General features: G+C 38.2%; 1 protein-coding gene across 1 annotated transcript; it reads left to right on the top strand.

The window, feature by feature from the left end:
• The first annotated feature begins 54508 nt into the window (after positions 1–54508).
• Positions 54509–141087, top strand: LOC108885082 (cadherin-12). The gene is made up of 12 exons (XM_018679265.2): positions 54509–55032; positions 85057–85468; positions 101446–101740; positions 104796–104915; positions 106622–106789; positions 110077–110264; positions 122426–122679; positions 127589–127725; positions 131202–131323; positions 135222–135342; positions 136996–137247; positions 139709–141087. The coding sequence occupies exons 2-12, from the start codon at positions 85223–85225 to the stop codon at positions 140218–140220; spliced, it is 2415 nt and encodes an 804-aa protein (XP_018534781.1). The 5' UTR covers positions 54509–55032; positions 85057–85222; the 3' UTR covers positions 140221–141087.
• Positions 141088–142019: the final 932 nt, after the last annotated feature.

Genomic DNA, 142019 nt, shown 5'->3' with positions numbered 1-142019 from the left:
TGTATTTCTTGACTTTAACAAGTGACTTAACATCATCATCAAAAGTAGTTTCACAGCCCAATCTGGCTGAAAGTTTGAAGTCTGTTTTACCTCCAGGTGGGTGTGGTCAGCCATGTGTTTTCTCACACCTGTGCCAAATCAAACAGTAATGTCACAGTGTACTGATCTACACTGGTACATCACTGCAGCAAGGTGAGGACATAAACCACTGGAGGGAAGCAGTCACAAGACTTTCAGAGGTTGTTCTTAACAGATTCACGTACAACATTTTGGTGAAAAAACAAACCTAAACTGTGTGAAATATAAACAGTTAGTAAGGTAGGCTGTGATGACAAAATGTAAACACACAGCGTGGAGTGTTTCTGCAGGACCTAATCATAATTACATAAAAACAAGAACCAAAAAATGAAAAAATAACATCCAAGTTTGGAATCACAAAATTCCTTATCACAAATAATCCTTATCATAAACAACCACAATCACAATTCAATAACAACTGGAATTGATTAGTGGAACTGTAACCAGAATCAGCAAAATCCAAACCCAACCCCACTGTTACCAGGTGTAGGGTGCCGCATCATTTACATAAATATTGTTGATTTAGAAAATGATTACCTATGATAAAATGGTAATGAGTGCATTGAACCATTAAATGTATTGTCATATGGCTTTCCATTCCCAAGATGCTGAAATAAAGTCTTGCATCAGCATTATAAATAAATTACACTTCTTATGAACTTACAGCTTGATCCATAGTGTTGGTTTGCCGCAGTTGGATAACTGTTTTGGATTTTCCCATTACCCTATGCAAAATTTAGCCATTAGTGCTAACCACAATTCATTCTGCGGAACATATGACAGGGTCTGTTGCAATTCATTAGCATAATATGGACACTCATCATGCATCAATCTGCACCCATTAACACCAAACCCACCCTCCTTTCCCTAACCCAAACCACTTACCCCTCCCACCTCACAACAGTAAAGTGACCAATTGTAAGGACAAATATGATGGCTGTGCTCATCCAGTCTGAAACCAGGATGTTATGGCAGATGGTAGAGAGGGGGAGAGGTGCATGACCCAGCATACTGATGAAACTAAACAGGATGTAAGTACGTGAGAGATATTGGCAGAGAGACAGCAGAGTTAAAGGTGAGAACAACACTGAAAACGGGAGCTCTGTCCAGCAACAATTTACATCAAGTCATACAGCCTAACAGCACTGGCTTTATTTTACATTATTCGATTATCTAGATTAAATTTGTTAATCTCTGTCTGCAGTCTCATACCGTATCAGTTACATCCCTATCACATCTGGCCCAACACTGGCATCAGGGCCTTGTGAGAGACACCATTGCACAGATGAAATTCAATAATGCAGTTTTAGGGCTTGAGTAGGATCTAATTTCATGCTAGGCCACTCATAAAATTGTTGTATAAGCTATTGCAATTTCAAAAGTACCATTATCCTTTTTTACATAGCTTGCAGAAACACGCTCTGTGAACACCCTGTGAGATTCGCAAACTGATTATATCCAATTTCCATGCAGTCTGTACTGTTTTTAAAACAAATTCCAATGCACAAGTTTCTCTTTTTTTGATATTTACAGCAACAGTCTTAGTCTAAAAAATCCACTTCAGAAAAAAATATTAATTTCCAGTTATTAGAGGCCTAATTCTATGAGCAGAGGTGGAGCTCTCTAACAAGATACTAAGGTTCTTTGATATAGTTGTCCTGACACATTGTTGCTACTGTGCTCCAGACGTGAAAGCAGCAGTCCTCTGTCAGTGTCTAAACTGAGTCAGCCCTCTCTGGATCAGTTCAGCCACAATACTGATGTGCACTCTGAAGCATTTTGTCACAGCTCAAAGCCCACTACACAATAATGTAATGAATTTCAGTCTCACTATTTCTATTTAAAAAACCTGGTCCTCATCCTAAATCAAAAGAGAGCTTACCATCCTTAGGTCCCATTGTTACTGAGGCAGAAATTCTGAGCCATATCATTATTTTTACTATGTCTGGGTCTTGTCTAGCAACATTTCACAGTTTCACCTTAAGTGAGAAAAAGAGATCCCAGGAAGGCTGTAACACTTTCCTAATTTAACAGTCACACCAGACCACAATCCTTTTTTTGTATTAAATATTCTCCAAAGATGAAAATAATCCATTCCCTACATATAGGCCAGTGAACTCTTTGGATTTCTACTACCTTAATATGGTGTCAAGTACAGAGAATGAAAACTTTTGTAGTGAACAAAAACATGACCTATGACAATGACCCACTCTTTTTCAACATAAAAAGAAAATCTAAAGCACCTTTTCACCAAAACATGTCATGAATAAACCTGACAGAAAGCACTTCAACTATGCGACTTGCTCTGCCTTCACATGACTTAAGTAAAGAAATACATACATTTTTAAGAAAAGGTACTGCGACATATAGAAATTAAAATTTACTTAATTGGAAATCCATGCTTTCATCAGCAAGATAAGCAGCTTCAGTGGCTAAATAAAGGCTGGATTTGACTCATTCAAACTATGAAGCCAAACTTAAAACAGCCAAGCCCAGACACAACCAGCTGCCAGTGTCTATTAAATCCAAAATACCACATCCAGACACCTCTGTGACATACTGGAATACTTTGTCTACACTGGCCACAAAAACACATCAGTAGCATCAGCCCTGCTGAAGCAACTTGACCTGATTAAAACTGAAACACATCTGTTCAGCACATTCACGTAGACACTCTGACCGATTCCCCATGTCACTCTTAATATTAAATACAGGCTTCTTATAATGCTCTCTTTGTGTACAGTTCCAACTTCTACATGGTCACAGAACTTGGAAATATTAATATAACTGTATAAAGAAGCATGCTAACACCACTTGCCTTGTCCTTACATACTTTTATTAACTGAATGCAAAGGTTGCATTGCTGCTTTTGTATCACACTCCTTAAAATTTCCTTGTCAATACAATACATTTACACCAATAATTCTAGTACACAGTGTGCAAACAGTTCTTACATCAGATTAAAATGACCTTGTCTGTGCTTAGACTGGAAGCTGACCTCAGAACAGCAAGTGGCACATATTACTGTGCCCTCTGGTCTTTGAACTGTGAGCAGTGTGACAACTTAGCCATGTGACAACATGCCCTGCTGTCCCTGCTGCCACTTCCACTCTTTGAACAATGGGATCCCTAATAGCTCTAAATATGTGAGAGCGATTATTTAGTCAGTCAGAAAATAAAGAAAGTTGAATTTTTTGTTTGTTTGTTTGTGTTCCCATAAGAAATACATTTAAGGAAAACGGTCAAGTGTTTAAAAAGTTAACATCTGTTTTGGAGAGCACACTCTGGTCAGGACTGTTCAGAAAATATTTCTAGACAGCACTTTGCCATGAATCATATTTACCACAACAAGCAGTGTCCATCTACATCAGTGAGTCATGATGAAGTACCCTTAAGCAAGAAACTAAGCTGTTTTTTGATCAGTCATGTTAGACACTCTGGACAAGGACATCAGCTTAATGCTGGAAATGCAAATGTGTTTGATCCAGAAATACACAAACAGAAAAACACTCATTAGCCAAGCAAGGAAAGTTTATTTATAAAGCATAGTTTAAACACAAAGGAAACTCAAAGAGCCTAAATTGCATATATTGCAAAAAAGTTGCAAAAGACACTAATTCAAGGAGCTGCCTCTTACACCAATGAGGAAACAGTATTTTTTGAATATGCCTATGCACTTGATACTTGTTTTTGTTCTAAGTCCTGTGAAATGCAGGTGAGCTTGAAACTGAGGTTTTAATTATGAAAGTGCTGCCAGTCTGTACACTGAGGTACTCAACGAGATCAAAGTGAATTCAAGACCCACCTACGCTCTCATTTCAGAGGAGTTATTGAGTAAAATCGCTGGAGTAAGCAGTTCTTCTGTTCCAAATCAGAATGTGTTTAAGCAAATGTTTCAGCACTCTCTAAACTTTGGCAACTTCAGAAAGTGTAATACAACAAAATATTTTCATTTAACATGTTTCCCAAAGCATTACTGTGCTGTAATCAAAGATTTTCTTGCCGTATTTGAACAGAAGTAACTATGTCACACTATGAACATCACTAGAGGCCAGAGGAAGCTGCATAGTCAATAGTTAGAATAAAACATTGCCCCCAAGATTAAGGGTTGGTTGTGGAATACTAATGGTAACCATAATTAGGAAATTGAAGCTCATGATAAGTTGACTGTTAAGTGGAGGGACTGGCTAACGGTGAGTCACTTAGTGGTTTGTTAGTGTGACCTTGGGTTGGCAAAATAATGAGGAACCTAAAAATAACTGGCAAGAAAATTCCTAGAAGATTAATTATCAAAAAAAAAAAAAAAAAACCCTAGTGTTTTATACACATTGGACACATCTCCTCTCCATGGTCCATCCATCCAATTAATTTACTGTAAGCTGCTGTATCATCTCTGAGGACAGCAATCTGCGCACAATAATGCAATAACAGTGTTTTGTTTGGAAACATAATTGCTCTATAGATAGCCCAGAACAGAGCAGAATGTAATTACACCCTAAAGAGCTATGTTCACTTGCTACCACTGTTATGCTCTATCCTTTGAATAAGGAGATCTAGCACATCTGACCATATTTTCAGCATAGAGATTACTCCACCCATGATGCCTCTGCAAGGCCAGCATTTATGAGGTGGCAGGGGTGAGCCCTTTTCTATCTGCTGTGTGGACCAGTCCTGTGAGGCGTGCAGCTGGGGGATATCTATCTCAGATCTGTCCTATCAGCACATTGCAAAAAGACAGCAACACCAGTGTGTGACAATCACAGCTGGAAAATGAAAAGCGCTGTGAGGCAAACAAACTCCATTAATACATATAGCGGCACGGAGCACTCGATGGACACAGATGTCAGACAACATTGATTCAGATGGACGTTCTATTTTTTAAAATCCCCCCTCCCTCCCCCCTCTTAATGCTGTGGCTAGATTGCCTTCTTTAGAAAAAAAAAAAGATCCTCGGGCTAATTCGCTGTGAAAGATAATAGCTTTACTGAATTGAATAATTTCGTTGATTATTGACTACTAGCCACAGTGATGCCAATGGAAACTTTTTCAAATGGCTGCTATGATCTCTCAATAGCCTGGAAACCAAGCCAATCAGTGAGCTCATGTTTATTCGTTCTCGCAGATCAGTCTGGCCCCTATCCCATTCAGACAGCTTCCCATCCATCCAGAGACAGGTCAGACCAACTGCAACCACTTATCTAAAATGGGGGCATTTGATACAGTAACTGACAGAGTTAAGCATTTTCGTTAACAACCAAGATGGCCGCCAGTGATGTGGAGAGGGCTTTTGTATTGAATTAATTGGACAGTATATTTTCTCTAAAAGAAGAACGCAGAACTGTACGTAACAGCATTTTTCTGTCACTCAGAGCTACATTGCACATCCATGGCTCTGACTGGTTGTAGATCCAGAGGTATTCTGGTCTGCAACTGTTGATAATGCCTCATGCAAATTGAAAATGAACTGAGAGGCTCCAGACCTATTCAGAAGTGCAAAGTTGAAAATTCAAGGAAAAGATCAATTACAATTTAGTCTTTAATTAAATTTGTGTATGTCATGATCAACAGGAGATATGAAAATAAACATAAAATAGAGATTTTATGCATTAAAATGCAGGGAAGATATCACAATACGATGCAATACAATCCAAAAGTCCTCTGAAGTGTTCAGTATGATGTTCAGGCTTTTTATAAAGCATGTGTCGGAGGTGTCACCTCAAGTCTATGGCAGTTTCTCATATTTTATTCACACGCATCCATCAAACATCAAATTAAATACTGTGCCATGTCTTCCAAATCAGTATATCAACAAAACATCTCTGACACAATCTAATTAATTTCCAACCTACTCATTTACTAATTTATTTACTCATTGTCTTACTTTTAGGTTCTCTATGACAAATGAGGACACAGATTTCTTATCTTAAATAGGTCTAAAATTTTATCCCCTAAATAACATTGTCTTGTTCCTTCCGACTTTGCAAATGTGTACCAAAGGACACATCTGAAAATCAAATCACAATAAATTCCAGAGATAAAATTAACACAACTCATTTGGGAGGGGCAGTATTCTCCGCTATTGCCGTGGTTTTTGTTGCCAGGGAATAAATTTGACACACAGCGTCCTTCTGCTCCAGCTGGCTGGCTGCCCAGAGGACCACCATGTCTTCTATGATTAGTCAAAAGTGAGAAATGCAATTAAAATGGCAGGTAGCTGCTTCTTCTTGTTACGACAACTGAAAAGAGATGTGTGGTGTCATAAGCTCTGGCACATTCACCGCTGCAGAGTTTCTGTCTCCTGAGAGGATGAGCAGTACTTCTGGAGGACTACCCTGTGTTTATCCCCAAATGGGGTCGTAATTTCCTTGTTATTTAATCTGCAAGTCAACTGAAAAGTTTAAACTCTTAGCTTAGCTTAGCTTAAATTAGGTTTTCAAGAGTTCATAGGAGTATAAATTATAATAGCAAAGTTAAAGCCTGATAAGTTGATATCCGTGCTCAGCCCAGTGTTCATACAGTACAGGTAATGTCCCCACTATAAATTCAGACCTATTTTAGCTCAGCATAAAGACAGGAAACAAGAGGAAACAACCTCACTTCATCTAAAGGTAACAAAATCCAACCTCCAAAGTCCACTACCACTCATTACAGCTTGTTTGTTTAATCCATACAAGAACCAGAGTTTAAAAGCATCAATTTGTGTCAACCATTTCCTGGGCTGAAGGGATGATTTCTAGTCTTTATGCAAAGATTAGCTAACTGGCTGCAGGCTGTTGTTTCATACTTAACAGATATAAGAGAAGGATTGATCTCCAAACAAGAGCATTCATACGAATATTGTCAAGAAATACATATAAACAGTTCCATATTTCTGAAATCATTACAACCTATTAAAATTTGACCTGTGTCCCTAGAACAACTTCTAACATAAATTCATCAACATCAGCTGCCTAGATTGCATGTGGTAGATGAACTCCACATCATGTTAATTTGACAAGACGGCAGCATCAGTCATCATAACCTCCCATCAAATTCCCATTGACAAGGTGGGAAGCTGTACCATGTTGTTTGAATGCATTGTCTATGGCGAGTTGAATCAATGCAGACAGTCTTCAGGCTGGGTAAATGATGTTCTGGTTGACAGAGCTGCACTTGGGGGTCTAATATTTATAGGCAGGCAAGGCTGTCATTTCTTATTGCAATGCTATTGTCATCTATTAAGTCTCTTAACCTTTCCCCTAATGTAGGCTTTAAGAGAGTGTGTGCATTAGTGAGAAAACATTGCTGTAGTTTTCTCTCTGCTTTAATCATTGTTGCATGCTCTCTGTCATGTGAATACTTCTTACTGAGAAAGCAGTAAGACAGTGCAAAGATGGCTTGACCTCCTGTAAGCCCCACTGAATGTACTGTGCACTGTGTTTTCAAGGCTTGTTGGCAAACAATGACACACTTCACAGTGTCCATGATATTTTAGCTGCCCTGTAAACAGAACTGGTGTTGTGAAATGAGAAGTAGTATATGTCCACTCCATAAGGCAGCAGTACACTCTAGTGACAAATGAACAAAATAGAGTTCAATTGTGTGATTTCTTTGTCAACATCACAGACATATTTTCTTAGAGCCATTAAATGTTCAATATTTTAATTAATTTAACCTTCATTACTTTTGCATTCCTATTCATTTTAACCTTTTTAGATGTTCTCAAATCTAACCTGCTATAATTTGCTTCAGCAATGACACAATGTTTCCACAAGGATCAACAGTTCATCTTATCCTCCCATGACTAAAGTAGCATTTTAAACCATGGCAAAAAAAAACTGGTGGACCATGTCCTTCTTTTAACCACAATATATTTCCAAGATGTTTTTTTGTTTTTTGTTTTTTGTTTTTTCAGAGCAAATGCCAAACACAAAAAGCACACAAATTGCTATGGAGTTGACTGCACTTTGTAACCTTTCAAAAAGCAGTTTCAAACTGTGATTTGAAATGCTTTCCACCAGTAATTATAAATTAAAACAATCATGGTAGATTTTCCCATTTTTTTCCCCTCGTCTGTTGATGAAACTAGGAAGACAAATGATATGTAAACATGTAAGTAATGATTTCATTTATTCCAATAAAAAGGTAGATGTTTATGTTCTTCAGCTAATGAACATGGACACTGACACTGAACACAATAGACTGTAGATTCAGTCGGTACAAATCTCCCTCTCCCTCTAATGTGCAATAATGCACTTTCTAAACAAAACTGTAAACTACTTCTAAATGTATCATTAATCAGCTTGCAGTATCCTGTTAAAACTACTTTGTAGACTGGTCACATTTCCACATTTTAATATGTTTTGACACAAACAGTTTACAGCTTCTGCCATATGGTAATAGTAAACTCACACACATCATTGTGTCATTGACAAACTGTCACTTAAATTAACTGTCTATAGAGGCAACATATGCCCACATCAGCTAAAGCAGCTAAACACAAATGGACACATGCCAGTGGAGTAGGCTGCTGTGATCTCTTTGGTGGGTCACTTAAAAATGATTCATAGCCATATTGCAATGAGATAAACACCAACCACCCGATATAAACTTAAGATCTGGTCTTTCAAAAGGAGCTTAACTGCCACTGATCTGAACTTTGTCCTTGCCTTTTGAATCATTCACCAATCCCCTATCCATGGTAGAAAAAATATGGTGTTCATTTTGACTACCTCTTGTGACTCCATGTATATTAGTGGAGTCTTCACTATACTATCTTGGTATTGCCATGTGACCAAACTGTAATTTCACTTCTAAATTTAATTAGCATTTCAAACGCACAACAATCCCCTCTGCCAATCCACGTCTCATTAGTGGTCTCTATTGAAAAAACTCTGAAGTTGCTTCATTAACATAGGTACATTCCTCCGAGTTCCCTTGGTTCTTGTTGATGCCGTTTCTTTTCTGGTGTTAAACAGAATTAGAATACCATTAGTTGCTGGATAAGGTTGAAAGATGAAATGCTGTGTTTTTGCACAGTGTTTCCCCTGGGGGACACTATGTCAGTGAGAGCAATAGTTGCCTGTGACTGCTTAAATACTCTGCTGCTGCCTTACATATCTACCAAACCTTTTGTCTGTTGATGTTTCAATGAGGTCTTATTATCATATTCAAGAAATAATGTGATTTTTGGAAGAACAGTCATTTCTTTCTTGTCTCTATCAGTGTTTGATTGGCAAACAAAAAAAGAAAATGAGGAGGGAAAAAACAATTCAACCTGAAATCTGTTCACATAAAGTTCTGAGGCTCTTCTGGTATACAAAAAGAGTGGTGCTTCCAACATCAGAAGCATTAATGTTTATATAGAATAGGACAAAAAATACCAAGTGGCACTAGCTAATGTGGGAGAAATGCCAATTACAAAAAACAATTACAAATCACCAACTTAGGAGGCATCGTGAAATCATCCTTCAGTCTAGCTACCTAAAGATAATAATATAAGTATCTTAACACTTTAAGCAGCTGCAGTGTTATTGAGTATTGCTGGCTGTAACTATGCTATACAAAGTGAACTACTGAAGATGTGGCAGTACATCTGGAGCAGTAAAACATTGGATTAGCAAGGACTCAAGAGTAGGAGGATGGGAAAGAATTTTGAAAAAAGAGAGGGATTAGAGGAAACATCTGTTTATAGAAAGAGACAGATGCCCTCAAAAAGTTTAATACTCATAATAGTATCGCCCCATCATCTGCTGATTTAGTAACAGATTATATTGTCAGTGTGAGGAGTCCAGGGCAGAGGGAGAAGGAATCTATTTTCTGCAATAAATAGTGTGCAAAAAACTTTCAGTGCAGCATTTCACCAGAGCAATGATGCTAGCTGTTATACACTGATGCATTTTTAAGTGATGGCGCTGGCTGATGGAGTTGATAGAGGGATGAGTGACCATATGTGCATTACTTTTTTCTTATGATTAAAATCATAATCATATCGAAATCAAAACAGAAAATAAACAGTGATTGTGTGAGGTACAGTTGTTATGTGACTAGAAAAATCTGTGACACAAAAACAAATTCCCTAAAATAAGATTATATTTTTTTTGCAAATTTCTCCAAGGGTACTGATCTGCAGTACCCTTGGAGAAATGCAATGCTCTCTGGTTTTTGGCTGTAGGCAAGAATGGTTCTTTTTCCTTGATACTGACTGACATAAGTTGCGTGCAAATACTAAAAATGCCGCTGCAATAAACAGTATAAATTCATTTTGTTTAGTCCACTCATCCACTAAAAGTTTGGCTAGACATTAAACACAATATGTTTAAGTTGAATCCGAAAGTAAGTATTTAAATGGTGTACCTTGGAGACACACTGCACTGTGCAGCTATCATTTCTTGTTTAAAACGTCAGCTAGTTTAACTGAAGAGAAGTGTGATAAATTGCTAATGTTCCATTTAAATGTCTTTCTGCTTCCATGCTTGTATCTACTTCCAAGAGCGAGTAAAGTTCTGACATAAAAGAGATGAGGATTTAAGAAGTTGTATCCCAGGAGTTCCTCGGCTTCTTGCAGCACTGTCACTCCAGCACTGTCTGGCTCGTTGCTCTTAAACCTAAGCTCATTATCCCAAAGACTTTAAACTGAAATGTAATATTACCACTGGACCTCTTCGTCTACAGGCAGATTTATAATTCACTCATCGCATTTCCTCCAGGGACACCAGTGCCCATACAGGACTTGTAGTAGAAGGTAATTCAATTAAAACCAGTTCGGTTAATGGTATGAATAAAGGGTGCCCTTGATGAAAGTTGTCCTGCTAACAACATGAAAGTCAGCATACAGCCAATCAACTGGTAGACAAAAATGGTCAGCTACGTGGATGTTGTGTTATCAGTTACCATTACTGCATATCTTATTAGCTTTTACAAATTAAGGTAAATGTCACAAATCTATTGACATGGTCAAAGTTGGATTATCCAGGGCTTTAAAAACTATAATACTGACAACTCAAGTCAAGTCGATTTTATTTATATAGCACCAATTCACAACAGAAGTTATCTCGAGGCATTCAAGGTAACACAGGCATGTAAAACATGCATACTCTGACATTAGTAAATCTAAAATCATCTTGTAGGTAAAAGCAGTCAAACTGATGAGTCTACAGTTTGAGAAAATGCTTACAGATCTCAATAAAAGGCATGGCATGTAAGATATTTCTAAAACATACACACACAGACATGTTTTTTTCTTTATGTATACTCCTCAACTCTCCTCCTCTGCTAAAAATGCTGGCATTGCATTGAGTTTCAGCGATGCTGTATAATTAGAAACAATTAATTCCTGTCATTGAGGAAGAGTACGGGAAAATCACTCAAGATTATGTGAGGAAAATTTTTTGACTCAGTTTGACATTTATTAAATAAAGGACGAATCGAGGCAAATGGAAGCCTCACTTACTGCAATCAGTAGTTATGTATCGACTTTTTTTATCCCTGTTGAATTAGAGACAAAGAAAATAAATAATGCATTATTGATTTTGCCTGCACTGTGCTGTGCAGCTGTACAGTGGAAAATCATAGGCACTTTGGTGAAGCATCTCACCAATGTGAAGTAGCACAGACAAGCCCCTCCATTTAACCATCACTGCTAACCCCAGCTAAGGTTGAAGCTTTGAACTAGAGTTTGGTTTGACATTTGCCTTTGTCCTACTGTGATTACACAGACTGACAACTATGGTGACTGATTATCAAAATAGCTCAGAGGTGATGGCCCCTTTTAAAATGTCAAGAGCATATAACAACACTTGATGGCAGTAAACAGTTATCATAGCAGTTCACTTCTAATTTTGCCTGGAAACCACATTATGTGCATGTTGTTGCCAAACTGTATGCTGCCCCTGTACACTTAAACAATTATTTACCACATGTGAATCTCAAGCTGAGCTCTTTCTTTTCTTTTTCTTTTTTTTTTTAATATTCTTAGTCATAGTTTCAGCTTGAGTAAGGACACTCTGATTTGGGTGGGGAAAGACTCATATCTTCATGTTTAACTTGAATAATTCTGCCTCCCAGGCAGAATAGTGTGCCAGGCCTGTTAGCATTTTGACAGTTTTGTGTATTAGACCACATGCTCTTGACAACACTTCTCAGTGGTCTCTGACAGCAGGGCTGCCTTAGATTGAGTGTGAGTCACAAGCCATAACTAACACTCCCATGTTCCCTGCTGGCTACTAATATATTTTAGTGCAAGTAGCTTTGGACACTGGCATCTTGTCACTGGCAGTTGCAAATGACTTATCATGCAGCGTGTGGTAGCTGTTATCATTTTGGGTCAGCGTTTGTACTTTCCTGCAGACATAAAACTGGTAGGGTGTAAAAAAAAAAAAAAAACGAAAAAAAAAACATGTAAAAATATTATAAAAAGACAATTAAAGCCACAAGTCACCAGGTCAACACACAGAGATCAGTTGAAAATAAACACAATGAGATCTGTATCTGTTTCTGCATGTACTTAAGAATGAATATTAATAGCAACATCAATTAAGTTATTCTGCCACAGTGATTGATGATAAAATTATAATGGGGAGACAAGATGTTGAAATTATAATATTTACTTGACCAACGACTGAATCAGCTTAAACACTTAATTGGAGCAAGCTTATAATAATTGCTTCTTTTTTTTCAAATAAGGAAATGCTTAGATTAAATCCTTTAATGCTATTCTAGGCCTCTGTGTAATAACAATGTATTTGCTCATTTCTGAACATTTTATCCCTGTATGTTTGCGTTTTCTCCAGTGTATGAGTCAAACACATTACTGTTTTTACTACAAACCCCTTCTGCTTCAATTATCAAATTATAGTGGTCTTTACATAAAATGTATAGTATTAAATTTCTAAACTAATCTCTAAGGTTATCTACTTATTCAGTGTTTTTAAGCATATAGCCTGAAATCGTACATTATGCACTAGTGAGTGAATTTACAAGGTTTCCATATGGCAGCCTCAGGTGCTGTTATTTTCCACCTTTGGCATGTGATTACTTTTCTCTCGCATACATTGTTTTTTTCTTAATTCAGCACTCCCAACACAGGAGGGGGTAGTCTAATTGGATACAGAAAAATAATGCAGGCCTATGAAGATGCAATAGCTTTTGGGGGTATCGGTACTTTTAGCATTTACTCATTAATAGACTGCTGTGAAATTATCTGTAATTACCCATTCTAATGCCATGATGACTATGACTTGCTGTGATCAGCTTTTCTGCTTTTATTTGACTCAGGTTTGGTTCTGGTTTATTTACTTGATTTTCAGACTTAAGCATGACGCATAAATGATATAGTTATTTAATGTGTCTAGCTCAAGCTCAAGTTGAATTGAGGTGAATTGAATTGAAGCATTGAGCCTATTTGAGATTACACATACAGTAGCTGTTGTTCATTTGAATATTGATTTTAGGTCAATATAACTCTGTTTGCTCTGGTCAGAGCTCAAGTTCTCTTTATTTGAGTCATGTTCAAAGACGAGGACAATCTGCCATTTCACACACCTGGCTAAGCACATTCCTAGCATTCGGCGTGGAAGAGGAAGCACTGGGACTGGTATTTCTGCTATCCCATGCGAGATATTTTTTATCCTGATCCAAACCCCTGAAAAATTTATTGGAGTGGAGAAGAGAAAGGGAGTAGTAGGAGATATTAATAACACAGTCATCTCCGTCATTAAATCAGATTGAATTTGCCACACAGGGAACAGACAGAGCACGTGAATCATGATGCTACAGTATGTCCCCAATAAAGTTATCAAAGCAGTCATATTCTAAAAAGAAAAAAAATATCTCTGTGTATTTGCCAATCTTTCCTGAACTAAGATAATCCGGAGCCAGCTCACAATGTGGTGTAAACTAAAAGGAATATCTTTTCTTTCATAATTTTCTTTTCAAAATCTCAGATATATATCCATCCAACCTCTATTATCTAATCCAGTTGGGTGATTGGTGGTTTTCTATGACTGAAAACTGAAGATAAAATACATGAGGACATAATAAGAATTTTAGGAGTTTGTTGGACAAAAAAGCACAATCTCAAGACATCAACTTGGACTTGTTGACTACTGTATGACATTTTATTGACCAAACAATTAATGAATTAATTAACAAAATAACAGTTATTTTCAGTCCTGATGACATTAACAATTACTTTCCTCAGTAGCTGGGGGGAAGGAAGCCACAACTAATACAACTGGAAGTGGCCAAAGGGCATAAATAGGTGAACATGTTCTTGTCACTACACTCCTACTGGTTAGATCAATGGAGAAAGCACTAACCCTTGCATGTGTGATGCCCTCCCTGTGAGGCTCCTCACTGGCAGGTGAGAACAAGTGGCTGATGAATCAGTATGTATTCGAAACATATGGCAGTTTGTTCACACCTGAGGTGAACAGAGGGTGTCAGTCATGACAAGGACTGTAGCACATGGGAGGCTGGCCATGAATTCAGTCAAGGTAAATGCCAAAAAAGGACACAAGCATCCTTATTTGACCACTGACTTATCTGACCACTCACTTGAACAGTTTACGTTCCCAATGGCTCTAGCAAAAGGAGAGAAATAATAGAGGAGCCTGCTGACAAATGTCAAGTCTGGCAACCCTCCACTTGGGCGATATGCCATTGAATGATGTGTTCCACTCCCCTTAAATATTGCTGGGCACTTCATATTTAAAAGGCCTCTCTCAACAAATCATTTTTGTGACAGGTTTAGTGTGTATGCCCTGGGAGAAACATCTGAAAACCATGACATGTCTATGGCAAGGCAAAGACTTGAGTGACAGAGTAATTCTCCATTAAAAGAGTGGGTCACTCAAAGATCCTCTATTCCTCAAGGCTTCAAATGACAATCAATGTAGACTTTAGATACAAAACACCAGCAAAATAAATGTGGAACAGGAGGATCCTGGGGTGTAGGAAATAGGGCTAATCTAGCTGGTTACCTATTGGAGGGTAAATTCACTACCTCAAGGGCAGACAAAGGTGGTAATTCATCTTACCCAATGTTTCTAAAACAATGCATCTGCCTTTTCCTTTCTTTTCTTTTATTCCCATTACTGATGAGGCCTTAGAAAAGTGATTCAAGTTACTCCACTAAAACTGTTGCAAAGTGTACAAAGACTCCTGGATTACTGAAATTCAGTTGAAAATGCTGTACATTCAAATTTAAACTGTGAGGCATCAAGAGCTGAGCGCTAAGGTCCACACCACAGATCACAACACACTCATCAAGTTCACCAAATTGACTGCATTGGGCTTAAAAGTCAGGTTTTATTATGCACACTATATCAGATATTTTGATTCCTTAGCTTGAAATAGGTTACATTTGAAAACAACCATGTTAACCAAAACATTGTGAGGGATGTGATTAGATCTTTGACGTCAAATCAAGGATCACTTTTCTTTGCTACATTACTGACAAAGTTAAAATATCAGGCTAGTTCCATACACGCCTATTAACCCTCCCGTTGCCCTTCATGTTGTCCTTCGTATTCTGTATACTTTTTTCTTCTTACTATTATTCAAAAACAAAAGATAACCACTTCAGAATCACAAATGTCATGCACAACAACAATTCCTACTACACACACACACACACACACACACACACACACACACACACAAAGGCACATTGTCAGCCACCGGGTCACTGTGAAAATGGCCTAAATCATCACACTTATACTATAATTGTTGTACACCTGGCATTTTTCTGTTTGTCTAGCACTTTGATCCAGACCAAAATAGTTTAGAAAGATGACTTCCATTGATTTTAGTGAACCCTGGGCCTAATATTTTGAGAACAAAATGGCTGAAAAGCCCTCTACTGAAAAATCTTAATTTGCAAGATTTGCAAGGTTGCAAGGTTTTGACATTGTTGTCTTGTTTTACACCCACTTTTTACACTGTGAGGTCTGCTGGTGAATTTTGAGTCTTGCCAAAGTGTGTCATGGCTTTACAAAAAAGGAAGAGAACCACTAGTTAGGGGGTGGGAAAATATGGAAATCTTACGGATGCTAGCTGTCAACCACTATATAGTATGGAGACTGTTACTCAAAAAAAAGTAAACAAAGGGAAAATTACATGGGACTCTGAATTCTAATTGAGAAAGATTCTCTTTTGATGTAACTTGGGAGATCTGAGAAGTGCTTCTTTGAGCTAATTACAGAGTCATGGCAGAAATCTAATTAGAGTGATGCTAATGAGCCTTGTTTATCCTTATCTGATGTCAAAATGAAACTGGTTGAAATCCAAATAAAGGTGCTGGCATTAGCATCTTACCGAGGGGGATAAGAAATGTCAGCAATTTTATTGTTTTCAAGTGATAGAATTGTGTAGCTATTGTGTTTATGTTTATAAAATCTGAATGGAGAGATTTCACATGGGGCAACTCTCAGACATTTATGTCCCTTGATCATGTTGCTACCTTTAAGATGCTACTTTTCCCACCTAAACTGCCACCTCATTTATTTTATAGCCCTTGCCTTATTTAAATTTTAATATCATACTGAATACTTACAACACAATGAGTGCATTTACATGAATTTGCTTGCATCACACATTGATCTATTAAAAAGAATAAAGAAGCAAGACACTTTGGCAATCTTCTTGTACTGTTTCTCTTTGCCTCTCTATTTCTCTGTGTGTGTCTATGCATGTATTTGATTGTGGCGTAGTTTTGGAGGGTTTGATTAAAATGCCCTCAGCAATCTGGAAGATGACTGCTGAGGGTTCTCAAGGGGCCCACAGATCAGGCAGCACACCAACTCCCTGCTCCAGCCCAAGTCAATTTGAACATGACTTCAAAAAGAAAGTTTATATTCTCAATGACCTTGAGCAAACACATGCAGACGTCCTGTATAATGAAGGCCCAGCTTTTCATTAAGAAAAAAAATATTGGAGATTGAGCATGTTCAACTGAGGCTTCAGAGCTAAAGGTATTGCATCATTTAACATTTGATTCAGAGTGTTTCTAGCTAAAAGGGAAGTAAAGCAAATATATCCATGAACATATCCATGGAAGTGTGTGTCAGCCCTTTTGAGAAGTACTGTAGTTGCACAAAAATACTAATGAAAATCTTACCACTATCTGAGTTTTTCAAGGATGTAACAACCAATTTGTAAGTACAAGCATCTACAGCATCTTTGTAGTTAGACTGTGTTGGTAATCCTTTATAATGACAATAAATATTAAGAAAAGTGCAGTATAGTCACCACAAACTTTAAACAAAGTTCATATAAGTATAATTCATGCCTTAATACTTAAAAGTGACCAATAATCAGTTTTGTAAAACAAATTTTCACATGAAATATGGGCATCAAACAAAAATGTCTTCAATTCAAAATCCATCACCACACGCTTAAATGTATCTTCAAAGTGACACAGAGATCAAATTAAGCCCAAACAGCCAGAGATTTAATCTCAGGAGCATCAGGGGACCAGCCTTGAAAATAGTCACAACATACTACAAACCCTGGCAAAGAGCAATTGAACATGGCTATTGCTGAACACACAGCTACAATATTTAACACCTGTTTCACAGCCTCGATAAAAAGTGTATCTTGTTATGTTCCAAAGCTGCTGGGTAATGGCAGAACTGACATTCAGAAACAGCTTGTATCTTAAGTGTTACACACAAAAGCAAAGCAACAAAACCTCTGAGATATGGCAGGATGAACTCAAGCTGCAGTCACAACATGTACCATCAACATCATAACAATATGTCACATATATATCTATCAATATATCAAGGTTATTATTTGTTTCATAGCCAGGGCTCCCTTGAAAACATGAATATATCAATGAATTCATCTGGTTAGTTGGAGGATGAAGAAAATAACATTCTGTGATTAAAAGTAACACATTGTCCATCATCCCAAACAAATACAGATGCACTGCAAATGAGTCATGCTTTAAAAGAGCGTTAAATAGATTAGATCATTGACTGGTCCTTATTGACTTGCTTAGCAGAGGATGTTATTCTTGAAGAAGTTCAATGTGTTGCAACCATTAAGGGTGTGACAGTGAGTCCATCGTGTACTCATCCAGAGAGAAAGAGATTTCGGGCAGCTTCTGCTCAAGACAAAGGAAACTGTATTATGAAGAAAGCTCTTTCACCACCTAAATGTGAAAGAAAAAACACTGAGGTATTTAGTTGCCCTTCTCTTTTCACACAGCATATTACTAAACTTAATTTAAATGCTTCTTGTTTAAAGACTTCTTTAGAGTTAATATTTTACATAGTTGTCTTACTGTTGGGGTTCCTCTGTGAGGATAACCTTCCAACCCTGGCTGGTATAAGGAAACAGAATGATTTATGGTTTACACAGAGCTGAGGAGTTGAAAATTTTTGCTAGCTGTACGTCGGAGTAAGATGTGAACTGCTGTGATTTATACAACAGTTCCTCATAGGCTTCAATAAATCAGGCCATCTAATTTGTACAGGAGTGAAATACGTACAGTATACTCAGCCATTTTCTGTAACAGAGCCATGTGACTACTATGGCTATAAAGAGATTACAATGACATCCTTTACACTTTGGTGACAGCTAACCCGGACACAGCCTTGATGCTCCTCTAAGAAGGTGTCAATGTCGACATGTGAAATATTTTATGAAGGTGAAAACATTATTTGACACCTAGTGAAAAAAAAAAAAAATCATATCAAGAGGACAATGTGATCTCACCAGCATGCTGAATGGTGGTTTGCATACAAGGTTCTGGGAAACCGAGGAAACAGCAGCACTCATATATCACAGTCAGGGATTACTGGCAATAAACATTCATCTTCTTACCCTCTTAAAGCGATATTTTAAAGTCAATGGATTAGGGCAGAGCATGCTTGTAATCACTAGTAGGAGATAAAAAGAGTCACATCTTCAAATGCTTCCAATTAGAGGAGATATACTACCTGTCAGGCATTTAGTCGCTCTTATCATATCATTTATATTCAAGTTAAGAAATCCAAATAGTGGGGTCATTTTATGAAAGTATAGGGTGCAACCTTAATAAAAGCTGTCCTCATCCGTGGCCAGTTTTTAGCTGAGCAGAATTTTGAACAGGTTTGTATGTAATGTAGGATAAAAAAAAAAAAATCAATCAGTCTCTGGAAAACATAGTTGGTGCTATATAGCTTGACAAAGAGAAACAAGAGCCAATGCTTCATAATAAATACATGTGGTTTATCATGTCTATGCAGTTGATGAATATCATGCCATGAGATAAAAACCCATTGTTATCAAGAAACACCCCCGTGGTGCAGTGCTCACTCAAGGGACAGCATTTCTTTTTATTACTCACAGCATTGATTCAAAGACCTTAAAGATAACCAGCAAGGTCTAAAGCACACATTCTCATTTTCCTCTGATGTGATTTATAAGTACACAGTCTGACATATCAATGCAGACTAAGATTCTTGAATATGATAAATCATGAGACTATGGATTATTATTCAATAGTGATACATGTTTTGTTGTTCTACCTCTAACAATTCTAATTTGTGTCACAAACAAGCATACTGGGACATGCTGAGTAAAAGCATACCAGTGGTAGACTCATACATTTGTGCCACTTTTCTGTCACTTTCTGCAATCTGTGCTGCACATACAAAACTTGCATTTCTGAAAGTGCATAGATATCTGATGGGAGAAAATTTCCCAAACAAATTCTTCGAACAGGTGGAGTAGCAGTCCAGCAATAATGCCTGCATCTGGCACCTGTATGTTAAGCAAACTGCCAGAGTTTTGGTACAGATGGAAGCAATGAGGTGTAAGAAGTATTTCTGCTGACAGCACAATTGTTTCTTGGCATGAGGGCAGTAGTGGTGTGATGCTGCACGCAATACATCAAATAAACACGAAGACTTCTACTATGCTATGTGTTTGAAAAAAGGCTGATTGATTATAGGTTTCTATGTTTGTGTTTAAATTTATATATTCTTTTTTTTTATTTTAGATCTTATTATGTTAAGAATATAATACATAATACATTCTTCCATGTGGTTCTCTATGGATCACGAAACAGGAACTGAAGTCAAAGTGTTTAAAGATTTATATAGACTTTTTCTGACATCCTGATCTGAAACACCTCTCTATACCACAGCATTTTATTTTTTCATTATGTTGCGTTATTGGCTGAGCCCTAGAGCAGCAAGTTTTAGGTTCTTTTTTGTTGTTGTTCTTGTTTGTTTTTTTATGTAGCATCTTCCTTTATTTTGTTGTGATATGCAATATCACTAATATGCAGTGCACCTTTTAAGAATGGAAAACTACAAATTTAAGTAATTTTACAAAATTCATAGACAACATATAGTCTTGTATTATGACATCAAAACTTCCCATAACAAAAGCTGACCTCTTTAAATTATCATAAGTCCAAAACCTAAAGAAAAACTGTAAATCCACACATCTGGAACCAGAAATGGTTTGACCTTTTTCTTTAAAAAGTGCAACTATTGAAATATTTGAATAATTTTGTGTCAATTGACTAATGCTTTGGTATGATAATCATAATAAATAAAATGTTGCAGTTATTTATTTTTTATTATTATTATTAACACCATGCCATACTTTTACATTGATGAATAGCACCCACTGGTTACATTATCCTTCTGTAGTAATGCAGTTGAAGTATCGATTGTTTTGACTAGCATTTAGTGTGGTGCATTCAAGTGCTGGCAGGAAGGTCTTAAATCAGTCGTGATGTAGGAGTCAGCCCATTCCACATCCTGGATGAAAGAGATCCCCACCAGCACTTCACTGCACTGACACAGACAAGTCTAGAACTACAGTAAATGCTTTTGGCTGAATAGCCAAGTAACAATAATGTATCTGTGACCAAAAAAAAAGGGGGCTAAATGTTCATTGTGATAGTAAGTCATGCCAGTTAGCACCACCCACCCCCATACAGCTGATAACTGTAAAAGGACAAAAAAAGGCTTAAAAAACATTTATTTTAAACTGTAGTGTTTTTAAATATGAATTGAGATTGATTAAGAGCATAAATGCAACACAGCATCATAATCTATTCTTCTGTCTTCATTACTCACTCTGAGAAAACACAAATCCTCAGGCAGTTCACAGCATCCTTGCATACCCCATCCCAGTCTTAATGTGCGCACTTATGAACAAATACATTAGTGGACCTACAGACAGGCCATTCATATTTGATGTGCTGTCACTGGCTCTCTCCTTTTGTTGAATATCTACACACATTTTTGTCATATTACTGTGGCCACCTCTCCCCCGAGAGATTGTTTTACGGGGCTGTGATGGCAAGGCGGCCGACAAGGCCATTAGAGGAACAGCGAGGGGTCTGGAGGTTGGCCACCAGCTGCCTTGGCCACACTCTCAGCTGTTCCTGCAGGCCCTTCCACAGCAGGGGCTCTCAAGTGTTCCTAACATAATTGAAGCAACCCTCTAAGGCTAATGGGCTTGAGATATCATTGCAATTGCTAGACAAACTCTGTAAAGGTAAACACTTCAGAGGTTTCAGAGTTGTATGAGAAATATCCTGGCAACCAGCTACTACTGCCAGGGAAGTCTATTTGATTATTAACTCTGCACAATACTGCTTAAAGAGAAGAACAAGGACACACACACACACACGCAAAAAATATAGGCCAAAGAAAAAGAGACCGCTGAAGAAGGTCATTACATGGGTGTATGTAGTGTTGTTCTGAAAACATTTTCCAGTAGCAATATATGCTAAAAGGAGTTTTAGTAATGACGTATGATAATTTGCATTAAATATATTTCTAAATAAGGATAATACACAGCCAAACTTACTGCAATTCATGTATTATTGCTGTTTGCTAACTCAATCTGACTCCATCTATCAAAGGGCAGGTTTTAGACAGTTGGGATGCTTCAAATCCAATATAACAGATAAGCTATAACAATCTAACCTAAAAATCTAAAAAGTATCTCCTGACAGGATATTACATTTTGCATTGCACAAGTTTTTCATTCCAGACATGAGGTTTTTGGACTTTTGAAGCCCAGGGGGAGGGTTTATTTAGATCCAGGTTATAGTTGAGTTTGACAAGGCAATACACAAGGAGGCACTCATTCATCACTGAAATGCCCTTCGGCACGTTCCTATTAGAACCTGTCAGGTGGGCTGGATTCATTATTACATCATCATAATGGTGTCATCCTTGAACTTCATCAGAGTAATTGCCGCAATTTGTCACATTGAGAGAGATGCGCCTGTGGACAAATATCTCTTTATGCATAAAAGCCTCAAAAAAGAAAACAATGCATTCTCAAAATAAATAAGTACAAAAGTATCTATGAATGAAGATATTTTTGTATTTTGCAAAGTAATGCGACCCCTTCATTATTACTATCTGTTTGATCTTATCTTGAAAAAGAAAAAAAAAGCTGCAGCAAAGCAACTTTGTTATCCATTTGGAGTTGTGTTTCTGACCACCTGATGAATTAAAGTCCAATATTTAAGTTCTGTTTTTGTTCCAGTTTCCTAAGGGAGATATCAGGGTCAAAGCGCCATCATGTTCACCATCTAAGCTGCTAACTTTGGCTGTCTGCTGTCTGATTCTGGGCAGGTGGCATACAGCAGATTTACAGAGCCTTTTTGCTACAGCTAGAGTTGCTGGAAATACTGTTGATTAGAACTAAACAGTAAAGTTGCTGTTGCTTTTTAATTATATTACAAATTGCAAACAATTTGTAAATGTTAATTGATGGATTTCTTGCGCCAAATTACATGGTGTCCCACAAGGATCCATTCTCGGACCCATTTAGTCCGTAATATACATTAAAATGACTTGGTCACTCCATCTTACCATAACACTCCAAATACCATAATATTGCAACACAATCCTTCTCTCTCACAAACTTGAAATTCAGGCTTAGAGCTTATTTTGGTGTGCCTGCCAGACTACTTGGATTAAATATTTTGTGGACTTATTTATCCTGGTATCTTCTAAAGGAATTACAGAGTATGCTTGTTATCATTTGATGCATTTAATATACGATATACATTTAATAATTGAGTTTTTCCCCAATTTCTCTATGTATGTTGTGCTGATGTATTTTGTTTTATTTACCTAATATTTGGAGATTTTGGATAGGACTGTTTTTACTTTCCTTTCCCATTTTTGTTTAGAGTCCCTTATAAGCCATTTGGGGTTTTTTTTTAATCTTACCAGCATAATCTTTTCCATTCCTTTTTTTTTAGTATTATGTATTATTAAGTTTTATGTCTTTTTTATTACTAGTGCAAATAAGTAAACAATCTATAACACACCACTGACTTGAGCGGAAGTTGGGTTAATATTCTCTGTAGCATGTGCAACACCTTTCACAATACACACAGGCATTTGATCTATTAACATAAAAGTAAAGCTTTAAAGTTTTTTTTGAGGAGCATCAGAAAACCTGGAGACAAATCTACTCCTGCTTTAAGAAGTTAAAAATACATTCCTAAACTTTTGTGTTTGTTTGGTTATATTTTGTATTTGGTGTGTGGACTATGATGTCATTATAAGTGACATATACATATGTAGTAAAAAAATTATGTACTGAATGTCCACTTTGTTAAGTAATGCTACTTCATCATATTTAAACTGTTCATATGTTATTTAGGTTTTAAAGGAATATGAGGGAACTCCAGTTATAGTCAGTTTCTAAGGTTGGAATAACACAGTGGTCAGTGATCCTAATAGACTAACAAAGAGTAAATAGGGGAAGCAATAACTGTCACAAAGGGACCAATGTGGCTCTTTAAACAAATCTACAGTGACAGGATGCCCTCAAGTGTGTAAAGGAAAAACGGGGGTTAGATGCACTCAAAGAACCCATTTAGATATTGCCCCTGTCACCAAAAACACTTTTGTGCTCTCAAAGAAGAATAAATAATAAATGTTGTTGGACATAGACAGATGGTAAGTCTCCCCCCTTAAAAGGCTGCACAGAATTAAATGCGCACACCTAATACAGTTAATGCATTTCAGCCTTCTCACTCAAAAACCGTGCTATTGCCACATTTTTCAAAAAGGATAGTGTAAAGCTAATGCATTAAGCTGATCACATGGGCGACTGTGGATTGTATCAACCTCTATGAAAATACAAAAGACCAATTGCTGTTGCTTTTTCATTTAACCTGAGGGCTCTGAATTGGTTTTGTTTATCAGTGAATATTTTCCTAAATATTAGCAAAGTAAAGTCTTGAATGACTTATTAATGCATACTTGAAAAGGATATGATGATTATAGATTTTTTTTTTTTTTTTAACTTTACATTTATTCATTTATCTGTCCCTGAAAAAGAAGATCCAGTCTGCAGGACAGTGGCACAATCATTTTCCAGATGGGAAACTTTCACCATGCTTGAACACGTTGATGTAAGTTTATCTGACAGCAGGGACAAGCCAAACTGGAGGCGTGTGTTTAAACTTGCCATTACGCCACTGAGAGGATCATCTGAAGGGTGTTAGGTTGTCCATTGTGTATTGCCCATGCCCAAAGCTGTAACCACAGGTCTCATTTGGAGCAGAGAAGACAGAAATGTCTACAAGTGATATCTTTTGAATTAATTGTGCAGTAAATACTACAGTCAATACTAAATAGTTTTTTTGTGAAAAAAAAAAATCTCAAATGTATATTATGCATTTGCCTTTGTCACTCTTAATATCTCCAGAGCAAATGTTTTTTTTTATCATAGCATCATACTAGTTCTATCACATCTAAGTATAAATGAAAAACCAAGTGAGACAAAAGTTTAAATTGCTTCTCTCGATGAATTTTGAGATGTGTAGGTGAGGAGACAGGCAGCAAAGCACCGACTGGCTTGGCTCGCTCAAGCAGCTCATATTGTAAGCACGCCAGCACATTTACAGCATTAGTCACATCACTGCTCTTGTGTCTGCCTGACGGGAGAACCTGCAGAGAAGAATGCAGCCGACCCATTTCTTTTCTCTACTCCCTCCATCTTTCTCACTCGCTATGACTCTCACCCTTTATAATAAGGTCAGTAGGGATGCAATCATGCCAAGATCCATTCAGAACAAAAAAGTAAGTACATGTTTGAGTCTCAGGTAAATGAAAATTCCCCCAGATCCCTCAAGTCACATGTATTGCAGAGTTGAAAAGGGAGAGGAGAGGTCGATAATGAAGAGGATCCAGGGAGTCTGTGGGTGGGTAGTAGGGGTAGGGTTGAAAGGTGGGAGGATTTTGATGACTGTATGTTTTCAGTGCAGCTATAAAATCTGTTGTTTACCTAGGTAAGTATGTGAGTCACTATCCTCTATCAAAGGTTTCAATAAAATCTCAATTTCCATCAAAAAGCAATTTATAAGAATTATTTTCTATTCTTGTCTCAGCATGCAGCCATTTCATGGCAGACTGCAATGCTCTCTGTGGTGTATCACATTGCCTTTATCTATCCTACTGACAAACCAATCACTATTTGGCTGTCAGTCATACAATTTCATCCCTTGTTTGTTTAAAAACAAAAATGTTATTCTTAATATTTAATGCCATTTGGATCATGTTTGTTTGGTGGAAGATGTAGGAAGTAGTGCTTGTATATAAGGTGCTGTACAAAAGTTGTGTATACATTCAAGGTGTTTGGAGGTGAATATCCATAATACCATAGTGAGTGCTACAAATGACAGTGGTGAAGAACTGCAAACACAGTATAAAATGGTGGAATACACAATGAAGAGCTTCCTAAAAGAAAGGGTCACTTTCATAAAGTCTACCTTCGTTTTTGCCCTTATTCTCTGTTTCTAGTAAAGCAGCAATACAAGCTCCACACTCAACAAGTTTAATTATGTCATATGTAAAGTCAATGCATGCAATTCTCACGGATAAAACTCTCATTAAACACTTGTGACATCCAGAGCCACAAGAGCAACAAACAATAGAGACCATGCCTGTTTAAGCTGATTGGAATGAATGGCTCAAACACAGCGGTTCAGTTCTCCGATTGTACTACGCTGATGAACACAAGATCCAGAAAATAAACCGAGCACACTTAATTAAATCTTTGCTCTCTGGGAATTATCTCATGAAAACATTTGCGTTGAAGCGTTTACACTTTCAACATTCAAGAAATTGGCAGAAGGAAAGCTGCTTGTTCAGCAAGTGCCTCCAGCAAAAGAACAGAACGTGGCAAACAATAGAGGAGGAAGAGGACCAAATGGCAAAGTGGGTATATGATTAACAGCTTGTCATGGGCTACATTCACACTGCAGCTCAAAGAAAAGAGAAGCTGGACACAGCTTAAAAATGACTAAAGTGATCATTCATTTATAACAATAGTTGCTGATAAACCATCTAATGATTGACTTATCGCATGACTAATCATTGCAGCTCTACCACCAGCTACCAAGACCAAGACAATTTTATAGCATGGAAAAAGAACATGAACAAATGAATACATTTGTAAACCTGATAGGTGGTGACAATAAAGGGGTCTCTAGCTCATCTGACAGGAGTGTGGGGGTACCTAAAGAATTTTTTATAGCATAAACCTAAGGAACCTATTATATTTGGTTGAATATTTGCATGAGAGACAATGAGATACTGCAAAGGTAATAAAGTGAAACAGCTGGAAAGATGTCTCAATTTTATTAAAACCTGTGGGAATATGCTGTACCTCTTTCAAGGTATAAAAAAACAAACCAAAAAATGTAATAAACATAAAAAACCTAAAATCTGATATTAGCAAAACATGAAGGCCTGCTGCACAAAAAAAAACATTAAGGGATGAATAGAGAAACACCATCTTTGCCTGTCTGTCTTTAGTCCCCATGGTGATGTGCAAGAGCACTTAACCTGCCAGCAGGGTGCTCGGCAGGGTTTCCACCTGAACACAGGGCCTGTCACGAGAGGGAGGTCCACAGGGACTCAAAACAAAAGGCCATGGGCACGCAAGGCCGGGCACAATCTGTCCACCTCTGCACTTACACAAGTAGACAACAGTGACAGGCAAAGAGGGGTTTGTGTTCTTAAAGAGTGCTGAGCTACACAAGAGATATGCCAGTGGCACAATATAAACATCTGACCACAGCACTGGCTGGTCTACACTTTTGAATATCTCACTGCACATATACACACACCAAACACACACACACACACAATATTGCGCGGGCAATGAGTGATGAAAAAAGGTTAAAAGCCAAAGAGTGTTGACAGTAGATATAAGAATTCTTACTGAGCCCCTTGTCTGTATGCTAGAGGATTATTAGGTGAGGAAATCTGAGCCAAAGACAAAATGAAGAATGTCTCTTTTCATGATAAAAACACAAAGGCAAAGCATGCATGCCTGAGGTGATGATACTAACTAGTGAGCCCATCCTAGAAAGATTTTAATCTCAATATGAATGACTAATTTAATGGAAAGCAGATAATTGTCTTCTTTATATTTCAGCTTTAATACAGATTTTACATATTGGACAAACCCCAAGACTTATTTCAAGTGTACTAAAAGCAGTCCTACAGGTCCTACAGTACCAATCAACAAAGCAGTGGACATAGAGATATAGCTCAATACTGTACATCAAACTTTCAAAAAAGGGGGTTATAGAGATGACAGTGTTATAACAATAACTTAACCATCTTGGCCTGAGTAAGTGCTCCAACAAATCAAACCATCTACTAGGAAATCAGTTAACATAATACCAAAAGGCTCAAGTGTCAGTATTTCTGAGAGAAAGGCAGAGATAGGCAACATCAACTGTCCCCCTCCCTGCCAAGGCTGCAGTAGAGAAGGGGACTCTGGGGAGGCTTGACGAGGCTATTCAATCGCTGAGGCCGACAACTGACAATGAGGATCATGTCCAGAGGATAGAAATAGAAATTAGAACAAAGGGAATGAAGGCAGAGGACAGCAGGCTGTCTGTGGTTCCCCATAAGCCAGGACTGTTAAGATGGCATACTGCCTCAGGAATTATAGCAATTGTACAGTGAAGGTTACTGATACAGTTCTCCTGTTACAGAAAACTGTGACAATATTAAGTGGACCACCACCATTTCTCACTCACTCTCTGTAGTGCAGCTGCCATTCTTGTGCAAAATATGCTATTTAATATATACTTTAGGTTTGAAACATTGCCAGCTCCAACTGTCTCAATACTCATGAAAAGCACTCCGGTGGCACCATAAGCATCAATAATGTTACGTCTATCAAGTTTTGCAATATATCCTTTCTGTGGATTTAAAGTTTGAAGTGAACTCTGGGGGCTTGAAATCAGCACTGGCACCATTCATTTTTGCTCAGGCTTTTCCAGTAGTGTAAAGCAGTGTAAAGAAACCAAGTCACGTGATGCCCGGACCTCCATTAACACGCAAAAAGCTTAAAATGGAAGGACATGACATGCTAAATACTCTGAAAGTGGTGTGCTATTTTAACACAATCCCATTAAATCATGTCACAAATGGAGATCAGTGTTTTTACCGATACCAAATATGCTACATAAAATTACAGGGGGATGTGTATAAAATGACATCTAAAGCTTTTTCCTCATAGATAATGAATAGGTAGCATGATATTCTAATCAAGTGACCTACAATATCTGTTGACCTAGTAATAGCAGTAATTGCAACAGCATCAGCAAAACATCTCATCCAACACATCTCTGTTACAGCCCCCTCAAATTCTGTCCCCTTGTGGTATGGCAGCCTGTAATTGACACAAAAACACTTTTTTTTCCATGAAAGGGATGAGTGAGATAGCTAATTAGACAAGAGATCCAACAGAAATATGGAATGACGAAGTATCATATGATGCAAAGTACTGTAATATTACTTCTGCTTTGTGAAGTAGCTTTCTTGGCTTGAAAACATTGCTATATAAGCCTTTTGTGACACTAGTTGCTTGCTCATTGTCCTATTCTCTTTCACAAATGGCAGGCCAGTACAATCAAAGGAAGACAGTGCAGTATGGTGCAGCTGGCAAATAATATATTTAGTGGCATATATTTACTAGCCTGCTGAACTGCTAAACTGGAGTTTACAATATGGTTTCAATGAAGTAAAGTGCAAAGTGTTTCTTCTGCTTTACAGTTATTAAACTAAATAGGCATATCCTATGTTAAAGCCAATTGGAACAATTCTAAAAATGTTTGTGAGCTGATTTTAATGTTAAGAATGTTCAAAATTCATGAAAATATCTGTGCAAATACAATAGCATTTATTAAAGGCTGGTAGGCAGAATGTGCATTATTATCATTTGAGCTAGAAAATCCTTTTGTGAAGCCTTATCTTTACAACCCTACTTTTAATTTGTCACAAAACTAGTCCAAGAGACATGTTAGTGAAATGAAACAAAGCATAAGCACATCTTTGAATGTATTTACATTTGCTTGGACATGCACATTTTAGCCAATAGGTACAAATATTGGTTAAATTAAGGCACATTAACAGCACTATGGAAACACAATGCAATTCCTATTCCATGTGATCAAAATGGTTAGAATTGATCCCTCTGTGTGGATTTAGAAGGGTAGCATATTGGAGGGCACTGTGCCCTAATAGGATGGATGAGGCACACAAATCTTGGCCGAGCAACAGACAAAGGGGAGAAGGCCAGAGGGGTTGTAATTGTGCAGCCAAGTCTGATTCATCAACTTTTACACTTCAAATAAAAGTGAGTGCAGCTTGCCAGCTTGATTATCAGATGGCTCCTGCTGCATTAGAGAAGATGACATGCTACATTTTCTCTGATGTCTCTGCACTGCCTGGGAACCGCTGGTCTTTTGAAGATGGGCTACCAGGATTATAGTGCACTCTGTGTCACGGCTTGCAAATATATGTTTACTATTAACCTGAGAGTGAAGCACAATTTTCCATAGGTTCTTGGTTCGTGCTTTTGGTCTTTTATGTGCTTCTAGTGTTCGAGAGAGAAACATGAATCTTTCTTTAAGATTGGCTGTGGACATGTGTAAATAGCAGTAATATACAAATAGCTATCAATCACATTATTATAGAGTTAAACCCCAGACAAAGCTAATGATGAGTTATTCTAGTATCTGTTGATTATTTGCTCTTTTATTTTATTATATTGTGTGCTCTGTAAAATGTCATAGCTTCCCAGAGATAATGTTTTCAAATGGGTTGTATTGTTTTCTTTCAACAGTCCACTAGCCCCAAAATGTTCAGTTTAGTATTACAGGAGGCTAGGAAAACCAACAAATATTCACAATAGAGAGGCTGGACAATCATCAAAATACTTGCTGAGTAGTTTTCTGTCATTTGACAAATTAATTTAGGTCTACTGAAATTGTTCTGTGCTGAGGAAAATGTACTTTCACGCAAAAAAAAGACGATCACTAATGTTTGTTTTTGTTTGTTTTGTTTTGTTTGACTTACTACGCACTGATGTAAACCACAAGAGTCAGATGAATGTGGTTTAAGGGACATGAGGTAAACATGAGCCTTTTTTAAATATCACATCTTGTGACAACTTTGCTGCAGCAGCGCAGCCTGCTTGTTGCAGCGGCAGTACTTAGTGAGACATAAAAACATTAATTTGACATGAGACCATTACAAGATTCTTAGGTACATCACTTGGTATGGATCACTGCCACATATTTGCTAATGTGACTCAACATTAACTGGGCACACTGACTTGGTAAACACCTGTTTATAAGTGAGTGAAAAGGCCCAGGAGGCATTTAGGGCAATAAACTAGACTAAAGGTATGAAGACAAACAATGCACTCACTCATTCACACACTGATGGGAGTCTTTTCTTTTTGATAAGTGGTCTCAATGTTTGTGCCTCTAGTTTTGCAACAGATACTGCTGCTTCATAAAAACAGCAACTTGAAGATTGTTCAAGCATCGTCTAGACAACTAAAGGTTGAATAGAAGAGGATTCTTAGCGCTTGCTCAGGGTACCATATTAAAGCTCTGCACTATGGGTTGTATTAGTGTCTCCTGCAGGCAGCCACACCAAACACAGTGGGGACCTGAAAATCACAGGCCTGAAACCAATGCTTGTCCAGTGAAGGTCATGGAGCGGAGAGTATATCTGCTCCAAAGGCAGGCTTACTTGAATAGATGAATCACAAGTGGTCAGTACAAACTTGTGTTTTATCTTCTGCCAAGGTGAAACTTTTGTCATATAACATACAGCCACAGATCAAGTTAGGGATGAGATATTTACAAGAAAAACAAGGATAGAAAAGTTCAAAAAGATGTTTCAGATACTTGTACTACCATAAATAGTATGAGTTCTATATAAAATGAGCATGTGGTATGAAGTAACTACAGAAAAAAAGTATTTTATGCATATGAGAGTAAGTATACCTTTTCTATAGGCAAAATTACACCTTTGTCACATCACCAGTATTTTAGAGAAATTCTTGGTAATCTATGAACTACTCAAAATATTTATTTCATTCATTTTGTCTACTAGAGTGCATGCTACATGACAAAGTCCTTTTTTTAAAATTATGTTCTGTATTGGGGTGAACAGAGGAAAAACTGCTGGAGCTAAAGTTTTAACACTGGCCCAAATATAAATGGTTTTCCTGAAAATTACACTTGAAAAAGTTGGGAGTCACAGCATATTCCAGTACTACATATTTACAAGTTTACATATTTTCTTTGAAAGTAGCCAAGATGGCTCGTCTGTTACAGAGTGAAGCCTGTTACTTTGCGTCCACCTACAGTCTGTCTGAGTTAGTAAGCCCCACAGGTATACATTAGTTTTCTGCTAGCTTATGCAACATGTTGCATATTGAGACAACATGTTAAGACATCCCTAATTTGTGGGAACAAGAAGAAACTATCCCCCACCATTCTAGAATGGTGGGGGATAGATAGAAGAAGGAACTAAAATCCCTAACATTATCATTAACTGCACTAACTGCACTCAAAAACATCCTTAGGTAAGCTACAAAGGTGTGATTTATGCTTTAGTCAAAGTGGTGGCTGATTCCTCTGGTTAATGCTCATTCTCTTTCAAACAGTAAACTGGAATTACACTAATGCAATAACACTAATGCGACATAGTTTGTGATTTTTGTTACTTATTTGGTGTTTATTGTTGATATTGATTTATAATGTATGATGTATTAAATGTAAAAACACAACTATTCAGTGGTAAATGTGGTAAATCAGGTTACATATATTTTTTTCCATTTCAAGAGAGGTGTATTCAAAATGGCTGCTCAAATGGTAATTAAAAGCTCAATTAGTGATAATCTGTGGACAGTTAAAGAGGAAGATGAATAAGGCATTGCACCTAGCAGTTTCCTCTTGCTTACTCAAGCTTGTAATCATCGTATAAAAAGCTCCAATTACGTTTTATTTGTGTAGTGCAGATAATCCCATTATATCAGTATTAATGTACTCCCTGTGAACCTAAATCATTTGACAATTGAGCAAATAAATATTGCACTATGGTGCACTAATTGAAGTCCAAGCAACTGCACATGAGGCATACCAATCATAAAAAAAAACAACATGAACAACACCATGGGCATTCCTGCTCAGGCAGCGCAAGAGTGCAAGAGCCACTATCTTGTCACCTTAATAACTGCAGGACAAGCACAACTGGAACCAACACACCAATGGTCCCCAATCTCAGCAGCTCATTAGAAAGAAGCCCAGTGGAGCTCGTTAGAGGATGAGGGGAGACGCAGTAAATAAGGTTAATTGGCCGATCTGTCAGACCCAGGAAGATGCTCCCGCTGACACGAAACAACCGGAACATGATTTCACCCTTTGTGCCCACACCCACGCCATTGTTTGCGTTCATTATCATTGTGAAGGGGTGTGTCACAGTGGCTGTAGTGGTGGAGACTGTACCCAAGGTGTGTTGTGTTAACACCACAGGTGATGGGGGATCAACCTGAGAGTTTAAACATTTTGCGTTGTGGAAAATAGCAGTGTTTCACATCCACTTAAGTAATGGTTTGTTTGGAATAAACCGAAGATATTTTTGTTCTTTTAAACTGGTTAGCATTAACTGTACCAACTACGTGACCAATATTAGCCAGTATATCATGTACCACTAAAAGACTGTGATGTCATGAAATGAAAATTAAAATAATATAAAAGCTCTCTTACCTGCTTCAGAGCAGTGGTAGAACTCAAAAACAGATCAGAGGGCAAACGCACTTGAAAGAAATAGCCCCCGTGTTAATGAGACTGATATGACAATTACTTCCAAGGGTAACTCATTAGTTCTGAGTGAAACGAGAGGACAGGATAGAGCTGGGCCGGTTGGTTTAATATGCATGACATCAGCATGCTCTGCTTTCTTTCTTTTGCTGTCATTTGTTTTTACATTCACTATTGTACAAGTAAGGTATTGTAACAGCTAATGGAAGCTATAGTTTTGGGTGTCCTCATAAGCTATCAAGATTTCTGGCTGCTCCTCTTAATGACAAAAGACAGTTAATTAAAGGTCTTGTCTTGTGGGAAATGTATCCGTCATCAGGTTTACTGAACCAATCACAGCTCTGCAAGGGAAGAAGGAATTCTAAAAGGATTCTGGGGCTCATATGTCTTGATTAGCTTAGTATTGTTGCACTAAGATGGTGACTGCACAGGAAAACTGTGAGAAAACTGTCCGTTATGGATTGCTATTTAAAGTAAAGAGGGAAAAATAAATCACTTGAAATGATCAACTCCGAATGTCAACATAAAAGACTCCAATAAAAGAATCCTGTGTGCACCATAAAATGAGCTATGTTAATGGTTTTATCATATTTATATTTCCCTGAAAGCTAATCAAATATATGCTGAAAAGTCATATACACAGGAACTTAAAAGACAAGGCAAAAATCCTGATTTTCAAATCCTTGTTGATATAGGGATACATACTGTATCAGCACCAAGTGTACTTTTAAATGCCTAGAAACTATTCATAATACATATTATTCACACAGAAAGCCAAAGTATGTGCTCTGTTTCCTATAAAGATGATTAAAAATCATGAATAATCAAGAATAGAAACATTACATTTTCTGAATTTTAACATCCGCTTCAAGCCATGCTCTTGATTCTTGTAGAATAATTAAAACAGGTAGATATTGGTACAGTAATTTTACTTTCTATGAGTATGGACCTGGTAGACCTTTCCCCATTAGCTGATCTGCCTTTGATGTTAATTTATACTGCTGGATCTCCTTGTCTCCTCTGAGCCAAAGTAATGGATTTTGAACTAACGATCAAAGCACCCTCAAGAGTTCTTTCTCTCGCCTTCTAGCGTGTAATCCTTCTGCATTTAAGCAGCCCATGTTGAACAAACCACTTGGTCGAATTATAAACTCTGCACTTTAGTTTTGACCTCCAGAAACTTTAAACTTGGGACAAATACCAATTATTAGATCAAGTGTCAGACTGCTGACAGAATTGGCTTCTGTTGATTTAATGGCAAAAAAGATACTGTGTGACTTGAGGGATGAATATTGCAGAAAATATAAGATGACATGACCATATTGAATAAAAACACTCTTTCCACTCCAGTAGCGACCTTCATCAGATGTCTTATTGTGTTCTGAAATATGCACAGGCAGATAAGTATACAGTACTGTGACCTCATGTCCTCAAGACACTGACCCCTGAAAATTCATAAATCTCACTGATGAAAACCAATTAAAATGAGTGTGATTCAGAAGTAAAAAAAAACAAAAAAAAACAAAACAGTTTAAGCTACAGAGTTAATTTATGTCACCACAACATGTGCAGCAGTTCATAACAAATGCATTCACCTTCTATAGGATCTTAATGCTTTAATATCTCCCATTATGTTGTAGAGAAATAATGAACCAAGCTAAATGTCTGTCGTCCCAGATCCCGATCTAAATCATTTTTTAATCAAGTGAGTGCCCTCTCTAATAAACACTTGTGCTGAGAGGTGGTAGACTGTGTATGACCCTTGGGTGGTGATGTATCCGTCAATGCTTTTATTTATGCCGCCATCTTATGATGACGTACCAATAAATCCTAGGTTAAACTTTAGAGGCACTCATGTTCCAAAGACTAAACTGTCACCTGACAGGGGATAGGAACATTTTATGAGCGTAAGGAACAAAACCATATAAAATAGCCCCTCATTTAATCGCTAGTGGATCAAGAGGGATGCATCAGTAGAGCTATTAAGGCTCCCCAAAGGCAGGAACTGAGAGACTGATAATAAATCAATAGTTTGCCATAACTTGGCTATACTAAATACTTGGGTGTCAGAACTGTGCACATAACACTTTGAATACTTGGCCTTAAGCACTTAAAAAGCAAAAACAAGATATGCTGGTATTACTTGAGCAAATGTCACAAGTGTCGACAACTTGCAGCTAATGTCAGCACAGGTTTCTTGGGAGCACAGACTTTAGTATTTTCATGTTGTTTGTCCTAAGGCACCTAATACTCAAAGCTCAAAATTTATGGGAAGAAACACTTCGATATTAGATCTTGCTGTTGGAGTGTGTCAAAAGTGCCTCCCTTAAAACTTGGGGATGGGGAGGTTATGATCCAAAATACAAGGCATGAATTATAAGTATTTGCTAAAATCCACAACTCACTACTAAAACATTACTGATATAGTAGTTTTTATAATGCCAAAAAGAAACATATACTCCCTGCCTTCTCAAGTTTGGAGATGAAGAAAGCGGTGAATCACAAAAGTAACACTTAAGTGATAATCCATTCTCATGCTGCACTGTTTGGCATTTTTTCCTCTTTAAAACATCAAAGTCAAAAGGTGTAAAATGTCCTGGTTCAGCTAAATGACTGGAAGACATAAGACTTTGGCACAAGAGTAGGTGGATTTCACTATTTCCTCTTTGATGCTAATGTCATTTTTACACACATTAAATATGATCAGCATTCTTGAATGGAGTGCCTTACCACCCACCCAGCTGATTACACAATACTGAATCAAGTATTAGGTTCTATTTAGGAGAAAAGTGTTGAAGAGCAGACATAAAGTGTCGAGTGGCAGGCAACAGAAAGAGAGAGGAGATAAAAGCTATAAAATGTGCAGATAGAGACTCTCACACAAACTTCTGACAAAATATTATCCAATGAAGCAACCAATGTCTGGTTTCCAACAGAGCAGGGTGTTATGATAATAATGTTGGTTGGACAGGAGACATGAGACAGTATTTATGTGACACTAAAGTGCAAGTAAAAGTGTCGTGTTCCTATCATTTTGTATTCTGTCTGATGCACCCACTGTTGCAAATTGTCTTCTGTATTGAGATACATGGAGCTTGATTGGAGGAAGAAAGCATGGGCTCATTGCAGATCCTGCCACTGTTTTCCAGTCAGCCTAAAATGGAACACCCTTGTGCTATTCATCATATGCTACTCAATTATGAATGTCTGAAAACTTGAACGTGCTGCAGTAATATATTTGCAGGGGATAAGAGGAGGAAGAGCTGTGCTCAGAAAGCAAGAGCAAGTCATGCCACTATTAGAATGCAGCATGGATTCTTTGGGAACTAGACTTTAAAATAAAAAAAATCATCTCTAAAATATGGTCGCATTCACAATAAACACAAATCACACACATCCATAGTATCTTATGTTATTGATTGAACAGTCTAAAAAAATGTATGCAAGCATACAATGAAATACTATACATGCTTAAAATGATGCTTAGCCAGTGGGCGTGACTAATAATGCATTTAAAAAGCTGATGCATTATGCTACGTGAAGCCCTCTGGTTAATTTCCTTTTGATGCTTTAACATATGGCAAAATAATCTGGGCAGACTTATCATTCTAGTCATTGTCCTAACTAATAATAGTGAATCAGCCAAAGCCATTGGGGTTCCCAGACTTAATTACCCAAGCTCTCTTTGTCTAAAGAAGCTCAATAGAAGATCTAAAGCAGCCTTAGATGTGTCTGATCTGATCTTCTAGCTGTGATGAGATTTCACTTCCTTTATGGCTCTAATTACTTAAATTAGATCTCCAACTGAGAAGTCTACTGCATGGAACTGCAATAGGCAGGCTCTTTATCTCTGTAGCTATAGCCAAGTCTCTCTGTTCTGGGTTACATGGCTTCATTTCTTTGGAACACGCCCATTTTCTCAGACGTAAGAGAGGCTGGTCCTCAGTTTTAACAATGTGTCAAAAAATGAACCACAATAGAGAAACTGTTTTTTTATTATTATTATTTTATTCTATTGATATTTTTCTAGAGCATCCTTCTTGCTCATTGCTGGCTCCAATTTGCCCTACTTTCCAATATGAATAATAAGGGGAAAGACTGGTACTTGGATGTGAATGGTTGTAGTAGTCCTTGACCTGAGGTGGCAAAACCTTGCCATAAGCTCAATCACAGGGTCTCGTTATCTAGTACATACATAATTAAAACCCGAAAACTCAGTGCTTCAGAATACATTTGTCCTTGGAGGTTTAATATTTTAATAAGACACTCGGAGGGCCAATCAGGGGCTTGCTCCCTGCTGACTTAGTTTCAAAAGTGACTGAATTTTTTGAGCCAACATGTCATTTAGGAGGAATTTAACTTAACATTTCAGCTGTTTAACAGTCACTAATTTGAATTTTGATAGCACTCTGAGGTTCACCTATTCAACAATCGCATAATTTGGTAAAGTGACTGACTTTGTATAAGGATGCACGTAAAATGTATGTCTATAGTTTCACTTCTGACTGTGGTAAGATATACATTTAAGTGTTGAAGGAAGTCTGGAATTAATCAGTCTGAAAAAGTTCTTTATCCATCTCATTTTGCTCAAGCTGAACCAAGAGTTATATTTCATTTATTAGAATTTCAAATGAAATTTACCACAGGCATTTGAGAAAACAGCTACCAGCTTTGCCAACAGCCAACACTATAATTTGTCAAACACATTTGACAGAGCCAGCGGAGAGATTTTTATTTTCTTTGAGGACAGCCCCTAATTACAATGACTCCTGTACTGCAAAATGACACATGGATAGCAAAGCAGCACACCAAGAACAGTAAATAGTAGCCTGCCAGCAAAATACATCTAGTTAAATTCTGGAGGTCTTATTCTTAGATGCATATGGATCCTGAGCATTTAGAGCTCATTTTAACTGGTGATCCATCTTTTAAAAGATTTATCTTTTTCCCAAAATCAGGCTGAAAAACAATTTCATTATTTGATAATTGATTAAATGCTGCTTTCAACAGTCCACAGATTTTTCCAAGCAGCTATACAGAGTCATTATTCACAGACACACTTGATTCAGCTATAGTGATGCTTGGATGGGCGTCAGTAAAATACACTCAACAAAGAATGAATTCTATAATCTAAAGCCGTGTTTGGAGCAAGCATGTTCTGAGAAGTTTACTCTAACTCTAGATGGTTTACTTCTTTGGTTTGGTTACTTTTAGCAGGTAAACAATAGAAGTTAACAGGTGGCAGCATGTACAGTAAGCCCACTGAGACACCTAAAAATGTGAATCTTGGTCCTCATCCAAGAGAACTGGATTATGCAGCTTATGAAAACAGGTGGTGTAAATGACCCCAAGATGTAATGATGGGTAAAAACATTTAAGTTTTGCTTTGGGTTATATACATACTGAAATTAAAATATTATCACAGAATGTGGTGTTAGGAGCCTGGTAAGGACTGGGCAAATATACATATGTACCATGAGATTATTTAAATCCATCATGTGGCTTTTCAACAGCAGCCTTCTGGAGACAATTTATCGTTTGCTTTGTTAAGAGAGAAAATAACCAAATACAAGATTTATTTATTTACATATGTATGTATGTATCTATCTGTCTATCTATCTATCTATTGCTATGCTATAGCATATTTACAATAACAATGTGTCATGAATGTATGTTTACCACAGCTGACTTACTATCCTGGAAATCAATAATGTCTTCCACAGAGGAACACTTCTGAAAATTGATGATATCAATATTAGACCATCTTTTTTTTTCTTTCCTCTGGGACTCAGTCAATACTATAAACACTGTAGGTATGAAAGGAAAGTGCCCTGCTGAAGAGGTTTCAGAGAGAATAACATGTTTCTAGCTCCAAATGGAGTGAAGTTATGCTTCAGTGCTGTGTCTCCCTTCAGCTCTGTTCGCCAGCATGACCAAACACCTGTGACCTCCATGACACCACTGTGTCCTAGATCTTTTGGTGAGAGCTGTTGGTTGACTTTGGGCAGAGATTATATTGTTTAGTTTTTGCTGTCAACACGTTTAAATGCCTAATAATGCTAATGGTAAACAGGCTCTAAAACAAAGACCACCAAATACCCCATTGTGGTTCTGTACCTGTAGTGGATTACAATCACCACATTCATGAGTTAAAATGTACTCTCACTGTAATTATCAGAATCCTTCTGTGTCAATACTTATTACTAGTAATATATGTGTAATATAGCAAGTCTATTTGGTAACTAAGGAACAACATATTTTGATTTCTCATCAGAACTGCCCATTTTGCTAGAATGAAAAGATTAGGTTCCAAAAGTCCAGGCAGCTTTTTATGGGCAGAGGAAGCGAATTCAAAGTCTTCTGATCATATGCTCACACCAACAGCAAGAGACAAAGTGACTGATTGCAATTTGGTTGAAATGAGAGCTGAGAGACAAGAAGCAGAGTTCAGGGGTCAAGACACACAGAGACTGGATGCAGTAATAAGACAACAAGAAGTAAAGCTTTCAAAAGAATTATAAAACAAGAACAGAAAGTCAGAAATGGAAAGTTGAAGCAGTTACTACTTATACTGCCGAGGAAATGGTGTTGCTTCTTACTGCTAGAAAGTAATTTCTCAAAGATTTATTTTACTGACTGTCACAAACTCTACACCCAACACCTACAGTTGCGTCCAAAAATATTTCCAGCTTTTGGTCATCTAAATGTAGTACTTTCCCAGACAGACTTTACACTTTATCTTTTTTCCTACAATGTTAGATGTACCTCAAATATAGCAATCAATATGCATTTGTCATTATGGTATATTGTAAAAGTGTGGGTTTTAACCATTTTGCCTTGTCTTTGCCATACTCCCTCTCAGTGCCACATTCATACAAATAGAGCCCTGGATGTAAAATTGCAAACTGCTAAATGAAATGGCTGTATGTATTCCAGTATTTCTTTTAATATGATATTGTCACATACTTAAATAATAACAACAATAAAACAACAACAACAACAATAATAATAATACTTATAATAATAATATGAATAAAGAAACCACATCTGGCAAAGGTTGCTGTTCGAGCTTCTATCCAGCAATTGTATGTTTTATGCTCTAAGAATTAATCAAAAGGAGAAAATCCACTGTGTTGCCCTTCTGGTTAGTCAGGTGTTTTGTCTGCAACTTCCAAAGGCATCTGGCACAAGTTCCTATTTCAGTTTTATTCGAAAGCAACAAACCAATTAAGAATGTTTGATTTCATAACAATCTGTCATTAAGAACTAACAGAGCTAAAAATGCATTGGAGAGCTCTTGAAAGGCATGCAGTAATAAGCAATAAAGAGTAAAGCAACGAATCACCATATTTTCATTCGTGCTTGGCCAAGAAAGAAGCAATCATAAACACCAGCCAGCACCCTCTGAAACTGCACCAGCACGCAGTATGGTATGTAACAAGCAAGACTGTCTCATACCCCGACTGCAAATATGTGAGCCATAAAAGAAAAACAGCAGGAAAAGTGACAGTTTGAGGAAAAACCAGGCTTAAACCAAAAAAATAGTGTTGCTATTTATGTCCTCCCCTGCATGTACACATACTGACATCTTTATCCAGCAATAACTCTATGACTAAAACAATGTGTGAGCTGTATGGACTCATTTGACTTTTTTGTCCTAGGCAAACAAACAAACAACATTTTAAAACAGGGTAAACATAAACAGGGTGTCAAGCAAGCTGCATGAGGTAAAATCCAGTAAAAGACAACCTCTACTTTTTTTTTAAATTCAATCTGTTGTTCTGCAGCAAGCTGGAATAAAAAAGACTGTGTCCACCACCACACAACTGTACTGTTTGTCAGTCAATGTGTGACATGTTTGTACTTACTTGTCATTTTCATTCAATGCAGCTGCTTACTTTTCATTCTAACTACACCAATCTTTACAACTGGATTTTTTTCAAATGTAGTTCAAAGCAACTCTGACTTTTTACAACAGCAAATATACAACTGCTACATATTGGGAATGTATTACACTCACAGTAGACAGATTTTTACCCAAGTCTTACAGCTAACCACCAACTTCTCTCCCCAGTCATGTGTCCATGGTGATCACAGTGTGCTTTCCATGCAGTTCAAACTTCCTTGGAAGCACTCTGTGACTTCTGAGTGTCAGTAACACGACAGGGCCACAGATAATGCCCTGTCTTCTCAAACACTCCCCTTCCAATATAACTTCACTTTGAAGTCCAGTCAAGGGATCAAGCAGAACATTTTAAGCAGTTAATCCCTCATTTTTAGCCAAATGCACAGTATCCACTTAATATTTACCGCTGAGAGGTTTCTAATTGTTCTGCTGACTAGTTCAAACTTAAAGGACCATACTGATTTTTCATGTGACCACTAGAGAGATATAGGCTGTATGTGGCAAAATATTAAGGAGGAGGTGGAAAATGCTTTAAAATGATATAATTAGCATAACTCAGAGAGGAAAAAATAGTATCCTGCTTTTTAGTTACCACAAGGTCATGGTGTGTAAGTATGGTAGTTTAATTAAATTTGCTGTCCATAAAGTTCTGGAGGAGCATTATGCAAATAAGATTTTAATTATTGCCCATTCTAAGTGTCATCAAAGTCTAAAAGAGAACAGAATGCCTTCACCGATCCACTGTGATTTTCCCTAGCCGCATTTCCTCCCATAAAATAGGAGAACTTTAAAAAATAATAATGAATTGAATTAGTTCCAGTTCATCACTACAGCATAAACTTCCCCCATATATTACCATCTTGCCTACTGAAAATAACTCTAAATCACTTTAACACCTACTGGCTCACTAAACTGTAAAGACAACCATCAATTTCACTTTGTTCATTAGCACTTTGGCAATGCTTGATTACACAAAAAACTTCACAAAACACAGTAAATTTAAAAGCTCACCTTTTTCAATATACTTGTATAAAATGTAATAAAATCTTAATCAACAAGTATGTGTTTGGTTTGATGTTGGCCAGTTTACATGGAAATTGTGCATCTTGTTGCAATTTTGAATTGATTTGACATGTTCTGACAGAACCACTATGTGATTTCAGGCAATACCTGTGCTCACCTTTTTTTTTCCTCTTTCTTTTTCATATTGCAGTTGTGTGGGCAGATGCCTTGAATGCATTTATAGACCACAATCTCTGGTCAATTCAAGGTACATGGAAGCTACTCATGCCTGAAATTATACAGTTCAAGGGGCACTGATTGTGGTTGCACACTTAGAAAGTCAAATATTGGCAAAAGCTGCCATCCCAGTTTAAGGGAATTACACATCTTGGGGAGGGAATTAAAAGTTAAAACAGGGGGGATGCATAGGCTCTGATGACTGGGACCTTGATCAAATATTGATTGTGTGGCACAGTAGGGAAGGTGAAACTGCTGAGAAATCCTAAATCCATACAGTGGAATTTGCGAGACGTGGGCCTCCATTATTTAATTATCATTTCCTTGAGTGAAATCAGCTCTCCAGTCAAGCCCTGACAGCTCCTCTTGAAAAGAACCTGCCAGAGGAAGCAAGGACTTTAATTTGCAACTTTTCGCTTTTCTTTCATTTCCGCATTACTGGTTCACCCTGAAAGCAGAGTCGATTCAATCTCTCTACAGTGAAGAACACAGACCTATTCCAGCATGAGTAATAGGCATTGGTATTGGGATTTATCACCACAGACATGAGTGTAAAGTGTAAGAAAATGCCTACTTCTAAAACACTAAGGCAACCATTTACGGGAATTTGGAATTCAAATCAGAGCACTTTATTGTTAGTGAAGGTCGATAAACCTCATTATATTAGTGCCATCCCATGTAGTGTGAGTAAATGTTCCTAACTTTGACAATCCTTGAATCTGTTTTCTTTTATGTGGCAACTCTTTTGATATGTCACTGAACAATCAACACTGTTTTTAGGAGTCTCATTTTTTTGGTTTTATGCTCATAGTTTGTTTGTACATGCATGGAGCTTAATAATGGGCAACCTGCTGACTCACAGCTGGGTCTCACATACAATTTTAAAATCTGTGGTTTTGGGAGGGAGCCTCAAACTTAAGATGGACAAAATTGTCATATCCAAGTAGGAGTATTATGAAACATTAGTGTCATGCTTTTTCAGGCCACGCCTACAAACTCAGACTTATTTAGGGTAAACCAGCGATTACACTGCCTGCATGTTTTTAACTCTACAACAGATGGACAGCAAATGGATCTGTTTTCCCTTTGATGACACTCAAGCAAAACAGGATTTATGTCTCTGCTCATCAGATGAGGAAAATATGTGGAAAGGAAAACCAATTCAGCTACAGCTAACAAGGCTTAAGTGAGGCAGAAGCAGAAGCTTTCTTCAACAACAAGGTTGCAACACGAGTGTACTGCAAACAAACTGTCTGACTTAAATTCAACAAATTTATCTATTGCCTTTTTTCTCATGTTTGCTTCTTTTTAATGGTTGGCCTGAATGAGGAAGAGCCCCCCACAGTTAACATGATTTATATTCTCATTGTGTGTATGTATCTATGTATACATGAATATTAAGTATGCTAGAGAAGTATATCAACACAAGTAAGCCTTAAGCCCTGCTCTCACGAGACCTTCATTATGTGGGGACCTCAGGTAATTAATGAACTATCAACAACCTCTGTGGTTTATGAATTATATTGTGACATCATAAAAATTCACAAAAACCACAAGTGCCCTGGAAACAATTTTAAGCTTTTACAAGACAAAATGTTGTTGCAATGTCCTGCAAATATATTTAAAACCTTCTCTTCTTTCACTACAGCCACAGTTTTGTTTTTCATGCCAGGAGAAACACAGAATCAAGACATCTTCACACTGTCCAATGAAAATAACATTTTACATCATAATAACTCAGTTAGCCTCATTTTATCATTATCCATAGAAATAATTACTGCATGCTGAAACTACATCAAAGACATGACAGATTCAAACTGAGTAAGTGGAATCTCCATAATTATAATAATGTAATTGTCAAGCACCTGGGTTGGCAGTATAAAAATATACTGTCATAAATGTTGCAGAATGCAAACAATATGAAAAACATATGGTATCTGAATAACACAAAACATGTTACTATCACATAAAACACTCTACACATAAAGGGTTTAATATTGATTCTGTGGGAATAGAGCTTAGTAACCAATACCATGCAGGAAAAAGTCAGCCAATACTTTTTTTCCTTCTTTGTGGTGGATATAAGGGGTCAACTTACCAATCAAAACAAAGGTCAGGAGAAAACCAATAAAACAATAAGGATGTCTCAAAGCCTTTGGATGTTTGGAACTGAAGAACAACTTTGAAGGAACTTTTAGTGTGTAAACACACACACACTAGAAGATGCAATACTTAACTGTCATCAATTACCAACTTTCCTTTTGCAGCCTTGCATTGTGGGAGAGGTTTCAGTGTTTGATTATTTCTCTAATAATACAAACTTGAAACCAGCTGCCAATCCAATTTCGATAGGATGGAAAAAGTCATACGCAACTCCCAAAGGAGTTCTGAAAAGAGAAAGAAGTTACCGCTGGCACACAACACTTATTGCAGTTTATGAAATATCCCTACCCAAAAGGCTTAGATGTCCATTCTGGACTTCCTGTGAACTGAGCCCTAAAACAGTAAATGCATGAAACAGATAAATAAGTAAACACACACTCAGCTTTATATTCTCTGTCTGTATACACCCACCTCCTTTTATATTGTTGGGACTAGCTTCAAACAAGGTGAAAAGATATACCCTTCCAGACTTCAAAAGTGCATTTGATATCCCAAGCTGGACATTTGGCGCATAAATAATAGATTGTGTGATTTTATTATTTAAAAATTAATGGATGTCTTTTTTTTTTTAAGGACTGCTTCCTTTTCATCATCTTTATGTGCAAGCAGTGCGAACACCAAGAAGGCAACATGAGGTGTAATAAAGAAGAAACTGTCAAAATGGCACAAACCTCCTTTCTTTATTTTTTTCTAAAGCTCTCCTATGCAATATGCTTTGAGAGACATAATGCATTTGTTCCACGCCACTATGGAAGGGGGAACGTGATCAAAAGGCAGTAATGGTGAATGACTCGCCAAGCATTATCTATCGTATTTTGGTTCTATTTACATTACAGACTCTGCCTAAACATGCCTTTTTTTAGACTGTGTTGTTCTGTTTTGCCTACAGTCATTTTGACACTAACACAAAGAAATTGTTATTATTATTCCATAGGACTTTTGCATTCTAGTGCCTTAATGATCACAAATTTCTTGGCTCTTATCCCCTGGACCTTTGTAGTATTGATTTATGTTTATCTGATTATATGCTCCCTTTTTTGCCTGAGGAAAGTGTAGATTGCCCATTTTGCAGCTTCCACTCAGAAGCACCACAGAAATTAGCCAGGTGTATTTTTTTCCCTCTTTGATCTGGACAGCACAATCAGCCAAGAAAAATAGCTACACAATACTCACCAGAAGTCACCACATAACCTAATTCTGAACTACAGTTTCCACTGTTAGTTAGGTGAAGCTAGTTACAAAAGAAGATAATCATATAGAGCAAATGATTATTTAATTAACCAGGGAAATAATCCACCAGTGACTGGATAATTAAATCATGGATCATTATTCAGGTCAATATATCAATATTTGATATCAAAAAACAAAAATGTTTTCTTGTTGCAGAATACAAACGTCATCAATACTCCCTATTGCATGTTTCACTCATGACACCACATCTTTCCTCTTCTGCTCATGCAATCCACTTTTTAATTTTTTTTTTTTTTTTTTCATTACCAAGGTTCCTCCCTGAGCCTTGAACACTGTTGAACTGACACATTCTGGCCTTCCTGACAGAGAGCAATTAGTGAGCGTAAGGTTGAACAGCTTGAGGCCTACGGCTGCCAACACTACTTTTTAGTGCCTGTTGGAGGAAACCATTTGATAATGATCCCTACACACTCAACATCACAATAAACTAAGTCCAATAATGACTGGACCCCTTGCCAAGCAGGCCAGACCTTTTCATGATAGAAAGTATTGAAATTCTGCAAAAACGACAACCATTCTTAAAATCCACTCTGAGGTGATGTGCAGTGTGCCACATAATAAGCCCCCAGCAGAGGCTGGAAGGATTCACAGCAGAATCAATTTGTTTGGTTGTTTGGACTACTTCAGATGTAGTATGCACATATGTTTTAGGATGTGTCTAAACAAAAAAACAAGCACAGTTTAAAATCTTTAAGTCACTAAGAGCGTTCAAGCAGCAACAGCATTATTTGTCATATACAAGCCTGTTGATGTTAGTGAAGAATGCCTGTGATTTTCACATAAAATGCAGAACATCTAAAAACTAAAATTTCCTTTGGTAAAAAGAGAAAATTGAAAATGCCCTCACATGTAAGAAGATCACACACTGTGCTGCCTCGAAGAGCCTGATTCAACTCAATATCCAAAGCTCGTTTTCTTCTTACTATGATGCACAAACATGCATCAGGGAAAAAAGTACTATGAATTATGTCCACAGCCAAGGACCATATCGAATAATATTCCACTATTAGCTTACACATTAAGAGGCAACAGAAAGTCCCACTAGCCCCTGGTGGAGATTACAGAAAAAAAATGGAGTGGCATTTTTAGCAAGCACCCACCCCACTTGTAGCATTTTTTTCCCACAGATTTCCCTGCAGAAATTATATGCAAGAGGACTATCCCTTTATTTAATTTACCACACATGTTGACCACTGATAAACCATGTATGCCTAATGGATTGGACAACTCATTTAGCAAATCTGCTAAATGACACACAGTAACAAGAGCAGCACGTGATACCATGCTTTTTGATGAATTTGTGGGGAAAATGTGTTTTGGGATGTAAAAATCACAAGGTTTTATGGTCACAAGATGTCGCTCAGTATAAAACACAAAAACAGCTGGCAGATTCAGCCGCTGGAAGAACTAGCTGCACTCACCTTGATGTGAGTTCTACTAATGATGTACAGCAGGTGATACAAGTTTATGAAGCTCAGTACGTATTCCCAAAACTTTAGGCTTCCTTATTATTCATGGTGAAAACAGTTCTTGAAGGAAAAGGTGAAGGCAGTCATTTGCTTGTATTGGTACCATAATTTCTAAATAATCTGTGTCTCCCATTCCCTTTATCTGTCTCTCCCTGTGTGTGCTTGTGTGTGTGTGCCTGTGTGTCCACATGTGTGTGTGCATGCAAACCAATCCAGCTGAATATTAATTTAAGCTCTGCTTGCCAAGGATGGCGGATGCAGCAGTGCTACAACAGCATCATTCTGGCTTTAATGACACAGTGCCAAATGAATTAGACTGACAGCAATTTATTGACCCAATTTTGAAACAGAATTGCTGGAATCATCTTCTTCAGTAACAAATTAGGCTCTGGATGGTAACTGCTGCAGTGCTACCTTGTAGGTTTGTATCAGCCAAGCTACTCATGACACATATACAGGCCTCATTATTTTCTGTTTTTTATTTATTCATTTACTTAAAAATTAATAAATAAAGGGCCTGCTGGTGGCCTGGTACTCTAAGAGGCGTACAGCGATCTTCCTATCTCTCTCCCCATGTTTCCTGCTTTCTATGTGTGATCAAATGAAGTAAAAAAAAAAAAAATTAAAAAAAATTCTCTGGCACACAATGCACAGCTCATTTTGTGTTTTATGTCTGTTGTGATCTTCAAAGTCCTCTTGTGTTTTCCACCAGAAAATTCTACTAACTTTTAATAGTACAGAATAGTGTTGTGTTGATCCATGAAAATATACAAACGTTTGGGACATAAAACCCAGGTGAAACTATCTTCTAAGTATTGTTTCCAATGTACTATATAGAGGGTTGCCTCACTAAGATCCCTGATATACTGTCATTATGTCATAGAAGCCAGATGTCCCTTAATTTTGTTTCCTACAACCATGTTCTGTGTTTGCACAGAACATGGTTGACAGTAACATTTACAATAAGAACTGTACTCTTATTATATTTACACTTTTTGCACTTTATCCCTTACAACACAAACTTTAACTAACACATAGCTAAATGCTGATATTTGATATTGATATTTTTACTGAACCACTTGCTCAGTGTCAGTCATATGCAAACCCCATCTATAAACAATACCTTGGCAATCACACCAAATTTGCCATGTTCCATTACATGATAGAATATCATTGGTTGATGGGAAGGCGTGTTGGGAGGGGAGATAAATTCTGTTTAAACACATCTGTTGATTGGCCACACCATGGGAATTCAGAGAATAATAACCCTGTGAAGGCAGTGGGAGAGAGCTGGGATGAAGGGATCTAAATCCGTGCTGTGGACAAACAGGAAAGCCGTTTCCCTGGCATCATTCTTCCTTCAGAGATTACATGTCTCTCGTTTTCATCCTAACATCCAAGTTGGCTTGCTACCATTAACAGGACAGACCTCAGTACTTATCCCATCACATCGCAGTGGCCAGAAAAACAGACCATAGCAGGGCAACTGTGTCATTTACACACTACCAGGTCTTTACAAATGCACAACACATCACATCACAGTACAAGTATACTATGACATATTTAAGAATACTGCTTCTTTTCAAATGCAGAAACAACACAAAATCCTTAAGTACAATAGAAGGCAGGCCTGAGTGAATTACTATAATACTCTCAAAAGACTTAAGTGTAAGGCTGTGGGCTGCATTCAGGTAGACAGCATGAAAAGGTAATATCCTGTAGCTGCAGAGCACAATTCAGAGCCTGCAGTAAGTTGAGGCAGTTTCTGCACCGCAGCCCTCCTGGCTGTTGAGCCCATCCTCGTTCACTCGTTCAATATACCTTCACCTCTGCAGGCTGGAGCCCATATACTGGGTGCTTCATCTCTCCACAGTATTTAATGTGTTTCTTCCTTCCCACTCCTACTCCAAACCTTTGCCAAATGCTTGCCTGACAACACATCCCTCAGCTTTTGCAGCAGACAAGTAATATGGGCTCATTTTGCAGCAGCCCATGGCACTGACAGGAGTGGGCTTGTGTCTGCCAGAACTGATTACTTGCAAAGATTGCTGATCAAATTGTCAAATCATCCAAACTTTGAGACAGTTTTCATTCCTACCTAGAAAAAATGTGACCCCATTTTAGTTGTGGGGCAATTTCTCTGACATCCCCATTTTTTCAGACAGAACCTGACGTGACTCTGAATCAAACTGCATGAGAATTTTTCCTCCCATATGCCTGTAATATTTTTCATCCATGAAAATGAATTCCATGTTCAATATCTTAAATCCTGGTCTAGAATAATTCTTTTGGCATTATTACAGTGCCTTTATCTTCAGCTGGAGGAAGAAAAACATCATCAGGGAAGCGTGCACCGGCCTCTCTCAAATAAGCGTTTTTAATCTCTTTCATTAGGCTGGCATTACAGCTTTGAGAAACTGATTAGATGTCTCATTCCTAGTGCTTGCACTGATTGTTGTTAATGGCAACCTGTATTGCAGGGGCATTGTCAGACTGAGTGCTTGACTCACTCCATTCAAGCAACTCTCTGAAACACATGGCTGTTTTAATTACTGCTCCATTTAGATCAATGCGGCATTGGTAGTGTGATCAGTATTCAGTATTTGAGTTTTCCTTAAAAACTCTCTTCTCGTTGTGCCTCAGGTCTTGATTGTGAAGAGCTTGTTTATGTGAGCATACTTAATCAAAGTTTCTTCTGCTCTGATTTAACATTGCAGATGTGGATGAGTTCTCACAACCAAATACAACTACATCCACAAGGAGAAGCACTGCTCTAATAGAGCTGTAAAAATCTAAATGTTAGTACTAGTTTCCAGCTGTTTCCCTGAAATAAAGACTGTTTTGTCTACCCACAAGTTTTGTATGCACCAACAGTGACTGATGTAAACATTATGTGTAAAATGTTCCTCCTGAAAATAGCATGAATAGCTTTATGCTACAGTAACAATACATTATAAATCAACTTGTCATTATTTCTTCACAAGAGAGAGAACAATATGTGAAGATGTACTGGTTATACCAACAATGACAGAATAGAGGAAAAGTGAAGAATATACTGGATAAAGCACATCACAATTTAATTTGGTCACAAAATATGGTCATTTGATACTGGTCTAGGTGTACTGACTACATGCAAGACTGAATTAACAATATCAAAATAAAAATCCTGTTTAGGTTAATTCTTGGGACGGTACTGCAAGGATATATATCTCTGAAGCGTGTCAAAAACAAGGTACGCTTGACCTAAATGGATCCACAACCAGAAACCATGAGCCACAGATTTGGTGTATTTGTTACAGGATAATGCCTGTCTCTCTCCCACTGGTAATTGGAGTGAGTCAGAGAAGAGGAGGCAGACTGGAGCTCCAGATGCCCTCTTCTGGGCCAGACCTCCCTCAGGACAGGCTGGTCTTGTCTTGAGCTGTGTGATCCAGAGACAGGCAGACTAGTGATTCCATTAGCTTAGCCACTAATAAGAACTACACCTGGGTCCTTGTTGTCCTGCAACACATCCCCATCCATCCATCCCCCTTCACCCCAGTCCCTGGAAAATAATGAGTAGGAAAAAAGATAAATAAATAATTGGAGTAATATTTTTTTTTTCATCTATATAAAGTTCTCTTTTCTACAAGCCTCAAAAAGTCACCCTCCAAATTAGGTTCACTCTGTGTATTATGACCTACGTTGCTATACTACACTGCTGATCCACACACCTTTCTTCCCTTTTATACTCTTATTTGATGTACCTTAGAAAGCATGTTTGTGTTCCAATATCACCCAGTCACCCAGTGAAATTTTAAAGAAAATAAAATTGAGCCATTGCACTCCTCTGGTGGCCAATTAAAGTTAACAGACAAACCAGATGCAATTAATTTGGAATTATTACTGTGCATTAGTTTTATGGTGAAAATACTCCCTTAGCTTATTAACAATTCACAGACATTATAATTCACCACACACTGTCCTTTGATATGTTATTCGTAAGCAATATTGTAATATTTTAATCAAATAAGTGAGTATGGCTGCTCTGTCCGATGGAACCATTGAGGGTATCAAGCCAGTCTAATGCCGTTAAATCACCACCACATTACAGTTCTTGATCTTATCTTCATCAATATTATTTATCTTTAAACATCTTAAAACACCTACCTCGTTTTTGGCTTATTCTGGGAGCTAGATATTTTCTACTTAAAAAAAAAAAAAAAAAAAAAAAAAAAAAAAAACTTTATTGAATCACACATATTTCTCTGATTTCATGCCCCAAAGGACTCAAATCCCCTAATTTTCTCCCAAATCTCTGGTGGTTTTGATCAGTTTCAAACTCAAATGTGGCTATGATGAGTTAATTTGGGGACACTTTTCTGTGCTTATTAACCTTTCTTCTACTTCTTTGTTTAAATGTTCAATTGTCGTGTTTAGTGTTTCAAACTGCATTTGTATGAAATGCTATTATTTAAATAAGACTGAAGTATGACAACATAACTTGTGTAGGGTGTGTGCATGTGTCCTACAATGCATTTTATTATTTATTTGAACAACTGAGTTAGTGAGGACTGATGTTGATATTTTCTGTATTGGGAACCTCTGCCAACATGAATGGCCAGTAACAATGTATCATGACCTTCAATTAAATGTCAGCCAGTCCTGCATATGGACTGATGCCAATGCATCTCTCTATCTCTCTCTCCCTCTTTCTCTCTCCTATGCATACTTGTGTGGAACACTTTTGTGCCCCACGCAGCAGTGTGCCAGTCTGAAATGCCCTGATTGACGCCTGACTACGAGCATCCGTTCCACCTCTTGCTTAGCAGAGCTTGTGCCAAGAGGATTAAAAATGGAGCCCTCTAGAGCCACGCCATGCCATCTGGACAGGGTTGATCTGGGAGCAGGGTTGTCAGCCAGGACTGCTGAGTGTATAAAATGCTGCATAACTACATTCAACTACAGCATTCAGCTTTTGAGAATCATATTTTTAAAAAAGCATAATTTTCACGTGATTCGGTATTTCTTTTTTTAACACACTGCTTTCTCTGTTGCTTCCTCTGAAGAGTGGAAGCTGCTTATTTGTATTCGTTTGATTTTTTTCAATTTCTGTTGACTAATTGATTTTCACAGTCTGTTGTCATATTAGAAGAGAAATGGGAAATGGAATGTAAATGGGGTAGTCTTCAGTGAAAATTCTACTATGATTTCAAATTTGCTGCTTCCGTTCTTTAAATTAAGTGGCTCTCACTGTCAAACACTCTATTATTATGCCGCATTTTGATAGCAATTGGTATCTGTGCTGAAAGTGAAACAAAACAAAAGACAGAGAAAATTTTATTTTTACAAGCAATTCTAGAAAACATGAATCATCCAACAATTTGGCTCTACTGAAATTAAAGTAGAAGTTTTCACTTTAACAAAGTGTCATCTTAAAAAAAGAAAAAAGGAAAAGAAAGGGAAATTTGTTTCTCTGTGAGCCTTGTCCATCTTCAAGACAGTCAAAATGAAATATAGAGAGGCCTAAATGCTAATGCCGCAATAACCTTTTCCATAGAGTGATGTGTGCCACCTTTGATTCCCCCACCATATCAAGGTCTAATTTTAAAGGTTAAAGCTGGTGGTTGTTCCTCAATATGCCAGGGAGAGACAAGATGACATCTGTGTTCTGCATGACCAAGTGAGGCAAATAGCAGTGCATTAAATCATGCTAGACATGAAAATAAGAGAATTTAGGTCACTGTCAGCAACAACTGCCAGACTTCAGAGAAACCCGTAAAGTTTTGATGTTTAGATGATGTAATTTTTTCTCTGTGGTGATATCTGTTGGGAATAGAGGGGGAGGTGATGGGCTTTTTTATTAGCTCTTTCTCTCGGAGAGGTTATGGTATTAGCAGGAACCAGCTGATGCTTCATCCTCCAACTGGATTCCCCCCTACAGCCTATCCCCCTTACCCATGTGCTTTATCACCACTTTTGCAGCCAGCACACACCAATACCAACCTTGCCTAACCCTAACCATCAGCTAACCTTGGCCATGTTCCCAGTCTTATGTATAAAATTTAATTCACCCTTACTAAACCTAAAAATTACACTTGACCTCTGGGCTTTATACACCTTTTCCTTCTTTTTTTTTTTTTTTTCTTTTTGACTACAAAGTTGTGAAAGAATTAATACAATTTAAATTGAAATGTATTTAAAATGCTGCTTCAATATATATGCTGTTTAAATGACATGGCCTTGTGGCCTTGCTTTAAAGACAAAAAATAAAATAAAACTGGTAGTCAAAAGCAATTTTTTTTTTTTCTAAGGATGGCAGTCAGTTTATGCATCTGCCAGTAAGGTTGCCACTGGTTAGCTACCTACTTAGATGGAGAACCAATTTGCATAATTAGCTAATCTAAACCTTTTATTTTAAACTGTATTAGCATAAAGCAGTAATTGTCAGTTGTCTACTGCAGTGTGATGGTAACACTAACACCATTCAGTCATTCAGCAGCCTAGGAAACAAAAGATGAGTAAAAACATTGGCTTTTGTAGTGCAATGTGACTATGTCTTTGTCTACTAGCATAAAATCATAAATTATCTCACAATTTGGCTAGCAGAACCTGATAGGAAAACAATGCCACCTCCCACCCCCCAAGCTACAAAGTCAGTGGGGAAGTCAGGTGTAGCAGCTTACACAGCTATAAAACTCTGTGGTAAATTTCCAGATTCAAATCACTTTCAGTGACGAGAAGGTAATAACATTACATCATATAGCGCAATTTCTTTGTTACCAAAGTTCTGTCTACTATCTGGCTTGCAAGTCACGGTTTAAGTTTGTTGACATTGCATCCCTTTTCCCTTGGTTGCTAAGCTGTCAGTCAAACAAGATTAATGGACCCCAACACCACCACACCCTGCACTCCAACGCCCTAATCTTCCACAGAACACTATTGAATATAGCCAAAAAAAATAAAATAAAATAAATGTTTTTGCATCCTTTCCACAAAGATGAACTAACTCATTTCTGGCTGCAAAGAGGGAGAAGGTGTCTAAACAGTTGGACATGAAAGGATCCACAAGCATATGAGGTCTGGACAAAAGAAACCTCTCCAAGTATCTGTCCGATTAAAATATCCCCAGTGACCACGGCACACACCACTGGCTCTGTGTGTGTGTGTGTGTGTGTGTGTGTGTGTGTCACCGGTTGTTGGGGGTGGGGTGATTGCTAGTTGGCTGTAATCTGCTTGATGAAGATCCCCCAGTGCTCAGGAGACCTGACGAGCGGGGGGGTGCGCTGCTGCCTTACGCCAATGCAATCACGACTGTCGCCCGCCACTGAGCCTGCAGCGCTCACTAACCCTCTCACATTCTCTCTTCCTCACTCCCCCTCTTTCTCTCTCTCTCTCGCTCTCCTTCACACACACTTCCTCTCTCACTCACTCTCTGATGCATGCACACATACAAGATTCTCTTCTCTCACTTCACCGCTCACTCACTCGCTCGCTCAGTCTCCCTCAGTCGTCATTCTGTTGCCATACGGACACACTCTACTTTGGTGTGTTTTCTCCAGCTATTCTGAAGCTGTTGTCTCTGTACCTCGTGCAGCGCTCGCTCGCAAAGCATCTGTTCTGTTTCAGCGTGGGCTCACAACTGTACACACAGAGAGCGGGATAATGAAAGAAAGGCACCAAAGAGGAAAGCAGGGTGAGAGAGGGAATTAAAAGAGGAGTAAAAACAGCAAAGGAAGAGAGCCTCCTCTTGCGTAAAGGTGGGAGGACAGTTTGATTCAGTGAATATTTGGATTAAACTGGCTGCATCTCTGCTCCAAAGTGTCCCACTAAAGGTACGTGTATCTTTCTTTAAGCTATTCTTCCTCTGCCTGTAGGTATTTCACATGTACCCTAGTTTTCACCTTCACAGAAATTGAAGTGATTCCCAGCAGCTGAAGAATCAGTTGGTTTGTGCTGTTGATATACATTTTATAGCTTGCTGACAGAGCTTCAAAGAACAGAAGGTGCTTTATTTGATTGTTAGTGCTATCATTCCCTCTGCAAACACAGTTGAGACACTTCTTTCTAACAGCTGGTTAAGTGTGATCTAACGTGGCTCAGCTGTGTCCTTGACAATGTTTCAACCATAGGAGTTGTAAGAAACAAGACTGATGTGTAAGTAAGAGGACCGCAGACACTTGTGTGCAGTTGTGTGTTTCTTGTGCTTACTGTCGTGGCTTGTAGAATGACATAAGAATTCAGTTAAGTGTCAATTAAAGCAGGTTGGATCACATGTCAAGCAACACTTCACTCTGTGCATGTGCTGACCCCATTTGTAGATCTGAGTTATTTTAGTTCATCTGCATATGAAAGGATATGTAGCTTTTCAACTGTGTTGAAGAGTTTAAAACAATGATCATCACACCATTGCATTTCAAGTGGTTTTGACAAGTTGATGAGAGCTGTGTGTAAATATTTTTAACCATATTTAATTTTCTTCTTAAATAATTATAATGAACATGGGAATAATATTAATTCATAGTCTACTCCTCATGGAAATGACAGCTTCAAGGACAAGAGAATGTGTTCACTTTAAATGTAACAGATAGTGTGGTATGTGTTTACACAGTGCAATGCAAAAATGTTTTCAGTTGAGACTTAGAGCGCACAGGGTCTGATGGCTCAATCACAGGCGTGGGATTATTCCTTTTGTTTGCACACAGTGTATATCAGCAATATTATTAGTGGGTAAGGCCATTCTTGTGTGGAAAGGGATTAGAGAGAACAATCTGAAAGGATATCAAAGAGGCTTGACAGAATCTGATTTGCTGAGAAACATGGGATCACAGATGCAACCTTGCCCCCATTCCGCAGTAGCAGATGCTTATTCGCATGAGCCAGAAAGGAAATATAAGGACACAAAATATAGAATTGCACCCTCAAGCAATGCTGAGCGACAGCTGCTATGAACTTACACATTTGATTGTTACATCAGCAGCCCCACTGCAAGTTGTTATAACATCAAATTTGCATCTCTTGATGATCCAAGGCACAGTTATCTCAAGTAGTCTGTTGCACCGAATGCATCTAGTGTTTCAGCAACTGGCAATCACATAGACAGACATAATGCAATGACTGTAGCTACTTTATGGACTTTTGAACCAATGTGCATTACTATCATTACACCAAGAATACTTCAAATTACTCACTTGTCATTCTTAGTATGTGTGTAACGTTATTTCAGTCTGACTGAAGAGATGCCTTCTGAATTCTAGCACCACTTTTCAAAGTCAATCCCATCTTCGCTTACAGATTAGATAAAAAAATAAGCTCTTGCCTTTCACTTCTTTAAGCACATCTAATGTAACTCACTTTAGTGTCAGAGGCACTGAGTCTTCTTATCAGCATTCAGCTGAAAACACCTGCTTTGGAATAATCAAATTACGCTCCAAGGAGTCCACTTCCAGAGGAAAAGGGGAGCTGGACGCTTTGAGCACACAGAGGCTACTGTGCAGAAAATGAGCATTCAGGGATAGCGGCCACCAACCACTCAGGTATTATAACTGCATTAAAGGGGATAAATGAAGAGACATGCAATATACTTGTGGTATATGACATGATGACAGTTATACTACCTTGTTTAGGTGCATATTGTCACAAAAATGTCAGCCATCTAAAGACAGAGTGAAGAAAACAATTTTCATAGTTAAGCTTGTTGACTAACTTTTTATAATAGCTATAATGTCAGGTTTCTGTAATTTGTCTCCTGATACAAATGCTGCACAGTGTCAGTGCTGCCCTTGACAGGTGAACCTTCTCTGCAAGGACAGGGATATTATATTATCATATTGTGTTATACTCAACAGTGTCAAACCAGATCGCCTTGTTTCACACTGTACCACACACATTTAATTATACAACTCTGCAAAGAAGTTTGATTAGTTTTGAGGATTTATGATTTATGTAAGTCTAATTGTGCTTAAAAAAAAAAAAAAAAAAGCTAGATTTTTGGTACAAGCTCATAAATTGCTTTGTATGCTTTGTATTAAGTGATCCTGCATTATTCACTCTATGACAAATTTGAATCAATTCATATTGGTTTATTTTTGAGTCATTAAAAATATCTATCTTAAGTGTTTCAGTGCCTGAAATGATGATGATACTGACTACTTTCAAAGCAGCTGACAGATACATCTACCAGCAGGGTGAATGTGAAGTCAACCCACTCCTTATGCCTTTTGCTAGTCTCACTGTGTCAATGTAAATTTAATGGCAAGACTGAGTGCTTTGCGGGTAAATTAAAGCACATGTCCACTTGGCTGTCATCATATCATCACATTCGCTGCAGTGTTTGATTAGGGTAAGCTGTTATTTATGGATGGTTCGTAACCTTTACCGTAAGCAGAACTACAGTGATCAGTCATCTGGATATGCCACCTATCACTGCATTTAGAAGTAAGTGTCCATCAAGAGCCCTGGGCTTAAACAGAATCAATACTTGAGATTATTTGGAGTCTCCAGACTCCCTTTACCTTGGGCTCTTCAATCTCCGCCCCCAGTCAATGGACTCATTTTGACATCATTCCGCTCTAAATGAGGTGTGTCCAAGTGTGCATACACGAGTCTATGCCGGTGTCTCTGCGTGAAAAGTGTGTCTGTCTGTATGCATTTCTATAGCACCACAAGATGTAATAAACTAACTGAAATAAACTTGCTTGCACAGTTTAAAGCATCAAAATGATAATCAGACAGTGAATTTGGCTGTTCTATCTGCAGTTTCAAGGCCAATCTCAGCTGAAACTATTGTACTTGAACATGCTTTGTGTCAGGCAGCAATTTCTCCCACAGAGAGCTACACTCAGCCAAGACCCCTGCAGACCTCTAAGACAAGGCTCTCCCCAGCTCTCAGACAATCATCAGCAAGAGTCCTAAACATCTCAAATTAAAGTCTTGCAGTGATGGATGACTCTCAATCTCCAGGAGATATTGCGCACGCTTCTGCTCTGAATGATGGGCAACTCCTCCTCACTCCACTTAGCAATTATTTATATAGATTTGTCTCTGTTCGTTTGTCAGTTTTTTGGACATGGTGTTTCTTCCTCTCAGTGGTAGAAATACCCCACAGAGATTAAACCTCACAGTTTCTGCAGCCTACTGGTGCCGAAGCTTTTCTGGAAAGCAAACGAATATAGCCCTCCCTGTGGTATATGTGTGTTGTTTGAAGTAGCAGTGCAAACAGAAGTAGGAAGCACGTAGTTACCTGAAGATACTATTTTATATTGAGGACAACTGCTTTGCCTATGAACATATGAAACAGTGAGGTATGCCATCTAACATGAAAGGTGAACCAGGCCCTCTGACACTCATTTAATAGATAATAGACAATTCTGATACTTCATTGAGACTGGCTTAGCTTTTTTACAAATCCACTTATATACATTTTGATTCACAACCACTTCTGTTTGAGATTTTTCCAGGAACTGAAAAGTGAGGTCTGTTCATTGTTTCTCCTTTTGTTAGGGGACTTTATTTATGAACTGTCTTTCATACAAATTTTGAATACTGCAGAGCAAAAGTCTTAAAATAGCCCAAAGAGACCTTGGGGCCTTTGTGCCTTTGAATACATTAGTGCCATCCCTTTGAGAAATCCACTACAGATTCTCAGCCAACAGTGGGCAAGAACGGTTGTGGTCATAAAAATCACTTGAGGCCATGCACAGGCACAAGCACAAGAGGATGATAGGGGGTGTTTCTTTGCCAATCTGTTTACTATTTCCAAAGTTGCTCTTTGTTGTGTCTCTATGTTTGGCTAGCGATGAATAACAGTTTTTTATTGCTTGCCAGTTTCAGGAAGACAGGCAATTAGCAGGTTATATATGTAACCTCCATCCTTTGCATCTGTGATCAAATGCTTTCAATGTGACAAATATTTAATCATCAGGATGCATCCAAACAATAAACAGTCATCTCTGGCTGGACTTGACTCTATAACCTTAAACACAACCCCACCAGCCCCCAATGGCAACTTGGGAAAGATTTCCTGTCACACAGGTGAATGACTATTAGTTTACTGACCCTAGAGGTAGAGGGAGATTGTAATGATTTCTAGAGAGGGTGCTAGGGGGCCTTTCATTACAGGGGCTGAGCAGCAACACTCCTGCAGGAAAGTGTGAGGGAGAAATGGATATGGAATACTCCATTTTGGTGAATTGATTAAATCTCAAAGAGGACTTTGGGACCATTAGCATGACTTTTTTTTTTTTTTTTTAAGTCAATTGCTTGGGGAGAGCAATAAAATTCATATATTATCTTCACTTGAGTCAGGGTTAATATAGTCACATCATAGTCAGGATGCAGTACTATTTATGAAGGCTGGTTGATGGTTGATTTTGATCAATAGTTTTTTTAAATAAATTATTAATCATTTAGACTCTAAGAAGTCTAAATATTGTTAAAGATGACATAAGTTTGGCGACCAACAGTCCAAAATCCAAAGTTTACTCAGTTAACATTTTAGTGAGAATCAACAATTTTTTTTCATGTGAGAGTATGGAACTTGTTAATAATTCATTTTCTGTCCATCGGCAATCAAACGAATCACGTGTGAAATGTGTTAAATGTCTTTAATACGGTCTTTCTAATTATTTTTCAAGATATCTAAAAAAAAATCTATCCATTCAAAATGTGTTTGTTTGAAAGGGGAATTTGTAATCATGAACTTTAAACAATACACTTAGGTGATTTAGTAAAATACTGATGCCAGATGTGGTTTTTTGTAAGGTAAGGTTTGACAGAACACCACAGTGTACAATCATATTACTGCTAAAAATATACTTTCCCAGAGTCTGTGATCTAAAACATCCTATGTAAAAAGCAAAGACTGTGTTGCTCACCTGTCTATAGTAGCAGCGGAGTTTCCCTTTTTCTCTTTTCAAGAAGCCATCTGCAATTAATTCTCTCCTCTACTGTATGCCACATAAAATTTTCCCATTTATTCATCCACGTCAAAACTCATCTTCATTTCATTAAAAGAAAATGTGCTCCTTAAATCACATCATTTCCCAGTGCAGCAGACACCACGCTCCTGTGAAGTACCTCTCACAAAGTATAACATTTCACATTTTGCTTAACACACTTGAGCAAGTTACCCTCCCTAGCATATAGACTAGTTTAAATGCAACCAGTGCAGCATGAATGTTCTTAGTCAATATTCCATCTGTTCAGCAATGCTATCACAATGTCTTAAGCCAAATTCATGTATCATTTTAGTCCTGGATACCATAGAAAGTAACTTATTACTATAAAGACATTTTAAGAAGAGGGAAAACTCCATAAAAACTACAATTGTTAGAACAAACTGACAAAAACAAGGATATACGCATTAGGAAACAGCTCCATATGATTTACAATATCTGAGGTGTAATTCCAAGTCTGTGTGCATAGAACGGCTTGTGTAGGGGCGGAAGTTTAATTTGAAATATTTACCCATGGAAGTCGCTCCTTCTGGTATCTCCTCCTCTTATCGTTATCATGGCAGAGAGGAAAATTACATCATAACTTACTGGAGTAGAACAGAGGCTGAGCTAGCACAGCAGCAGGCAGCCATTTGATATGGGAGGATGGGAGCTAACCACAAAACTCAGCTGCATTTACCCATGAAATATCAGTCTCATTTATATTATCATGCGCTGACTCTATACCAGGGTTAGACTGTCAGTCATGTCACCCACTGCTGATATGATGAAGGTTGCACACGCAAAATCTATTAAACATGCCATGGAACTTTATTGACTTTGCTCTTTTTTACTGATTCATTTAATAAAACTGGATTATGGTTTTGCAATATACTTTATTTTACTCTTAGGTAGCACAAACCTTCTTGAGATATGGGCAGAGAGAGTTACTGAAGATGCTAGTGATAAGCTAGACCAATATGTTCTATATATGATATGAAGACTGATCTGCAGTTAAATAGCAACAAACCCTGCATGGTTAATATATCAATCAATCAATCAATCAATCTAGTCAAAAACTTTTGAGCCAAAGAATCAAACTCCGAACTGTGATGTTATATGAGAGCATAAGGACAAAGAAACACTTCCCTCTGTATTCAGTCATGCTTATCTTCCAACAAATGCCTCAGTGAAAAAAGTCATTGCGGAGATAGGAGGACATTGTCATCTGTTTCTTAGTTTGCTATTCAGAAGAGTGCCGATTTAACATAAAATTACCCATTCACCCCCCCTCACACCTAAATCACTGTGACTCTTAAGGACATCGTTTTTGTGTACAGGGTTTTTGACTTAACAGCTTACCATTACAAACAGGGCTGGCCCTTATGCCTTATATAAACCATGAACCTAGGGAGTGATAAAGCATTGCACTTCTTCCATTAAATAGAATAAGAAATCATCTTGACAGACCCTAGATCTTGGCCTGGGTGAGTCTTCTTATGAGCGAGACTTCCTCAAGGTCAGCATGATGGTACTTTTCTCAGTGTGTGCAGTGCCTGTGATGAATAGGATGAGGTGTAAGGGGGGAGGAAGTGAGGGCCAGAGGAGGGAGGGCTGAAGATTCAGTGGGGGTTAATATATTATGTTTACCTGTGAACAGAGGCTGCAGAGGATTGAGTGTTTCTCAGTTGTGACTAAGATTAAAAGGGACAAAGACTGCCTATTTAATTGCTCATGTCGCAATTTTCAGAGGTAGACCTAAAACAAAAAATAAAAACTTTCAAAATGAAAGTTATGAAAACAATAAAGTTTTAAGATATGTGTTACTGTGTGAGCCTTCTTCATAAGTGCAGCTTACAGTATTTAATCTAACAATTCTCAATTAGTTCAATTCTAAGAATCAACATATTGTGCCATCAGAAAGTCTACTGAGTTTGATATGACATTGTGAAAAGCAATCTACAGATTATTCAGTACAGTGAAATGGGCAGAGCAGTGTCATTGGTAGTTTGTGTCTACATGGTGTGCATCTTGGATTCAAGAGGACACCCTAGGTCTGGCTATTTTTCAGTTCAGTTTTTCAGGTTACCATGAGACTATTTTTCTCATACAGGAGTGAGTTGAATACCAACACCAGACAATTCACACAAAGTATTGCCAAAATATTACACATTACAAGAAGCCAGCCTCACTGTGAAGAGATAGAAATATGTTTCTTGTGTGCTTCAAAGAAAATAAAAAACTGGAACAGACAGAGTCTAGACTTTGAGAATCAAATGCTTTGGTCAGTGCAACAGACCAAATGTGGCAACAGCACCAAACGGTCCCTCTAGCCCTGAGAAAACTAAACTGGTTGGCTAGTTTTCCATATGACAAATGGCTGCTGATACATTTAAACTTCATTCGTAGTGTTCCATTTCATATGGCACAAAGTACATGATGTTGAACAGTCATTCATGCACTGACCCAAGCAAACATCTGCATCTTTCAGGCTGGATGTTGTAGTCACCCTAAAGAATATTTGTTTCAGGATTAAATACTATGAAATGGCTGCACAATCACAGGAGTGCCCATTATTCTTACAAAACCTCCACAGGCTCTGTTTTACTTTTCTTCATCAGAGCAGAACAATGAGTCAGAGGAGGCAAAATTCAAGACAAAAGCCCAAGGCTTGCGGTTCTGTATTTGACAGCTGTGACCTAGCCTGCTGAGTTTTGCTGATGAGCAAGGGTCCTTTGACTTCATGGTGTAGAGCATAAACAACAATGTGCCCAGTCACCCTTGTGTAAGCAAGGCCTCTGCCAGCTCCGTCTCCAATTGTCTACATAATCCACTGGACTGACAGTTCTATCATCTTTCTAATATGGAGCCATAAATCACTGGTGTTATGTTTTGGGCAACATCTTAACTTTAGAGTAAAGTTTTAAATTCAGTTTAATTTAAGGAGTTAAGAGGCAATCTGTTGCAGCAGCAGTTTTGGATGTATCATTGAATTTGACTGATTCCAAAGAACACTGATAGCTGAAAAAATGCATGTTTGTATGTGCATGTTTTACACTGGTCCAAAACTGTCAACATTTTTGAGAAGTTATTTTTACTTCTCTCTAAACCAAAATGTTGGACAAAATTCCTAGATTACTTTTGTGAAGAAAATAGCTTTGCCTCTAACCAAAACTGTCTCTGAATAAAGCAATGCTTCCTGTTTTATTATGCAGAACACTGCTAATGCTAATGCATTCTGCCATGTAGCACATTTACTCTTGATCCATAATGCATTCACTGTACATACATAGAAAACTGTGGTAAGATGGCGCTAATGAGTCAAGGTTAGTGATCAAGGTTTAAATGGGATAGATAAATGTAATATGTACATAAACGTAATAAAACGTATGTTGTTAACTCATAGAGACTAAAAAAATAATAAAGAAATAAAAATTTAAAGAAAGTAGCACAATTGCCAACAAGTCATTGTATATAACTGTTCCAACAGGTATTTTGATATATACTTCACTTCTGCAGAAAGGCATTTACCTTTCACCTCAAAGAAATATAATTAAAACACACTGCAGATGTTTTTGGGTGAGTGATGATTAGGCCTACACACTGCAATGCATGTGACATGCAGATGTACAAATCATGCATGAAAACTGTGTGAAAGACAAATAAAAAAGACAAATAACTGAGTCACGTGACTCATTCAACAAACACATGGATGATCTGTTATCTTATCATATGAGCATGAATTACATAATTACCAGTTGCTCAGGGGAAATCAGGATTTGAGGCTTGAGGCTGATGGAAAAAAAAGAAGCAGAATAGTGTCGTCACATTAGACAGATGATGTCTCACAGTAGCTGCTCATCAACCCTTAATCAATTTTTCCCCTCACTTTAAAAATCCGCAGAGATTCATTTTTTTCACTTATGCAGCAGACTCTGCTACTGAGACAAGCCTGTTATACTTGATTTATTTTTCAGTATTACATGGATGGAATTTCTAGTAACTTATAATGTACCTGTACATGTTGGCAAATTTTATTTATGCTCTAGTCAATGGGAATCCATATGAATGTGATTAAAATCCGAGAAAATGTGAACATTTAAGATTATTTATCTATAATTCAATATTACATATGTGGAGACAGGGGTAGAAGCGATAATAATGTAAACAATGTTATAGATACAAAGGTGAAAAGGATCTTCCCCAATTGCAGATTACCTGCATATATTTTACAGCCTACAAAAAGAACAGCTTTGGGGAAAAGCACCTCATACAATAGTTTTTTATATTTACTTCTGCTCACAGAATTATGGATAAACAACTTCGATTTTCTGGGGAAGATTTTCTTCTCTTTAAGGAATACACATTAACCTGCTCCAGTTTAAATACATAGCAATAGCTTTTCAAAGTTTACTTGCTAACTGGAACTGAATAATGTAGAGGAGAAGAATGCAGTATGTGAAGTTATTCATAAGCCTTTTATAGCTATTGTCAGCATTAGACTCCATCTATTCAATATTTCAATACAGCTTGCAAAGAATAAAGTACAAATGGAAAGAGAGCGAGTGAGAAAGTTCCTCCCTATGGGACTTTTAGGGCCAGCACACAGACCAAAGATATTGCACACTATCTAAAATACAGAATAATCCTTTCTAAAACTCAACTAGGACCGTATGAGAGAGGTGCTTCCATTTCTGAAATGCAATAAAAGCATTTTTACAAATATTTTGCTATCTCAAATTCAGTAGTCAATATTTTGACTGTTAAATAGAAAATAGTAGTAGAGTTTCTATTGTTAGATATGTCAGCTATAGTGTTTTTAACGAGTGGCTGTCACTTCTTGGGAGAAAACGAGAGAGAGAGAGAGAGAGAAGCAATAGCAAATAAAGCTTTTAACACTGAGGAAACAAAGTGGTACAGACAGACCATCAGCCAAAGGGAAGCAGTTGCCTTTATGAGAAGGCAAAACATTAACTTCTGTACTCTTTACTTTTCCACTTGGTGCATGGGACAAATAGATTCCATTTTGTTCCCATCAGTGTGAGTCATGAAACCCCAGTGCACCATCCTCAAATCTTTACCCCAATTTTGTATGCTATACCATTATGCACCATTGACCCAGTGAGAGAGAGCCATTACAGAAAAGACTAATTCTTAATCTAGGATATTGCTTTCTCATTATTCTCTCTCCCTCTGGCCTCTTGCGTGATAACTGTTTGATTAAGGCAGTTATGTCACTTGAGAGCCTGAAAGAGCCCACCTTTTAATATTACCTGGCTGACTGATTATACCAGCACTGCTTGAGGCTAATAATGCTGAACTGTGATGCTTGATTACGAATGCTGATGGGCCCTCTGTGACAAAGTAGCCCTCAGAATTCTAAAATATTAAATCAATAAACAATGCAAATTAATTTTTCCCAAACACCATGAACTGGATCTCATAGTCAGTTCAATCTCAATGGTAAGCACTCAGACAGACTCTGCCCATTTACCTTATTCGCTCAATTCTAGTGTAGGTTATGCAGGTAGCACTGTATGCGGGAGACATTATTGCAGCTGTGTGTTGAACCTGCAAGTTACATTTTGCACCATTTGTCAGTACTGAAAACTAGAATGAGGAGTACAGGAAAAGCAGCAGTCCACTTCAGTGAGATGAAGAGACTGTCATACCTTTAAGAATACTTTGATTAAACGCACAGGGAATACTGCCTGTGTCACATTAATTAAGTGCTGAAAAACACTAGTGCTTAAGTAGCTTTCTGAATGCCTTTGAGGTCAGACTACTCCATTTTAATACTAAGGCTCAGTTGAGGGTCCATTAGATTATCTGATCTGAGATGGAGGCTTGACAGCCCAAAAAAGGAATCTCAGGAGGGAGGAGAGCCGTGGCAGTCAAACCGTTCAGAGACGGAAAACTCTCAAAGGGGCAGGCATCAGGCAAAAAATAGAGACTGTTGAAGCTTCTTATTTACCTATAAAATCTGTTTTCAATTTCAAACAAGCCTCAGACTTACGAGCCATGCAGTTACAATGAGCGAGAAGACTCCAGTGTGCTAGATGTATTTAAAAAAAAAACACACTTCTTTTCTAATTGAAAGTGCATCACCCTTGCCATTCCTAATGCTCTCTGTCAGCTTTGTGCCTCATATTGTTTTCAGTAATCAGAGCCAGATGACAGCAGGCAGTGGAAGTGGCAAATAAACGAGATCACAGCCATTTCAAAACGATAATCCCATAGAACATCCACCACAAAGTCACTGACTCTCAAAGTGACTTTTCTCCTATTTGCACAAAAGGTATCACAGGTTAAAGTGAACCTTGTTTTGCCGGCACTGAGAGTAATATTGCCCAGCAGCACAGAGTGCATAGCTGCAAACATCAATAGCTTGCAGAGCCGACTGCTAAAGGGGAGGAAGACTCCATGAGGCGTATCGTTTATATCACATACTGTGGTCACTAAGGGCTGCCTAAGGCAAAATCCTAAACACAATTCTCTTCTGCTTACACCCTTTTGATCTGCATTAATTAATTAATTAGATCATTATTACACTGAATTTCCAGTGTGTGCAATGTGCATAATGGCTCATTAGTTTGAGGTGATGAGATTGGACCACTGAGTTTCTAACATTCGCTAAGTCTATGAAAAGCTTTGAGGAAACATTTACTGTTTTGTTTGTCAGTCCTCTTAGACCCAGGACACTGTGATGCTCCAGATTCACACCACAATTCTAAGAGACATAGACATGCACACATAGATACACATAAGTACACAGATACATGTTGATGAACATGGCCATTAGGGTAGCACATTCACTCACGGAAAACACAGACAGCCATTAGCATAACCAATGTGATGATCATAGCTATACATCAGTGAGTTCTAACCCTAATGCTTTTTGAGTTTATCTTTGCAGTGATAATGAGGCTCAGCTTAATGTGACTGTGTGGCTAATAACCCATAACACCGTGAAAAAATATTTGTTTTTGTCTCTCTCTTTCTAGTTTTATTTTTGCAGCACTGCTGAGCAGAAAATGGACAATATGTAGGAGAAAATGAAGGACCCGTTTAAAGCAAGGTTAAAACAGAGCACGTTGAGGAGGAGTTGAGGTTGACTGGAGGCTATGGCATGGTAACCTGTCTAAGGTTGATTCACTCCCACCCCCTTCTCCCCTTGACAGAGACTGGAGACCAGGGAGTTCAACTGCATCATTTTAGGTTCACTGACTTGGCAAAATCTACCATTTAATGAAATTAGGTCCAGAGTGCTTCGTCGGGAGGTTTCATTTCAAGGACATCACTCTAATAAAGGGGAAAACAGCCCAGTTATATTACTGATATGATATACTTGTTCATGCTTCCACTTCAAATCTTTGCATTTATTTTTCTATTAAAAAAATATAAATATATTCTATCCATTGAAGGGCTCTCTGCATCCAGATGAGACATAACACACAACAGTAAACAGGATGGTAAGCTGCTAGACGAATCCATGTAAATCAACTATGTGTTCTACTTGTTAAAGTATCATGGTCTAAAAAAGAAGATTTTAAAAAGCATCTTGTTACCACATACGTTTTAGCTGTGCTTTTTATCTGTTCGTGTCTCCAAAAAAGATGAGGCCATTCTAAATCAATTTTGCTGTGTACAATGATTCCACAAAAGCAGGTTACTCAGCTCTGTCTTGAAACTGTAGTCTGTTTTTCTACCATAAGTACTAAACATGAAACAGTTACTCAACAGTAACACCAGAAAACCACAGTAACAGTTGCCCTGACCCAAGCAAACCGATCGAAATCTGTGTTAACAATTATGTGAGGTATGGGTGATTGTGCTAGCAGCCAGTTTTCCTGTTTTTGAAAGAAATTATGCACTAGCCTTAGTAGAATCTTCCAGCTAGAAAAATAAGTAGACAGCCTTTCTGAAAATGTGACAGCAAAATAAAACAACAAAAGAAGTAAAGAGTTCATCAAAACTTGGGAGGCAAAGTAGGGCTGATAAACAGGAGCAGACAGTTAAAAACAATATGGTAAAGTAAAAGAGCATTACAGAAAATGCACAATGGACAATCTGAACATGCATGCATGAGGAACTTTCTCCTCTGGTAAACTGCCCTTTAAATAGGTAGCTACCTTGCAGATATGCAGTCTTAATTTTGTAAACTAACATATATGTATCTGTGTATTTTCTGTAACATATGAACCTATGAAAATTTTTCAATTAATTTAAGTCAATTAGTCTTGACATCATCGTTAACACGTGCCCTCTACCAAAACCAAACTAATAATATGTTGTCATGTGTTATATTTTTGCACTGTAGTGTACAGATGCACTAACTTTACCTCCCAAGTCCCACTCATCAGCAACTGAGCTCAGACTGGTTCTTAGCAGTGTGGTTCATCTGTGCTGTGAGTCTAAAACACACAACCTGAAATCTTCCAGTCACCGTCAATGTAACAGCAGGTGACAGTGACAGTGAAAAATCTGATATGAGAGCCATCCATGCATCAGTTGTTCTTATTTTCTTGGCTTCCAAAAGATTCTTTTTCAGAGCTGTAATTGCATATCATCTAAAATAATTTATGTCACAAGCTCTATGTTATTTGTTCCTGTCGTTTGCTGTCACATGAGTGTTAAGGTACAATAAACCAGTAAGCACCGGCTGTCGGCTGGATAGCCAGACATTAAAACATTTTCACCCGACTACTTTCTGAATGTTTCCAGTCACGCCACTGTCACTTTATATAATGTTATAACTCTAATCTTAAACCAGACGAGGATTATTTACATCAGACATGTGCATGTTCAGTTATCAGAGAAACAACCTGAGCCAACAGCCGCTCTCAACATCCCATATCCACGTCGCGAAAAACAGATTTTTAAAATATGAAACTGCTTTATTCAATGAGGCCTCTGTGGATAATTCAGTTCCCAGTAAAAACCTCATGAACAATGAGCACTGAAGGAATCCTGACCTAAAAACAACTTCATTTTATTGCCAATGTTTGTTCCAGTGTTTTGCTTGCACCATACAGAGCGAGCAGAGATGCAGTGCTTGACAGAAACCGAGCCATAAACATTAGTTCTGCGTCTTTCCTCCCATCTTCCACCTGATTAAAAATAAGTCAAATAAATATTTGTCAATTCTTGAAAATAGATGTTGACTATGTTAACCGTGTCAATTAATCAACTTATCAATTATTTGTGCACATCATAAATCAGGGTTTAATAGTCCAAAGGCTGTCCATTTCCTATATCACAGGCTAGAGGTTAAAACTACTTGTCTGTGTTATTACAGTGTGCATTAAGTACTGAATAGTTCACAAATCTTAAATAGGCCTTGCTTTCAAAATCTATTTATCTATTTCAATATCTATTTATCCATTGAGGCCCTGTTGCTCATGGACTTAAAATATAAAATAATATAAAAACTGGAATGGTTCAGTTCAGTATTGCACTCCACAATTGAATACTGACACAAAAACACTAGCAGGACTGGAGCAGTTAATTGGTGCTCCTGATATCAGGAGAAGTATGCAGTGCATCTCACAAAGATCTATATAATAGAATAAAAACAAGCAAACTGCATTTTGAATCCTGAGCTCAGCGATATGGTAAATGGCATATGATGGTAATATTTAACTAATATTTAAATGACCTCAATCCAATCCATTAGTTTGTTAAATAAGTTCACAATAACACTCACTCTTTCCTTTTTTGCCTATGACAGCCTGTATAGAGTATGGAGTACGTACTTTTGCTATTGTGATCACTCTGTTCCCTGCATATTTCTTCCTTTGACTCCTTGACCTTTGCCTGTGAATTTTAGAGGGATAAATAGGGTAAAAGAATACATGAAAACTGGTACAAAGGACTCGTCAAATAACAAAATTGCCATGACGCACAGGTCTTTATTTAATTCCTCTAAGACACAAATTTGTTGTGTCGACATTCTGACACTTTAAGCTGAGAGGTGTATCGATTTGCCGACTCAAGGGGCATTTGTTTAACTATCCACAGTGCAACTTCCACACATAATCTAAAATCTATTAAAATTTAGAGAGCAGAAAATGTATCTAATTCTCAATCACATAATTAGAGCAAGACCACCAACGCTGCATATTTCTTGGTTATACTGGCCTTTTATCACTTATCAGCATGACATGTCATCCACCACAGATTCAGTGGAAATTTCACCCTTGCAGCAGCTATATAAAACTGCCTGCTAAACCTGCACACTATATATCTAATTAAATTGGCCGGTGATGTATATTTTTAACTATTTATTAATGCCTGTAATGCATCCCAGAGCTCTACCTGCCATGGAAGAAGTGTTATGTGTCCCCACTGCTTTGAAGGATTTTATTTATTTATTTATTTTATTTTATTTATCTATTCTTTTTTTGGTCATGTATCTAAAAACCATTATTTGGAAGAGTGAATATGTCAGTTACAACTGCTCATTGTCTTGTTTGGTAGATAGTTGCATGAATGCACAGGTACTCTGAGTAAAGTGCTCAAGTGTAGTAAGGAAACAAGATCTATTGGTCATTTACAGCAGTTTTGGCAATAATTTTAATGTTTACCTTAACTAAGCAGTTTAGATAATGAAAACAACTTCTACCTGTCCTATAAATTTTTCAGATGGAAGTCTGGAAAGCTATCTGGTATCTACGCAAACACTGGATTATTGGCAGGCTTAGTCCAAAACATAACACATGAAGAACCCTCAGGGTTAAACAATACATGCAATGCACTCCACCACTGGATCATCCTGAGTGATATTTTTCATGGGGTTATAGGTCAGAGTCATGCCTCTTTTAAATATGCTGCTGGTGGCAGGTTGTCTGAGTTGTCCTGAAATAAAACGTCAAACATTTGATCCATGCGACATTCAGTACTTTAGCCTTCGCCCAAGTTGTAAATACTGAGTAAATACACACTGAATAACGGTTCTGTATAATGACTTTACATGTTAATGCGCTGCTCCCTGTGCCAGGATTATAGTGGACTCCCGACAGTTACTCTGCATCTTTGTCATTATTTGCTGCAACAGATGTAGTCCAACAATAGCAATACCTGTGGAGCTGGCTTGTCTTGTCTCTGTTAAAATATGGACAGACTCAAACATAATCACAGCTCATCAATATTGATTTCCCATGTGTACTTTTGTGTTCTTTTGGTTGGCATATGATTTCCATTACAGTTGCAATTGCAACAGTCATTATAATGTATAAATATTGGAAAACATTGCATTAAGTCCTGTATCTCATTGTTTGACAAGAAAGTATTTTCAAACTATTGAACTGTTTGTTTGTGGAACGTGCTGTTGTACACAAATGGATATGCAAAGAAAACATATACTTGATAACAGATGACAGAATGAGGGAAAATGTCTTACTTTTTCTGTCAGATGAAATATAAGCGAGTCAGCAAAAGGCTTTTCTACCTAAAAACTTCAGCAGATTCAGCCGTTTCATTTGGAGTGGATGTGAAGTTCTGTAGCGGAATAATTGTCATCTCCTTTGCCTCTGTTTGATGTTCATCCATTTGATGTAGACTACTGAATCCATTTGAGGCATTAAATAATTAAGCAGACCTTTCGGAGTTAAAAAATTCTCATTATTTATTCTAAATGCTTATTGGACTACAGCAGATGCACTCTCAAACATAATTATCATCAAGAATTATTAAAATGTTTGTATGAACCCATTTCTCTTTCTAAAGGAAAGCTCAAAATGGATAACTGGAATATTGTTAAATTGTTAAAACTCATTTAATACATTTAGTGTAAGAAAAGTTGACTAAGTACTTATTACTTATGTTTTAAGAGTAATTCTTTAACTTCAGTGTTTCTACATGTTGCTTTGAAACTTAGCATGTGTGATAATGTTCATACTGCACAAAATTATTTGCCCTGATACTTGACTACCAAGACATAAGCTAATATGGACATTTAATGGTGGTTACAGGCAGTTCAAATCATTAACCTTATGTGCTGTATTAAACAATCATGCTTGAGCATTTTTTACATATATGTGGATATTTGAAAATGGTGAAAACAAAAAAGATGTGTGGATACTATCCATGGTGCTAATTCTCCTAGAAAGACTTCTCAGCACCATAGACAGTGACAGAGAAGGAAAAAGGTTGGACCTGATGTTTTCAGTAATTGATCTTATTTACAAAAAATAATGGAAATAAAAGATGTTACATCAGGACTCTGCCAGACAAGTAGAATTTCTGCTATCATATTTACGTGCACATTTAAGTACACAGTAACAGCTACAACAAGACTCCATCCAGCCTGATCCTTTTCTGCCTCTGAATAATCTAGAGTTCATTAGGCTTTGGCTACATGTAATTGCCAATTTAAGTAATTGTGTTTTCAAGGGAATTAAATTTACACACTGGCTTCCATGCTGCTACATAACCTATATATCTTTGAGTCACTGTTGTTCCTTCCTATATCCTTGTAGTCTCATAACTCTTTTTCCTCACTTTCTCTACTCTTCATTTGCACTTTTAATAAGGAGCAGTAGTCTTGCATGTATTATCTAGTAATACATGTAATGTACAGTAATACAATACAAGCTATTGTTATTGTACATCTCTCTAAACAGTGTTCCCTCTACTTGAGCTCTTATTCTTAATTTGTTCGGAGTTGCAACTAAATGTCAAAATGTTACATGAAACATTAAATCCACCTTTACATTCCAGCAACACACACAGACAGCACAGTTTGTCAGCAGGGACTGTAAAATGTATAATTAGCTTCAGTTGAGAGAGCCTTCTTGCACTCATCAGTCTCTTATCAGGTATCTCTAGCAGCACCAATAGCACCAATAACGTTGACATTACTGAGATCTTTGACTCTCTCCTTTATTTTGAAAGAAAATGTCAAGACATTTTGAAGACTGTCCTATTCAAACACCTTTGAGGAGATTAAATAGATTCTGATTTTAACAAAATAACCAAAAGTGCTGCAAGACTTGTATCTCCCACAAAAGATTTTTTCTGCCACATACTGTGTCACTTGTAGTGTTATTCTGTCACAGGACAGTTTAAATTCCTGGCAGCTACAGAAAAAAAACTACTCAGAAACAGTCATCCCTTTGTAGGGAAGTAAACAACTGAGCACTTAATGTTGAGCAAAATAGGCTCCTACAGGCTCATTTGAAAAATCCTCTCTGAATGCCCCCTTGTTAACAAGAAATATTGTAAATAAGGTACAAGTTGCTGTCTCATCTAAACATCCTAACCCTTAAAGCTGAAATGTTTTAAGTTTAAGTTTCCACAAAGTGTAAACTTTGTATTTATCAGATCATTACTTTGTTTCAGGTTCAACCTTCAAAGAAAAGTCCAGCTTTGTTCTGTCTGGCTCAGGCAAAGATTTGGCAATTGTTCTGAGCTCTGAATACACTGCAACACTTCATGTACATCAAGGTACAGCTCTTGACATCTTAAATTTGTCTGTATAAACAGTGAAAGCTAAGATGTAACATAATAGTTTCATGAGAGACAGATGTGTTACATTTTGGATAAATGTTGCTTTAAAAGACAGAGAAGAAATGAACAGTGTGGATACAGATACAGCCTTCACTCCTCTAATGAATAGGAGATGATAAAAAAAGTTACAGCAAGCGTCCCTGACCACAATGACAGAGTACAATTGAGTGGCAATGCCAAAGTAGCAACGTGCGGAGGAAGATTATTGGTATCAGACCACCAACACGTGGGTTTAAAGTTACATGAGGACAGGCACGTTCAGCTCCTGCACTATGGATGTATTTACAGTCCTGAGGAAGAGCAGAGATAGGAGAAAGCAACTCACTAGGTGTCACTCAGGACTATATCCATGCAGGGAAAATTGATGGCAGGGGCAAGAGGGAAGGCAGGAATGATGAAGCCTTTCACTGCCACCAATCCATATCAGTACATCCAGGAAAGCTCTGGCATCACACTGTGTGTAGACAGTGTGTATGGTGTGTATTTCCCCTCTACCTGAGCAATGAAAGTACCTAGGGGTGACACATACAGTGACAAAACACTGCAAAGATTTCATTTAAGTCCAGATGGTAAATGTAGCATACCCCCTAGGGATTACTTTTAAGGAAACTGCAATTTGATTAAATTCAAAATTAAGATCTGGATCTTCTTAAGAATACTATCAAGAATTCATAACTCAACATACTGATTCCACCATGTAATACAGTGATTTATTTTTGTATAATATTCATCTATCATTCCAACTTTATACAGGAACACTGTCTAGTTCTGAAGATGCAAACAAACAGTGTCAGAATTTAACTGCAAGGCTTTCGTTCTGCTCAATTAGTGACAACTTTTCTTTTACAATATGTCAACATGATAAGCAGTCTTCATTCGAGATTAAATTTCCATGTAACAGAGGTAGAATAGGAGGGGAAAAACACATCTCAATTCTAGTGCACATGCTGTGCCAGAAGCATCATCCTGGTGGAAAACGGGACAGTTAAAATTTGCATTTAGATTACTGTGGTAATAGAAAAACCATGGTGATGAATCTTGTTCTGAAAAAGAGACTAATGTGGTTGTATTTTGAATAAAATGGTAAAGTTAAATGCTCAGGGTGAATCTCTATGAAAAGATGTGTAATGGAATAGTTATAATAAATCCATCATCATTAGAAAATAACAGCTAAGCCAGTTATTAAATGTGGAAAACATTATGCAAAAGGAAACAAATGTTACAATAATGAATTTAACTGTCTACACTGTACATACTGTACAGTTACTGTTAGAGGGAATATTATGTCTTCAGTCAAACAGCTTGCCACTACCACCACAGTGTATGAATTGTGCTCTAGTTTGCACCAGTTTAAGCTTGATTCTTCAAACCGTGAATAACAATGCCAGGTTGTGATTTCTGGAAATATTAATCTTTATTTTTGCTACCTTCACTCTCCATGTAACTTAGAAACATAGGAGATGGTATTGCATTTCAGTCATGAGAGGCATTTGCCACACACCACGTTGAGTGTTGATTTTCATATTCATGAGCAACACATTGTTGTCAATAGTGCACACTGAAAGGGCTTAATTTGTTTTCAGTTCTCCCCCGTCCTCAAATCGCAAAAGTGATGGCTCCACAGCATCAGAGCCACTTAATTAAGCATCACCAAGCCTCTACACATACACACTTTTTAGAGCTGTCTCAAATAATCAAATAAGGTGTTCATCGAGTGAGAATTCCCCCATCGACTGTAGTCATTATTGTGGAAGGGAAAATGTAAACAAAAGGAAAGAAAGACAATTGAACACAAGTTGGAGAAAAATATACTCAGCATCAACTTATTCAGCACTTACTTCTCAAGCTGCGAGAGAACTTTATATTGCAGCACGGCAGGACAACAAGCTCACTGTTACTCCAAACCGCTTGCATTATCTTCTGGTGGTGACACAAATAGAAGTTTCAGTTTTTAATTTCTGTACAAAGTGACAAAGATAAACGTGTTGCACCACAGAAGTCTCATGAATGCCAAACACTGAACTGTCAGATGCTATTAGAATGCAGAAGGCTGCAGAGGTGAAAATATTAGCCCCATTTAAGCTTCAGTGAATAACAATCTTGAGGAGCTTACTATTCAAATATTTGTGAAAAATCAACAGTGGAGCAATTCTACTCAATACATGCTTGCAAGATTTTTTCTTCACTAACCTCAGAGGAGAGTTTTATCTGTCCACTGCATCAACATGATAAGTGCCACAAAGGCTGTGGTTGATGTGAAGACTGTTACTTGGTGAAAACCGTTGAATGAGATATACAATATTTAAAAACAAAAGAGCAATTGCTTTCCAGTATATAACTGGAGAACTGGAAAACAAAATAAAATTAAATAAATTCCCCTCAGATGCAAAGAGGGGGAAGTGCTTAATATACCAGCTCCACACTTGTTGATTAGAACAGGGACTGGCATCTTCAAAATGCCACAGTAGTGAACATGGCAGGTTCTTTTTTCTACCATTAAAGAGGAATTCAGGAATTGTTTAGACAACTGCCCATTTTCTCTCTCTCCCTGTCTCCCTCTCTCTCTCTCTCTCTTTCACTCTCTCATATCTAATTTATTGCCATCTGCTCAGCCTGGATGTAAATCTGAACGCCGACTGACTTGCTCGCCCAAGCTTTATCTGTTAACATTTAGCAATGTCTAATTAAGCAAAAATGGGAAGCGCATTGACTGAAAAATGCTGCGGCCGGATAATGACAGTCATAATAGTTTGGGATATATGTCTGTCACAGCAAGCAAATGCACTTATTAGATCAGGGTAATTAGAAGAAGACAACAGCTGTAATAGGCAAAAGCTGTTCATCCGTGATTAAAGAGGCCAACTAGCAGCACATCAATTGTTTTCTCATCAAGTTTCCGCTGTGCAAATAACTGAAGGTCACAGAGGCAAAATACAGCTGTGGAACCTAAAAATTATCCATTCACTATACCTAATAAAGGCTTGATAAAAACCTAGAAATACTGAAAATGCTCTTTTGGATAATCTTTGGATAAAAATTACACTAATTAACTGTGCTGGATCAACTCAACAATAATGAATTGCCACCAAGTTGGGTCAATACAGGCTTCAAGGTAACTTTTCATCCACCAGGAGCCAGAACCAAGCAACAGCGGCTGAGCAGTTGCTTTGCTATATGACTTGTCATCACAATAGAAATTAAGACAAGTTAAATTTCTGTGCTGTTTATTATATCCTTGCTGACTGAATAATCTGCCTCTGACACATGTTTTAAAGTTTGTGTTGCAAATAAAACCAGCAAAATGCTGCCAGGGATCATTATGGTGGTTTTGTATGTTTAAATCCATTTCACTAAGTTGTGTAAACACTACATCACCACTGATTTCCACCACTGATTTCCGGCCATCATTTTAGTATGAAACTAATGTTGAGCAGACATGAAACCATCTTGAAATGCTTAATCTACAATCCATGAGCAAGTGAAACCAACAATTTTTGCAGGTGATTAGATGTTTAAATATTGTTAAATCAGTCACCTACACTAAATTTATGCAATGATTCAGGTGAAATGCTTATGATGGTGTAGGTAATTCAAGGAAACTAATGACCAAATGATACTTAACAGACCCAAGGTAAACCTTAAATGATGCTTTTGCACCTCAATTTATCCCTTCATTAAGGGGTTTAACCCATGGCTGAATTTAATGTACTATATTTAAGGGACCTCTATTGTACCTTACAAAGTATGGGGATAACTGATGCTTTAAATTCAGTAAATTAAGGGACTCTCAATTTATACTGTATTAGGGATTATGAAGACCCCAAAAACAGGATTCAAAATTCAGGCTTAGAGTTTTTTTGTTCAGTTGTTCAGTTCAAACTGAAGCAGCAGGAGCTGAAGCACTGTCTGAATTTGCACTGCACACTCTGTAGTAGAAGGTAAAGCAAGATTCCCCCCACTGTCAATTTGGCTTGTGGGTTCATAGTCAAGCTGTGTGCTGACGGATCTCCACATTCACACCTTTTATTTTAATGTATATTCATTCAGCTCAGATCAGAGAACAGCGGCAGCTGTGACTCAAACAACAGGAACCAGGCATCAGTTTTGAGCAGTTCGACCTTGAGAGATACATTTTATGTGTGCATATGTGTGCAATATGTCACAGATTATCCAAAGCATCTAAGAGCTAGGAAGAAAAATCCATAATTCAGATCCTGGGAACCTATCTGAAGTTTTATGTATATTTTGTTTTTAATCATAACCTTTCAATGGAGCCATATCTGTTGCATCATAGACTTTGTTGGCATGGGATCCAGACGTGTTCACACTGGGGAGCGCTGAGTCAGTGTAGTGCTTCTTTATTGCCTCAGGCCAGTTTTGTCTCTACTGCTAAGCCTTCCATATCTTCAGGGGGAAAAGTTCATTTTCTAAAAGAGAGGCAACCTTCGTTCAGTAGGACACAGAGCTAATTTATTTTTCATCATCACTGAATTATACTCAAGGTGATATATGATCTCAGGCAGTGTATGTGCTCATTGATATGAGAGGTTCCTAACTGGACAAAATTGAACTGATGAAGTCAGATCTTATCAGTATATAATCTAGTCTGTTTTTCTGAATGCCAGTACAATGGAAAATAATGGGTGAAAAGGTAATCTATGGGCACAACATCTCAGAAAAGATCTTACTTATTTCAGACACATTTTTCAGTCACCAATCACACAACAGTCTATACTGGTCGTATAAAATGTTGTGCTTCACTAGCCTTTAACATGCATAGCTGTTACCTGACTTAAACAAATAACTTCAATAATTATGTAGTGAGCTATAAGCATTGCCAGAACACACAACCAAACAGCAATACTATGACTGAACGCATCCAATGTAGACAAAGAAGACTGAGACTGATGAAGGTCTGCTTTTGATAAGCAGCACCTGTTTTAAACTAGGTGTAGGAGACCGTGAATATCTATTACTCAGTAAAGACTGTCTTTGATATGAGTTATATAAAACAAAAGCTACCAAATGTCAGTGTTCCTAATCGAGAGCAGTGTTCCTAATTGAGAGAAGAGCCACCATAAAACTGCTTAAGCAGGTCACAGAGTCCAAAACTTGTTGTAATCCTACCTGCTGGAGAACTGCCTGCCTGGATGCCAACAGTTGCCTGTGGACCAATGGTGCTCCATAGCTGCCTTGGGGCAATAGTGCTGCTTCACTTTATCTTTTATCTCAGTAGCTGCCTGTCTTTCAGTGCTCCAGAATAAGATCAGGCATGTCTCCTGACTCTGAATATTTGTATCTGTCAAAACCTCAGATGTCATGATAAGATATGATGAGACAAGACAAAAGATAGCTGAGCACTGGATTATCACTAGGTAGGAGACTAAAGGGAAAAACGATTTGTTGTTTTGATTCTTTAGCATTTATGGTTGTACAGGAAATATTACTGTTGCTCTGGTATGACTGTAAACTAGTAGTTAGATATATTTTTTGAATAGAATTTTCTATGTTGCCTATCCCATTAAGTCAGAATTTTATTATCTTAATATGAAAGTAAAGTTAACATTCGTCACTGCCTCCCTGTTTTCTGTTGATTCATAATAAGCATTGAACCGTCTTGGGTTCAGGCTCAAAGCACTGTCTCTGGAAGGTGTCAAAGTGAAAAGGTAGGAGTGATGGAGTGACAGCCATTTCATATATAAAGGGGGAAAAAAGTTGACATCTGTTGTATTTCTTGCTGTGACAAACCTAACCTTGTCTCGTTTGCTTTTATTGCCAGACTGTGTTTTCTGGCAGTCACTTGTCAAGGTCTTTCCAATATATACACTGTGTACATTGCTGAAATTAAGGATGTCCTGATCATTTTTTTTTTTCACTTCTAACATTGGGTATTTGCTGATTCCAAGTGTGAGCCAATATTTATATTTACTCTTGTTTAAATATGTCAGACACACTGAAGCAACAAATGTAGACTACTAAATTTGCTACTTGATCTCCATACTGTATGTCATGGTTCAAAACTATTAAGCTGACTAGTCTCAATTATTGATCTGATATAAATTAAAGTTTGAGTGGGAGAATGCAACTGCTGAAACCAATGTGAAATGTTGAGCTAGAGAGAAGACACATCACTCTTGGAGTCACTGAACCTACAAAAAGACTTGTGGTTGTACAAAGTGGAGCTTCTTCACTCTCATAAGATCTCTGGTGAATCACATATTCCAGCTTGTAAAGCACATACTAACTGGTCAACAAACAGGTTTAATGAATTTCTATTTACTGACAGAATTAACATTTATCACAAATTGCTGATATGATGGCAGCATTTGTCATTTTCACTGGGTGAGAGTGAAGGTCAGTGCTGGGCAGCTGAATGTTTCATACACAGCTCTCTGCTAATAAGCAAGAGAGCATTAGAGTTGGAGCTTCGTGAATCTGTGTGACATAATCTTGCCAATTCAGGTGTCAAAACAGAGTCACTTTCACTGGTGCATACAAATACATGGTCATTCACATGCTCTTTCATTGGCATGCAAGCAAAATGCTAACATTTCTATAATCCGACATTTTATTTTTTTAAATAACTGGCAACCTGTAAAAACTATACTTCCAATACAGCTTTCCCAACACAACCAAAACCCTCTGCAAAGTCTCTTTCCACTGATGACTTCTTGGTTCTGCCGACATTGCACTTTAGTAAAGTAAGCATCAAAGCACATTTATCACAGAAATAGCCTTGGCAACAAGAGAAGTTGCCATTTGTCTCTATTAAAAGAATGTGTTTTGGCTTACTGTCTTAGTGTTCTAATGAACCCAATGAAAGATAGAGGTGTTCTTCAGGACAAATCTATGGTTCAAAAAAACTCAATAGTGGTATTATCTCTTTGAAATCACCAAGGTTATTTATGGCTGAATCAAATTTTCAGCAAAGATAGCTAATCTAAAGTGCTGTGCTGGTGGTCAGAACCCCTGTAATGCATAAACTAAGATGCACACAGAGGAGGTGGACAAATACATATCAATATTAACTGATCAATATATAATAAAAACAAATCCACTGTAGTCTACCTACAGTGCTGAGCTGTTGGTAGAAAACGTATCATTAATGCAGTCTGACTTTCCTCAAATATTTACAAAACTGCTGTTTTCAAGGTCTACAATTGTTGGCAACACAATTAATATATTGTAGCTGGAACAGCATCAGTGACACACTGAGGTGTGACTTTGGCTGGCTAAAAACTCATCAAATGGTATTGTGGAGTGCCCACAGCATTTCATATCCACCTCCAAGTTTAACAACTGCCCAGACATAATGTGAGTTGAAGGCATCCTTTGGCTTTCCCCAAACATAATGTGCGTGGGATGGAAGAAAAAGTGGGGAAGACGACTCATCACATCATATTAATGTTTCCATTGTTCAGGGAACCACATTTTGTGCACAGGGCTTGCATGGAAGCAGCCATTCAATGATTATCATAAAGAAAATAGAACAACAAAAAGACATGTTTTAAGTGCATTATCTTTCTTTTCCCAACACAGCAGCACTTCCACTGTGATGCTTTGCATCTAACATTAAGTGTCCTTGTTTCACACCTAGACATGGATAAAGTACCCTGCTTTTATGCCAAGCAAACACAATGGCTGAAGCCAAACTGCATCATAAATGAGTAAATGTAACTGAGTAACTAACAGAGCCATTTTATTCACTATTCATTACTTTGGTAGTGCTATAACCTACGCATGAGGTGTTCTTTGATAATTTAGCTTGACTGGCCAGCTGTGTTGTTGCTCCCATTTTCATTACATTGCTTCCACCTACAGTTCTCTCCTCCCACTCTCCCCCTGAAGGGTTTCAGTGATATTACAGTCTTCTTTGGCCTCAGCTGTACAAAAACAATGTCTTCACAGTGATTTCACTGACTGACTAGCACTCCTTTCCTTCATCTCCTCAGCCTAAGTGCACATATTTTCTCATCAGGCTGCAGTTCAGTTGAGGTCACTGTTTTGATCATTGAGGTGACAGTGCTGAACATCAACACATCTGTGATGAGAAGAGCCAACCAATGCTATTACCATCAGATGCAGAAAATAATATGATCTGTACTAGTATAATACTGGTTTTGCATCTGCAGTATGTGTAAAGACACATAAATAGAGTACAGGTCTTTTGCTTTTGGTCTGTTGGTTTTTCTTTCCTTTAACTGCAGATAATTGTTGATTGTAAGCCTAGAACATCTAATGTTTATGCATTCATCAATATTGATTCAACACTTATGTTAGCTTAATTAGATGCTGATGTAATACTTGAAGATACTAATCACCTTTCTATTTGCAAATCATTGCCCCACAGGTTACTATTCCCAGTTTGTGTTACCTTTAGTGTTACTCCTATTAAACTGCAGCGTAGAACTAAGAGATTACCACTTTTGTAGCAACAAAATAAGTATATAATAAACTAAGTACAAGCTATAGCTGGGTTTGAGTAAAAAGATATTCTTGAATACATGGGAGATTATTGTCATAAAATTCAGTCTGTAAAGTACTAATCCCACTACTGCAGATAAGGTCCTGGGTCACTTCTTTAGAAGCAGCTCCTGACCAGTAACATGCACATCCCATCCTCTAATCAGTGTCCATACAAGACACCTCAACACACCCCATCTTCATGTCCATCATCTCAAAACAATACACTTAACTTCACCTTCTCCAAGTGATATGTTAAATGTTTAAGCCAATTTCCACAAAATTATCCAATAAGATACTTAATTGTCTATATTTTTTGGCACTATAGCTCTCCACTGGTTACACTATTGCTGCCTCATTAGACATTATTTGTATCTTTGTATAGCATGAAAAACAGTCCTATAAACTGACACATGGGAGTGATGACTCAATACATTTAGATCATCTTTCAAATTTAAACCTTAAGCTATTTAATCAAAATTACACCTAATTTTTAACATTTCAAAAACTTCCTTGAAAACTCCTTGATGATTAATAAATTCCTGTTAGAGTCATGAGTAAGCAGGTCCATAACCTTATTAAAACAACTATGACTTCATTATTTCTCTGAATGGCGTGTCAGTCCACACTGAAAAACACTGCAATTGTTAAAGAAGAGGAAAAAAGAAAACATCTCTGCCCACATATCTATCAGGAAATGAAAGTGTATGCAAAACAAGAACTTGATCCAGATGACTCATTGCTCCCCTCCATTCTGGAAGTCAATGCCTACTTATTTGTTTGTCATGTTTATGGCAGCCTTGTCGACTAATAACTTTCTGTGGGAGTCTCTTGTGGGTGGTAATCTGCACCAGCAGATCGGCGAGCCATATGTTCTTTGATTTTTGAAGGTGGTGTGTGAGAACGCTGTCAGCCCACTGTGTCGTGTTATCTGAAGTAGACACACGGGTCAGGGCTCACAACCGAAGCCCGACACATGCTAATGAACTTATCTCATAAAATATGCATCAGGCCCTCCCAGAGCTGTACAGTGGCAGAGGCGTGATTTTGCAGGAATTATGGGAACAGTCATTTTCTATTATGTCAGTGCTAAATGAGGAGTGACCTGCAGGAGAAGCATGTCTGACCCGTGTCCAGATAGTTCCTGCCAATTTTGCACAGAGAACTTTGCAGATCAGTTTTGACTTTTAAGATACTGTGGTGACAGAAAGAATAAATGGATCTGGGTGCATGGCATAACCTTGTTGAAGTAGTCTCCCTCTGAAGCCAATGTTCCAAGTCTGTATAATTAATCAAAGACAATGATGTCAATGAGGGCTCCAGTTATGAAATTAGAGGCACGCTGTCTTCCATTACTGTACAGCTTATAAGTGCATTAGGAGGGAGAGAGGAACAATAAAACAGGTGTGGAAACCATTAGCTCCATTCTTCATTCCAACCATTTGTGGTTCCCCTTTCTTGTTTTCAGTGCAATTAAGTGTCTCGTAACAAGGCCAGAGCTGAATTGCTTGAGTGTTGATATGGTAGCCAGGATTGCAAACAAGGTGTGAACAGCAACAGTACAATAGCTGCTTGCTCAATAATGAATGAAGCTAATAAAGTAGGTTGGTTCCGTAATATTTCCTTTTTCTTTCATCAATCACCTGCATAGTGAACACTAAATGCCAAAATCACATTTTAGCCCTCCTAATGAAAAAAAAAGTGCTAAAATCCTGTTCCTCATAATCTCTAGGTTTTTTTAAATAGTTTTTATGAATGCTCTCACACAAATAATTGATATGACAGATTGTTCAGTACCTGCACGTCCTTTGGTTGGTTCTGATATCACAAATAGTCTGCTTTAAAACAGAGATATCAAATCTACTTGTGTTGTCAGAAGTATGTATTGATAAATATCCATTCAGATTTTTTTCTCATATATAAGGCAATGCTGTGACATGCTGCATCCTCCCCATTCTTACAACTCATTGGTATTTCCACTGAACTATGTGAAGACATAAATAAAACATATTGGAAAAAAGAACAAATTAAATATTCAATTGCATGTCTGTGAGCTGGATTACATATTGGTAATCTTCTGTATGAGTTCCCTCTTTCAAAGAAAGCAGTCTGTCAAATGACATGCTGCAGCAAGCGGAACAATCTCCTGTGGCCGTGGTTGTCAGAACTGTTGTGCTCCTCACTGGAGTGATGTCTGAGAAAAAGCAAAGTATCTTAAAGAAATCATTGTGAGCATGGTGCTTTGCACTGACATTTCATACAGCACGTGTCATTTTGATATATGGACTGTCAATGCATCATGCTATGTCTTCAGATGGTGGACTACAACTGATGTAACAAAAGCAATTTTTTTAAGGGTCTATCTCTGTTTTTAGAAGCTTTCTGAGAGGTTTAACTAAAATACTAAGGCAAGGTTTGTAAAGCTAAACATAAAGGCTCATAAACACCCCCCCATTAAACGGTCATTAAATAACACATGACCTTCACCCATTACAGGAAATCAAGGAACTGTGTCACAGTGAGCAGCCTGAAACTGACAGCAAAAATAAAGTCAGACTTTTCACTAAAGAGATAAGTAATCTAGCCAATTGGACACAGCATCCAAGACAACTGTCTGGTGCAGAGGTTTACCTATCACAAAGCAAATGATTATAACATTGATTTATTATTATTTTTATGTACTAACAATCATCACTGAGCAGTTACTAAGCAGGTGGGAGGTAGGGACAAAGTATATGGGCAAGAAACAGCCACAAAATCATTGGCATTTATGAACAGCAAACTATCAACACCCAATACCCGATGAGCACACACGCTGTGAGACAGTCCTTGACTACCTCTGAGCAGAATAATATAACACTATAGGTAATCAAGCTTATGCAGAATTAGGTAATGCAGGATTCCAAAAAAAGCAAACCTTTTAAACTATGTATTTGTTTTTTTTTCCTTAAGGTGATGAGCTCCATAAATCTCTGAGTGGGATCCTGACAGACCCAGGAGAACTGCTACAGTCCTCCTTGGCACCCATTCCCCATTACAACCTTCACAAGTTGTTTCAGTGTGGCTCAGCTCTCATCACTGGACTTTAACTTGGGGACCTAAACCTAACAGATCGCCAATGCTAACAAGGAACTGCCTGCTGCTGTTCCTGTGGATTCTAGTCGACGCAGGCTCAGTTTCTTCTTTACGTCCACCTTTACCGCCACTGGGACGGAGCAGGACGGGGAGGGAGCACGTCAGGAGCTTGGTGGGCTCGATGAGGAATGGGGCAGCTGGATTTCAGCGTGTCAAAAGGGGCTGGGTGTGGAACCAGTTCTTTGTACTGGAGGAGTACATGGGGTCAGACCCGCAGTACGTGGGCAAGGTAAAAAGCCTTATTTTTCCAGTTATTTATGGTGTGCACAAAGTCATAAATCATATAGTAAGGAGCTTGGGAGAAATTGAATCGGTGGTAAATGAAGGGAGCAAAAGAACGTGAGGGAGACAAAACCGGGGAAAAAGAACTGAAAAGAACACTAATGTAGAGTAAGTTTAAAACTACTGTTGTTTCAGCTGGGTAATATCAACAAAAGAAAATATCACAATATATTTATCATTGATACATGTACATGAATATGTAAATACTGGGACAGTCTTTTGGTTAAGGAAAAATAAGGAAACATACAAAACACATTTAGCAACTCTGATAGCAACTGCCGCAAGCTACCCATTTTCATTGTGCTCCTGGAACTGAGCCTCACCATCTTTATCTAATAATGCTCTTGTTGTAAAACTGTCCCAGTTTGTCAGTGTTTTAAGATACAAATGGCTTCTGGCATGGGAAAAAAATCTATACATGCTAATGGAGTTGTGCCCACAGTTCTATGTTAGACTGTCAGACACATATGACAGTAAAGTGACGAGAGAATCAGTGGTGTGGTAGAAATAAATTTAAAGTACAGTCCTTGTAAAACTGTCAGAGCATCATAGTTATGAGCCAGGGAAGATGCTGACAGCAATAAAAAGACAGCAGAGAGATCCAATAGCCTGAAGTGAATCCAGACTGAGATATATACACACATCCCACCAGACACACTCCTTTTTGTCCCAACCTCAAACCTTGGCCATCTCTGTTTTTAGTATAGGATTTTTTTATTCTCTGCTGTGGCTTAAGACATTCGTAAGTAAACTCTGTGGGGTTTAAGGCTGAAGTTGTAATTTGGCACTCCTAGCTTACATAGGATAATAGTAAGACTGACTTATCTGCCCCAGTGCTGCTGCAATCAGCCCTGACAAGCCATGCTGTTTGTGGAAGTCTCTGAGGCTAAAGGCAGGGGGAGGGAGGCTGCTGTCTGCTCCACTCCTAAGTCACTTAATCCTGGGCTGCGGCACTGCTTCAAAATAATTGACTGATTCTACGCCATATGAAAAGCATTTGGGAGATGAGATCCTCAGACCTTTGTCGGGACAATCGTAAAGGAAAGGCTTCTGTGTTAAAATGATTGTAGCTGTAACAGGATGTAAGCTAAACAAATAATGCCTAGAGACTAGAGGGTAGAATGTCAGTGACATGTCTTTAAATTATTTATCAAGTACTATTAGAGAGGCCTAAGAAAAAGGTAACAGTTTTGTTTTCAAGGCACATAAAGGAATCCTGATGGACCATCAGTCTCAGTGCAATGAATGCTTGTCCTATAATACATCAGTGCCTAATTGTAGTGATCTATTCACCCTTGAGTGATTTCCACTCAGTGATCTGAAGAGTACTGGGGCTATAGTGGCTCATCAAAATTATTACTATTATTATTCCTTAGGTTTCTCTCAGTGACAGTTAAGAGGGAACATTGCCATTTTTTTTACCTCCATACCTTTTCGTAATTGAATATAATGTAAGTTCTTCATCATCATTACAAAAATGTCCTCAGTAGTTATGGTTGGTTTGTATGTTAAAAACAATGCTGAAAAAAGTAGTTATATACAAGGTTATAAAGAGAGGCAACAGAGGCAAAAAGAGAAAGATGAGGGAGGCAGTGATACAATCTTTTTTTAAATTATATTATTGACAGTCATTTATCCAAACACACTTGTACGCCAAAAAATGTATGCATATGTGAGTACATGTTACATCATACATTTTTGGTGAAGCAGTAAGCCACTTCACCTTAAAATGTCTGTGTACAATGCTGTTACTGTTCAATATTCTTTTTTTGACTGACATTTGTTTTGTCCCCTACTTTTCTTGCATAAATGAATTGAGAACATACCACTTACCTTTTACTTTTGGAAAAAATGTCCGCTCATACTGAAGGCATTGTTTCTTTTTTTAAGGTCACACATAATATTCCTGACAGACTGGAATGGTTGCAGTATGGCTACTTGATGGAAAAATTTAACCTCTTGATAGCTTAACATATGAACAAATCTGGTATCAAGAGCACCTGAGATCTGTAAAGTTATGTATTAATTCAAACTGAATATTTTATTTGATTTATTTCTATCAACATATAATTTATACATGCTTACAGCCGTCCCCTAAATACTGTTGATTCAAATTATCAGTCGATTAATGAGATTAGTGAGAGTCGATGAGTCTGTCCTTATTTGTTTGTGGCTTTAAAGCCCTCTTAGCTGCTATTTAACTTTGAGGTCTCTGGATCAATAGAAAATGTTTCATCAAGTCTGTATTTTAGCAAAAGGAGACAACATTGTTCAGAAATGTGCAATTCTTCTAACACTGAAGTCTTGCTGAAATTGTGTGCCAGTTTTACCAACTTGACCGTGTCAGCAATAATAAAATCTATTTCAAGAGCACTAAATTAAATGCATCACTGCCAGCTGTAATTGCAACAGTCAAATCACCAGTAATTAGCACAGGCCATTAAAAACATAATTCACTTTACTAACAAGATGCATTCATTTTGTCAGTTCTGACCACATACAAAATGCATGACAACCACTGGAGGAGGAAGGAAGGAGGGGGTACAACCACTGATGATGGAATAGAGAATACCAGTGTTATGGATCAACTAGTGTGTCAATTAATTAGTGACTTACGCCTGAATGTGCCGGTGGTTGCTAGTAGTGACAGCAGATGTTTGGGAACATGATGATAACATTTTGCTGTCCTTGTGAATATCTTACTGTTGTCTGTTTCTTTAAAATTTCAAAACATACTCATCTGAGTCAATGAACCTATGTCAACTACAAGAACGTTCTGGCACATTTATCACCATACCACATTGTTAGTTGTCTAATTCTACATTATACTAATCCATTTCAACACTGCACAAGGAGCAATCCGGTATAAACAATACAGCCTTATAATAACACAAAACAAATCTGTGCTCACAACAAATTATTTACAGTGTCTCAGCACTAGCCCATACCCAATAATGTAGTATACATATCCATGCTGGACAAAATTAAAAATAGATATTTCCAAATATAAACACTATATATTCAAAAATGTCCGTAATCTCTGTCACAGCCACAACAAAAAAATGAATATGATAGCCTTAATATAGGTAATATTTAACATGACTTTACTGAAGGTCTGTTTTTGTGGTTTCCATTAGATTGCATCTGAAAATTAAAAGAAATAAAGCTTTCAATAACATTTGTGTGACGCATTAGACAGTCTGAACAAATGTATTAACGACTTTTAAAACTTAATTTACAAACCAAATTTCTGTCATCAGATTAACCAAAACTAACATAAAGCTTCCTGTGTAGGGTGAGGCAGGTGGGGCTTTCTACTACAGACCCAGTGTATGTCTGACACAAGTATTTAATATTAAGTTATTACATGAATATATTGAAACATACATCTTAAAGTACTAACAGTTTCTTTTCCCATGTGCACAGCATTTCATCTCATGTTGCAATCAAATGAAAGATAGGTAAATATTAGTCTTATGCATATAATTCTATAGAGAGGGAAATGCTATAAAACATTATCCATCTTTACACACTGTCTGGTCTATTTCTTTTCCTCTGCGACACTCATAGAAAATATGCTTAGTCCGCATTTCCACTTGTTTTGGTGCAGTATGGTATGACTACAAAATAAAGAAAATGAATTTAGACTCAGGCTTTTATACCACTTAATGCATGCGACCTAATTTGAGAACAGAAACTAAAACTATGGAAAACAAGTCTGGTAATATATTCATATTGATTTCACACACACAATACTAATATTTATGCCAGAATTGTTGTATTCTTTTCATAACAGCTTCTTGGTCAAGTAAGTTAAGGTGGCAGACACTAAACATGAGGGGAAGGTTAGGAGATCCACAGTTACAACTGGAAGCTGCTACTTATACTACTTACCTAATTATCCTCTTTGCTCCCTGAGGTGCAAATAAGGCAATGATTCAACATGGTCTTTAGCACTACTACTGGTCCCTACTGCTGGCATTAATGTAGGAGCAACTGCTCCGGGGCTTTGCTCAAGGGCAACTGAACTGCAATTGTTATGAAAAGTGGTTATTTCATTATTCACATAGAGTCACAATGTCTCAAGAGTCTCTGGAAAACTAAGATTCCTCTGTGAAAAATGAAACCGATACTTGGAGTGAAACAAATTTACTTTTGAAATATTGCAGTGGTGGCATTAAAAACACACTGGAGCTGTGCTGTAAATAAAGACAAAGTCATTTAAAATATAATTAAAAAAAAAAAAAGGTTTTACACCACTCATAACCAGTTCAAGTTTATTATGAGGTGGTTCTTCTGAGTAAAAAGTACTGCTGCGTAACTAACAAGATTTAATGCAATTAACAACAAACAGAGACAAACACCATCATCATTACTTTTATGACCCTTTTCCTCTGCAGTTTAAGAGGAACTTAAAAAAAGTCACAAATCATCATTCTCTCACTTGAGACACAAAAGGAACCATGAGAGCATCTCGATTATAGCCAACATTTCACATTTAATACAAGCCGTCATGTAGAGAAACTTCTGCCTATCTCCTGTTGACAACAGCCACATTATTGCAGATTAGCAATTAAAGCCCAGAGGGCTCAAAGGGGTTAATGTAACAACCCTGTGCACTCACAATTAGATAATGCTGAGGCCTTTCCTTTGCTGAGCAGTGATTATCTGCAAGAAAAATCTGCCATTAGTGGTGTGGCTGTATATCAAGCCAAGCTGCTTCCTCTCACTCTCTATTAAACTCTCCACTGAGTTCAGCAGCTATTCTCCAGCATTTCTGTCTAGCATCATGGCTCTCTCTATTTGAACATAATGGTCATGAATTGCCATTTGACATATTTTCCCCACAATTACAGTAATGTGACAATTCAGAATCCACTTAAAGGAACTGTGCTTGTCATTTCAATGCATGATAAATATTATAATGACCATTTACAAACCGAGGAGGTGTAATCAAAGGCAACACATCTTTCAGGCTTACGGTCACTAACAGTGCTTGGACTTTCTGACTAGATGCTACAAAACACAGCATACAGTATGTCACTGTGATGTAAGTGGATGAAATTGGAGCATTGTATTTTCCATTTGAGTTGTCTAATAATTTATACTGACTTTGTCCTGTGATAGCGCAATGCATTTGAGGGCTTCAATTTATGAGTAAAAGAAGAGAGACTGGATGAAAAGCGAGGGGATTAAGAGAGACTTTACAGAGCATTTCTCCTATCCTTTGCAATCTCCTTAATGAGGGACTGGACCCACGTAACGGTAACATAGTCTATAAATTCTAAGTGTATTTAAAAGACATCTTGGCACATCAGAGTAACTCCATTGTGTTACCTCCCACAGAAAGCATAACCAGACACAACCATGTTTTCGTTTTATACAAATCTTGGGAAGAAGGAAATGTGTTAGACTCTCTCAAAGGGAACTAAACAAATTATATACTTGGCAAGAAATGCAGTAAGGGAATCGGTTCTATGAAAGAAAAAAAAAAAAAACACACTCACCCACACTCCAGCCATTAACTTCAGAAAGCAAACATCTTACCTATAACAGCACATGCAGTGAAGGTTAAAGAGAAATCCAATCAATTTAGATAGTCACACTTAAGACCTGTAAAAGGGTACAGAGAAAAAGTTTCTCTGTACCCTTTATTGCAACACAGAGCATGTGATGGCATGCACCGGCATGCTCCAATGCCTCCTTTTTTACACTTGCTGACAAAAGGTCGCTCATTTAAATAAAAGTCAATAAACCACTTTTGCTAGAAAGGGCAGCCCTGTTTCTCCCACAACTTGTTTATTCCCTTGCTTCCTGCCTGACAAGGAATGACCATCCTTCTTTTTATTGATGGCTCTTCCTCCCAGTCCCACCCCACACCTGGCTGAGATTTATTACTGATGTGGAGCCTGCAATTTAATCTTTCAATGAGGACCCATAAGAAGGACATAAAAACCTTTTCAACAAGACATATACACCAGGCCCAACAAAGAGAGATTCCATCATCTGACCATATGAAATTTACCAGCCTTACTGGTGATGGCGTGTTCCACATTGTTAAATATGGTTCGGTTTAAATGCACTGAAATTTAGCTGTAAAATGCCCATATAAAAGCAGCAAACCCATTTACACACCATGATGATATTTACAGTTGTAAAATATTTCAGTGGGACTAAGTGCAAGCCAGCGGCTAATTAACATCGACTCCAAAATCACAGGCTTCATAACTTGATTGCTTTGCACTGTATGCAGAGGTCTGTTCAGTGACCTATAGCTAAGCAAGGTTACTACATGCAGAGCCTGAGCAAAGTGCCAAACAATAATCTTGTTGATCCATCCATGACCCTCATAAAGAAAGACCAATGCAGTTACTGATTGTCTGACACAACAATACTGCAATCACTGAGGCATGGAACATATTACACCTGTGCATATATTAGCAACCAGATGACCTTACACCTTAGTGTTAATAGTCACTTAATAAAAGATATTATACTGTATAATATGAATATATAGGATAAATACAATAAATGTGTAGATTATGTAAAATACAGGACCTTATCCCTACATTCATCTAGAAATTTGTTGCATAAGTAATTTACTGTCAAATGCAAAGTAATTTTAAAGGATTGCTCTTCTGAAGATTATGCATGAGGTGTGCCAGTGATTCAGCTGCTCATTAGAACATATTAAGGGGTTGAGGGCATTTACAATTGTAATGTATGTTGATGATGAATGTTGCGAGAAATTCTGAAAAGAACAGCTGAAATAAAAGCTAATGATGCCATTCATCTGTCCTGCCAAAGTAATATATTTCATATATTTTGTCCTCATGGGTAATGGACTTTTCTCCTGAATTGCCTGGATCATATTTCCAAATGGTGTGCTAATGTCCCAATCAGTTTCACTTACCACCATGGTCAACATTTTCCATTTGAATCTTGACATTGATGGGCAATATTGTTGTGATTCTGGGTAGAAAATTGCATTCTGTATGTTGTATCAATATCACTGTATTGTTTAATCAAGTGTGATATGAGAAAAGGGATTCAAGCCTTAACCCCGGACTCTAAGATCAATACCAATCATGTACATTAATGTGATATGTCAAAAATCATTCTTGCACTATGTTATTTGTCATGCAAAGGATAATCTCACATGAAAACACAGTTTAGGTCATTTTCATTAATGTATGATGACACTGCTACATACAGCATTTTAGTAGTTCATAAGATAGTTGACCTAAGTAACAGTTCTATGAACAACCACAGTTACAAATTCTTCCATCAACAGAGGATGTAGTTGTTTGGATTTTCATGAATGCCTTTTTACAACTGCCAGTGATGTACAGAGCACTGAACTGCACTAATACAGCTTCAGAGGTGAATATAACTCAATTGGCTTCTATTTGTTGTCACACACATCTATTCCATTTTGTCCTTTCTCTGTTCCTGTCTCTTTCACGTGTGCACACACACACACACACATCCCTACATGTTTTCTGTGGTTGTATATCTACCAGTGTGGTCTCCTGTGTGTATGTGCATATTTTTTTACCTCCATCCCTATTACCTGACTGAGGCATGACACAACCCAGGTAGCAAGCTCCGAGCTGTCAGCAGAAAAGAAATGGCTTGCAAGCCAATATCGATCATCTATAATAAGCTTGCAGCATTTGACAGTGTTTTCTTTCCATCAGCTCACCAGTATACTGACTACCTGTGAAAATGTACCACACAACCAGCAGTCATGATGTGGTATGACATGGCTCTAGCCTTGACAATACACGAACCTGGAGCCACCTACAACATACCAACATGCCAGCATACTGCCACTCTGTCAGCACAGTACTGGGTTGGTAGGACAGTAGCTGAATGTTGTTGGATTGAAGGGTAGTTTCAGACCTAACAATGAATGGCAGCATAAAAATAAATTCAAGACAGCAGTAGGCTACGGATGCATACAAAGCACAGATGGATTCTGAATGATTTACACTAATTAACAGCACACAGTATGAATTCTGACAGGAGACATACATATAGAATATGCCCTTGTCGTGCTTAAAGCAAAATCCTCTGTTACATTTGGATCAGAATCAACTTATTCACAAAGAAAAAAGTATACAGCAACAATAAATTGCTTTGTGATAAAAGTCACGGGGCATGTTAATATTGTTTACAGGTAAATATCAATACCAAACACTTTAAATTACTCTAACCCTTTTCAGAAAGCTTACTGATTTGTGAATTTACCTGCTAGTGCAGGGTTGCTGGGCCATTTAAGGAACAACGTTGGCTCACTATCAGCAAGGAGTTGTGGCTTCCATATGCATTCCTGAGAGAAGCTGCACATAATCCTGGTTGCAGAAATCCAATTACAGCATTTTCTACAGAGGTTGGTTACATTCTCCTCTGAAATCACTCAAATTAATCAATATGCGAGTTGACTGCATTGCCAATAAGGGACCATGTGTACCAAATCATGAAAGTAAAAGGGACAACCGCCCTCTCTCAGAGTTGAGAATTCCCTGTACAGCACAGTTACTATCTTAAATATGTGTCAATTCCACAGCCAATAAGATGAGCGACGATTTTCCCCATTTACACCAACAGTTGAGCATTTGAGTTAATAGAAGTACTGATAATTATTAGGAGATGAATAATGGGCTTGCAGATATTTGTTTTGACTACATTGCTGATGCACTCCATCATGACATCACTGATCCACTGGCTAGCCATCTACATTGCCTCAACTGTTCCTGACAAGGAAAGATGACCTAATGGTTAGATAAAACATAGCAGAAATTATAGGTCATAAACACTTGTCTATAAAATGCCATGCATCCTATCAAAATACAGTTAATCAAGACACTGACTACTTCATGATCACGGAAACATCCATTTGAGAGGATTAATTAACTGTCTAAAATGTTTGACAGTCCTTAATGGCATCCTGAAAAACTGTGAACACTGAGCAATCATTTGAGAGAAAAAAATGAATGCAAACAATTACTCAAACAGATGGCATGAGTTTGGATGGTAACAGGAACCTTATTTCAGTTCCTCACACTACCTGTTTCTTCTCATTCAGTCTCATTCAGTCATTCTGCACATACTTTATGCTAACCAGATGTATGTTTGCTTTTTTGAATTTACATAAGATTCTACATGCATAAACTCCATTTTGTTGATTCACTTGTGATAAATTGGAAACAATTGTTACAAGACAGAAATGGATGTTTTCCTCTCCTTAGTAAAACCACTTATTTTCTTCTGACACTGTTAAGAAGGCTGTGGCTGTGCCTCTTGTCTACTGAGTCCAATGGGAGTTTTGTAGTTTAAAAGAAGCCCTTGTCTGCCTCCCTATTAACGAACCCTTTTATATAATTGATTACCATTGTTAGAGTAATGGAATTTTTAATTAATATCAGTCAACTTCCACTTATAATTAAATGATGCAATGTGCTTCTCTTTTTACATTTGCATTTGCATTTCTTTTTCATCTTTAATTGTGCAGTTGTGAATCGATTTGCAGGTGCCTCTCCTGGGTACTTGTATTGAATAGATTGCAACGGTGAAAAATATACAAGATTTTTTATTTGTTTTGTTTTTTTCTTATTCTTGTCCATCAAAGGACAACCAAATTAAAACTCCCCATAAATCATGAATACAAAGTGATAATTTATTCAGTATACAAAATAGGATATAGTATATACAGTATATACAGTATATAGATACCAATACCCAATCCAGCTTCAGCAAAGAAAAGTATTCTGTGTTTCTTGAACAGCTTGTTAAAAGGAACAGCCTGTTGCATTATCAATGTAGTACTTATTATCTATATGATAATAATAAGATGTGCCTTTGTGCAGTGTGGTATGATATAAACTATCACACCTAAACAATCTTATGCAATCCAAAAGAATTGGCCTGCAATGCATTCTGCTATCAAGCTTAACAATGCCAAACTTTTGAGAGAGTGTCAGAAAGATACTGACTCAGCACTACAAGGTATAGACCTCACTGTAAAGTGCTTGTCATTTTGTCCATTGGGAGAGTGACAAATTAAGATGAACATCTTGTTATAGAATTCAATTACAGTCCTAAACTGTACGTCATCAAAAATTCTCAAACAAAAATGGAGCACTGTATTTTCACAACAGTTGGTTGCCAGCAATTTGTATTGGATTGCATAAGACTGCACACAGGTCTTCATGTTGTTGTGTGCACCCACTGTTGTGTTTTCTGTCAGCAATGTGTTTTTGTAGGCTTGGTCTAACTAGTAAAAGTGTGTGGACCCTATTATGACTACATTGTTGCAACAGTCCATCTGCCACTCTGATCTCTCTAGTGCACCACAAGCAAAAGGAATAAAAACGTTCACTATGCCTGGGAATGAAATTGTTGTTCGCTGGTATCGTCATTTCATCTGTCTAATAGAACAAAACTGTTTGAACAAGTCAGCAATGCTAAAATCTGGAGATAATCTAGGATAAATGAGGTCGTAGATAATGTGAATGGATTGTAAAAGATTACAGGATTACAAAACAATAGGAAACGAGATGAGCAACAGTTGCACAAAACAGCTACTCGTGCAGGATTCCCTGTTAGTGACTACAACATATTGTACTGGAACACAGTGTTTTATTAAAGACTGCCAAACCTAGAAGCACAAGTTTCTAGGGAGTACCTGAGGGCAACAAGACTCTTAAACCATACTCCTGACAGCAAGAAGGCCCACAAGAAATAGCTCCCTTTCATTTGCCTCTACTGAAAATGTAATTGTTGGATGACTGCGTTTTGTTATGTTAAAACAATTATGAAGACGCATACCACTCTGGCTCACTTTTGTTTTTAAGAGTTTGAACTTATACGCCTGGATTACTAGTGGTTTTGTGTTTGCAATTATTGTACTGCAGCCTCAGCACAGACATGCCAGTGAAATTTCATTTCACAGTCACACAATGATATACAACTATGATCGTTACTGCTCAAGTAAGTGCTTCCCAATTTTTCTGTTGGGGGCACTTTAATTAGAGAGGGGGCTTTCTGCCCAGTTCATTTTACAGGAAACTGTGTAACCAGCTTGCGACACAACCAGATACAAAACCACAAACTGTAAGCTACTAGTGCCATCAACACTGCCACAGGTCAACAAAAGCATGACATACATACACACAGGCAAGTATAGTGATCAAGATACTGGCGCACTAGCATAAAACCCAAGCAGTGTGAAAAGAACAGAATAGAATAGAAAACAATAGAATTGTATCTGTATGTACACAAGAGATATGTTACAAGCATTTCATATATCTTTGTTGCCAATAAATCCGGCCCTCAAGAAAACCGCCACAGTATCAGTTTCCAACTTCCACATCAACATCAAAATCCCTGCACTACAGTAACTACAGTTAGCACATCAACAATTGCAATCCAAACAAAATCACTAAATCACTTTGAGAGACATGCAATGCCTCACAATGATAAATTACTCCAACCATCACAGCTCAGAGAATTCCCCTAGTTTGTCTGACAAAACAGCATAAATATCCATAGCTAAAATCCATTTAAAAAAATCAACCATTACCAACACCCACACAGCCGGTGGAACAAAACTGTGACACACAGGCTCACAGGCAACTGAGCAGTACGGCAACCAACACTAGTGTATCGGCCCAGCGGCCAAGCAGTACAGAACAGAATCAAATAGAATAAAGTAATGTCTTACCTTTTGTAGTCAGAAAATGCCTCTACAATATATCAGATCTGGTCCATTCCTCCAGCTGTGTACAAAGCCATCAAAACATCCTTCTTGCATTTACCTTATCATGCTTAATAGGTGTTGTTAGTTAAACATGAGTACTAAGATTCATAGCATGTTATGAAATGTGTTTTGATTTGAGAACAGAAAACATAATTCAGGTGCAAACTTTTTCACTTCAAAACAAATATTTCTGCACACAAACAACAGCAAATTGAGCATAGCAGCTCATCAAAGCATAACGGCATGGCTGCCTTCAACCAAACAGCAAAGAATAGAAAGAACAGAATAGAACAGAAGAGGGTCACTTCAATACCAAATACATGCCTGTGCATATGCATACATCTACAGCACATTAGGGTGGGCAATATCTTTTTAATTAATATCGTATATTTTGTTAAGATAATTTCGTAAACTAATTTCTTGATTAGGACTATAATCTGGATATACAATTCCACTGAAAGGCAATAAATTGTAATGAGTAATCGCCCAGTCCTAATGTACTCACACACGTACAATGCACTCAACAGGACAGGATAATAAATGCTTTCGAGAGCGAGACAGAATAAACAGAAATCGGCGTGGCGGCCTGCGAACATCACACAACAGAGGAATGTAAAATGATGTCCTACCCTTAGATGTTATCGGCAACTCGGAAGTGCGTTGACAATCTGTCCACTGCTGTCCGAAGTCCGCCAATTTCCAAGTTTGCGTTGAGAAAACTTCTCCATAGTATACTGAAGTTCAACTCCTCAGTCGAGCCACACAACTGCTAAGAGTTATTTATCCAGTGCGATTCCCAAGCTTCAATAATCCCCAATAATGTCACGGCGTGTCGCAGTTAAGATAGCTACAACTGCGTGTCTGTCACAACAGTGTGCCTTTTTGCGCACCAAAGTCTTCACGAGGGACTTCCCTTTTTAAATAATTCAGCCAAAGTCATAAAGGTTTCTATGTGAGTGACTTTACCTCGTCCAAGGCTGTGTATTTTTACCCCGCTTGCATTTTCGGCTTTCCTTCCATTTTCACTGGCTAACACCTATCAGCGCACTTTCTTCTAGCTTGCTGCAGACCGAGGCCATGTGGAAGAAATTAACAGAAAAGTCTTCGTGACGGACTTCCTCTTTTGAATAAATAAATTAAAGACATAAGGGTTTCCATTTGCGTAACTTCACCTCAAACACGTTGTCCAAGGCTTTGTATTTTTTTCACGCTGACATTGTTGGCGTTCACCTCTTGCTGTAGGGGTTGCGCACTTTTTTTAGGGAGCTGCAACCTACATGTGCGCAGATGAAGTTCTTATTACTAATAAAGCCAATTATTTAGTTTAGCCTATTGAACCAAGTTATTTAACAGCTTAAATTTCCTAGAGGTTGAAGGTGTTCCCGTTTTCCGTCTCCTAGTGGTTCTCCTAGCTTTAGTAAACATCGAGAGGGCGTGTTCACTTTGAATTTACCTTTGAACTCTATCTCCCCTGGAAATGAGGCAGAAAACCCCAAATTGTCCAGATCTAGTTCCAGCTTATTTGACGCAAAAGCGGTTGTGTCCTCTTTCCTTCCCTCGTCCCCTTGTTGTGACTCCTTGAAGCAGTTGCATAAAATTCTTGGTTCCCCATGAAGTGTCTGCTAGTTTACAGAGCTGCACTGTTGTCAGGTTGTAATAAAAAGAAAAATGGCCCAAAGCAGTTTTTCATTATTCTAATCAGGAACACATGAAAAAACAGAAGCTCTAATTAATTTTCTTTAAAAAAAAATCCTTCTGGAGGAAATTAAACAGGTCAAGCATGATTGGGATGAAGTTTTCTGATATTGTTGACTCACTGTGTGTCTCTTGAAGCACTTTGAAACATGTTTACTTCTTTAGATTTCCATGCATTCGAAGTTATGGCATCACTGTCTGTCAAACTATAATAAACCTAAGTGGGAAAAGGATAATGCATCTTCAGTACAGAGGTTTGATCCACAAAATTTTGCATTTCTAGTCTGCATCTCTGTACACCATAATAGACCAAGGAGGCCTGTCCTATGACAAAGGACCTTTCAGCTGCAATCAAGAACCTCAGCCTTCTTTGGCTTCAAATTTGTGGGATACAAGTGTACAGTATTCTTTGCAACCCTCTCATTAAATTCACAATAAGGTGATTCTTGTAAACTCATAAAGCCAGGAAATGTCACATAATTGCATATTCACCAATATTTATACTTATATGGCCAGAGGTTATGAGCAAATACTACATGTAATGGACTACACCCATGAAAGGATCACAAAGGTAAATAGCCTGAGATAAATTCTTATATTTTCTCATTAGAAGCCTGGACATATTAATAATATGGTGCTATAAAAAATTTGTTATATGTATATATTTACTGTTAAGCTTGTATCTTACTTGCCTGTTGTCAATCATGGGTTGAGGTGACATCACAACTCGTTAAACCTGGGAATCATTACATTTAAATGATCAATTATGGCAATAGTTTGGTCATACTTAGTTCTAGTGCATAGCGAAAGCAAATTGTAGAGGATATAGATTTAAAATATTTGTGGTTGACAATATATATATATACAACAATATATTGGGCTTCAATTTTAACACCACCAAAAAATAAGCAGAATGCTTAGAATTTGTTACCTACTTTGTTTTAGTGTCAGATTGTCTAGTTTATGGAGAAGGCGCATATTGTTCACATTATGCATACAGACAATATATAATCTACATTTCAGATTTTGTGCTCATTGCAGAAAATGTTATGGGATCTGGTTGTCACCCAACTAGGGTCATATACTAAAAATAATTCATTCATTTGAATAGTAATGAATAATGCACCATGGGTGAGAACATTATAATGCCATGCTATGCTTGTGTGAACTTGGCAATTTGCACTGAATCACTAATCACTCCCAATGTGTTTTTGCTTGCATCTGCTTGTCATGGGTTGTTTTTAACTGCAACCTACAGAGAATTTATAGCTGCATCTCAAATATTCCTCTCCTCTCTGTGGCTGGCACTACGATGGAGGCTCAGCAGAAAATTGGCTATGTGCAAATTATTGCTTAATATTTGCAAGAGAGAGACTTAATCACTAATAAAAAGTTAGAGTGTAGACCCATTCAGTCATTAGCTGGTGCACAAATAAGAAGACAATTTCAGAATGGTAGAATGGACAGCAGCTGGAAAAGGCTAGCTTCAATCCAAAAAAGTAACCATGTCCATTTAATTATAGCAGTGCTAGAAAAAGGCCCCAAAGTCAGTCATAAAGTGTTGAATTAGAGGTATCTCAGTGCAGGTTATGGAAGATTTTTGACAGAAAAATTAATCCATGTTGCCCCAAGCCAACAGGTTTTGTAGTCAGCTGGCTGTAGTGTATACTTCTTCTTCAATGCTTAAAATATCTTCCTCTCCTGGAATAAGACTGCTATTCAACAGTGTTCAACAGTGAAAAATCCATAGCACAGATAATAAAGCAAAAATCTATAGTTACACTGTATATGGTGATGATTACATTGCATTAGAGCCCTTAAATATTTAAAATGCTGTGAATTGTATAACTGATCTCTACAGGGAGGTAAACATAACTGTGTCAATAGACTTTCTGCCAACAGCCTGGAATGTGTTTGTCTTGCACAAAGAGAGCTGTCGTGGCCCTGGATCTATATTAACAAAGATGTTTTCTGACTGGAGTAGTGATATTTTGCAACTGTGAGAGTGATCTGGTCACAGGCCTCTGCTGTCAGGTGAAGGTATTAAAAATTGTTCTTGTGGAAAACAAATATTTACCTCCAGTTTTCACCACTTTGAGGAAAAACTCCTATCTCCTATCTCACATAAGAGAAGATTTTTGAGTCATGCTTGAATAGAAATGAGTCCACGATGTTAAGGAGTTATCACTGCAGCGTAATTGCACTGAGAGAATACATTATTTATGAGAGATTTAGCCTCATTAATCCGTGAAACGTATGAAAGTACGATCATTTTATTTTTCTCATGACTTAGTGTTTTGCACATCTTTGCAAAGACAGGAATTTGCTCTCTGATGCACAGTCAGTTTCCTTGACTGTCTTTGTGAAATAGTATTCTTTGACAGCTTATCCCCAGTGCTTTCAATGAATCATTATCTGTGCCAATGTTTGCACTCAACCTGTCTTTTTTCTCTTTTGTCTTGCAGCTGCACACTGACCTCGATAAGGGGGACAATGCGGTGAAGTACACTCTCTCGGGGGAAGGGGCCGGCTCTATTTTCACAATTGACCAAACAACGGGGGACATCCATGCCTTAAGGAGTCTTGACAGGGAGGAGAAGCCTTACTACACCCTGCGCGCCCAGGCTGTTGACATCAACACCAATAGACCCCTAGAGCCTGAATCTGAATTTGTAATCAAGGTTCAAGACATCAACGACAATGAGCCAAAGTTCCTGGAGGGCCCATATACAGCCAGCGTCCCAGAGATGTCACCAGTAGGCAAGTGACCATCTGCAGTGACTTGTTCTCCATTAAAGATGAAGAAGCTAGTACTGAGTTGGAATTGGAATTATTTGCAGGAAAAGCTTTGTTTTCCTCTCTTTAACTGAGGAAGACAAAAGTTGAGTTTCAAGAGCATCACAGGTACAACCAGAGGGGCAAAGCCACTTCCCCCCAACCGATTTTGACATTTCAGAGAACCAGTTATTCTTAGTGTGCCCTGAGTATATCTCACAGCTTTGTCTTTATACAGCCCCCCTCCAGGGAGAATAGATCAAGGTAATTCACTGAGAGAATGGTTCCTCTTGATCTGAATGGCAATGAAGCCCTCAAAACTCCAAAATCAGCAGTCTCTAGAGTATGAGTAGAAAGCAGGAACAACACAGCTTAGCCCCAGTGAACACTTCAAATCATATGCTATTCTGAAACTGTTTACTGTAGAATCAGAGAACCTTTCAAGTTTATCAAAAACACATCTGGTGTGACCATGGAAGCAGGGTACAGAGATTAGCCTTTAACACCACCCACAGATGATCAATTAGATGATTGGCAGATAAATAATTAGTTTGGATTTAGATAATTACTTGAACATTTTTGTAGTTTTTCAAGTGAATTTACCAAACTATTTCAAATGTTATCTTAGTGTGATTTAAGATACATAATTTGTCTTGTATTATTAATTAATTTGATGCTGGGTAGTCTACAAAAGTACTTTTATCTATTTCATGTTTAGTTGCAATTAATGAGTACCCTCTATTATCTTTAACACTTTAAAGAGGGACTAAAATAATTTTGTCACTTGCCTAAAGTTACTGGACTTTCAAATTAAAAATGTAAGAAATTTTTTGACAAAATGTCATGCTCAAAACACCAGAGCCATGAGCACATCAGACTACTGTTGGCAGACAACAGTGATGACTAATGTTAACTTAATGTGTTTGTGGCTAAATTTGAATGTACAGTATTAAAATGGCTGGAGCTGGAAATGCAGCTGAAGTGCAATGAAGTGTTAGAAAGTGTTACAAATTAAGCAGAATTATAAAATGTGCATTTGCAGTGAAATAAACAATTCTGATTATATGACAAAACCAAATAAGATGTGGATTTAGAAATAACCTTCATGGTCATAAATTACAATTAATACCAGAAAAGTCATAAGGAATACTGATAATTTGTGCCAAATTATGCAGGGTGACACTGCTATCAGAAATATCTTTGTTAAGAATTCAAGTATGAATTTTAAACAGCCTCTGCAATCTGTGTGAGAAGTGAGAAATTTTCTTCGAGAGCAAAAAAATACTGTGGAGATCCAACCATTGCATAAACATCAAATCAGCTAAGGTCTGTATCGATATTTACACCAGCAAGACTTGTGTGATCAATGGGTTTGTTAACTGTTAAACCCCTCTTGTTGTCTTTGGCCAGAATGTCCCTGTGGATGTTTTTATGTTAGCAGGGCAAAACAAAAACTAAAATGGAGAGATACAGAACATAAATATGCAATAATAGCTAGTAATGAAGACTAATCTATGGCCAGATAATTATAAAATTACTCATGGAAATAATCCAGAGAATCCCTTGGAGTTGACGAATAAAAAAAGACTTAGAAGTGTTGCCTGAAAAGACAGGGTATTTACTGCAAATTGTCTTTGGCTTGATGAATTTGTTGATCTCACTCCTTGTCTACAAACCTACATTTCAATTTGTTAATATTACACTTTACCTCTTTTGCATGTGCCTCTTTCCCTATCAGCTCTGTCTTTGTATTGCACCATTCTTCAATCTTTATCATCATATCTGAGTATGAAATATGTCTGTAGTCTCCTCCTGTGTTTACCAGCAATGACCTCTGAAGCCTTTTCTTTTACACAGTCTGTTCTTGCACATCTGAATTTCCATCATTATACGAATAGAATTTATTTGACTTGTTTATACTCTCACACCTAAGTAAAGGCTGTTACCTTTGTCGCCTGGGAATGCGTAGGTGTCAGCCATGCATAAAGGCTTAACTTTCTCTACATCTGAGCTCTTACTGCTGTGGATTTTCTCTCCTTTGCTGAACCAAAAATGTGTCAATGTATTATCTCATCTATTGTATATTCCTGTTGAACACGATGCAGTCCTTCTCTGGTATGTCTAATCAGGGATGTGTGACTTTGTTAGGGAGGATTGAGACACTAATCTCTCTCACCTAATGTTTTAATGCCATTGTTACCATCTGCCCAGACTGCAAAGCCTATTTAATATACAGCAAGTTCTTTATGGGCAACTAGGAGCTTACCAGGATCTAAAATGACCATGTAAATTTCATCCCTCTGGTCAGTGTCTCCTGTTCATAATAAGCATTCCATAAATCCTGCAATTGAAAATGTTATACACAACATGTTTTTAAGCTTGCCAGATGTGGGTGTGTGATTGATACATGGACATACGGACTCAGAGCTGTCTGTCTGTGAAAGCATCCATGTCAACCTGTCTGCAGGGAGTCTTCTAAAGAATCTGCCCATCTGCTGAAGCAACACCAGGCTTGTGTTTGTGTCTTAGAGTTATAAAATAGTCAGGCTGACAGGGTATTTTTTTTTGTTGGTTACTCAAACTGGAAACTTTTGATTGAATCTGCATGGTAAATAAGGACTATGTTAATGGAATGGTGTTTTCAGCGCCAGCTAGTTAAGGGAGGTGAGCCAAACCTCCAACAAGTAATTATTCTGTCCCTGTTACTGCAGGAGTTTGGAAGACTGCCATCTTAATACTGTTCTTCCCATGGACCTTTGTTTTCTTAATGGTAGCACTGTGCTAAATGTGCAAATCAAAACATACAACAGGAAAACTGAACAACTTCCCAACACAATCTGTCTCCTCCACGCTCCTCCTCATTGCACTCTATCAGGGACTTTGACTTTTAGTATTAGCTGTAGCTCCCTCAGTTGTGATTCATCAGTCATTAGTGTCAGGTGAGATCATCCAGGAAACTGATGAACTTCAGAGAGTCAGCATTTCAGTCCCATGGGGAAAGTAAGCCAAAGTCAATAAGTATTCGTACTCTTTTCCACAGGGACGTATGTGACACAAGTGACAGCCACAGATGCAGATGACCCTACCTACGGAAACAGTGCTAGAGTGGTATACAGCATCCTCCATGGCCAGCCGTACTTCTCTGTTGACCCTAAAACAGGTAAAGTACTTACGCTCTCTCTATCGAATATTTATGTGACAAAATAACAGTTTAGTCAGTGTAAAGGTCCTCAACATCTTTATGTTTTACTCTAAATATATGAGTCAAAAATATCAGAAAATAATAGTAATGTTTTATGTGTTCCTGGTCAGTGCAGCACGGCAGTCTTGCAGTGAAATAAGGTCATTAGTCTTTGCAAACACAAAAGGACACATGCTCTCCTGAAAAAAATGTGAATTATTCATTTGACAGGTGTTAAATAAAGGCTCAGTTGTAAGGCTGCACTTAAATCAAACAGCACTAATATCAAACATTGACTGTTATCAGTGGGCATAATGTATGATATAATGTAAATGATTCACAATATCTGTTTCAGGGAAAACTAGATAAAAAGTCAAACGTATAATTTCTGTCTGGTATTGGTCCTATAAATTAGGTAGGTGCCCACATGGTGGAATTGCAGAATGTAATCACTTTTTGCAATGTGTCAAAATGTTAGGTAAACCCATAAACTGACTGAAATAAACTACTATCTCTAAACCACCGGTGACTCTTTGCTGCAGGGGTACTGCTGCGGAATATCGCTAACAGGTGGCTTAAATTGAAATAACAAAAAATAATACAATAACATTTGATGCTGAAACATTAACAGATCTCATTATTTTCACTTTATTTATACCTGCGCTTCACTGGATTAGGTGGATGGTGTCATAAGAGAGAAATGGCAGTAAAAAGGTTGTAGAGTGGCAGCAGGGGGGGTGTATGGCAGATGACTGCTCTACATCTGAAATACCTTCATACCACCAGTGTTTGCCGGTAGTGGGCTGCTGTTGGCTTCCTATCTAGGACAGTTCAAAGCATATGAAAATAGGTTCATACATTTCACACAGGCAAGATACTGTGGAATCTGTTGCTGATTATGCCGCTTACAGAGCACATACTGTGACTGTATTTCAAATGGATGCTGGAAAAAATCAAACTGTTAAAGTACATGTTTGCCCTGCTGGGCCTGCATCTATCTCCAAACACACATCAACAAGTGGGACAAACACTGGGAGGAAAAAGGTGAGCAAGGGGAGGGGGATGGCAACAACATACATAAATCACCATGCATGTCGTGGGAATTAGCCCTGTCAGAGGCAGATACCCCTTCCTCTCCAAAAATATGACAGGAATGTCAAAAATAAACATAGTCTCTGATTTTGGATTTACACATTAGGAGTAGATCAAATGGGAGAATCTCATATCCTCACCATATTATGGAATAAGGGGAGGGAAAAAGTACAGCCACACCTATGCTGCCTGCTTCCTTTTACCCTGCCAACCTCCCACTGACCTAGCTATTAATCTGCAGTACAAACGCTCTCTGATCTCAGGGTCTCTGATCCTGAAGTGAATCATTATATAGCTTCACCAGAGTTCCCTATTGAATGTCAAGTGTCTCTAGTTTGTGAAATGACCTCTATTTCAGCCTTGGTCAGAGGCACATGGGCAGCTTCTTAGTCTGGAGCAAACTCCTTAGGTGGAAATATATTGTGCATTTTGAAGTAAATTGTGCATTTGGCATAAAACATATTTCAGGGGATTTTATGTGTACTATGTTTTTCCCTTTGTCTTTTTTTTTATCTCACTATCTCTCTCTCTCTCTCCTCTTCTTATTCCTCTTTTTATTATCTGTATTTCTCATCAATCTTGCTGCACACTAGGGGTTATAAAAACAGCCTTGCCCAATATGGACAGAGAGGTGAAGGAACAGTACCAGGTATTAATCCAGGCCAAGGACATGGGGGGCCAGCTGGGGGGGCTGGCTGGGACCACCACCGTCAACATCACCCTCAGCGATGTCAACGATAACCCACCTAGGTTCTCTAAAAGTGAGTGTTGATAATAGATATTCAAATACAATGGCTGTTTGAAAACATCAGCTTTCATTTGTGCAAAACAGTAATAATGCAGATGACCTTACACAGGTTGACACATTTTATGATAACGAAATAAACACTGTGCAATTACAGCAGGGCAGAGGGTATTCATCATTTCTACTCTTTATAATTGGCTTTCATTATTTGTCATTATGCTTTATCATAAGCAAAGGTCTGTTTACTTAGCATGATTGCATCTACAGCTACTACTCCTGGCAAATAAACCAGGATTGGTGTTATTTCACTCTTGGGGCATCTTTCTATATTTAGATCAGGTCTGAGCATGATGGTGCTGCGCCAGGGATTGAGTCAGTGTATTTAAACACTGTATTTTATCTGGTATTTTATATAAGCTGCTAAACCAGATTAATTTGATTGTACCGTTCACTGGGTCATGTTAAAACCCAGGCTAAAAACATAACTGTAAAACCATTGATCTGTGAATGCTTTTCTACACATCGTAAACAGAAATATTAAACTGTGTGCCAAATGTAGTCTACTCCAAAACAGCAGGAAAGCAAAAATACTGTTCTGTACTGATGCAGTCGCCTCAGGTATTTTGAGGTGACACCAGTGTGGTCTCCTCTGAATGTAAATTCAGGCAGTCAGACGGTCAAGCTCCTTTGGCTGTGTGGAAAAGATGATATTTCCATAATGCTGTCACAGCACAGAGGTTTGGGCCAAGTATAGCGGCTCCTCTGCCCTGTCCCAAATCCTCTCTTTGTCTTCTTCTGTTTTTTTTGCCTACAGAGGGCTTACAGGTAAAAAAAAAAAAAAGTGTTGTTGTACTGGAGGAGCTCATCAGATGTTACAGTTTACATATTATATTCCTGCTTGAACCTATCCCACATCTGCCCTTTACAGAAATCTCTTTTTTTTTTTTTTTTTTTTTTTAACCTCTGTAGTTATCATAGATTATGCATTTGTGAGCAGGCAATCCCCTAAACCTCTGTGATGGCACCAGATGTGGTTGCAACAGCAAAGCCTGCAGAGGTCATGGTTTAGCTGAATTATCCTAGAACCTTGTTTACCCACTGACAATGCCACCTAGCAGCTGTTTGTTAACTTCCTGTAACCTGCAAATTACTCTAGTTTTGAAGGAAAGTCAAGAAAAGTCCTTACAAGGACATAAACCTTAAATGACTTTTTAAAAAATGAATACATGTCCTTGAAAGTATTTGATTATTTATTGAAATTATAGCACAAAGCATTCATCCATATGCTGCAGCTCCACTCTCTCAATCCTAGGATCAACACAGGAAAGACCTAAGATCCACAGTAAAATTGCAGAATGAGAAATGAGAGGGAGTGCAATAACATACTGTATATATCACAGCAGTACCAGTATGCTGTGGTGTAGCATGACCTCATGTATAGTATTGATTTTAAACAACATATAATGTAGCATTTTCCAATAGAATGATCAGAGAAAGGTATTTTAGTTTTGTTTTGGTTTTGTACTTCTATTGTGGTCCTCCACTGAGAATAAAGAAATATCCTCTCTGCCAAGCAGCATCCTTTTTCAACCTTCTAGTGCCAAGTGTCTGACACTCTGGCTTATTGTAGACATTTACGTTCAAGTTCATCAATCTCCAACTTGCCATTGTGTGTCAAGTAAAGAAGGAGTTCATAAGACACTCATTCATTCCTTTGTCTGTGGCACATTGTTTTCTCTTAGATGTATCCATTCTTCAGCTCTAGTTCAAGGTATGGTTTATTCATCACACATGAGCCAAATAAATCAATTTCCTACACATACACAAACACACACACACACACACACACACACACACACACACACACACACACACACACAAATCAGGTTTTTCTTAGGAGTGGTCTTGGCTGTTTATTTTTTATTTTTTTGCAGCAGGGAAATGTTAGGAATTTGTTTAATTAAATGGGTGAATGCATTATGAATTTGGTTAATTAAATGTAAACACAAAACACAAGTGAAGCCGGGCAAAGGGTCAACTACAAGAGCTATACTGTGATTACAAAAATTTCACTCTTTCAGTCATAATGGATAGTTCTAAATGAATACTCTATAACCTTTGACAGAACACCAGCCAGTAAAATAATGTTGAAAATTCAGGCCACATGATTTGCTGACATTTGAACTGTTAAGCATCTGAAAAAGGAGGTGTAATTGCAAACAATGTCGAGAGCATTCCAAGACCCAAGAATGGTAGTAAGAGCACTTTTATATAGTACTGTACACAGCACCTCTAAGAAATAAAAATAAGTATATTTATATAGCACTGATAGATGACCTGATGAAAAAAATCCAAACCGGGTGAAAAAAATCCAAAACTGAATCACAGCCAACAAGTAAAATAGCACCTAAAAAGTTAAAAGCAATGGTGAAATAATGGATTATAGTCCACGTCCATGGTGTAACCAGCCTCTTGCCCAGTGTCAGCTTTATCCTCTAAGAGCTATCTCCAGTAGTGGAGAGCAGTGCCAGTGTAAACTCCTGTTATGCTCCTATTTCTATCACTTCTTCTCACTTACTGCAGTTAGCATGCTAAACAACTAGCCCTGGCTTAGGTGGCTCATCTTGTCACTTTCTGATAGCAACTCACTGTAGCATCCATACTGCCCTGAAGAAGATGAGCTACCAGAAGGGTGTATTCTAACCTGTTGTATTGTAAATGCAATGATGGCTGTAGCTCTTGGCAAGTGATTATCACCACCACCCACTCCTGGCGAGAAATCATGTTCTGTGGCAGAGAAAACCTACAAATAGCCCCATTTAATGTTTCTGGCACAAGCAGATGCTATTGTTTGAACAGCTAGCCATCACACAGAGAGAAAGGAAACACACAGAAGATAAATTTCCATCTATTGCCAGGTGTAAGTGATAATCAAGCAATCCACTGTTTGTGGGTTTGTTGATTTTGTCCCAAGTCTTCAGCAGTGATTTCTGCTGTCAGGAGTATCAAAGCCCCTGGGCTCTTGTGTTTGTTGATCTTACAGGTTGAGCCAGCCAATTATAAGGTGCTGAGCAGCCTTGATGTCCAGACACATCAAAATTGAATAATGTCATGCCCATAGCTACAGGCCCGACTTCAGACAGAGAGTGTATCAGCCACTTGCCTGTGGGTGGATAAGACATCCTTGGGTGGGTGAGAGACTTCTTAAAAGACAGAAGATACAAAGAGCTCAGTATTTCCATCCGATGTCAAGTGATGATAATGAATGACTCTGAGTCCAGTCTGATGTTTATTTGTTCGCAGGTTTCTTTCACCTAAGAGTTCCTGAGTCTTCTGCAGTGGGGTCAGCTGTGGGAAGAATCAAAGCCCACGACTTGGACATCGGGAAAAATGCAGAAGTAGAGTACACCATCGTGCCAGGTGATGGAGGTGCCATGTTTGACATCACCACCAATGAACACAACCAGGAGGGGATCATTATTCTCAAAAGGGTATGGAGTAGTCATTCACTTATTAATTCCAGGTTTTCCACTTTTCTGTTTTTCCCAGTTATGATGCTGTCAGAGAATACTTTTAATGTGAAAAATGTGCTCACTTAAATGTTACAGTGAAACGGAGGGATAATGAAAATGGTTTTCTGTCACTTAAGAAAAACTGAGGGCAGCAGTGATAAGTACAGTATCACATGACTCTCTGTTGTACTGTTGGAATTAATGCTGTGGAAATGCACATACAACATTTATCAAAGCTCAGTTTGCATTAACTAAGCAAGTGAATTATAAAAGCTTGTCTCTAATATAAACCAAATAAATAAAAGCCTGGTTCTTGGTGCCATTGCCCTATGGGCTCCGTGCAACATCATAAATCACATCACATCTTAACAGTACCATATCATGTTATCAAACAATCTGATGATATAAAAAAATCATAGCTAAACCTAATTCTGTAGTAAGACATAGCAGAGTTGTCATGACATTGCCATACCTTTACAGTGCTTGGCTGAATACTGCACATTGAACTTCAGTATTTCTTCCATGCTGGAGGGGCTGTCTACATCCTGCTCCAAAACTTTATACTACAACAGATAAACACAATATCAACAAAAAAGACCACAGGAGTCTTCAGGAAAATTATATATATATATATATATATATATATATATATATATATATGTATATATATAGCCTACCTCAGCAACTTAAGAGATGGGTGTGCTGCACCTGGGGGTGGGGGTGTTGCTGCACTCCTAACACCCTTACTTCCCACTGGTATGCCATTCTGTGTGTTATATTTACACCTAGATGTCCCAGTGCTGCTATTCCACTGATGCAACTGCTGTTTTGGAGCCCCATGGAAAGTTACCCTTGCAGTATGTTTTACATTTGCATGTTTTTACTTCAGGAACAGAAACATCATCACTAATATCACAGGACAAAATAATGGAGGAAGTAACTTTTGAATATAAATATCAAACTAGATAAAATGAAATATATCATTAAATAAATGATAATAAGTATGCAGATTGTATCTCATAATGCCAGCAGGTGCTTGTCAGACATCAGGGTTAAACCTATGATCTTTCAGTTATGTGATATTGCTCTCTAACTGTTTGTCTCCTTGCTGTCCATGCCTTAAAGCACAGTTCAGAGCAAAAGGCATTACCCTGTCTCTGAGTGACTGTGCTATATAAAGCATTTACTCTGTTCGTCAGGGCTCATTTACTATACCATATGTTCTTTTTGCTACATGGATTAATATATCCAGTGCATGGTGACCCACAGCAAGAGGTCTCAGTCTTTGGTTGTACTTTCTTTGAACCGCAGAGCGAAAGTATCTCATTTAATACCAACTTTTACCACATATAGCATTTGTAGAACCATGATATCACTTCATAAATGGCAAATGGCACAAATGTGCCAGTACTATTAGAGAAATTTATTACTCCTAGGATAAACCCCTTGAGATCTATCATCTCATTTTCAAGGGGGACCCACAGCTGCTAGAGGTGAAGAAAAAGGACATTATAGCCACAGACTAAAATTAGACGGAGAAATGGAGAGAGGTCCAGTCATTGCAATGAGTACTAATCTACTAAATAGCAAGGCTATAATAAGACTTATTATGCAATCAATTATTAACTTTAGCCTATATATTAAGAAATTATGAATTCATGTATGTATTCATTTAAAGTATATTCCTCCATTTGTGTACAGTCTCAGCTTTGTTGTGACACTCTCCTTAGGGAATGCCTAGTTTAAGATCTATCATACCCAAACGCACTAAATAGAAATAATATCATTCTTCTACCCACAAGCTAGACTGTAGAGAGCAGGAGCATGATATTTTTTCCCTGTAGACACTGAGAGAATTCAGCTCAGTGACAGTGGGTGGGTAATACGCATTAATGAGTGCTGCATGGGCAGAGAATGAAAGCGCCTCAGTATGGCCTCATCAAGGTTTCAGGAGACTACTACCTAAAAGTGTACTTACACTTGCTTTTAAAATTGTAATTAATTAAATAATTTGTATTAATGAAATGGCATAAGATTTAATTCTTGCTGACAGTTGGTCATTTTAATCAGAATGTAAGTGCACTGTATGCAGGAATGTGGGCTTGCTGACATTGGGTTATTTGCCTGTCTAATCTGTCTGACATACAATGGCACCAAGCATTATAGGCAAGCCAGGTTAGTAAACAAGACTGTCCAATGTGCAGTTTTCAACAGTTTCCAAGCGGTTACCTTTCATTGCCATTTGGAGCCACCACTGAATAACAGAACTGCTCACACTTCCTCACTTATACCAGCATGCTATTAAAATACATCTTGTCAGTATCACTTGAACAGCTGGCAGATGTTTGGCTCAGTGCCTTGAATGTGCCAGATAACTGTTAAGAAGCTGCAAAATGTTAAAGTTAGTGGGTCTCGCCCACACACCAAACTACACAGGTGCACACATATGCAATTTCTGGCACACATGCAGGCAAACATACAGAAACAGAGGCTTTCAACCTGCTGCAGTGTTACGTACTCAGACGGACTTGCTCACACAAGCCCTTGCATACTCATTCCTTCATGATCTGTACTGCATTTCCCTTTGGCAGGATACAGTAGACCCCTGTGGTGAGTTTAAATGCCATTTGTTGTCAGAGCTATTGAGGTTCCAAAGAAAAGAAAAAAACTGCAGAGCAAGTTTGCATAATGCAACAGTCACAAAATGTCTCTGCAATATGACAAAGGAGAAAAAATGAAAATGTCAAAGAGTGGAGATTGTTGTTGTTGTCCAGTGAGGTGGATTCCTTTTCTGTAGAGTTCTCTTCTTATTTTTCCAAAATGCTGTTTGATTTTTGTTTACAAACTGGCACTTGAGATTTGTGTCATTGTTTCAAATATGCATAAATGTATACTTTTAGTATGAAAATATTGCACAAGGAAAGGTAACAAAAGAAAGGAAAGTCATAACTTTACTAACATTTTATTCTGCTTTATCATGCCAGCAATCCTTTTGTTAGAGCATTACAAACATTATTATTTACTAGTAATAGATATCTCATTTTTATTAGTTTCAGGCTGTTGCTGTCATACAGGGACTGTCCCTATGTGAAGAAACAATAACAAAACAAAAACGACCCCATAGGTCATCTGTGCAAACAGCTTATGAGCCATAGTTACATTTTATTATTAGATGACCTCTTGTGGCCTTTGTAATTATGACAGGAGCAAAAAGGGAAGTCGGGTAGTATATGGAACAACAAAGTCTGAGAGAGAGGTTTAGGGTGGATGGATGGCTCAAAAAAGAAAAAAAAAACAGTCATACATTCACATAATTCATTCACGTTACATTTTGAATGCACAAAACAACATTTATCACCAAACCTGAAAGTGAAAATACCATCAGACGTCTTCCAAAACTTAGCAGCTTTACTCACAAATTCACTTCTGGAAGATTAAAAAAGTGGGCTTCTCATTAAATCTCACCCTTGCCATGCAGATTCACATAATACTGTTAAGGAGTGGTAATATATCTGTTTTTGTCACTTGTTGTTTCATTTCAGGCAGACAGCGTATATTTCATCTGATTGCAAAAGTAAGAGAAAAAAATGTGAAGCCAATTCTATCTGGTTTGTGCCTTTTAGGGTATTTCTGATGTAAGTGTCTAAAATGTTCTTTGGGGGAATGCAAATCTGCATTTGTTTTTCTGATGTATCAGACTGAGGTATTCGTTAACTGGTACATTTTTAGTACATGCCCCAGCACACAAGCACACAAAGGTGTGTGATCCTTTGATCCCCAAAAATATGCAGCTGAGTGAGTAATTGATTCCCAGTGTAAGAGCTCCCTCAGTACTCTATGTACATGTGTGTATGAACACTTTTTTGTGTAAATCATGTGTGTATGTGTATATTCTATGTACTGGATGTATGAATGGGGCTTACAGTCATGGCTATACATCACTGTTTAGTGACCTTTTTCTTTTGGCAGTAATGGAATAACAGAATGAGACAGAAAGCAATTATGATGTAAATGAAGACAGTTATTTGTTTATATCATGTATACCCTCGATGGATGGCGAGGATACATCTTTCCTCTAATTGTTTTACTTCCAGTGTTTGATATGCTGCCATAACAACAATGAGGCAGTGTGACATATTCCCTGCAGTGAGGGACTACTGCACAAAGCCAGTGTTGATAGGGGACATTCTGAGCCCCTTTAACTGACCAAGCCCCCCCCCCACCCTCAGTGTAATTTGATAAACAACATGTGACCCTACACATGTGAGATTGTGATATTGGAAGGACATGGACAGAGTAAGGAAGAGAGGGGAGAAAGAATGAGCCATGCTTTGGAAAGGTGTGGGGAGTAGGTAGCTGGAGATGAAGGCTTTATGAGTTGTTCACTGTGTTCCCAGAATACTGACCCGCCCACAGACTTGTCTTATTTCAGACTGGTAGAATATCCCCAGAGACAGGTGTGCAAATGTGTGCAGACAATCCCTCTCTCTTCCCCTCTCCCTCTTTCTCTGTCTCTTTCTTTCTCTTTCTCTTTCTCTTTTGACTCGCCTCCCTCACACACATGTCGAAAAAACACAGCAGGACAGAGACGAAAGCTACATTGTGCACAGAGCAGAGTTTGGCAGACCCCAAATTAGAGACTCGGGAAGGTTGGTTATGATAAGAGGATCAGGCTGAGTAATGGGTTCAAAGGATGATCATCTGTTTCCCAGTCTGCTGATACACAGGGAGAGAGAGGAAAAAAAAGCACAGAGGCATGGAGGGGGTTTGCATATCCCATCTGCAAAACATAAGATTATGGGAGACAATAGGTAAATCCACCAATGAATTCCCAAGGAAACATGCAGACAAAATGTGTGCACACGGAGCGACATACTGTACATGAAAAGGCACGTGGAAGGACACAGCCATATTCAAACACTGCTCTACATACAGTGTATGGAGAACAAGAGCACTCCCACACACTGAGAGTGTCAGAATGATGACCTTGGGTTGTGTTGGTAAGAGAATTGTTAGTCAGATTAAATGTCGTTTGTCGATTTGCATGTTTATTTACCTCCTCCTGGGAGAATAAAAGATGGCAGATATGCGTAATTGAAATTTGCTGTTCTAAGCCTAAAGGAACAGCATTGTTTAATGACAGCATGTGTGGCATTATAGTTGCTGGCTCACATTCAGGGAACCCATTTTAATACAGGGCTATCTCCTCACACCCCCAGCGCCCACAGTGCATTCAATAAAGAGAGTTTGCTGCAGACCTCTGGCACTGCCTCCAAATCCAATGCCCTAGAGTGTCATAGGGGTTCCATAAACAATGTAGAGAAGTGCAGGTGACTTGTATACTTTAAACTGATGTATGTACACTAAAACCACTGGTATTCAGTTCTAATATGTGTATTTTTGAAGAAAAGTTATATGTGCTTGACTATGAAGTAAAAGTAAAAAAAGGGTGCAGCTAAGATGTTATGTGGTTATTTCTAGGTTTGTTGCTAAGGTGTTGCAGCCTTAGGTGATCACAGTGGTTGCTATGGTGCGGCATGCTCAATTTTGATTGGGCAGCTGTGACTCAGGATGGTGTTTGGATCCCTGACTTCTCCTGTCCATGTGTCCTTGAGCATGACACTGAACTCCAATTGTTCCCAGTGGATAGGCCTGGGGGAATGAGAGGCACAACGTAAAGGACTTTGTCCTCCTGGGGTTGAAAAGTACTGAATGCAGTCAATTTACCAGGGCTTGTGGTTGTTGCTCTGGTTTTCAGAGTCATCATTTGTCATGACGATGTTGGTTTTTAAGGTGCTGGTAGGTTATTGTGTCCAAAATCAACCCCCATTTACTTCAAAGTACACTTTATTAACTGTTTATAGTTTTCAGAACAATGGAGGGAAACAGATTACAGCAAATTTGATTTTAAAAAAATTATATAGAATTACTGACTCTAGTCCTAGCATACTGATCCTGGACCAGGTGGATGTTTTGAGGTATTATACAAGTATGTAGTTGATTTAACAGTGCAAACTGATTTTTTAATGACTAAAAGTGACTTGCCCAGCTAGTATAAGGTGACATTTTTTCCTACTTCCTACATTCAAGTGATTAATGTTATAGTGTTGCATGACATTTAAGAAAAGAGCTTGTCACCAGGAGAGTACAAAAGTGATAAACATTTGCATACAAAGCAAATGCCACTAATCGCCTGGGCTGCCTCAGCTCAAATGTGGCCCTATTTAAACTTCTCCAAAGTCAGAGCCATTGGCAGTACTGAGGCAAGGCGCCTTTTTCATCCTTCCTGCCATCAATTAAGAACTTAATTTCACTAAAGCCAGACAGTGACTGCAGTCTAATTTCTCTATCAGAAATGTCATTACTGGGCTGTTTGAACAGTAAATCATTTCGGAGAATGGAAGCTGTTACTGCCGTTTCCAGTCTTGATGAGATACTACCAGGCAGTAAAAAAAGTAATGAACAAACTGCTAACTTGACCGAAGGCCAGAAAACTGTGAGAAATGTTGGTTGAATACTAAAGAACACAATGGGTTGTTGTCTGATGACGTTTACATAATGACACATTCATACATTTTGAAATAACAATATGTCTTTACCTTGAGAAAACCATCTGAAACATACTGTACTTATAATCTCTATATTGCCATGGGGTAATTGCAGGATATTATAGCTTAAAACTGATAGTCTTTGTATCTAAGAACTTGTTCAGTGTCATGATACCAACTGAGTCTTACCTCTCAGACAGGAGTTGAAACTTATCTATTGATTATAGTGCTGAATGTTTCAGTGGGAGGTGAAATGAGTTATTTTAGGCCCTGGTGTGAAAGGAGTCGAAAGAAGGAGGAAAGACGGAAACAATACCTCAGAACAGCAGGAGATCTAGATGCCCAACACAGACGAATAACGCCTCACCAAGCAGGGAGCAATGTGTGTGCATGTCTTTGTGTATGCCTGCGTATGCATGTGCCGTGTGTGAGCACAAAGAGAGAAAAAGAGTAGAGAGAGTGACAAAGAGGAGGCTGAGGTGCTGCTTGGAGCCGATGAAGTGCCTTCTCTCTGGTGGCCTGGGGAGGCGTGGGTGTAATAGATTAAACTAGTGTCTCGGGGCTCATCCCATGGCTAACCCTGTCCTATTAAGAGTGGCAGTGCGAGTCTTTCGCAGTCACTCCACTCGGCTGCAGTGTGGACAGGGCTGCTGGCAAGGCTCTCAGATGGCACTCCACTGTTGTGAGCACTGGGGGGATGGAGATGCTTCGAGGCAGCCAAGGACACAAACCGATGTGACTGATGGCAGCACAATAAAGTGAGCATCTCTTCTCCACAGTGTTAGGACCCCCTGGTATTCCGAGAGACATCAAATGGCTCTCTGGGGCATGTAAGCTTTTCTCTACTGATGATAAGCTCATTGTGCTCTGTGGTCAGTTGACTGCTGATGGCACAATGGTGGCTAGAGGTCTTCAGCATTCTTCTGCATGGCAGAATTTTGCTGAACTGTCAGTCAATGACTGCAGTGACCTTTACTTGGTTCATTCATTCACAACAGAGATATTAGGCCAGACTCAAACTACTGAGTCATAATTGCCTATCTGTGAATCTGTGTAATTTTCCCACTGAAGTGGCTTTGCATCCAGAAATGATGAGTTTAGCTTATTGAGCACTGTTAGGACTATTAGAGCTTACTGCAACCCAACAGGCAAATCTTTAGCTGATTTGATGATGGGTGCTGTCATGTGGGATCAAGAGGTTTTGGCCTCACTAGAATTAAGCATCCAGACATGGCCGTAATGTTTCTGTTTGGAGGAATAAATTGGCTTGCACAGCTGCAATTAGAAATGTGTGATATTCCAGGCATGTTTGGCTTAGCTTTGATTTGCTCTCAGAGGATATATCATGTGAGGGGGTGTTAATGATTCATAAGTTGTATTGTAAATATATAATACTGTGGTTAAATGGATTTAAGGCCGCTCTGCATATCACAGGTTAAACAACATTTTCAGTATTTTTCACCCTATTTAATCATCAGCCTCTTCAGGTAATACCTGTGTTCAGCAAAAACAAATGAAATCAGCCTGCTAATGACTTGCTGTGCTGTGATAATGATTCTTCAAGGGAAAAACTAGATTCACCCATGGGTGTTGGCAGAGGACCGTTCTCCATATTAGTGGATGAGCGTGGTGGAGGTTTGAAAAGAATATTGAACTCTATTGTACTACTGAGCAGAACACACAAACAAACTGAGAACCTATTAAATATGCATATCATCCTGCTTCTCCCAGCCCCAAAATAACCACCAAGCTGAAAAAAACAGCTGCAACTAACACTTTATACTGTGCAGCAAACTGTGAGGGGGGCAACCAGAAACAGACCTAAGTATCAAGTGAGAAGCATATTTCAGTTTATGGATTTGGTCTTATTATATCGCTATAAACTGTCAACAAGCACATTCATTGTCCTATATTCACACATGTGAATCTGACGACGTAAGGACTTTTTGATGTGTGTGAAGTATAATACTGTACCAGGGAGACTGTGATGCCTTGATTAGTCCCCTGTTCTGAATTAACAAATTCCCTTGGAACATAACAGGTTCAATTGGCAAGAAAAAAAAGTTCCTTCATTCAGTATCACTGCCAGTGCAATGAAGGTGCACATTTACATATCAAAGGGCGCGGCACCATGTCTAGAATTTCAAGTGTGTTCTGTTGTGATGTTGAAGAGCAGCAGCACTGACATGAGAGGAACTCGGTCTGTCCTCCTTACAAATTCCACCGCTGATACACTTCCTTGTTGTGTCCACAGTAACCCATAAAAGGTGCATAACAACTGAAGCTATAATGAGACACTTGAAACGTGTAATTGAACACGCATAGGTGTATGCAACTTGTTTAGGCTTAATACATGTGTGGATATGGGTAATAGTTACTCACACAGCACTGGTTCTGAGGAATAAGTAGGTCATCTTCGAGGAAGTGGAAAAAACGAAAAATGATACTTGCAGAGAGTGAATGGCCATTTTTTCCTTCCTGGGAAATTTCCCCTATGGCCTCCAGATCTGATTTGATTCTCCCCAAGTCAAGTGTTGACACATTAGCACGTCTTCTCATTAACTCAGAGTTTCTCATTACCCCCTCCTGGCCTCATTTTATTCCTATTTAATAACCGATATCCCAGACACACTTGGACTGTCCTGCATCTCAGACACATTAAAAAGGCAGTAAAGCTCTCAACATTAGTATTTTTTCACCCAAAAACAGAATATGTAAATTAATCTGTGGGCTTTGCATGACAGTTAATCATATAGCAGCCCATGCATTGTTTCACTGGTGTCACAGAGGCCTCTCCCTCCTCCATCTACTGAGTAAATGAGCTACAATTTGTTCCTGCAATGTCATCTCTTTTCTTTGCTGCAATTTAATGAGTACCTTTACTAGCAAAACCTTTCAATCTTGATGAAATACTACAGTGTGTACTAGCCTGGATAAATATGTCAAATGAACTACGTAATTTTTATAATGAGTGGCTGTGTAACAATAAATAACTGTACAAAATCACTTGAAATAGGTCTGGAGACCCTAAAATGTGGAAGATCATTCAGCACAGACATTTGTCACATCATATGCCCTCTGGTGGCTGTATTAGAGGAACTGAAGACAAAAATACTCTGTTTGGGTTTGCTGATAATGTTAGCTTATTAGCTAGCAGTGAGCCAGGCAGTGCTCTAAGTGTGATGGCAATCTATAGAGGGCATTCCAAACAGGTTTTAACTCAGTTTTGACCAAATATGTAGCTGTGTTTTGGATTTTTATTGCAGAATCAGCCTGCTATAGCAACTTAGAGTTAAAGCAATGTATATGTTTGAGACCTATGAAGGCAAAAGTGCTTCTTGGGTCAGAGTGAAGTTAGTTCTATGAAAAGCAGTCACTTTTAATATTACTGAATCCATCTGCACCTAAATAATATTTCTCATGCTCAGCTGTTTTAAATTAAGGCATTATTTACACACAATTATTTGTCAACTGGAACTCCAGGCCAGCTGTGGTTGCAAGGAGATTTGTGTCAAAACTGCAAAGTCTTTGCGTGAAAAGAGCATTTCCCCATCACACTCCACAAGTCCCTGTCATTGGCTAGCTGAGGATTACATGAAAATTAGACAGTTATAAAGGGTGAGAGTTTGGGCCTCTATCCTAATTGTGGTGATGCAGCATGTTGAGATGGAAAGCGGTGCTTCTCCTTGTCCCCAGTGAGACTTTGCCTAATGAGGCCTGGTATACACCTCCTGCTGTCCATCTCCCCAGCATTGCCTTTCCTCCTCCTGTGTGCGTATTTCAGCTGAGCTATGTATGGCTGTATACATGCACCAGTCCAGGCACAATATGATGCATGGTGCAAGTGGGCCTCCCATTTATTTGTGTGTTATTTGCTTTGTTTTTTTCATTACATAAACTCCAAATAGTGAGAATGTGTTGATAATATATAGATGATAAAACTTGTACTTTGTGAAGAAAAGTACATAGAGTTTCCTTTGATGCTGATTTCCAGAAATTCACAGGAACCAGCAGGGAGCTCAGGAGAACTGAAATAATGACTGCTGTACATTTTAGACCACTTTGTAGGTGTAGCTTGGCAGGAAGTCTTTTGGTTTGATTGCAGGGATCAGCATTTGAATGACACCTACAATAAAATCAGTTTTTGTACTGGACTGTTGCTTTGGAAAGCTTGTTCTTCTCCAGTGTTGTCACTTCTTGAAAAAGATTGAAAGGGACAGCGTGTATTTCCTGTTGAAGGATCTTATAGCTGTGCCTAGCCAGTTGCATCTGGCGCACTGTAATCAAACCAATCATGATGGTTGATGGTCAATGATTGCTTTCAGATTGGCTTGCCTTCACATAGCTCTCACTCTCTCTCTTTTTTTTGTTTTAACGGACACCTGCTGTAGCAGAAAGGCTGCGAAACCATGGAGATGGAGGAGAGGCAGAGGGCTTGAGAAGCATCTGCTATCCCTGTGAAATCATGACTGCACAGCCTCTGATCATTTCCAGTGGTTGGACTCTAATTATATCGCTAATTCATGTGCATTTAATTTGGACAGATGATTGGTTATATTTATCTTACATCACAAAAAAGCTTTTTTCTACATCCTCCAGTGCACCTCCAATCTCACATTCACTGTCTCTCCGCATAAGCACATTTCACAGTGCTATTACCAGCTGTTTTCACTTGGTGTCTTTTGGAACAACATGCCAGAGAAGCCCAAGTCCTGGGGCAGAAAGATAGCATTGCTGCCATAGTGGTTACATGTTAGTCAATTTGAAATACACAGAAAGGAATGTCTCTCATGTGACTCCAGGCCAGTGGAGCATGACTGGCTGCAAGCTCGCCAAGTACGGTCGGTCACACATGAGAGGGCAGGAGACAGGCAGAAGCACGAACACGGGTGTCACTGCTGTTGGATGTTTACACCTCAGCAGCAGACATGCCGAGGATGCCAATTCCTCCCCTCGCTTTTGACTAATTGACCCTGAGCTGATATGTCAGAAGCTTGAGGGGGTAGAACATATGAACCCGTATGCTGTTGTCTGAAGAAGTGTGGTAAAGAGGTGAGGTTCTGCTGAACCAAGTAAGCGCAGCTTGACTTTCTTACTCTGGCAGAGCAAAACATTAACCTGTGAATCTCTTGTGAAATAGGCACCACTCTACTTTTGACTTTCATTTAAACAGCAAAGATACTCACTGGTGATATCATATCTGCGAGTGGTTTTACAAATGTGTTTACTTCATTTCTGCTTTTTATGCAGGTGAGAACAATGCTATTTGAATGTTTTGTGTGACAACATAAACATTGGAAATCACCCAAATACTGGAATATGAGTAGGCTGGTGTTGACATCTGATAGCAGTTACTCATCCTTGAAAATGCTAGAATAACAAAAACGAAGGGCAAACTGCTGTCAACACGGATGCTCATATTCAGTTACAACGTTTCCTCAAGAGCACTTAGCTTGTACAGGATGAACACTACAGAGAAAGTAAATTACAGCAGGAGTGCCGACACGTTCTAGACCATGACATGATTACGATTTGAAAATAAACTGTGAGTGTAAAAGAAACTTTAACTGTACTTTTTCTGTCTTTTTGTAGCCCCTGGACTATGAAACCAAGAAGGCATACACCTTTAAGGTTGATGCCTCCAATGCTCACCTGGATCCACGATTTCAGAGCTTTGGGGCCTTCAAAGACACAGCAACAGTGAAGATTAACGTTTTGGATGTGGACGAGCCCCCGGTGTTCAATAAGCCCTCGTATGTGATGGATGTGTATGAGGACACACCCGCAGGCACCATCATTGGAGCAGTGACGGCACAGGACTTAGATGCCAGCAGCAGTCCAGTCAGGTAAAGTTAAACTCCTCTGTCTAAAACAATAAACTCTGTACACATAACTTTCTGCATACAGTTTTATATGATGGTGTTGTATCAAAATGTTTGAATCGGGTTTGTTACATCTCAGTCATAGGCAAAGTGATCTAATTTATCCAAGCAAAACCACATTAGCATTGATATACGGCATTAAGTGCATAATTAGTGGAAAAAATATAACCTTTTAAAGTTTGGGTTTTGCAAATGGTTGAAATTCCCAACCTAAATGGAATTTATAAGGACCTGATGGGGCATCAGAATGCTTAATAATTAGAGATGGTTCATTTGTGGATATATTGGAGTCTAGCTCTGTTGGTAAAAAAATATACATATTTCATCCCTTTTCAACCCTTTTAATGATTCATCTGAAGTTTCAGTGGATTTATCAAGTCCATTTTAACTATGGACTTTCACAGACAAGCCAAACATGAAAATCCCAGAAAAAAATCATTAAATAATTTACTGTATATTTTCCCTAAAATTTTAAGAAAATAATGCATAAATTGATTGCACTTCCCTTTCTGTTCTAAAATATTCAGATAAAGAGAGAGGTCAAAAACGAATGAACTGACACAGTCTGATTTAACTGAGAAACTACACTAACTGCGTTTGGATTATCTGATTGTGTTGTTGGTGTTTTGTAGACAATAGTGTACAGTTGTTATCCCCCCAAAAAGAAGTGCTATGTGTTATATCAATAAAAACATTGTGGATAATGTAGGTCTGGATCTGAATGTACTGAACCCGAGTCTGGTTCTGCTCAAGGTTCCTGCCTCTTAAGAGGAACTTTTTCCTTGTCACTGTTGCCTAGTGCTCACTTATGGTGGGAACTGTTTGGTCTCTCTCTGTAATTATAATAATCTAAAGAGTACGGTCTAGACCTGCTCTATATGAAAAGTGCCTTGAGATGACTTCTTTGTGATTCGGCACTATATCAATAAAACTGAATTGAACTGAACATCTTCATCCTCAATCAAACCTTCCCTGTTATCCCTGCGAGGATGAAAGAGCCAAAGGGAGAAGTACTGTGATACTGCAACCAGTGATTGAAGGTTTTAGAGCTCTAATCCATTCATCAATGTCTCTGGTCTCCATTCATCAATGTCATCATGGCTTTAATCTTGAGAGTATTGTCAGTTTTACTCATCAGCCTGAGGACTAATCAATCTATGTAGAACATTTGACACTGTCATGTATAATCCCACTAGCATCAGCTCTTGGCAGATCAGGAGTTGTTGCTGATGTTGTGCAACAGAGAATATTCTAACATTATTAGTAGCCCCATATATGCATCTTTGCACCTGATATCTGCACAATCAAAATGATAGTAATATTCTTGCTGATATTATCTGCTGAGAGTGCAGATAATATCTCACTTAAGTTGATAATGACTTATAAAACTATATTAAACCAACCATTCAACCACTGTAATGTACGCTCTGCTTAGTTTCTGACATCACATGTTTTGTATGTTGTATGTAATGGATGGTTTAGGAGAGTAGTGCTGTGGGACGTCACTCAGCTTTTGCCAACAGAGATGGGCAACTTAAAATAATAGTAATAATAACAAATATTATTTCAGATTATGTCCTGAAAACTGCAACTCTTTAGGGCTAAAAGCTTTACTTGCAATTTATATGCCATTTTTCATTACTGTTGCATCATACCTGTTGGATTTAACAAAAACTGTGGCACTTTCTTTTGTCTATTTTAAGGAACCTTGCATACAACAGCATATAATCCCCTGTAGCTCACATCCACTAAGGCTAAGAAAGATTTAAGAAACTGTCATTTCTTTTTCATAATAGAGTGGCTATCTGTGTCCATGGCATTGGGGTATTCTTTGAAGCTATTTTAAGATATATTCTGTAGATTACCTTTCTGTTTAAATGTGGATGATTGACATAATTAATGGTAATTATTTATTCTTTAGTTGTCCTTATCTTTGTGTAGCCGACGAACTATACAACACCATGCATATTGCCTGTAGTGTTGTCTAGCTGGACAAAGTGGTATGACATAATTGAAAGGACAATTAAAAAGTTCTGTTGTCCAACACCGTTTGTGATAATTAAAATGGTCTAGGTTACATAGAGGAAGCTGTCCCCACGCTTTTATTGTTGCCCATGTCCTGAATTAGCTGTCAAGAAATAACTAGTTAATGCTAAGGGTAATTTTGTCAAGATTAGAAAAAAAAGCTGATGTTTGGGCAATACAAAAAAGTTGACATTGAAAACATTGTTGAGTAACATAGATACAATCTAAATAGAACATGACAGCTGATAAAAATATAAATGGTAGAGTCAGTATAGCCCTGCAGAGGCAGAGGAACTGAACTTTAATTTATACATTAAAATGAATCCCTTAGGTTTTGATTCATCTTGTTTTTAAAATGTTAAAGAAAATACTGTTACAAGACACTAAACTGTAGATTGCAGGTCATTCCTTGGTAATTATTAGGTGAGACATTCAAACCTCACTGCTCAGTTTTATAGATCTGACATGCCTGACTCAACTCCTGATTTATACTCAGAGCAAGTCATTCCTTTTCTTTCTCAATCTGTCTGTCTTACTATGCGCCCGCTGCCATGCACACTCATACACACTCATACACACACAACATCCGTCCAGCATAAAACTTGAGTGGTAGATAACAATAGACTGTCTTTTGCAAAGACAAAAGAAGTGCTTTCTTAAAAAATGCATGAGAGCCCTTTTGTTTTTAAAATCTATTAGCTGCTTTTGCTCAGGCAGATTGCTTTGTAGTAATGGTTCTTCGAAAATGTACCGCTCAAGCGTAACACAAATGGCACCTGTTGCATGGAGTTGTTTTATTATCAATATTTTATTCCAGAGAAAACAAAAGAACGGAAAAAGCAGAGATTTGTACAACAAAAAGCTTATGCCCTCCATTCTGTGGATCTCCACTTTGTCTCCGGCACTTTAAATATTCATCAATATCACAGCTGACATTGTTCATTTGTGTGCCTTCAGAGAGCAGCCTTGCATTCTTCACTTCAAAACAATAGACCCAATGACCCATCATGCATAGGGAATTATGCTTTTAGACTTTAGACTCAACTGATTCTGCTATTTAGCAGTATAGTGCAGAGTTATCTTCAGGGAAACAAAAGGGCATCATGAATACTGCATTTTTGGATGATTCTAAAGAGCTTCCTAGAGTTTGAATAAGCTTTAAAGACTGCACTTTTGGCCTCTGTCTAAAATGGTAACATCACAAATGACAAGACACTGAAGAGTCACAATGGCTGTGGACTTTAAAGGCTCTACTGCGGCAAAACCAACCCTAAAAATCAATGACTGTGAAAAATAAACTCACACATGCCTTCCCTTTTTCTTAAATTACCTTGTGTACTGTGTGTAATGTTCACTGGGCTGAATTAACATCACTGCAGCATCAAAGTAGGAGATAACACTGTAATTAATTTTCATATCTACAGCTCTTAATACTGAGCTGTGCTTAAGTATACTCTTTAGATCTATGATTTCTTTCTCATGGCTGTTGATGAGCTCTATTCTATTAAAGATAACTTAGGATTGGAGCAAGAACAAGTAAAACATTTCTGATGTTTTCTGTCTCACATGATGATATGAAAAGGTAGTTTCTGAAAGAGGTTGTGGGTGAGATGGCGAGGGTTTGTTGTCTTGTTCAAGGAAATTTTGAAACATTCATATACGCTGTTTGTAATTTAACATGTAATGCTCTGGTTAACCACAGCGCCATACTGTATACCTCAACAGCAGCTTAACTCCAATAACACCCCCCCAAAGAAGCATTTTGCCCCGAGGAAAAATTGCAAACCATTGATCCTTTGAACTCTTGATGGGAGTTTGGCTGTAATATTTATCAAAGAGACTCACACTAAACTATTTTGACACGATCATGTTCACTTCAAGGCTCCACGTAACACAGAGTTAAGGAGAGGACGTGGACAAATCAGAAGTGAAACTGAAAATTTGATGGAACGAAAGCTTGTAAAATATTTCTAGTGAAGTGGTTTTATTATCGTTCTCATTACAGAAAAAGACTTGGGGGTTTGAATGTACGCAAGGCCTCTTTCTCTTAATGACTGAGTCAAGTCCACTTTGGGGCTCTATAGTGTGAAAAACAAGCATGATAAATATTAATGAGAAATAGCCTTTTAAGATGAAATAGCTTGCCATGTCAAAGAAAAAAATGGCAGAATAGTGGCATAGAGAGGCTGTTCTTCATTTGAAAGGCCCAGACTCAAGCCCATGAGAAATTAAGCATCATTCCTGTGGAAATGTCCAGGAGCAAGGCACTAAAACCCCAACCTCTGACCTTCTTGTGAAGGGGAGTAACAACAACATGTTTTCTCCTGTGGGAACTCAACTGATGACAACAAAATTATTAATGAAAAATAGCCTTTTAAGATCAAATAGCATGCCATGATGAATGGTGCTGTCAGTGGCATGCGGGTTGGTTTCAGATCTCTCTTGTATTTCAGTTTGCATTCAGAGCAACTGGGCAAGAACAAAGATGATGCAGAGAGGACGTCTTACCTTCTATTCTCAGACACCAAACCAATATTTTAAGCCTTTGATTCTTCATCGGTCATGGGAGATTGATATGGTTTCAACCGTGCCTAAAATTCATTTATGTTCCCAAGAAAACCGTTTGCTCAGCATTGCCAAAGTACATGTGCCCCATTACTAGATTGGAATGTATGTGCGATCCTCAGCACATTTTGTGGAAATGACCATTCAGAATGAGTAATGAAAGCTACGCCAACATTATATTACACCTAATTCATATACATGAGCTCTGAGGGAAAATCACTATGGTTTAATTCTCTGGTTTATGTTGGAAAATGAATGCTATTAAACAAACATTTTCTCTCAGGTATTCCATTGACTGGAAGAGTGACTTGGACAGCTACTTTGACATTGATCCAGTGGAGGGAACGATTTCCACGAACGAACTCCTTGACAGAGAGAGCATCGCCCAGCACAATATCTCCATCGTGGCAACCAAACTTAGTAAGTATGACAACAAGATCGATTGTGATTCATGCAGGTGTCGTTGTCCTTCCCCCACCATAATCTGTGTGAAGGATTTAACACACTTTTACTCAAGTCAATACTCAATCCCATTTTGCTGGAAAGGTTTATAGGTGACTATAAACCATGATAGCTCTCCCGGAGGAATGTATCTTCAGGACATTGTCTCCTCTAGCACAGTCGCCTCAACTCTGTTTTCATTTTTAACTGCCTTTTTTAACACGTTTGATGACATTGGCATTGGAAGGGAGCTTTTCTTGCCAGAGTCAACTTTTACTTACACTGCAGTAAAATGTGAACCTTCCAGAGTTTTACAGCGAACAGATGTGGCTGCATCACAGTGTGTTGTGAGCCAAGCTCAAAAAGAGTGAGCTAATGTGGAGCCGTGGCTTTAAGACATGTCATCAAGCTAATTATGTTTTTATGAAGGAAGTGGAGCAAATTTCCGGATAAATAAGCAAATCCATCGTCATCAAGTCATCAAATCTGCTAAGAACCGTCAAAGTCATTATCCCAGAGGCAGGCTGGTGCTCAATCAAAATTACCCACGCTGTATATTCATTAGGATAGACTGTGAAATATGGGCCGTTAAAACTTGAGTCATTGTCGCCTTGGAAACTGATATTAGTCACTTCCCCTCAAGGTCATGGCAGTGACATGCTAATTCTGTTTTCGATGTGTGTGTGTGTGTGTTTCTTTGTGTGGCTTTTGTGTAGAAGTGTCAAGGAACTGGAGGATGAGGTAAACTGAAAGGATACACTGTGGATGGAGGAGGGAGATGGAAATTTTACAGGGGGGTTATAATGTTCAGTCGATCATGCTTGATGCAGGAATCAGGCAGTATTTCTTCACATCTTGCCCTCGCCCACTTACATTTCACTTCTTTCTTATCACCTTTCCCCAAGTCAGCCTCCGAACCAGCCCTCTGCCCTCTCTTCCTCTGTCAAAAGACTGATGTTTGTCCAGAGACAATTTCCCTCATGACAGAAAAGAAAAGAAAAAAATCCATCCAACATCCAGAGCCAGTGTTTAAAAAGTAATGGTTGCACTGGTGCAGTAAGCATAGAGATAAACTCAACACCCCAGGGTTTGTGTCCCAACTTGTGAGTTCAAATCTGTTTTTGACCTTGAATGAGATTTGGCAGAACTTTGTGTTCTGAGTATTGGAGAACTGTTATTACTCCTCTGCAATGCATTCTGTTATCACTGTTGGGCTTTTGTTTGTCTGTTATTTTCGTTTTAAACCATGAAGAACAGCAATACATACTAAAGCAAAGATGCTTTTAATGCCCATACAAATAATGGATTGTTTGTATTGCTTGTATGAAGAAAGGTCATGTACACAAAAAATGTTCTGACTTTTCTACAGTCTTGAGAATCCTCAGTTGGCACTGTACAGCGGTTTTCAATAAACAGTAAATTATTGCAGACCTCTTTATTTGACCTGTCTCTGCATCTACTCTCTGTCCTTGCTACTATTGCTTTTTAACGTCTATCCACCCACGCCTTTTATTTCTTATTATAATGACTCAGAACAAAATATACAACAATACGAGCTGTCGGAGGATATTTTGCTCAAATAAAGCTAGTTTTACTTGCAATGATTAGCACAACACCTGAGCTGGAGACTTTTCACTTCACAAAGCCTGTGAGATTTGTCCGGTCATTGCTAGACACTGCAGTCATGCAGCAAAATGAGAGCAGTGTCTGCTGCTCTCCTGAGACACAGTACACAGCAGAAGGCGTGCTAAATAAGAGCCAGGGCTAGATTAACGGTTTGCTTTTTGGCATTTAAGCCCAGTGGCAATTTTTAGGAGTCAAAGAGAGAGGAAGATCTATTAAATGCATTAATAACCTTAGCAGGAGCGAATGAGGAAGCACAATTTCTATCTATTTACAGCAACTGAATTTAGTTTCACACTTAACATTTGTGTTGTGAGTTTGCTTACTCATTCTTGCCACAGCTGCACTTTCCTTCTTTCTATCTTTATTTTCCAGCGCATTTTATAGATTTGTGGTTGATGGCTTGCAAGGATTGAGTTTTTTATTAATATTATTAAAATGAGTTTAATTAAAAAAAGTAATATCCAGTAGAAAAGCAGTATAAGGCAGCTGACTTTATGGCTTACCGCTCAAGAAAGCAATACAGGATTCTGATTTAATAAACTAAACAGAGCATTTGTTATTGGCTTGAAATGCTGATGCTTGTCAGTTTTGAATATAACCACTATACCATTGCTCCATCTAGTGGGCTGAAAGCTATATCACTGATGATATATTGGGAGCCAGTCAGCATGAAGATGAGTTTTTGAGAAGAGAAGAGGAGAAACGATAAACTCTGGTATCCAGAAGTGTGGGACTTTAAAGACATTTTTTTGACACATTTCATTGATCTGGAAGATTTGAAATTGCTCCAACTTTTTAAAAGGCCAAAAAATTCAGGACCTTGATGACAGAAAAGATCAGTATTTTGATGCTCACCCAGCATCAATGTTAGCAGTTCAGTCAGTGCAAAGCAGCAAATCCCATGCTCAGTGTCATTTTTACCTCGGTGGGAAGATTGCTTTTTCCATCAAGGTCAGACACAGGTTACTAACTGAGCCGTGGCTGCGTCTCCAATCCCCTTGAGATGACTCTACAGATCCCCCCTGCATTCTTCTCAACCACCCACCTACACACAAACCTACGCACCCATGTGTTAGCACTCACACAAACAAGTGCACACTAAGCCCCCCCACTGAAGAGCAAAGCCTATTCCCACATCAGATCCATAAAGTTTACCTTACTTGGGCTTTTCACACAAAAAGAACATTTCCCTGCTGTGCCCCTGCAGTGAGGAAACATTGTAACAAACAACCCTGGATTCAAGTCAGTCCCTCTCAAGGGGGCTTTCACACTATAATTAATATGGGCTGCACATCTTATGGCTAAAACCCATAACAGAACCTGAGGAAAAAAAACCTTGTAAAGAAAATATTCTCTCCATAGAGCCATATTCCATAATGTGAGGCCTGCTTTATTTGTAGGCAGCGCATGGGATGTATTTACTGTGTGTTTTTATTTAATTCCTCTTTTCATCATCAATCAAAAGCATCATAAAGCAGCAGCGTCCTGGCAGCAATTTATGGATCAACATGTTCCAGACACATCAAAGGTTTTCTAGCATTTAACCAGAGCGTCTTGCAGTGGGCGGTATAGCATCTGCTCAAGGACACTCTGACTGGACACTCTGGCCTGACAGCCTCTTTAACCACTTGGCCATCCTGCTTCAACAGTGATAAACCTTTATGCTTTGTCTCATCATGAGGTGGTAGTACTTTAGATATCCACATGATGTCAGTGCTGTAAAAAAAAACTCTCATACTGCCTTTTTTCTACATGTAACACTGTCCAGTCCTGAGTGCACATTTGTGCTGTATTTAAACAGGTCTGTGTTGTGTTTTTTTCCCCTCTAGACAGTCCAGTTCTGACCAGTCGGGTGGCTGTCACTGTTCACGTGTTGGACATCAACGAGTTTCCACCTGAGCTCGCCAGTCCCTATGAGACCTTTGTGTGTGAAAATGCTAAAGTTGGACAGGTACATTAGCATTTACTCTTTTCCCTGCCTCTTTCTATGCATGCGTCATGTCATGGCATTAAATACAACACATTTTCTACTGTTAAGACGTTTTGATTTTCCAGTGAGTTGACAACTGTTTGATTGGAGTGTTGTTTGTCCCCCCATAGAGCTGATATGGCTTCAAGGGGGTTGTTGAGAAGCATTTAAAAGGTGTAAAATTGAATCTGAAAGGTGTTGATTTATATAAACACTGACAGAGTCACTGTTTACACTTAGGCAGAAATAAACACAGATTTTTGGACCACTATATCACTGTAGCAAATACATACATTTGGCTCTCACACTGATACCTAACAGAGGGTTGGTTTCCATTTTAACTCGAGGTCACTTGAACGAAACCTTTTATTTCAAGGGATTTTGCAGAGAACCCTTCAGCATGGAGAATGAATCTAAATCTTGAACTGATTGTGTCATACAGTTCAATTCATTGGGAGAGGCAATCATAAAGCACAGCAGTGCTTTGCATATCAGCAACCTGGAGTACATTTCAGATGATATATTTGAGATGCAGCTGAGAATTTGCCTGTGCGCATTGTAAACCACATGCGCCTGTAAATTAGCCCATTAACTGGCATCTATATGCAGTTAGCGTTGTGAAGAACAGCTTCTCTGGCAGTCTATCAAATTGCTGTAGGCTCCTCATCACACTGAGGATGTTTTGCTGGTCCTCAGGCCTGTTGCAATCAAAACAACGGCTGTGCCCTCCATTAGAAGGCATCACTGTCTTCCTTGGCATGTGAATTTGCCATGTTTTCAGCTTTCAAGGTTGAGTCAAGACACTTAGAAAAGGAGGTAGAGACCAATATGACACTGGAAAACAAACAAACAAATCACATATGCAAAAGTAGTAATTAAGCTTTTTTAAAGATTATTTTTTGGCCAATTTTTGCCTTTATTGACAGTGATGAACTGAGAAAGGAAAGCTAGGGAAGAGAGAGGAAGAGGGGGGATGACATATAGCAGAATGCATGGGCTGGATTCAAACTAGGGCTGCATCTCACTGTTAGGGCATTGTTAAAGGCTGATAAACTTTTCCTTCAGTCAGCTGCTACAAAGAGCTCCTGCATCGGTTAAAGTTTGGTTTAATTGAATTTAGAGATTTCTAAATGTATTATATTTTATTACATTTTTATTACAAGTACAAAAAGTAGACAAAGACAAATCAAAGTCAACAAAGGCAACAGTGTAAAACTAGACAACTTAGGATCTGCTGCAAACATCATACAAGTGTGTGCCTTGTAGTTGTCATCACTATCTCTCCTCTCCTCTCACCTAATTCTCTTTTATCCTATTTCTTACTCTCATACTCTAATCTCCTGCTTTTTATCTTCTCTTTCTCTCTGCTTCTCTTCATGCTCCCCTCTCCTTTCTTGCCCTCCAGTGCAGAATATACACTTTCCTCCAGTGTTTCCACAGCATGTTTCCACCAGGTGTTGTGCACAGCTGGTGGATGATAAAGTATTGCCGATCCTCTCTTGTAAAATCCATCACATTTCTCCTGTGATGATTATCTGCTCTCGCACTGCTCAAAAGCATACAAACCACTTGTTTTGGAGCATCTCATGCTGTGGCACAACCTCCCAAGGAAAGTAATCTGTACCCAGAGCATAGACAAACAAGAGTAACTGACTATTTTCATGGAAATGTGTGGGAAGAGGAGAGTGGCCCAAGACTTTAAAGTGAGATTTACAAATGAAAAAAGATCAGCGCTGTGGCAAAGGAATACAGTAGAATAGTTCATTATTTTATTATTTACTCTACTCAGAGGCCTGACTGATCAACTGGTCAAGTGTGAAATGGGAAACAGCAGCCTCAAAGGAAACGTACAACGCACATTTACCAACTGTGGAGATCTAAGAATTAAATAAACTTAGCACAACCAGAGCTATTATGTGTTCCCTGCTTTTTAATGTATTTCCTTTGCTTTTTATAATGCCACACTGGAATGCTAACCGACTGAATCAGTTATGCTGGAATAATTACATTTACATTTAGAGCATTTAGCTGGTGCTCTTATCTAGCTTAACTTACAATGCAGCTGAGTGCAAATGCAGAATGCACTTAAAGCCATTTAACATATACAATAGCACCCAATAATAAGCAGTTACAGCAGGCACAGCTCTACTTGTGACTGAGAGGAGGTGGGAAGCAGTTTTGAGTAGCAAGAAAAGGAGCATCTGTACATGATGGATTATAATTAAGTTTGCAATTAGAAAACACAACAAATCTTATTGTTTTAAAAGCTGCCAAATACTGATGTTTTATCACTGAAGTGTCATACTAACATTTGACATTTCCAGTGGTTCAGTATTTATTCTTGCCTCTGAAACAGCAATTAAAGAACTGTTAGATAATGCTATACAGAAACACCATAAGCAGTTTATTGTGCTGTGTAAGTGGTATAGAGATTAACCAGTATTTAGGATTGTTTATTTTACTGGAGCTGAAATTAAACATTTGCAGTTGATTGTTTATTAGAGCGGAAATGATTTCTCAATTGATCAGATAGGCAGATAATCAATAATTGACAATTCTGATTAATCATTTGTCATTCTTTAAGTAAGAATGACATTTTGTTACTGTAGATTTTTTCTCTCTTCTTTTTAAGACAGTTAATAATATAGTTAGACAGGAAATGAGGGCTGTGAGAGAGGGGTGTGATGGCATGCTAAAGAGGTCCCTGGCAGGAATTAAACCTGGGACACAGCAGCTTTATGAGATGCAGGGTAACTGTTCTTCCCCTGGGACACGCTGCAAAACATACAATTTTAAGACATTACTTTGGGTAGTAACATTTGATGGGCATTAGCCATTTCCACCATAACTGTTTTACTGAAAAAAAGTTGACAGATTAAATGTGAATGTAACTTTAGCTGCCGCTTTAGATTTATTCATCACAAAGCTAATTTGGTCACAGGAAATCAGCAGTGTGAAGTGTACATCTGCTTTTGGGAACACAACAAAGTACTCATCACACCTGGTGTCAGGTTTACTCCCCCTTGAGGGAATTTTATTCTAATACTGAGAGGTGAAAGAGAGGGGGAGCAACACAGTCAGGTTGATGTAATAGGGCAGGAGGGCTGATTGGTTACTCCTGCATTTGGGGGATCCAGGGCTACAGGCATCAGGTCTCCAGCAGGTCAAACTGACCGAGCAGGGAGGAGCAGACTGGTGGCACAGCTGGGCTGGCAGGACAGCCCATTTCAGGAAAATGGTCTGAGATATTTTGGGAAAAGAAGAAAGCCGTCAGGAGTTGGATACAGAGGTGGCTGAATCCACAGTCTGTGTCCACAAGTACAGGAATGTTAGTGCTTGGTTGGCTACGTGTTGTATCAGTAAACTCTGTTACACATTGTCAAGCATGAATTATTGAGTTTGTGTCTTTTTCTTTTTTTATTGTGTGCTCACCATCTAATATACCACTGCTCTGTGATTATAGCAGATGTACTGTAAAATAAGTACAATATCAAACAACTGGCCTCTGCTCATGAGTCCTTTGAACAAGCTCCAGCAGTTTTGAATGACCTTAATCCATTACATATTTATTGAGGCAATCTAGAAATTTCAATAAATTATGAATCAAGTGTTCAGTGACTGTGTCTAAACCTACTAACCAAATAATACACTACCTTGTTTCTGCACTGGCAGGTCTGACATGCTGTTATTTCTGTACTAGTTTTTATTTCTGGTTAATGTTGAGTAATTTCACACGTTCTAGCAGAACAAATTGAACTGTAGGAATTTTCTTTTCCAGTAACAAGGAACATTTGACATTTTAAACAGCTGCTCAAAAATAATCTGTTTTTTTTAAAATAACCAAATGTTGTGTGTTTTTTTTAAATCTGTTTTTAAACAGGTGATTCAAACCTTCAGTGCAAAGGACCAGGATCTACCAACATCTGGACAACAGTTCTCCTTCAAATCACCAAAGGAAGATCTAAAAACCAACAAGAATTTCACCATCCGGGACTTTGGAAGTGAGCGTTCATATACTGGTTGTACAGCTGTGTGTGGTGCCACGGTGAATCAGTGCAGTGTGATACAGTATAGAGCCTGAAGGTTATCAACTTGTTACACTTTATGCAGGTTCATCCTCCAAACTACTAAGACCACATCATTCTCAGCATTTCAGTATGTGTAATTCACAACTAAAATGTTAATGTAGTAGTTTCTTAGACAGAAATCAGATCAATAAATTCATTACTTTTTCACAGATGAAAAAGAGGTAATTTGTGAGATTACACAAACATCTTTTAATAGTGATCATTAACATATAGTTTATTGCTAGCAAATCAATTTTGGGGAATACAACAAATGGAAGCAAATGGAATCACTAATGAGAACATGTTAACAGTTACCCTCCAACCTCTGCCTGCAACTAATTTGTCTCATGAAAAACTAGACCAGAAGACTATCTGCTGAAGACTAATTATTAGATAGCTGAAAGGTTTGCTGCTGTAAACAATAGGACTGGCATGTTTCAGCTCTAGAAATAGTTTAATCACATGCAGTCAGACGTTATGATAGATGCATATATGACACTCTGCAGTGTGCACTGGCCAAGCCCTTTGAAGTCTAACCAGAAAGATGGGTGATGAAAAGTGGAACATGGCAGGATGAGGCCAGGGAAATGAATGCATTCACCATCCTTGACAAGCCCCGGTCCGAACCTCTGATCCAGTTTTACCTTTTGGACACACTGTCTTGCAGTTTTCTGACTGCCAGGGACCCTGCGAGCACACTCTCCAGATACAGAGTGAGATCTGATAGGCAGGGACAGGAAATACAAACACCATGGGCACCGTGGACAGGTTCGGCAAGAGGGGGAGAGGGAGCACAAACAAAATCGCAGTTGTGCACAACATGCAAGGTGTGCTAAAATGCCTGACCTCCTGTCAAGAAAATGTGCCAGGCTTCGTCAGTGGAAAAAACCTAGCTTGACAGGGGTCAGACAGTCTAGCTGTAGCAGACAGAATCAGGCAGGTCCAACCTGACATGTTCCCTCTCTCCCGTATACATTGTCGACCTGTATTCCCCTCGCCATCCTCACACCTCGGGCTGTCTTCCCAAGTTGTTCCCTTTGTGTGTTGTTATTTTTTTTATCTATTATCTATCAGTGCTAATCTGCTGTTTCTCTGGAGTGATGCTGCCTGCACAGAGAGATAACAAAATAACAACAGATCCAAATGGTTCTCACAGTGCAGGTAGATGGAAAATTCTTTGTGGTGTTTCAGGGAATAATGTTCTGGGTGTGGTAAAAGCTCTATCTATAAGAGGTGTAAAATGGTGAGAGTTTGATAAGCCAAGTCTTTGATATGTTGTTGTTTCTCATCACATTCAGAGAGGCACATTTGGAGATGATTTCATAACAAACATTAAGAGTTATCAGACATTGAGAAGTTTTATATTTCTCATACTTGGAACTACAGGCTTGTAATGTAGCTCAGAGGGTTGTCTTATTGATGTTAGGTTGCACTGGGGGGAAATATTTTCTGTGGCTTTGGTCAGAACACTCTCTAACCTTTATAGATGAAGAAAGTACTTGCTGCAGTATTTCAGGCCATACAAATTTGCAAGATTCTTTTAATCTAAGACTACATACATTTTCATGTTTTTTCCTTGTTTCCTAGACAACACAGCTGGAATTGTTACGAAGCGGAGTGGCTTTAGACGACGTTTACAGGAGATCTACTTCCTTCCTGTGGTGATTGAAGATAATGGCTACCCGCCCAAGAGCAGCACAGGCACCCTGACCATCCGTGTATGCGGCTGTGAGTCAGATGGATCCCTGTTAACTTGCAGTGCAGAGGCCATCTTTCTCCCTGTGGGTCTCAGCACAGGAGCTCTGATTGCCATCCTTCTATGTATCATCATCTTGTTAGGTGAGACCTGTTGTCTCCTCACTTGTAAACATTCTTCATTTTAGCACAGTTTACTGATGATCATAAAGGAAACAGGAAACCTGAACCCTGCTAGATGTACTGCCATAGTGCAACAGCCTAAACACTTAACAAGGTAACCTTACACTTTGGTAACTCCAACTGTGTATGAAAGAAGAAAAAAAATGTTTGGATTTTGAAGAGTATAAATATATCTTTACTACATCCTAAATATATTTATCTTACTGTCAGACACAGGGCTCACTTCTCACACTAAAATACAAATGTACATCCAAACAGCCAGATCTATTTTCATTCCATTCTGACAACACCTGACTCCAAACAAACTGAGTTTACCGCCAGAGTTTAGCTGGCATCTCTCTGGGAGTACCTGCAGTTAATTATGGAACCCACACGATTTTGGTCATTCAGTGAGACATTTGAGATTGGAGGGAGGGACGCTTGGCTCTATAAACTAAATCCAATTTTGCTGCCGTGTGGCTGCTTCCCAGGCTATAGCTTTTATATTTCCCACAAGGTCATAGTTGTAAAACTCCTCCTTAATTCCCTGCCATTAATGTCCAGACTCATCTGCATAGCAGGGAGGAAGTAAATGTAGGTTTATGGCATCATTTTCTGAATTATGAACGTGGGATGGCTGGTTGTTAAAGAAGTTCCCATTTTACAATGGAAGTCAAGGGTAGCCATGACCTTTGAATTGAGCTGTATTTACTTTTCTCTATCTCTCTCTACTAAATGGCTTAACAAAGAGTCATCCATGAAATTATAACTATGCTTCATCATTAATCCTTTTTCATTCATATTCACAGGGAATATCAGCTTGAGTTTCCTTGTTTTATATGTGAGGGAACATAAAAGCATACAGTTGATTATAGTGGTATACTGTGGAGCTATGTTGGTGTGTTCACTTCATTTGAGAAAAAATGTCTTCAAAGCTCCAAGTCGACTCGCCCCCAAGGCTGAGGCTGATGCCAAACTGTCATGCTGTCCCTGAGAAGGAAAGTGGCAGAGAAAATCAGAACTCACACTGAGAACATTTCCATAGAGCCACTTAGTCCCTGTGCAGGATTTGTCAGGATGACCCAGTTGTAGTAGGTCTCGTGTGCAGAGAAATGATGAGGTAAATTAAACAGACCTGGCACAGAGACTTTCATCTGCATTGCTATTTCTTCCAAACTGATGTGGATTGGGCGCACCCAGTGACAAGCTGTGTTCCACCAGTGTGTCCTACAGTAACTGCCTATTGTTGAAGTCTACGTAGATGCCACTGGGGGGAGCTGGCACACTATCACACTATACACAGGTAGATTAAATCACTTGGGAATGAAGGAAGGCAGAAAGGAAGTGCAATACAGAGAGGATGAAAGTAAGAGACTTACTCTAGCCTTTTTTCTTCAGTCTGAATGTATTTATTGTTTCATTTGAATGATTTCAGTTTTATCCTGGTCATTGCTCTTCCCCCTTGATGCAACTGTACATTAAAAAGCCAGAGAAAAAAAACACTATTTTTACTGCATTTTTCTCTAAGGAGACAGAAAGTGACACAGAGGGAGATAGACAGAGGGAGACAGATTGCACTGACAGGAGAAAGGGAGAGAGGGAAATTTATTGTAACATTATGTGTTAGAAATCACACAGTGATTCTGCAGTGCCCAAAATATGCAGAACCTCATGCAACCTCTGAAGGGATGCACGCTACAACAGTAAACTGTTGCTTTGGGTATATTCTCAGTGGAACAGTTTTACAGTTTTATGTAATGCTGTTAATGCACATAATTTACTTTACAAAAGCATTTGATCCCAGGTATTGATTTGCAGGTCAGAATATATCTAGACATGCAGGTGAAAATTACTCTAACTTTGTTTCAATATTATTATTATTTTCTTTTATATTATATATTAGAATTACAGGATTTTGTTGACTCTGTATCAATGTGAAGCAGGTCCTAAATATATCATTGAAATCATAGGTAACATAACTAGATGTCTAAACAGGACTGAGAGTCTCCAGTCCTGACAGTGAATTGAATGAATGAATGAATGAATTGTCAAGACATTTCGCACAAAACCTCAAATTGCAACCTGATGGTAGTGCTACAAGAAAGCTCAGGAGTTTGCCAAGGTCTGCAGGCTTCATCCTCTTCATAAATATCTGCACAAAATGTACTACTATCCAATCTATCCAAAAGTTGTTGAGATATTCCAGTCTGAACCAGAGTGGACTCACTAACAGACAGACTGACATTGCCATCCCTACAGCCATGCTACTAGGATGGATAAAAACTGATGTCTAAAAAAACGTCAGCCAAAGTCTACACCTACATCTTTTGAGCTGCAAATCACCAAAGCCATGATTACCAGGATCTCCTCTTTCCTCACAGGTAGTGTGTACAGAAATTTGGGTCTGATAATTAATATGTAATTCTTTCAATTTGTTCCCCAGTGATCGTGGTCCTCTATGTGGGCTTGAGACGACAGAAAAAAAAGGAAACTCTCATGTCATCCAAAGAGGACATCCGGGATAATGTGATCCACTATGACGATGAAGGAGGGGGTGAGGAGGACACGCATGCATTTGACATGGGAACACTTCGTAATCCCAAGGTTGTCAAAGAGAACCTGTACCGTAGGGATGTGAAACCTGAGTTGAAGCGAGATCCCAGGCCACCTGTCTCTCAGGACAGCGCAGATATCAGAGATTTCATCAACCAGCGTCTGAAAGAGCATGACATTGACAACTCAGCCCCTCCCTATGACTCTCTGGCCACATATGCTTATGAGGGTGACGGCTCTGTGGCCGAGTCGCTCAGCTCCATTGAGTCCCATGCTATAGACCTTGAGGAGGACTATGATTACCTCAATGACTGGGGGCCCCGCTTTAAGACATTGGCAGGGATATTTGGGGAACAGTCAGAAACTCAGTCGGACTCAACAACCACAGAGAACACACATTGATGTTATTCACAGACTCAAAAAGCAAACATGTAACAATGTTCTTTTGGTTGGCAACACACACAGTGTTTCAGCATTGTTTTCCACCCATGTTATCTGTTTTCATCCTTTTCCAGCTCACTGTTTTCTTTTTTTTAACGTGGTACTTTACCATGCTCAGTCCCAAAATTGTAAAAAATCGAGGGAACATACGGTAAACATGATTAGATGAGCAAAGCAGCCATTCAATTACCTTTCAATTGAATGTTGTTTCTTGTCTTACATTTTGTTTCCTCTTGGGGAATACGCATACACATGGAAATGTTGTCATTTCCTACAACATCCTTAAAAGTGCCTCAATTGTTCTTTCACTTGCTATTTTATGCCACATATCCAGTGTTGCTCCTTAGAACCCCATAGGTTAAGCTGATTCAGTCAGCATACAGTACTGTGCTCTGACTGGCCCAGGCATCTACCAAGACCAATGTCAACTCTGTGGGGACAATGACATGGCCCGAGTTTGGCCAAAGATGTTTTGAATGTTATTTATTGTTCTATTTATTTATTGGCTGATTGAGTTTGATTAGATTTTTGTGTATTTATCTATTTATCTCTCAGTCATTAATCTGTATTTTTTATTTTTGGAGACACTCGAGTAATTTTGTAATTTATCAAGGCCCACATGAAAATGTATGTTTATGTTAGGTGGGTCCTGTGAATAGACTTGTACTAGAGTTGTAAAAAGATAAATTAGGGCTAAATGCGGCAGTTCAGTCATGTAATAAACACTGTTTTCTTAAATAAACTACACTTGGACAAAATCCCTTTCTGTGTTTATTTAGTTGGTTCACGCTTTATCCCATCTATTTATATCCAAAGTGCCACAGTTTTCCCTTTTCTAAAACTTAACTGTATATGATGACACCTGTTTTCCCAGATTCCACTGACAACACAATGCAACCTTCCTTGAAGAGAAAAATCGCTTTACATTTGGTTGGTTCAGACAAACTGAGAAATAAATGTTTTCAAATGGACTGTTTCCTGATTCTGCTAAATATCCTCATGCTGAAGAAAGGCAATCAAGGTACAAGAATTACAAGTCACACCAAGTCTTCAGTAAGGTACCAAAATGGCCCTATTTCCCCAGTCACTGAATAGAGTGGCTCAGACCTTTCTTGCCATGGTCTGCTGACGACATAATGGAAGGTCTGGATGAAAGCCAAAGCAGTCAGTGACATACAATACAGAGCCTCCTCCAATGGATGTGATGTTATTCCATTGCCTGTCTCTCTCTATCACATCCAACAGGTATACCTCAAGGCTGAGCTTCTGTAAATGTGCGGTGATATGTTTGAGTGGACATTAACTAATCTATGACCCTTGCAGTCAGCAACAACAGTGACTTAAGTTAACTCTTACACCCTTAACATCGTCTTCCCTAGATGACACAACTGCTATGTCAATTTTTGTAGTGGTCATATGCAATTAAGATGGCACTGACTAACCATGTTTTCCTGTTGATTCTGGAAGGCAATTGCGAACCGTTGTTTAGCTCGGAGGATATGTTGTAATAATATTGCTTTGTATTTGGCCTTTTGTGTCCTCTTAATGAAGGCACACACAAAAAGAAAATATGTAGTGTGATCTGTAGCTTTTTTTAGGCTTCAGCTTTTCTCATGCCATTATTACAGAACCTCTTTGTGTTTTTAGCATTATGGATACAGTTTGACTGGACCCAAATGCAGACACAGACTCAATGGTATGGGAAGTTAAGTATGGGAATTTACTGGGCTTGAAAGGTTTGATGAGGGAATGAGAGGGAC

Source organism: Lates calcarifer, linkage group LG24 (assembly GCF_001640805.2).
Source record: "Lates calcarifer isolate ASB-BC8 linkage group LG24, TLL_Latcal_v3, whole genome shotgun sequence".
Classification (NCBI taxonomy): domain Eukaryota; kingdom Metazoa; phylum Chordata; class Actinopteri; family Centropomidae; genus Lates; species Lates calcarifer.
The sequence above is the reverse complement of the archived record's forward strand: the minus strand, read 5'-3'. Positions and strand labels throughout refer to the sequence as shown.

Coding starts and splice junctions, on each gene's coding strand:
- LOC108885082 (XM_018679265.2), top strand. CDS start 85,223: ATGCTAACAAGGAACTGCCTGCTGCTGTTCCTGTGGATTCTAGTCGAC. Junction 122,680..127,588: donor GCCAGCAGCAGTCCAGTCAG/GTAAAGTTAAAC, acceptor ATTTTCTCTCAG/GTATTCCATTGACTGGAAGA. Junction 135,343..136,995: donor CACCATCCGGGACTTTGGAA/GTGAGCGTTCAT, acceptor CTTGTTTCCTAG/ACAACACAGCTGGAATTGTT.